The following is a 142,458-nucleotide window of genomic DNA, read 5'->3' on the forward strand; positions in this document are numbered from 1 at the left end:
AGGATAGTGATGCCACACATCAAATTAGGGGCTACTGAGGGAGAGTAGGTTTGAAGGGCAGATAATGTGTTTGATTTGACAGGTGTCTTAGATGTCTGCAGGCCCTCAGGGTGAGGATGTCCATAGGAAACTGGCAACAGCACAAGTACCTTCCACATCTCCTGCCACTCTTCCTCAGACCATCTGGATGATCTATTTTTCTCTGAATCAAATACATACTTTCCTGCCTCCATCCCCTTTGTCTATCCCATTCCCTCTAAATGGTGTACATTACATTCACCATCACCCTTACCCAAATTATTTCTTTTTTTTTTTTTTTTTGCTATACATGGGCCTCTCACTGTTGTGGACTCTCCCGTTGCGGAGCACAGGCTCCAGACGCGCAGGCTCAACGTCCATGGCTCATGGGGCCAGCTGCTCCGCGGCATGTGGGATCCTCCCGGACTGGGGCACGAACCCGTGTCCCCTGCATCGGCAGGCGAACCCTCAACCACTGCGCCACCAGGGAAGCCCCCCCAAATTATTTCAAGGTCCAATTCGGGTGATAGTTTCTCTGTTAAGTTATTCCTGACACCACCAATTTGACCAATTTAATCTCTCCCTTCTCTAAAATCCCAATTTTTTCTCTGAACATCTCTTACCATATTTTATATTTTGAATTTCAGTTATTTGTGTTATTGAGAAAAAGGCATAAAAAGAGAGAAAAATAAATCAAGGATAGACAGTACAAATAAATGACAAATAGCAAGATGAAAAACGTAAGCCCAGCTATATCAATAATCACATTAAATGTAAATGGTATAAACACACCAATTAAAAAGCAGCATTGGTCAGATTGAATTATAAAAGTACTATCTCACTATACACTGCCTACAAGAAACTCATTTAAATATGGGAAAATATATGCCATGCTAACAATAATCAAAATAAAGTTGGAATGGCTATATTAATACTAGATAAAGTAGATTCCAGGGCAAACGTATTACTAGGAATAAAGAAGGTCATTTCATAATAATAAAGAGGTCAATTCATCAGGAAGACATAACAATTCTAAACATTTATGTACCTAATAACAGAGATTCAAAGTACATGAAACAAAAACTGATAGAGCTGCAATGAGAAACTGACAAATCCACAATTATAATCAAAAATGTCTATACCCATCTCTCAACTGATAGGACAAGTAGACAGAAAATCTGTAAAGATATAAAGAACTTGACCATCACTATCAACTCACTTGACCTAATTGACATTTATAGAATATTCCACTCAACAACAACTGAATACACATTCTTTTCAAGTGCACATGGAACATTTTCTAAGATAGAACATATTGGGCCATAAAAATCGTCTTGATAAATTTAAAAAGAATCAGATCATACAAAATATATTCTCTGACCACAGTGGTATTAAATTATATATCAATAATAGAAAGATATACAGAAAATCCCCAAATATTTAGAACGTAAATAATACAATTCTAATTCATGGATAAAAGAAGAAATCAAAAGGGAAATTAAAATTTTTGAAATGAATGAAAATAGGAACACAACATAATCAAATCTGTGGGATGTATCTAAACCAGAATTGAAAGGGAAATTTACAGCTCTACCAGCCTATTAGTAGAAAAGAAAAAAGCCTCGAGTCAAAGATAAAAGCTTTCACTTTACAAAATTAGGGGAAGAGTGCAAATTAAGCCCAAGTAAGTAAAAGAAAGGAAATAATAAAGATCAAGTAGAAAATCAATGAAATAGAAAACAGAAAATTAATAGAGAAAAATCAATGAAGTCAACAGCTAGTTCTCTGAGAAGATAGGTAAAATAGATAAATCTGGCCAGACTGATCAGAAAAACAAGAAAAAAAATACAAATGACTAATATCAGTAATGAGAGAGGTGACATCACTACAGATTCTAAAGATATTAAAAGGGTAATAGAAAAATATTATGAACAGCTTTATGCCAATAAATTTGACAATTTAAATGAATGTAAAAATCCCATGAAAGTACCAAAATGTCAAACTCACTCAAGAAGAAATAGATTATCTGAATCACCCTATAGCTATTAAAGAAATTGAATTGAAGTATAAAAGATTCCCACAAAGAAAATACCAGGTGTAAATGGCTTTACTGGTTATTTCTACCAAATATTTCAAAAAGAAACAATACCAATTTTATACAAACTCTTCCAGAAAATTGAAGCACAGGGAATACTTCCCAAGTCATTATATAAAGCCAGTGTTACTCTGACACTGGAATAAGACAAAGAAATTACACGAAAACTACATATCAATATCCAGTATGAATAGTTGCAAAAAATCCTTAACAAAATTTTAGCAAATCAAATCCAATACTGTATAAAAAGGATAATACATCACGACCAAAAATGTAAGATGGATTTAACATATGAAACATTGAAAACATTTTAAAAGATTAAAAAAAGAAAAAACAAAGAAAAGGAAAACACGTGGTCATCTCAATATCTATGAAAAGACATTTGACAAAAATTCAATATCAATTTCTGATTTAAAAAAAAAACTTTCAATAAACTTGGAACAGAAGGGAACTTCTTCAACCTGATAAAGGGCATCTAAAAAAAACTATGGATAACATCATATTCAAAGATTGATTCTCATAAGATGAGGGAAAAGGCAAAGATGTATGTTCTTACCACTTTTACTCAACATTATACTGGAGGTTCTAGCAAGTGCAATAAGGAAAAAAAAAGGCATGCAGATTAGAAAAGAAGAAGTAAAATTGTCTTTATTCAGAAATGACAATCATCTTTATAGAAAATTCAATGGAATATTTTTTAAAGTTACTAGAACTAATAACTGAGTTTAGCAAGTTTTCAAGCTACGAGATCAATACACAAAAATCAATTATATTTCTACATACTAGCTGTATTAGTTTCCTAGAGCTGCCCATAACAAAGTATCACAAACTGGGATGGTTTAAAACAGCAGAAATGTATTCTCTCACAGTTCTGGAGGCTACGGATCTAATATCAAGGTGTTGACAAGGCCATGTTCCCTCTGAAGGATCTAGGAGAGAATCCTTCCTTGCCTTTTTTAGCTTCTGTTGTTTTCTGGCAAGCCATGGGTTCCTTGGCTTGTAAATGCATCACTCCAATCTCTACCTCTGCTGTCACACAGCCATCTGTTCCCTGTGGATTTTTACATCATCTTCCCTCTCTGCATGTCTGTGTCCAAATTTCCCTCTTCTTATAAAGACATCAATCATATTAGATTAAGGCCCCACCCTACTTAAGTACGACCCCATCTTAACTCTAATTACATCTGCAAAGACCCTATTTCCCAATCAGTTGACATTCATAGGTACTGGAGGTTAGAATTTTAACATATCTCTTGCATTGGGGGAGACACAATTTAACCCATAACATTAGCAATGAACACTCAAAAAATTAAATTTAAAAATACCATTTATAGCATCAGAAATATAAAATATTTAAGGTAAGTCTGACAAACGAAGTGCACTGAGGGACTTCCCTGGCAGTCTAGTGGTTAGGACTCTGCGCTTCCAATGCAGGGGGGCGTCGGTTCGATCCCTGGTGTGGGGAACTAAGATCTCACATGCTGGGTGAAGCGGCCAGAAAAAAAAAAAGGTGTACACTGAAAACTACAAAACATTGCTCAGATGAATTAAAGAAGACCTGAATAAATGGAAAGGTATACATTGTTCATGGATTGGAAGACTCAATATTGATAAGATTTCAATTCTACCAAAATTGATCTAAAGGTTCAATGCAATCCCAAACAAAATCACAGCAATCTTTTCTTTTTATAGAAATTGACAATCTGATTCTAAACATTATATGGAAATGTAAAATACCTAGAACAGCCAAAACAACTTTGAAAAAGGAGAGTAAAATTGAAAGATGTATATTATATAAATTCAAGATTTATTATAAAGCTACAGTAATCAAGACAGTGTAACATATGCATAAAAAAAAGATAAGTAGATCAATGGAACAGAATAGGGAGTTCATAAATAGACCCACATACATATGGTCAACTGATTGTTGACAAATGTGCAAAGGCAGTACAATAGAGAAGAGATCGTCTTTTTAATATAAAACAGTTGGATATCTACATGCCCAGGAAAAGAATGTCAACCCACACCTTGCATCATACACAAAAATTAATTCAAAATTGATCACAAAACTAAATGTAAAACAAAACTTCCAGAAGAAAACATAAGAGAAAGTCTTTGTGACCTTTGGTTAGAAAAAAATCTCTTAGACGTGACATTAAAAGCATGGTCCATAAAAGACATAAAATGATAAATTGGACTTTACCAAAATTAAGAACTTGTGCTTTCAAAAGACACTTCTAAGAGGTGAAAAGACAAGTCACAGACTGGGGGGAAGTATTTGCAAATCACGTATTTGATAAAGAACTTGTATCCAGATTATATAAAGAACTCTCAAAACTTAAAAAAAAAAAAAAGTAATACATAAAAATATTGCAAAGGAAAAAATAAAATTGCTCTTTTAATTTAAAAAAAAGATGGATTGTCCAATAAATGGTATTGGTATAATTAGGTAACGATTGGGAAAAAGCAAAGTTGGATTCCTACCTCATTTCTTTTTTTTTTTATTTTTTTTATTTTATTTATTTATTTATTATTTTTTTTAAATTAGCTTCTGCTTTATAACAAAGTGAATCAGTCATACATATACATCTGTTCCCACATCCCTTCCCTCATGCATCTCCCTCCCTCCCACCCTTCCCATCCCACCCCTCCATGCGGTCACAAAGCACCGAGCTGATCTCCCTGTGCTCTGCGGCTGCTTCCCACTATCTATCTACCTTACGTTTGGTAGTGTATATATGTCCATGACGCTCTTTTGCTTTGTCACAGCTTACCCTTCCCCCTCCCCATATCCTCAAGTCCATTCTCAAGTAGGTCTGTGTCTTTATTCCCGTTTTACCCCTAGGTTCTTCATGACATTTTTTTTTTAATTCCGTATATATGTGTTAGCATACGGTATTTGTCTTTCTCTTTCTGACTTACTTCACTCTGTATGACAGACTCTAGGTCTATCCACCTCATTACAAATAGCTCAGTTTCGTTTCTTTTTATGGCTGAGTAATATTCCATTGTATATATGTGCCACATCTTCTTTATCCATTCATCCGATGATGGACACTTAGGTTGTTTCCAGCTCCGGGCTATTGTGAATAGAGCTGCAATGAACATTTTGGTACATGTCTCTTTTGGAATTATGGTTTTCTCAGGGTATATGCCTAGTAGTGGGATTGCTGGGTCATATGGTAGTTCTATTTTTAGTTTTTTAAGGAACCTCCATACTGTTCTCCATAGTGGCTGTACCAATTCACATTCCCACCAGCAGTGCAAGAGTGTTCCCTTTTCTCCACACCCTCTCCAGCATTTATTGTTTCTAGATTTCTTGATGATGGCCATTCTGACTGGTGTGAGATGATATCTCCTTGTAGTTTTGATTTGCATTTCTCTAATGATTAATGATGTTGAGCATTCTTTCATGTGTTTGTTGGCAGTCTGTATATCTTCTTTGGAGAAATGCCTATTTAAGTCTTCTGCCCATTTTTGGATTGGCTTGTTTGTTTTTTTGCTATTGAGCTGCATGAGCTGTTTATAAATTTTGGAGATTAATCCTTTGTCAGTTGCTTCATTTGCAAATATTTTCTCCCATTCTGAGGGTTGTCTTTTGGTCTTCTTTATGGTTTCCTTTGCTGTGCAAAAGCTTTGAAGTTTCATTAGGTCCCATTTGTTTATCTTTGTTTTTATTTCCATTTCTCTAGGAGGTGGGTCCAAAAGGATCTTGCTGTGATTTATGTCATAGAGTGTTCTACCTATGTTTTCCTCTAAGAGTTTGATAGTTTCTGGCCTTACATTTAAGTCTTTAATCCATTTTGAGCTTATTTTTGTGTATGGTGTTAGGGAATGATCTACTCTCAAACTTTTACATGTCCCTGTCCAGTTTTCCCAGCACCACTTATGGAAGAGGCTGTCCTTTCTCCACTGTACATTCCTGCCTCCTTTATCAAAGATAAGTTGACCATATGTGCGTGGGTTTATCTCTGGGCTTTCTATCCTGATCCACTGATCTATCTTTCTGTTTTTATGCCAGTACCACACTGTCTTAATTACTGTAGCTTTGTCTCATTTCTTATATCTAATGAAATGCAGATAGATCAAAGGACCAAAGGTAAACAGCAACAACACCAACACAATAATAATAATATAACTACTAGAAGAAAGCAGTGGAGTTTCTTTTTTTTATCTTCTGATCTTGGAGCAGGGAAGGCCAAGGCCCAAAATACAGAATCCAGAGAAGAAAAAAACTATAAATTTGACTAAATAAAAATGTTCTGCATGCAAAAGAGTTAGTATCCATAATCCTATAGATTTTACAATCCTATAATTCTAGAGATACTGCAATCAATTAGAAAATTCCCAACAATCAAACAAAACAATAAAAGAATATTTATGACTTTACATCTACCTGAACAGCAAAACTTATAAGTTGGATGATATCAGGTGCCAGTGAGGTGGTAGGAAATAGAGATCATCACGAGCTGCCAGTGCAAAGATGAGTTGATATGTTTTGTAGCACAATTTAGAAGTATCTCATAAAATTGAATATATGTATAGTCTATAATCCAGTTCCATTCCTAGGCATGTATGACAAAAACGACCCTGCAAAGGATAAATAAATTGACATATTCAAGGATATCCATTGCAGAAAAAAAAACTGGGGGAGAAAAATCTTATATAATAAATACATGGTATTGATAGACTGTACATATGGTATATGCAGATAAAAAAAGAACTAGTTCACCATATACTGTATTTTAAATTCCATCTCATAAGAAAAGCAGAATAGAATTTTAAAACACAATGCTCAGTAGGAATAAAAAAGGAAAGAAAAAGTAAAAGAAACAGACTGAGATGTACATCACAATATTGTCCTGAAATATAAAAACATGTTAAATAATGTAATGTACGGATCATGGATACATACGAGTCAATAAAGGGATGAAAGGGAGATTCAAACACATGCACTAAATAAATGAGTAGATTCCTATGGGAGGGGTGGCAAGGAAAATAGGGTCAAGGATGGGAAGAGGAAGCAACAAAAAGGGAGGCATGGACGAATTATTTAGCGTGCCACAAACTGAGGAATTAACTTGATTATAGCAGTTGAACAAAAGAAGAACAAAAACATTTTTGTTTTCCTTAAAATCAATTGTGTTTTTTAAAAGAAAAAATATTGCATAAAATTTTTTTTAAATAAACAGTTTTTTTCACTTGAGAACCAGAGAAGCTCATGAGGAGACCACCTGAGACTAGATTAAAAGAGTGCAGGTCCTGCGTGCACCCTGATCCTTATCAGCAACCCCACTCTTGAACTATTGCTATAAAACTCCTCATCAAATCCCCCCAGGTTGGGGCACACAGTTTTTCAGGGCACGAGGCTGCTGTGTCTCCCTTTGCCTGGCAAAGCAATAAAGCTATTCTTTTCTACTTCACCAAAAAATTTTAAAAAATAAATAAACAGTTTTTTTCAATAGGCCAATGATATGAACAGGCAATTCACAGAATAAATACAAATAAGCATATGAAATTATTATAAGCATATGAAATTATCATATGAAATTATCTAATAAGCATATGAAATTATCATCAACCTCAAATAGGGAAAATTCAAATTAAAGAAAAATTTGATATTTCTTTTGCCCATAAAGTTGGAAAAAATAAAAAAGAATGATAATATCCATTGCTATGAAGGGTGTGAAGAAATGTAGACTCTCATGTACGGTTGGAAATAGTGGAGGTCGATAAAGACTTTTTGGAGGGCAATTTGGAAGAATCTATCAAAATTTTAAATGTTCATTCTCTTGAATCCAGCAGTTCCATTTCTAAGAATCTACCCTCCGAAAATGTTCACATTTGAGTGAGCAAATATATGCATAAGTGTACAAATGTATGCATAGAATGATATACGTTGCAGCATTATTAATAACAAAAGATTGGAATTAACCTAAATGTCCATCAGCAGGAGGATGGTTATATGAATTATCATACATATGTCCTATGCAGAAGTTTAAAAAGTGAAGTTAGTCTGTATGTACAAAGAAGATTTTTATAGTGTGTTGTTTAAAAAAAAGTAACTGTACATATTAAGTTAAAGTCTAACAGTAAATGTACAATATAATTTTAAATGCATGCACCTATGTATTTATATACATTTGTAATGTAAAGTTTGGAAAGATGGTTCAGACCAAATGGTTAATACAGATTACTTTGGGGGAAGGGTATGTAATTCATACCCACACAGTTGGTACATCTACTTTTAACTCTATGTACGTATGTTAGTATTATTTGAATTTGTTACAGTAGGCAAATATTACTTTGGTAATTTTCTTTTAACTTGCCTTTTTAATTTTTTTAATTTATTTTTGGCCGCGTTGGGTCTTTGTGGCTGTGCGCAGGCTTTCTCTAGTTGTGGCGAGTGGGAACTCCTCTTTGTTGAGGTGGGCGGGCTTCTCATTGTGGTGGCTTCCCTTGTTGCGGAGCACGGGCTCTAGGCACTCAGACTTCAGTACTTGTGGCTCGCAGGCTCTAGAGCACAGGCTCAGTAGTTGTGGTGCACGGGCTTAGTTGCTCTGCGGCAAGTAGGATCTTCCCAGACCAGGGATAGAACCCGTGTCCCCTGCATTGGCAGGTGGATTCTTAACCACTGCGCCACCAGGGAAGTCCAGTAATTTTTTAGACGCTTTTTAAAAATGAGTAATCCTATGGTTTCCAGTGGAGTGAAAAGATAAGACACAGCTTCCAGAGGAAAATAACATATGAGAACCCCGTCTGAAATGTCAAATGGACTGGAATATATGAATACGTATTCTCAAGGTGAATGTTAACAGGTAGATGTTGGGACAATACAGAAAACTGAAGTGGAAGATAATAAAAGCCATCATCTGTCTTAATATAACCACCATTTATTGAGCTTTGTTATGTACTAGCATGGGGCTAAGGGCTTAATATGTTACATCTAATAAGGAAACAGATGTTTGGAGATTTCAAGTAACCCACCCAAGCCACACCAAAACCCATGTGATAGTAGGTAAATGATCTCAGTACCATTCAATGTGGGGAGGGCAATCATAGAGATGTGCATAGAAAGCTAACGGGGAGCAGGAAGGCTATAGGAGGGTTTCCTGGAAGACGGGACATCTTTGTTGTCTTGAAGGCTGAGTAAGACCTACATAGGTGAAATAGGAGCAAAGGCACAGAAGTCAGGATCAATGTGGAGCGTGCCAGAGAGCTCGTTATAATGTTAGAGGACAAAGTGTGAAGGATGGAATAGCAGTCGGGGTGGAAAGACTTGCAGGAGCTGCACCATGAAGGGAATTTCGTGCCATGTTGAAGAATTTGGATTTTATCAAGAAATAATGGGGAGCCATTAAAAGGATTTGGGTCTAGAACTGTCGTGATTAGATTTGCACTGGGGGTAGGTCACTCTGATGGCAGTCTGGAGGGTGGATTTAAGGAGACGGAGCCAAGAGGCAGGGAGACAGCTCGGCAACTGCGCTAGTCCAGGCAAAGGAAAGCGGGGGTGGTGCTCGTGGAAATAAAGAAACGGTTCCAAGTCTCGTTTAGAAGACAAAATGGATAGATGTCGATGATGGATTGGAGGTGGGAGCCAGGTCAATTGAATGCTGATGGTGCCATTTAGTCATATGAAGAGCAACAAGGGAGAAGTCGGGATGAGGGGAGGAGAGAATAAAAAGGCCAGTTTGGGGATGTGGAGTTGGAGATTTCTGGGACACGTCCTAGCAAAGAGGTCCAACTCTTTGGTCACAAACCCAGAGAGCCAACTTCCTTCTGGACAGCTCCATGGGAAGACTCCTCAACAGCTCTTGTTCAATGTGTCCTTAGTACGTCACCACTACTGCCACCATCCCCACGACAATCCCCCACAGTTTCTCCTCCTATTTGGTCTATTTTGGAAGGCAGCATCACTGTTCATCCAGGCTTCCCAGCCAGAAATCTGGGAGTTCTCTTCTAGCCTCCCACATTTAATAAATCGCCAAGTTCTGTTGAATCCACATTTCAACAGCTTTTCCTAAATCTGTCCTCTCCTCTCCATTCCCTCTGCCACTGCTTAAACAGACTCTCTTTTTCTCTCAGCTGACCTTGCAATAGCCTTCTAAAACTGTTCCCTGCACAGATCTTACCCTTGCTCATCTGTCTTCAGAACTGTCCTTAAAGTGACATTTCTAGAATGTAAATCTGACGGCATTTATCCACCCTACTCGACAACATTTACTGGTTTCCCATCATTATGTGGCAAAGGACAAGCTCCCTAGGATAACACATAAGGCCTCTCCTGCCTGGCCCGTGCTTACCTCTCCCGCCGTTCTCCATCACTCTCCTGTCCCACCAGCCCCTTTTATTTTACGTCCTAAAAATACCAAACTGTTTATGGTGTGCTCTTGCTCACAAAGCCTCCTCAGGCCTCCATGCCTTCGTACCTACAGTGCGTTCTACCTGGAATATCGCTGTCTCAGGTAGAGTTCCCTGGGAAAGAGATTCTTACACACTGAGGTGTATGCAGGAGGATTCTTTCAGGAGACAATACCTGTGAGGTGTGAGAGAGGCTGTATTAAGCAGAGAGCTAAACTGAAATGCAATGGGATTGCAGGAGAGGCCTCTGGCAGTCCCATGGGGGATCTCAAGCTGGGACAGCCCTTCATGGTTGTCCCTGGAATAGGGCTGTGTAGCCCCACGCACCAAGCAGCCCTTGCATGTACACTGCCTAGGGAGGGAGAGCAGCCTTAAGCAAGGCAGCTTTCCTCCTCCAAAGGCAATTCCTGGAGAGAGACTCCTCGGCTGTGAGTCAACATTCCTGCATCTGGGGAGGTGAATGTCCTGTCCAGTGAAGGAGGAAATTTGCAAAGGGGGTTCCTGACAGCACACCACAGAATTTTCTGCAAGCACCTTCACAGACCTGGCAAATCCCTTTCAGTCTTTGAAGCCCAGCTCAGGTTTTACCTGCTCCCTCCTTCACCAGCACTCCCTCTGAGTTCATACTGACTTCTGATCCTTGCATATGCTTTTCACCCTCAGGAAACTGATGTGCTTCCATGTCTGTCTCCCTGGTAGATACTGAGGAGAGCCTGGGCCTGTATGTCAGAACCTAGAACAGTGTCAGGCACACACTGGCTAGTTAATAAAGGTATGGTGCACTGAATAAAATGGGAATGACTGGTGAAGGAGACAGCTACAAGGTTATAAAAGGAGAAGGCTTGAGTTTAAATGCCACTAAGGACAGCAGAGAGGTGGATGGCAAAGGGTTGCTGATCTCAGGGCTCTCCCTCTCCTCTCACTTCACGTGGGAACCAGGTTAAACCCAAGAGTCCCAGGTTAAAGCAGAACAAGGCTCTGCTCTTGGAATGATCAAAGCAGGGCAGAAGCCAGAAAAAGTCTGTCACTTGTAAATAACTGTGTGGCTGATGGAGCTGGAAGGCAGAGGTAAAACCTAGAAGGAAGGATGTAATGGTCTATATGGGAAGAGAATCTTAAGAAAGAGTAGATATATGTATATGTATAACTGATTCACTTTGCTGTATACCTGAAACTAACACAACATTGTAAAAATCAACTATACTCCAATAAAAAGTAAAAAACAAAACAAAACAAAACAAAAAACCTAGAGGGAAGGAGAGGAAGTTAAACAGCTTCAGTTCTCTGTGCCATACCTGACAGTTGTCACTCAGATTCCAACATGAAAAAGGGCACAAAAACAAGCACGCCGATGTATGTGCATACAGAGACCACAGAAGCAGGCAAGCACCCTCAGAGTAGAACACACACACACGCACACACACACACACACACACACACCCTGAATGAAATGGACACAGGAAAAAATCAATCCAAAAATTATAAACCATTAATATATGTAAATGAAACACCATTTATCCCTAGACAGCTATCAGCCTTCATCCACCTTCCAGAAACCTCCGACAAGAAGAGAACTTTGGATTGCAGGTCCCACCACATCTCCTTCACCCTTTGTCCCCAGTCTAGCACCATCTTCTCATTTCCCATTTCTTAGCAGCTCCCAGCCAGAGAGGGGGGAGAGTGAGAACATCTCTAATCATGGACAGCAGGGGGCAGTGCTCCATAAGCAATAATCAGACCTGGCTCAGAGAAACTTGCTTAAGGGAGAGAACAGGGGAAGAAGAGGAGCAAGAGGTCCGCCCAACACAGTGTTCTGATCATATTCCCCCACCCAGGCCTCCCTCCTTTTCTGTTTCTTCAGCACCCACCCCCCTTTTCCTCAGCTACTACGTCTCCATCCTCAGTTTAGCAGATTTCAGAGTTTGGCTCTACCCAACTCTCCAGAGAAGCCTGAGCTAAGGGATCCACAGCCTCTTGTCCCCTCCCACTCTATCTTGGTTTCCAAGGTGGTCAGGACTCCTGAGTTTTTGGCTGGACTCTTGACTGATGCTCAGGAGCCCACATGAGGGGCTTGATTCTAAGACCACCCACCTCTTGAAGGATGCATGCATCCTCACTGGCACCAGTGGCACAAATGGTGTGGTGGAACAAGGGCTGAATATCAGGCCCCTTCACTGCCCTGGCCTGGCACATTGGACAGTGCACAGACTGTGCAACAGTACAGGTTGGCCCTTTTACTTGCTGCCCCTGAGGTACCCTAAGTGAGAACTTATCATGCTAAGCACTGCCACGATGATCTCGTTTAACCTTCATAACACGCCTTTGAGGCAGGTCTCATTATCTTCCCCTTTTTGCAAATGAGGAAGTTGAGGCCCAGGGAGGCATGTGCTTTGCTCATTATGGCACAAAGCGCAAAAGGTAAGTATGGAGCTGGGACACACGTCCTCCGGCTGCCAGGTATGAGCTTTCTCTCTCCTCTAGCACAATGTTGCTGCTTCTGCTGCGGCCACCACACTGACTCCCTTGTCCCCAACTCCCTCTCTGCTCTCTTCCTTCTTCTCTCTGGCGAACTAGCATTTGAGGACTAACCTTCCTGTTAGCTTCTTTCTTCTATCCCCAATCCTTACCCAGCTGGATTTCAAGAGCTTAGGAAAGGACATAAGAAAGCAAGAAAGAGTCAGAAAGATGAAGGAAGGGGGTGGCCTAAGGGGCCTTCCAGAAAGAGGAAGAAGAGAAGGCAAAGAAGTCAGGCACTGAATTGGGAAGGAAGGAAGGTGGGTGAAATGAGGGAGAGGAGCCCTGTGCCCAGACTGGAAAGGGGCACAGGCAGGGTCTCCATTGTGTGGGCACAAAGGGGCCATATGCCTGGCAGCCTACACAGTGTGTGTGTGTGTGTGTGTGTGTGTGTGTGTGTGTGTGTGTGTGTAAGGGGAGGAGAGGGAGGAGTGGCTAAGAAGTCCCCCCCCCATTCTCTCAAACCCCTGGGGCCCTGCTGTCTGCTCTGTCACTGGGGGTGGGGTTTTCTGAGAAAAAGGTCAGAGGGGAGCAATTATGACAGACAGCATGGGAGGGTCAAGGCCAGCGGTAACTGGGGATGGAAGAAGGCATGGAAAGCTGAAGGGGCATGATGGGGAGGGGCTAGAAGAGGGAGGGGTGAGGTGCCAGAGCCCCACCCTCCAGGTGCCCCCAAGCCGCCCCTCCCCCACCCCACTGGCCCACTTGCTGGGGTTTGGAGGTTGTGAAATGAGGGCCCCCAGATGCATTCTCTTCTAACCTTCCGTTCCTCCCTCCTCCTTGAGTGCTAGCCCCGGAGCGCTCTCTTTTCCCCTCATCCAGGGACTTCCATCTCCCTGACAGTCTCCTCTCCCAGGGCCTGGTCCTCTGCTCCCTTCCCCCTCCACTCCCCACCTCCTTCTCCCATCCTGTGGAGCAGAACGGGCAGCCGAGGCCAATTGATTATCTGAAGAAATTCGGAGCTAGCAGTAGAACAGCTGCAGCCGCCCCCTCTCACCAACCCCAGGCCCTGAGGGATCCCTGAGGGGAGGGGCCCTTCTGCTTTCCAGCGGGGCAAAGTGATGAGAGGGAGGAAGGGCGCTCAGAGGACTGAGGCTGCTGTGCAGTGGAAGGCGCAAAGTACTTGAGGCCAGGTAACCCCAGTCCGCCATCATGGGTGAGTTCCATCACCTTTGTGGACAGCATTTCACCTGCCTTTCAAACAAAAGTGTTGGATTCAGCAATTTCTGTGCTCCCTTCTCACCCTGGCCCCTTGTAGTCCTCAGATTCTCCGTGGTCTCTGTTCAGCCCTCGCTCTTGCCAGGTTCTGGGCAGAGTACATTTCTTCTAAACCAGATGGGGAAGGGAAGATGTCAACCTCTTCCCGTATGGGCGTTCTTCCCTAAGTCTAACTCAAACCCCTCTTGCTGCTGATGTCATTCTTTGCCCATCAGAGATGAAAACAGCACCCTTCAGAGACTGAAGGACATCTCAGCATCTTCCTCCCAGTGTTGGCCTTCAGCTTTCTCAGAAGGCCTTCAGCCTTCTAAAGTTTGGAAAGGATCTTCAAGTTCACCTAGCCAGGATTTCATCTGGCAGGAATGGCTGGCTCCCTGGTAACTCTGCCTACAGTGTTTTCTTCAGACTGTCTATTTGGACTCCTCCTCCTTGAGGCAGGCGCTTCCACTGCTGGACAGCTCCAGATGTTGCAACGCTTTTTGGAGTTAAAAATCTGTTTCCTATCACTTCCACCTACTGGTCTTTGTTCTGCCTCCTGGGACCACATAGAATGCCTGTTTTTGTTTTTTCTTTCAATATTTGAAGATGGGTTTTATTGTCCCTAACTCTATTCTTGTGAAGACACATATCCTCAGTGTTTCAACTATTCCTTCTGTGAAGTTGTTTCCAGACCTTTTGTCTTCTTGGCCACACAACTCTGAATACTCTCTAGTTTATCAAAGTTCCTGTTAAAATAGGGAGTCCATAGAGTGTCACCTGTCAGGCTGGCTCATTTCAGAGAAGCAGAAGGGCATTGGCAGTATAGGACAAAAAGAACCTGGGTTTGAATCTTCTCTCTGCCCTTTACTAGCTGTGTGACCTTGGGCAAGGTCCTTCCCCTCTCTGGGCTCTAGTTTCCTCATCTATAAATTGATTTTAGAGTCCCTTCCAGGATTCCTTTGATATTCCTTCAGCACTACTTTTTATCCCTTTCCCTATTCTTCTCTTAGTACCAGGTTCTCCACTGTATTCTCTCCAGTATCTGAAAGTTGGGGAACATAAAATGGGCCAAGAACTGTGATTGCAAGGAATTTTGATCCAGCTCAGAGACAATAATGGGGAAGGCCATGTTTCATAGCCATGGCATGAAATGTTTCATAACCCAGCAACATGGACCCACAGACACATGTTTAACTTGGGTTCCACTGGGACACTCAGCTTCTTCCGTGATCCACAGAGACCAGGAGCAGAAGCACAACATCAGAGGGGTCAGAAAGTTTCACTCAGTGGGTGCCAAGATGGAAGTACATGGCACTTTAGGTGGAGAGGCCTGGGACCTGTTACACCCTCCCCTGCACTTCTTTACTCTGTGACCCCTTCTCTCTTTTTTCATTTGCTCACCATAGTGAGCTCTCATGATCCCATCAGGAAAGCCTTCAAAGCTTGGGACCCTCAATGCCCACTCTATCATAACCTACAGTCCAGTTTCCCAACCCAATTGAATGATCCACAGCTGTACCTGGTGCTAGAACGAGGTCACTTTAATTTTTCTTTTTGTATGAAATCAGAACTGCAACAGGAGGAAATCACACACAGGACACAGGACACAGACCTTTAGGGCCCACTGTTGGGGGTCTTAGGAAGAAGTGAGGGTCATGGGAGAGGGCGGGAGAGAGAAAAGGAGCAGGCAGGACTGGGGTGGGATTGTCTGGGGATGGAGGGAGCTGAAGAAGGATCCAGGAGCCCTGGAAGTGGGGGAGGGGTGCCATCCCAGAGGACTAGGGTGTCAGGACAGATGGATCCCAGGAAGGGATAGGGGTGTGGTGAGCAAAAGGGATCCCCACACACACCTGGAGTTACAGAAGGAGCAAGAAAGGGAAGGGAATAACTAGGGAGGAAGCAAGAGAGACCTGGCTAGGACGGCCAGGAGCTCCCCCACTCGACCCCAAAGTGCACGACTCGGCAATAAATAGTAATATTTATAAATAAATAAGTAAATAAATAGATGAATAAATAAATAAATACGTAAATAAGTAATATCCTTGTAGAGCTAGGAGTTTGGTGCAAGGGAGGTGGAAGCATGGGAAGTGCGGTGAGCTCATCTCTTCTACACAGGTCCTCAGGCCCTTCATTCTGCCACGGACCCTGGGCTACTGAGCAGGGGGCGCTCAGCAACATGGGGGTAGCGCAGAGAGCCACGAGGTGGGATGGGGTAGGGGGGTATCTTCCCTTGCTAAAGGCAGCTTAAGGAAGCAGAAAAAATATAATAAACAGGTCCTAGGGCCGGGAGAGCTGAGCTTTCCCAGAGGGCAACAATAGGGCATCCCCCCTGCATCCGAGGGAGAAATCAGTGTGGGTTTTGCACATCTTTGTGGTGGACTGGGATGGAGGAAGCAGACATGAGATTTGGCCCACTCACTGCCTGGGCCTTTTGCAGATACTCTGGGCTGATTTGGGGGACATCACCCCCTACCCCAAGATCTAGGTTCCCTTTCTCTGGCTGCACACAAAGAAGAAGAAAATTGGGATGGTTGGGGTGGGAGGAGATAGGGAGGGGGCCAAATAGCTCAGAGAGGGCAAGGCACTCACTACCAAGTAAGATTCGAGGTCTGTATATGCTAAGCCTCAGGAACACGATAGAAAACAGGAAGAGTTTTTCCATAATCCCCAGCTACTGAGATGCCCCTCACAGGAGTTACCTCACCATGCCCCTGCCTCCCAAGGGCTAGACTGAGATGTCTGAGAAAAAGCCCACCCCCTCTAACCCCAGCCTTCCCCGTTCCTGTTCCCATGGCCCTTCTCTACCATGGGCAGGAGAAGCTGCAACAGGGTGCGAACAGGATGGGAGACAGAGTCAGGGTCTGGGGAAGGGGGTGTGTCTCTGAACGTTTGGATTAGGAGTAGGAGAGGCAGCAGCCCATGAGCGAGCCAGGGGGAGACCCCAAGACTGTACACCCACCACCCAAGCAAAAACATTTCTAACCGGCTGGGTCCCAACAACAAACTGTAGAAGGTACCCACGACAAGAGCCCTCCGGGTGCCTGGGTGAGTAAAAGGAAATCTCTTTTGACCAATCGACCAACCGGTGGGCACTCTGCCTGGGCCCGGGGCCAGTGGGTACATGCTATGCCAAAGTACAGGGGCTCAGGGAGGAGAGGCCGTTCTAAGCAGTGAGCGGTGAGGAGGGACCCCAGCGAAAACCCGGGGAGAGGAGTGAATCCAGGGCGGGAGGCAGGCAGTGTTCAGACGTCCAGCACGTGATTCAGGTAGGAGATGTAGCAGATGGCCAGGCGCAGGATCTCAATCTTGGAAAGCTTCTTGTCGGGGGGCAGCGTGGGCAGCAGCTTGCGCAGCTCGGCGAAGGCCAGGTTGAAGGCTTCCACGCGAATTCGCTCCCGCGTGGCGTGGGCCGTGCGGTACTTGGCTGTGGCGCGCCGCCGGCGCCGCCGCTCCTCACGGCTCAGGTGCTGCAGGTCTTTCCGGCCCGGCTCTCCTGGCTCCAGGACGCGAGCCTGGACCCCTCCCGGCACCCCCGGCCCCGCCCCGTCAGGGCCCGCCCCGCCCCCACAGTCGCTGAAGCCTGACTCGGTCTCAGAGTGGGTGGGAGGCAGGTCCAGCTCCATGGTGTCTGAGTTGAGCATCATGATGGATGCCCCTCGCCCTGTGAGATCAGGATCCCCTCCCTACCCCTCCCTCTGGGAGCCTGAAAGCTGGTTGCGGGAGGGGCAGGAAGGACCTGGGGTGGTGGGGTCTGCCACTGAGCTCAAGGAAGTGAGAGCCACTTCAGGGTTCCATGGTCAGCGTTCTGGTCGGGAGCCTGGAAGAGAGAAGGGGAAATGAGTAAGGGCAGAGGGAGGAAGGAGGGGACAGCTCAGAGATGGGGAGGGGTGAGGAAGGTTTAAGATGGGCTGGGAGAGGGGGAGGTACTGTAAGCTCGGGGAAAGAATAGCAGAAACATGGGGAGGGGTGGAGGCAGTGAGGCAGGAGAGACAGGCAGGAGGCCATGGTGTCAAGGAGTAAGGGGGAAAGATGGAGAGAAGGGAAGAGATCCAGAAAGTCGGCAACTGGAAAGGAGAAGAAGCAATGAGAAGGACAGGGTCAGGATAAAACTGAGCAAGAGGATTAAAGACCTAAATGTAAGACCTAAAACTGCAGCTCCTAAAGAAAACACAGGGGGAAAACTTCATGACATTGGACTTGGCAATGATTTCTTAGATGTGACACCAGAAGCACAGGCAACAAAAGCAAAAATAGACAAACGGGACTACATCAAACGTACAAAATTTGTGCGTCAAGGGACACAATTAACAGAGTGAAAAGGCAATGGGAGAAATTATTTGCAACTCATATAGATGTAAGGGGTTAATATCCAGAATATTATAAAGGACTCCCACAGCTCAACTTCAAAAAACTAAATAACTTGATTAAAAACTGGACAAAGAGCTTGAAGACATTTCTCCAAAGATGATATATAAATGACCAGCAAACATATGAAAAGATGCTCAACATCACTAATCATCAGCGAAATGCAAATCGAAATCACAATGAGATATGTATGACCTCATACCCATTAGGATGGTTACTATTAAAAAAAAAAACAAACAGAAAATAACAGGTGTTGGCGGCAAGGGTGGAGAGAAATTGGAACCCTTTGCCCTGTTGGTGAGATTGTAAAATGGTGCAACTGCTATGGAAACAGTATGCAGGTTCCTTTAAAAATTAAAAATAGAATTACCGTATGATGTAGCAATCCCACTTCTGTGTTTATGTCTAAGGAAATTGAAATTAGGATCTTGAAGATATATCTGCACCCCCATGTTTATTGCAGCATTATTCACAATAGCCAAGACATGGAAACAACCCAAATGCCCATCAATAGATACACAGATAAAGAAAATGTGGCATATACATACAATGGAATATTATTCAGCCTTAAAAAGGAAGAAAATCCTGTCACAGTGCTACAACATGGATGAACGGTGAGGACATTATGCTAAGTGAAATAAGTCAGTCACAAAAACACAAATATTGTATGATTCCACTAATACGATATATCTAAGTATTCATCTTCATAGAAGCAGTATGTAGAATGGTGCTTACCAGAGGCTGAGGGGAGGGTGGGGAAGGGGAGGTGTTGCTCAAAGGGTATAGAGTTTCAGATTCACAGGATGAAAAAGTTCTGGAGCTCTGTTTCAAAACAATGTGAATATAATTAACACTACTGAACTGTACACTTAAAATAGTAAATTTTATGGTATATGTTTTTATCACAATACATTTTTTTTAATAATTAAAAAAGGAGGGAGAGCTGAGCGAGACTGGAGCCACAGCTCCAGGAGAGATTGGCTGTGGCTCTAAACCTTTCCCAGTTGTGAGGGGAGCATTGCAAGCCTTGGCCCTGGCATCCCCTCCCTCCCAGGGCCTGTCTCCACCCTGGCTGCTTCTGTATGTGTGTGTGGAGGGGAGAGGAGGATAAACACGCAGATTGCCCTTTGTAGAGTGGACTGGGGCATATGGAGCTCGGCACAGCTGCCCAATTCAGTCCCTCCCAGCCCCCAAGCCCCACAACAAGACCATTGCAGACACCAGATCCTACCACCCCGACCACTAGAATCAGGGGGAGGTATCTCCTCTGGCCACAATCCCCCTGCTCAGGACAGTCCCTTCCTCCAACTCTGTCCTCAACACCCTCAACCCTTGCCATTTCCTGGCCGTTTCGGCAACTCTGCAAGGAAGATTGGGGAAAGGGAACATAATCAGCTTTCCACTCCACATCCTCCCCCAGCCCAAGGCCAGTTCAGATTGGCCGGCAGAGAAGGATAGGGGTAGCTTTTGGAGGCCACCATTTGGGGCTTGGCGAAGGTTGCTTGTCCCTGGGACCAGAGGAAATCAGGGAGAGGCAGCAGGAACATGGTCTGGGGAAAGGCTGGGGAAGGGGCTTTGCTGTGGGGGAATGTCAAGTGGGAACAGTGGGCCAGTCGCTGTGAGCTCAGCCGGACTTAAGGGCAGAAACAGAAGCACAGAGGCTCCTTCGCAATCACCATATCCCCTTCCTCACCAGTCCGGGTTCTCCTGCCTGATGGACACCTTCACAGGGGTCAGGACTCCCCAGCCTTGCCCTGCCCCACCATGCAGAAAACCGGCTCAAATGAGTAGTCCACTAACAGTAAGCTCTGAGGTTGGGGGTGTGAGATCATCAACATCTGACAGCATGTACGCACACAGCCATAACACAAAACAGAAGGGGGTGAGTGCTGAAATTTAGAACACACTGCATATTCCAGGGTCCAAAGGAACACGAGGGGATGGATGGCAATAGCGTGGGAGACCCCGAAGTCAGCACCTCCCAGTATGTGTTTAGTGCACCAACTCCCCACCGCCTTGATCCAGGAATTCAGCTACGGGGTTCTCGGCACATCTATCACAGCCCAATTCTCCCTCTGCCTGGTCCCCATGTTCCTTCATCCCTGATCACTTGGCCCTCCCTTCCCCCCTTCTGCTCCCAATCTGACCCCAGTCCCATTTCCACCTGGACCCACTGTCTTCCCCAGCTCAAGTCCTGGCAGCAGCTTCTATTCACCCATCAAGTCAGTCCTCACCCCAATATCCACTTCTGGTTTCAAAGTTGCAGGTTCCGAGGATCAGAATTCCAAGCATCCAGGATAGGACTTCCTGCCCCACTTCTGCCATCCCCAACCCAACTGAGAATAGATAGGCACAAAGAGTCAAAGAGGTGAAGTGGGGAAGAGGGAGGTGCAGGGACAGAGAGAGACACAGCGTGAGAGAAAACTAGAGGGAGGCTCTGGGAGGGGACTTGAGCCAGAGAGTGGGAGGGACACGCCCACCCCTCCCCAGCCTTTGGTTCCCCCTTTACCTAGGAGGAGCCTGTGAGGGGATCCAAGCTGGCAGGACAGGGGGGCAGCGTTGACAGCCCCAGTCTCCTCTGGCTGCTCAGAGCTCATCCGTCTGCAAAGTTATTGACCAGCTTTCTAGACCTCTCCGGGGCAGCGTGGCGTGGCTGTACAGGCTCCGGGGCATAGGAGAGGGCTACACATGTTGGGGATATAGGGCCCAGGTGGAGGGGGTGAGCTTGGCCAGGTACTGGGGACACCCGCACTCACACGCACACACACACCACACGCTCACAGACACATACACACCTGAGCTGGCCCAGCCCTATGTATATATATGGAGATACACACACACACCCCCAGCTCTCCATTGGCTGGCCCAGCCCCCCCTTATCAATATTAAACAGTAAGGCCAGGCAGCCATTGGCAGAGGGATCTGGGAACCCCCCTGGGAGCTGGGGGTGGGGCTGGCCCTGGGGGGGGCGAAGAGTGGGGGAGCAGGGACATCTGTTCTCCATGCATATTTCATAAGCAAGAAATGGAGAGCTGGGGAAGGGGTGGGGCTGGGGCGAGAGCCAGGGCAGGATCACAGATGAAACCCCTCAGTCTCCCACACCAGAGGCGGCAGGGACAGAGGCCCCCAGCAAGCCAGGTTTAAGTACCATGGTCCCATTCTTAGTCCCAGCTGGGCTTTGACAGCCCCTTCCCACATCTCCTTTTCCCTGGGAAAAAGGCTCTCCAAGATACTAACAGGGAAATCGAGAAAAGGGCAAGTGGACAGCACGAAAACGCAGAAGAGGTCCCTAGAGTCCTTGCCCTCACCAAGCTCTCATTCTTCGTAAAGCTGGTTCCCACCAGCCCCTTTGCCAGGCTGCCTGTGGCTACTGTTCAGGCCCCTGCCCTCGTCACCCTGGGACTCAATCACCCCACACCCTCTTATCCCAGACTCCAGCCTCCCACCTACACAATCACCAGGGGAGGAGTGGGGTCAGATTCCTGACACAGATCCTACAAGGAGTTTTTCTAGGCTGGCTGGCCCAACCTGACCCACTGGGAATTGGGAGGAAAGAGGTAACGGCTAAAAGGAGCAGGGTACAGGAGTGCCGGGAGAGGAAGAACCAGGGTTGGAAGGACACTGGAGGAGGAGGGCAGGGCACCCAGGCAGGCTTCAAGCATGCTGGGGCATCAAATGAGCAATAAGAAAACTAGCTACAAAATCATATGCAAATGGGCATTGATTAAGTTCACATCAATAGCTCAGCTGCCTGCAGCCTGTGTGTGCATGTGCGTGCGTGTCTGAGTGTGTGTGTATGTGTGTGTGTGTGTGTGTGTGTGTGATACAGGGTGGCAGGAGCAGGGAGCAAGGGAAGCACAGAGGAGGCAGTGGGCTACATTTCCGTATCTGAAGTTCTCTTCCCCACTCAGCTGTTGAATGTCTTCATTGAACTTCTGTGAATATCCAGAATGAACCACGGCTGGGAGGGCTCCAGAGACGGCTACAGTGCTACAGTGAAGAAAGCTTTGTCGGCTGTGTGACCTTGGATGAGTAACTCAACCTCTTGAGCCTCAACCTTCCTTTTCTGTAAAATGGGATTAAATATAGCTGCCGCTTAGGTTGCCACGGAGATTAAGCCAGATAATGCATGTAATGGGTCTGGACCTTAGTAGGAGCACAGTCCACCTGCAGGCTTTTGGAAGATTTGCCATTTCCCTGTTGCTGATCAACATTTTCTGGGCTTTCTCCAGGGTAAGGCATTCCCTAAGGGGAGTCCTGTAATTCTTCCCCAAGCTCCCTCACCCCCAGGTCTGGGAGGTGCCAACTCCCACCTGGGCAGGCCCAGACAGGTGCCCAGGCGCCAGCAGATTGGCTGAGCTGGAGGGGAAAGGAGGCTTGAGGAGGGGGGCTGGGGGGCAGGGGATCAGGTGGCATCTCAGTTCTTGCATCATCATTGCCATGGTGCTGATTAAAAACCAATCTCTACCTAATGAGCCCCCAACAAAAACAATCCTACCTCCCCCACCCTGTTGCCCTCCACCTCATCCAAGAAAATTGGGAGACAGAGAGACTCAGGAGAGAGGGCCATGGAGGAGAGGAGAGATACGGAACAAATGGGAGATGGAGAAGAAGCAGAGGAAATGAAGGGGGAGACGTGGGGAGATGTCGAGACACACACAGAGAGGAACAAGATGAGAAAACAGAGTCATGAGGTTACAGACATGGGGAAGATATAGAGCAACGGGAAGACTCGTTATGGGGAGATGGAGACGTAGGGGAGACAGAGAGATAGAAGAGAGAAGATGGGAGCAGAATTGCCAGGTTGCCAAGGCTTTGTGGAAGATTCGGGGATGCAAGATACAGGGGGATAGAGACATGGGGAGAGACATGAAAAGAGGAGATGGTTGGGGAGACACAGACCTGGGTGAATTATGGACGTGGAGAAAACACGGATATTCAGGGTACTGCTACTGGGAGAGGGTCCTGAGGGAATCCCCAACACAAGGTAGAGATATACAGACATGTGGGAAGCAGAGTGCAGACAGTTGTGAGGAAACAAAAAAATACTGGAGACAGGGAGACAAGGAGGGGAGACACGACAAACAGCTATAGAGATGAGGGACTGGTACTGAAATGGGGAGGCCTGGCTCCCCAAGGGTGAGACATTGAGAAAAACAGAAGCAGGACCTGGAGAGACAGTAGAAGCAGAAGGGAACCATGGTGGGGTGGAGATGGGAGAGAGAAACCAAATCCTTGTTCCCAGCCTCCCTCCTTTTAGGCAGTGCAGCTCAGATACTTCAACCCTGCAACCTCCATCCTCGAAGCACCCGGCCCAGGCTGTGCCCAGTGCAAGCTGAGGGTTGATGGTACATGGGGGTGGGAGAGTGCTCTGGGACCACCTCTGTCTGCCTCCTCTGCATCTGTCATTCCAGGGTCCTGGACTCTGGGGCCCCCAGCCCCAGTGTTCACTCAGGGATCCAGTTTTTGCACCTAGGGGGTGTAGCTAAAAAGGACATAGCGTGTGATAAAGAGGAGGAGCTAAAAGCATGGAGTGGTGGGAAGAACTACTAATTCTACTGAACTTGGGGCCCGTAGACCTGGGTCCAAGTCCTGGTGACCTTGGACACATCATTAACCTTTTTCTTTTGGCTGCGCAGCTTGTGGGATCTTAGTTCCCCAACCAGGGATCAAACCCAGGCCCTTGGCAGCGAAAGAATGGAGTCCCAACCACTGGACCACCAGGGGACTCCCTGGACACATCATTAATCTTGACTGAACCTATTTTGTCATCTGTGAAATGGGAAAAACATTGCCTTCCTCGTAGGGCTTTTGTCCCACCGTGCGTGGGAAAGTGCTAGGTACCCCAAACCCTTACATTTGTGCAGTGATTCAAAGGTGGCAAGAAATCGTCCATGCATGTATATGAGGCATGATGATTGAGGGAGGCTGGGGAGAGCTCTGAGGTCAACTCAGGTTGCCAGCAGCTCCAGGCCCCACGGGGGGAGGAGAACCCTGGGAGTTGTGTTGGGGTCTTTGCTGTAAGCAGGGCAGGAAGATGGGGAGGGGGTGGGAGGATGAGTGTGGCTCTGTGGTTTATTGTTATTTTGCATTTGATAGGCGTTCAATTTTTCAGATTGTTACTCCTCATCTTTTTTCATCGCCACACTGCCTGCCTGTGAGGTAGATGGTGGGGGAGGGAGGTTGGGATGTAGGGAAGACATGGGGGCAGGGGGCCTGGTCCTTGAGGGTGGGGGCAGGGCCTGGAGGAGCTGGGAAGCTGTGGGTTTGGCAGGAGAGGGGGTGACATATGTGGGGAGCCCTGGGGACCCAACCAGGCAAGCGGCTGGCAGAGAGAGCAGACGGCATTAACCCTCACTGTGCCACACTGCGCGACCTGTCCTGGGAGTGGCCCGGGGCGGGGGTGTTATCATGTGTGTTCTGGGTCACAGGAGCTCCTGGGCAGGATCTGTTATGTTCCTGGGAAGCGCTGGCTCGTCTTGGATCTTCTTCCCTCTTTGAAGTTCCCTCCTCGTCTGCTTCCACGTGTTCTCCCTCAGTCTGTCTTTCCCTGTCTCTACCTCTCTGTGCCTCTAGGTGACAGCGGGTCTCCACAATCTGTCCCCCTCTCTGCCTCCAGCCCGGCTGGAAGCCCCTTTTCAGCGCCAGGCCCTGAGCCCTCTCTCACCCCCGGCCCCCTAGGCCTTGTCGCCTTTGTCTCCTAAGGCAGCCTTTCCTTTCTTCTCTCCTCTCTGCTCACCTCTCCCCAGCTCCAAGCCCATCCCAATCTCATTAGGCCTCCTCCGACCACTGCCCCCCCCACCTCTCCTCCTCCCTCCCCCATCCATCTGTCTTCCCTGAAGCCCTCCTCTTTGTGTCCACCCATCTGTCACCACCAGCTCTGGGCCCACTCCCCCCCCACACACACACCCGCCTGGCCTCTCTCCCCTCAGGCTCAGCTCCCTCAGAGCACTCCCAGCCTCCTTCCCTCCTTCAGCCCATCAAGGATTGCCTACTTCCACTTGCCCTTCACCCCTTTATTCTTTTTCCAGATACCCTCTTTCATCTCTGTTGTTCCTTTTTCCCCTCCAGTTTCTCTAACTCCTCCTCAGTTGATGGGGGGAGAGACAGGGGACTCTAGGGTCCTGGCCCCCAGCCCCTGAGCAGCCAGCCAGCCGGAGCCAGAGGCTGGTAATATTTACTTACAGTTGCATCATCTCCTCAAGCCTCCTGAGATGCCCCCTCCACTCCTGTCCCACGTTCTTCTGGTTGGGAACAGGGGCTCCAGCTGCCCTTCTCAACAACAGGAGTGTGCCAACCCCTCTACCTTCTGAGTGTGGGACTCAGAAAGGAATCAAAATCTAACCTGAGGCCCACATGGACCCTGACCTTCCAAGGCTCTCTGCTTCCCAAACTCCCACCAACTCAACAACTCCCACCAAGCTTTTCTGAGGATGGGAGGCTGAGTTTCAGGATGGCTTTTCTACCACATTATGCCACTACCCGCAGTCTACTGTCCCTGGGTTAGAGGGCAATCAGTGCCCCCCAAGCCTCCCTCTCCAGTGGGAGAACTTTCTAACTACCTTCAAAAGCTCATGAATTGGCCAAGCCTTCAAGCCATCCCCTGCCCTGAGGGGTTTAGGATGAAAGGGAGAAGGGAAGAGAGGCTGACTGGCAGAGCAGGGCGGGGCCTCAGACAGCGGCCTAGTCTGACTCCACTTTGTGCAAATGAGAACACTGGGGCCCAGAGAGGGGAGTGCCCTTTCCAAAGTCACACAGAGCATTGGAGGCACTCCAGAAAATCTGGTCCTGAGCTCTTCCCACAGCAACATGAAGCTTCTCCTTACTGGCCCCACCCCAAGCAAACCCTCCATCCTCTGAACTCAGGTAGAACTTGTTATAGCACTGATTTTGCGTGGAACATATGCCGCCTGGCCTGGTTATTTATCTCGTGTCATGTCCCATCCTGCCATCTAGACTCTGGATCCTAAGTCTCTAAGGGAAGGTGCCATATCTCATACCCTTTTACGATGCTGGGACAGAGTGGCTTGCCTGTAGTCAGGCTCAATAAATGTTTAGTACCACTGTAGCTGCCAGTGCAGATATAAGACATGTTCCAGTCTCTGCTCTAATATGCTGTGTAACCTTGAGCAAGCCACGTCACCCCTCTGGGCTACTGTTTCCCCCATCTATCAAATGAGTTAGACCATACACACGATTTCTCAGGGCTTATCATATGGTCCCTGGAAGAAACAAAGTCCTCTTGAAAAAGGTGGGGTCTCGGTACAGAACACCAGACTCTGGGTGAAAACATCTCCTCCCAGGATGTGCCTCTGGGATGTGGGAGACAAAAAAGAGTAAACCCTTTACTCAGAGAAGCTGGGAAAGAGAAACCAGCTAATAGGAAAGCCTTCGGTGCTAGTCTCGAGGGACCAGGTGTCACAAGAGGTAGAGACAGGACAGACGGGGTCCTGGAGCAGGGTGGTCTGTTATTCAACAGTCCACGTGGGTTGGGTGGAAGAGAAGGTGCCGTGTGAGAACTAGCAGTGGGTAGGAGTAGGGAGGGAGGGAGGGAAGCCCTGTGGGCAAGGGAGGAGCTGGAAAATGACAAATTTCAGAAGGCAGCACAGAGGTAAGCAGGGCCTGGAGCAAGCAGGGAAGAGGGAGGCTAACGAGTTAAGTCTGTGGCCCTAAGACGCTGCTAGCCAATCGCATGCGGTCTCCAGGACACAGGAGGTGGCTGGGGAGGAGTTAGACTGTGGTCTCAGAAAGAGGGCCCCAGTGGGTCATCTGGGGGTCTACCGCCCCTTCCGTGGAGCCTGGTCTCCTCAGGAGACATGTTTTTTGGTTTTGTAATTTCTTTTTTTTGGGGGGGGGAGGGTGAGGTAAGGGTAGCATGGAAGGCGGAAGACAAGCTGGTGCTGACGATTCCTCCCTAGGAGGAGACTGGAGGACAGAAAACCCTACATCCTGTACCCTTCTCTTGCCCACCCCATGCACTGATTCTGCCTAACCCTCTGCTTCCCTGTTCAGCCCTCTCACTGGTTCTCAGCCACTTCCTCACTTCCAGAAGCTGCCAGCAGGATGAGGGAGCTTAGTGTTCTGTCCACTGGGAGACCTGTTGGCCGAGGGAGGCATGGAGTGGGCCCAGGCGATGGTGGCAGCTGTGCTCAACTCCCGCCAGCACAGTGCACAGCTTCTCCAGCTCAAACTGGGAGGGGTGTGGTGGAGGGGAAGCAGCGGGGTGTATTTCCACATCCCAGAACCCCAAACACGCCCCCTGAGAGAACTTGGAGAGAAACCTTGAGAAGAATCACCTCCTCTCAGCAGTATTTGAAAAGGTAGTCTAATCAGGAAACTAAGAGGAGTGCTTGGGACTCTGAAAATGGCCAGTTCTTTTCCATCTCTGCTGTCTTTAGGCACGTTGGAGACAGGCCCTTGGCCAGCAGCCAGCGGAGGAGGTTGGGCTTCAGGCGCCACTCTTACCGGTTCGCGTCCCCCCCTCAGCTGACTCAGCCCCTGCCCATCATCTAGCAGTTCTGCTATCCTCCAGAATTCTGCCTCTGTGAAGACCCGGGGAATGAGAGTATCACCAAAGAGCAGAGATTCTCTTTCTAGAAGGGTCCAAAACTACTCGTTTTGGTCTACAAAATGCCCACTGACAGCACAAACCGCTTAGCACGCCACCCAAGGGCCTTTGTGACCTGGCCCCAGCCTGCCTGCGTATCCCTACGGCTCGGGAACACTGAACCACCTACCATTCTCAAGCGTGAGCCGTGCCTTGTCTTGGCTCTGTGCTTCCACACCTGGTGAGCTCTAAATCACCACCCAAGTGCCTCCTCCTCTCTGCAGCCTTTCCAAGTGTCACCCCCACTGCCCTGAATCCCTCCACGTGCTACCAGAGCACCTCTGGAGAGGCTGCGACTTCTCCATTTGCTACACCTACTTGTGAGTGTATGTTTCTCCCTTTAGCCCAAATGTGAGCTACTCAAGGGTCAAGGCTGCTGTATTCCCTTCATCTCTGGACCCCAGCCCGGGCCTCAGATAAGGAAAGAAATGTCTGTCGAATACAAAGCGGGAAGAAACCGTGCTAACGTCGCTCTTGTAGAGGGAAACCAGGATTCCAGGGCTCCACAAGGAACCCTTCTGCCACAACTTCCATTGTTTTTGACAGAGCTTTGCTACTCGGGCTCTCTGGGGACTCAGAAGAGAGCATCTGAGGTTACGGTTCCACGACTCCAATCCGGGATCACTGAACAAGGGGGCTCAGGAAGAATAACAGATAATGGCACAGGACATGTGGGAGAGTCTGTTTTAATGAGACTCGTTATTTATATATTTATATACACGTACACATACACACACAAAAGGAAAAAAGAAAACAAAAATAGATATTACAGCTTAATAAAAATTACAGCTGAGCACTGTGGGCTGGAGGTGGGATACCCACCCAGCAGCACACCCACCCTGATGTGCCATCTGAGGGCCTTGAGACAGGACAGCAGGAGGGAGACAGGAGGCTCAGCCCACAGATGGCTCCTGTCCTCCTCAGGGCTTCCTTGCAGTTTGCTCCTGGCATTCACCCCTTCATGTCCTTCCTGGTCAGGAAGGGGGCGAGGGGCGGGGAGCAGAGGGAGGTATAAGGTGGGACGGAAAGAGAAGAGGGATCCTGAAGAAGGGAAAGTTAGGGTAGGTAGCTAGGAGTCAAAACAGGAGCAAGAAGCTTCTATTTGTCATCCCAGGATTTGGCAGGGGTGAGGAAGAAGACACGGGGAAGGGGAGATGGGAAGGGGAAGATGGGGGCGGCAGGTAACTCGTTTCTCCCTCAGTCTCTTTTGGGCAGTTCCACTTTATGTTAATGTCAGTCCGAGCCAGGCCCAGAGAGGTTCCAGTGACAAACTAGTGGTTTATGTCCCAGTGGGATAGATGATCCAGGAAGTGAACTGCAGAGCTGGCAGGAAAAGCTGGGGTCCTCTTCAGTAAGACACAGATCCTGGTTCCCCGGGAGCAATGAAAAGGACATCGGCTTTGGCATTGATGCAGTAGGTGACGACAAGAGAGAAGACGAGGACGCCGAAGCCCACCATCAGGGTGATAAACTGCAGGAGGGGGTGGGCAGGGAAGGAGAAAGGTGCTCTCAGAACTCGGTGTAGTTGTGCATAACTGTTTGGGGCTGGGAGCCAGGGCACTGGAATTCCAGAGCTGGCTCCAAGCACCAAGTACTGAGCAATCACAGGCAACGTCTCCCCAGTCTGGGGACTTAGTCTCCCCATTTGAGAAGAGGAGTAAAGTACCTCTGTCCTTGCTTCTGCCTTTTTTACTTCGATTTTAAGCATCCAGAAGGTAGGGCCCATGACTCTGATTCTCTTGTGGCCAATTACGTGACTGACTCACTTGTGACAGGTGCTCAATAAGTTATTAGATTGACTCGTCCTAGCGATGGCTGGTGGACATACCGGATGGGAGTGGAGCTGCGGAAGGGCTACATAGGGTCCACAGGGGAAGGCATATCTCTTTGGGTCTCCATGGGAACATATGTCCAGAATGAACACATACGCAAACTATCAGTGAAGACAAGCTTTCCTAATGGCGCATGCTGGCTGACCAGGGACAGATTTGCAGCAGGTTTTTGTGGCAAATCTGGGGCAAATGGGAGATGGAAGGGGGTAAGAGACAAGAGGCAATAAAAAGAGGTCAAATAGACCTCTGCCACCCCCCCCACGCCCCACCCTCCCCAACCCATGTCTCACCTCCAGCTCTTTGCTGGCTATCAGAAATATCCGGGCGCGGATGTCTTTCCAGCGGCTCTCAGTCCATGTAGAGTATTCAGTAGAGCCCCACTGCTTCAATTCAAAGGCAGGGGACAAGGCCCTGGCGAGTCGTGCCGTGGAACGCACACACCGGGGAAGCCGGTCTGTCTCGTTGGAATTCAAAGGGCCCTGAACCCAAGCGTACTCGTACAGCTGCACAGAAGACAGGCCACAGCAAACGGGCTGACAGGATCCTCTCTCTCTCACTCTCTTTACCCTCTAGATGGTTCGTTTTTACCCAGGCTACTGCCTCTTCAATACTCAAGTTCAAAGGGCTGCATCCCTCCACCTCTCCATCCCAATCTCTTGGGTCCAATTGGGCCTAGGAGATCCACCAACTTTCCCAAGGGAAGGGGACCCTTGGGGCGCCTCCGATGTCCACTACCACTCACATCCTTGTTTTCAGTGGGGACTTTACTCGGATCCTGGCACTGCTCTCGGGTAAGGTTGATCACCTTGCCAGTCAAATTTGCCAAGGCATACTGTACAACGTAAGTGGTGTTGGTGGGGCTGGAGACGGCGATGTAATGCTGAAGAGGCCCGTCACCTGACCGGAGACCACAAGGGAAGGGAGGATTTGGTGGGTGGAAGGTGGGGTGCAGATGGGCAGGGATAGGAGGAGCCCAGGGATAGGCAGGAACCAGAGAAGAGAAAGTTAAGAGAAAAGGATCCAATATCAGGAGGAAAAAAGGAAAACAGGGGGGAAAGAAAATAGGAAAAAGGAGAAAGGAAAGATTAAATCAAAATGATGACTTTTTCTCTATCCCTTCCCTTCGTTAAGGGTCCCATCGCACATCAGGTGCTTACCCAAGTAGGACCTTAGGTCCGGCCTGAGGATAGACTGGAACCACGAGTTGTTGGCTCTAACCAGGAACCCATAGAGCAGGCGGGTAACCTAGGATTGGGACAGGGAATTCCTTAGAGCCCAAGGAAAGAATTATTAGTGGAGATCCAGTCATGGGGTAGGAACCAGACTGGCCAGACACTGGGGTTGGGGAGACGGTGGCTGGTCACAGGATGCAGATGAGGCTCACCCGAGAGCTCTCTGGGGCATCAGTGATCCTCACCTGCACATCCAGGGCCGCTGGATGCCAAGGTTTGGGAAACTAGGCAAGGGACCGGGATAAAGGATGGGGTAGCCTGCTGTGTAAACAGAGACAGAAAGGAGCCAGGGCCCACTTGCTCTTACCGTTTGGGGATCGGCCTGAATGGTGTGGCTGAAGTTGGTTCCTCCTGCGAGCTGGTACAGTGCACGTCCCAGCACCGTGGCCACACCTGCCAGAGCCTGTAGTAGGTGAGGAGGTGGCTGAATGGCCCAGGTTCTCTGACCTCCAACATTAACATGCTAGCCGTCTGCACTGTGTTCCCCATGCTCCCACCCAGCCCGGGTGGGTGCTACCTTGGCAGTGTCTGTCACAAAGTTCAGGTCCTCTTCAGGGCTCTGCCCTTCAGGGTAGGTCACATTAATGTTCTCAGCAGTGTCGTAAATGCTCTGGTAATAGCTGCCAGAAAAGCCAGCATGAGCCTTGGCTGCACTCAGCCAGGGCCCTGCCCTTTCCTCCCTCAACTGTCCCTTCTGCAGGAACTTGGGATCTCATTTTTCCTCATACAGGGAGGAGGGAAGAGAGAAAATCAGGATTCCATATTGAAGAAGGTGTAGAGAATGGCAAAGTAGGAGCGTGGGAGTGCTTAAATACAAAGACTCGTCTGACCGACAAGACAGGAAAGGTAAATAAGATCACAATGCAGGAACCGTTCCTTCCTGGGAGATCTTTAAACGTAAGAGACACTTCCGTGTCATTTGGGTTGGAGATACAGGAGGGTGGCTAAGACGACTCTCAAGAGAACCCTGCCATATGTTATCAGAGCAATCATATGATCGTTTCAATGTACATCCATACTGAAGGTGGCTGGGGGTAGAGGGGGACGAGCAGGTCTGTCCACAAATATGTAACACTACACTGGGTCAAACCACCCTGATGCTCCTTGGGAAGCCCCAAGGAGACAGATCTTAGAAGAGAAGCTAAGAGGAGAGCGCTCTCAGCCTCTACCATCACTGAATGCCTGCCCCCCCACAGAATCAAGACAGCCTCATGGCCAAGTCCAACATATGTTCAAATGATGAATCACCCCTCACCACAAAGTGATACAGAAGACAGGTTTGGAGAAGAGAGCTGACCCTATGTATCAGAACCGTCACGGCCCTAAATAAATGAGAAGGTGCTGTTGGGTGGGGGCTGGAGAACCAGAGCTTATGCATTTTTACTCAGAAACTCACTTGGCCTGTTTTGAGAAGGGAAGGGAGGCTGGGGGCTTAGCAATCCAGCCTGAGTCAAGTCCCCCGTTACCCGAGGCCTCAAGTTAGGGGCAGTTTAGGGGTGCCTAGGACCAGGAGAGAGGTGACTACCAGGGCCTCACCCCTTATTGCTGGAGCCCCCTCAGCTGTAGGGACATTTTTACACCCACACCGAACCACGTGCACTTACCACATGGCAAGAACATGTTACATTTCACAGAGTGTGAGTACTGTCTGTGGCACCCTTGGGCGGGCCATAGGCACCCTTGGGCGGGTCATAGAGGGCAGGGACAGCTATCTGTGCTCCAGCCAAAGAACCCCCAACATCATTCCGGTGCACGTTTGAGATGATGCCCTCTGCTGGCAGCCCTGGGGAACTCAGGCCCCTGGAGAGCTTTGGAGAGGTGGAACCACAAATGAGGAGGATTGTGCTAGGAAAGGGCTCAGGGTGAGGATGTTTTCTAAGATGAAATGTCAAGTCAAATGCAGGGACCAGGTTAGATGTGAAAAAGACACTGAGCAAAGAACACAGATTGACCTGAGATTTTGGCGAGGGTCGTGTGGGAACAGGGGCGAGCAGTGATCTCTCTTGACACAGAGACATTTCTCTCTATGGACCTCTGGCTGCAGAATAGATTCTCTTCGGGAACAAAGAGGATGCAGGCTAGGTGACTCTTACTGGTTATGGAAGACAGCAGAATGGTCAGCAAGAACAACGCCAGAGATGTTTCGAGCTCGAAGAAATCGCTGCAGAGAAGATGGTGGGAGAGGCTGGGACCGACTCAGCCTCCTGAGGACTACAGTAGGGACGCCAGCACCGCTCTTCTCCAGGGTGGTCAGGAGCTCCTCCACCTGGGGGATGAGGGGCATTAGCTGATGGGACGCACTGGGGACAGGAAGCAGGAAGAGGTCTCTCTTAGACCTGAAGCACTCTCTTCTTCAAGTCCCCAACCTGTTAAGCAGCCCTAAATTCTCCTAGATCTAAATCCTTCAAGCCTTTTGGGATCAAGGCTCTCTGAATTTTCCTGCAGCTCCCACCATCCTGTTTAAGTTACGGCACAGAGAAGTAAGAGGCCTGTGGGTTCTTTTTTTTCATATTTACAGGTAAACCCCACTGTCCTCAGGACACTGTCTTATCCTCAGCCGATGTTTTACTTATTATTTGCTGTGTAGAACTGGAGGAGCAAAAAATAATACAAAACAATGCTGAATGCCACACCAGTAGTCCACTCTGTAGGGGCTCTAAGAAGCCAGAGCAGGGATGACACTGAAGCTGGCATGGCAGGAAGAGGACCTCAGGGAAAAAAACAGACCTATTTTGAGGGAGAGAGGGTCTTGAACAAGAAGTGAGGAAAGTGGAAGACGGTTTGGGTAGGGAATCTTACACAGCCAGGATGAGGAAGGGCAGCCAGGACAGCTGGGTCCCTGGGGCAGCAGGAGACAAAGGAGGCACTCACACCCTGTCCTTAATGGGCAGTGATAGTTCGCTAGGCACCGAATGATCAGAGAACCATCCATCTCAGGGAACCAGTGACAGGAGCTGAACTCATGGTTTTTCCCAGGGAGCTGTAACAGCTGGGGTGTTCACCCTTTGGCCAACACCCAACCTAAGGTCCTGTTTCACAGGCCCCAGAGGCTGGTGCGGATAGGGCCAGGACAAGAGGGTGCCCATATTCTAAGCTGTTGAAACGGGAAGTGAGGGGAAGAGATGCTCAGATTACCTGGTTCTGTACAGTTTCATTTTTCTGAGACATGGGGTCTGTGTGCATCCAAAGCTCTAGTGAATTTCTTAAGGCCACCTGAGAAGATGAAGAAGCAACATTTATAATTAGTCTCCCATTCTGGCCCATATCGGGGAGAAAAGAGTGGGATCAGAAGTCAAGGGAAGAGGTGGTGGCACCTGCAGTGGGCACAAGAGAACAGCAGAGGTGAAGCTTTAGGAGGTAGGAAGGAAGGGGTGGAGGATACATGCTGCACACCTGTCCCAGCTCCACGAATGAGTCAATGTTCTCTAACTGCACAGGAAACTTGCCATTTTCCATATCATAGACCATTCTTGAGCTGCCAATGTAGTCAAAAGTTTCCTGAGGGGTGGAGACAGGTGGGAAAGGGAACAGAGATTCCAAAGTGTTAGGGCAGCCTCAGTGCCTTGGGGCCAGATCATCAAAGCTGTAGGTACAAAGGTTATTGTCTGTGTCATCTCAACTGCTGGCCAGCTTAGTCACGTGACTGTGCCCTCCTCCCTACCCCAGCTCCCAGCTGTGGCTATGCCTCACATGTATGTGCCACAGGACTTCTCGAGCCCAGACGTGGGGAGAGCAGCCTAAGTGGAGGCCCAAGGCGAACATCAGCTGTTAAGTGTCTGCTTTTTGCTTCTCCCCCATCTCCGCCGACTGAGCCACGGCTGCTGTTCCTTTATCCTAGGGCCAGTCTGTGGTGGCAGTGGGGAGAGGCAGGAGCCTCAGGGCTCCTGGGTGGAGGTGGCAGGGAAAGGGTTCAGAGAATGTAAAAGAATGTCTCAAATAGACCGTATCCGTGGGGAAGTGAGGGAGTTGGCATTATACCAATTCCAGGTCAGGGTGCAAAGGCTTCCTACAGTGGGGGAATCTGAAAGGGAGACACACATAGACACATCCAGAAGCTCTCTGGTGAATAACAATTAAGTTAAGTGCTGAGATCTTCCCCAAACAATAGCCACTCCCATCTTCACCACCCACTCCTTCCCGGCCATCCCACCCCAGCCAAAGAGCCCTCACCCCTTGGAAGAAGACAAACATGACATTGCGGGGCAGGGTGGTCACGTCGGGTGCCTTCTGCAGAGCTTCGGCTGCAGCCAGCTGAGTGACGAAGGAGGCAACGGCACTTTCAGCCCCTGGGGCCACATTCCAGAAAAAGGAACGACTGTCCAGCTGGGCATGGCAGACAAGGCAGGGGAGGTACACTTTGAAAATGGAAATTTGGGGCAGGCCCCAGTCCCCCTCTCCTGTTCTGGCCAAGAAAATATTCATGTCCTGCGGCGATGGCTAGAACCCCAGAGTCCCACAGCCCAGATCCCTCTCCATCTGAGGCTCCCCACTGTAGCAACTCAGACACCTGATAGGCCCAAAACAGGCCTGCCTGCCTGCCCTTTCTGTGCCAGCCCTGCCCACCCTGATCAGGGGCCAACACTCACCCGGGTGGCAGCCACCACAACCTTGTCATCGGGCTCCAGCGTCTCGGAGGTATTTACAGGCTTAAGCATGCTCCATACGTTGTAGTCGGACAGGGGGTCACAGACGATTTCTGAGCAGGACACAGACAGTGAGAGATCAACAGGTAAGGGAGAAGGTAGCTACAGAGAAGGTCCAGAAGACCTCTCTGTAAGTCATTTTCTGTCTCCACTCTTCCACGTTGGTTTCTCTGCCACCGTCCACTTCGGGGACAAGCTGCCTCGATGGCGTAGAACTGCTTCCACTTCTCCCACCCAGTGCTCCTTACCTGTGCCCACTCTGTCCTGATAGTGGTCTCGCCCACATTCCCTGGCCTGACCCCTCCTCCCCACCCAGGGCACCCAGCTCGCCTCGGATCTGTCCTACCTGGGTTGATGCTGAAGGAGCTCTGGATGAAGCTGCGTCGCATGCAGGTGACGGTGCTGACGACGGCGTGCATGTGTGAAAAGAGCTGCATGGCACACAGTGGGAAGGCCGGCGCTGAGCCATTCTGACTCAGGTTGTGATCGCGGTAGCACTACAAGGGGAGATGAACCCTGATGAGGCAGCTAGCTGTGGAGTCCACCCCATACCTCCCAGAAGGAGGAGGGCCCAGCTCCATCCTTAAGCCATTCCCACATCTGTCCCTGAGCTACAGTTGTCCTGGTACAACCACAGGAGCTATAAGGTCAAAGAGAAAAACTCACCAAGAGGTGCCAAGGGGCACAGAGTCAATGACTTAGCTGGGGCAGATGAAATTACCCTATACCAAATGGCCTGCCCCAATTTGGAGCTTCAGTCACTGCTCCTAATGTGATTTGCTGTAAAGAACACCAAATTGGGAGATGAAAAATGAAATTCAAGACAGCTTGCGCATCAACTCACCATGTAACTTTGGACAAATCTCTTAACTGCTCTATGTATCAAAATTAGAGAACATTAGAGCTAAAAAGAATTTCAGAAATTACTGAATTGAATCTCTCAATTTCTAGTCCAATGCTCTTTCTTACCACACTAAAGGTTCTTAATCAGGGCTCTATACCTTATCTCATATTAAATATTCTTTATGTTTTCTTCCAGTCTAAAAGCCTTTAATGCTATAATTTCAGGCAGGAGAGAGACAGGGGAATGTGAGAAAAATAAACCTCTTGGCTCTTCCTGGAGCAACTGTCTTTCAGAGGGTGTACTAGTAGAATGAGGCTCTCTCTAAACAGGAGAAGAGCCTAAAAAATAATTCTCTTTCTAAGTGGAATTGCTAGGAGCTGGCAGAGTCATTACCTGCTTAATGACATTGGTTTCATTTTCATCTTCAAGAAGGAAGATGGGGAAACTGAAGTCTTCATAAGCCAAGCCATCGCCCAGGGAGTTCCATGCTATCTCTCTGCAGTGAGCAAACTCTGGCCCATAGGAGTTGGAGTAAACACCTGAAAGGGAGGACAGGGGATAGGATGTTGGGACACCAAGCACTCAGGGACCAGGTAAGGAAGGAGGGCTAGGATATCATAGGATTGGGACTAAGAGTTCTGAAGGAGGGGGTGACTCAAAGAAGCAAGTATCAACCTATCATCACCTACAGTAAAACAGACACTGGTATCAGGGAGCCCTAAGCTGGGCAGTTAGGGATCTGAGCATGTGACAAAAAGGGAGGATGGAAGGTAAGCAGAAGAAAGGTGAGCAGGAGAGAGAAGGGATGAGTGGTAAAGACAAAGAAACGAATCTTCTGTTCGGGAGTCAGTTGCTCACACTATACACAGACAGACGCACACCTCTTCCCAAGCCCTCCAAGATGTGAGAATGAAGCAACAATGAGCTTTGGGTGACAGCAGGCTACCCTGATCCCTTGGGGCTCTTACCAAACCCATCATTGGGACACTGCACACTAGGAGAGAAGCCTGAGGCAGGACTGGGCTTGGCTAAAGACACTGCAAGACCAGCAATTCGGCTCGTTCTCCCCTTCAGCTTCTCCATCAGATTCCTGGAATAGGGTGACAATGCCATGAACGAAGGCAGGGAGGTTATCAGGCAGCCCGACATCCTGCCCCCTAGGATGGAAACAAATGGGGAGTTAGGGGAATCAACACTGTCGACTCATTTCTTGTCTTTTCGGTCTCTTAGCTTCTGAGTGAGAACCATGACCTGATCTGAACTCAGGGCTTAATCTCATCTACCCTGTCTCTGTGCACCCCTTCTTCCTCCCTGGGGTCCTTATTCAACTAGAGCTCTACTTACAAGGTCACTGAGACGATTCCTTTTAATGGCCCATCTTTTCTTCGGAGGATCACTCCACCCCCTGCCCTGATCAGATGACCAGGGCAGCCAAGGGAAGTTTTCACTCACAAGTGTGAGGATTGTTCACTGACTCTTCCCCTCTCTGGACGCATTTCCTCAGCAGGAACACAGAGTTCTTACCTGGTAAAGAGCGTGCCCTCCAGCAGAACCACATAAGGGGGGTTAGGGCCATCGGTCAACACCCACTGTAGGTCTTCTTCCTTCTGTACTACGTGGATAACCCCTGTGTCCCCACTAACGGAAGCTGCCAGAACAGAATGGGTCAAAATAAAGCACCCACAGCTGACCATTTTGACTTTGCTTCACTGACTCTGCGGATCATTTATCCCCATTTATTTATCATTTATTATCTTGTGACAAAATGTCACAAGACGTTGCGTTAATGCAGCCAACTCTGGACTGGAACTGAAAGGCTGAATTGCCCTGGCTTCATTTGAAGGCTACTAGGAGGGAATAGAGGACAAGAGAGGCCCGAAGTCTACTCATTAGAGGCCTTGTTTGTTAAATGTCAGAAAGGCTCTACGATCTTCATTTTCTTGCCCTCTTCCCTCAACCTCATTTAGCCATGTATACAAGATTCTGTAACAGCAGACACCAAAGTCTTTACACATGCATTTTCTCCATGAAACGGCAGGCTCTAGATCTCAAGCTTAGAGTTCTAGCACTGAATCTTCCTTTTTGAAAACATATGTGTAGATTTCCTTGGCCTCATAGCCTCCTTGGATCTCCATTCCTTTGCCCTATTTGGAAATGACTTTACTTGCTTTTGGCCAGTTTTGGGAAAGGTTAATCAAGAAGTTCAAGGAGTTCTGTAGAATAGTTCCCCAAATGATGGGCCTTGAATAGATTAGGTGTGCTGATATCTAGTCCTCTCATTGTTGGGGACCAAGTGTTTCCAAAAACCCTATACTGGTCACCCCAGGCCAGGAACAGACTCATTCATTACCCCAGGATGCTCTACAAATAACATTTTATTTTATTTATTTATTTATTTATTATTTTTTTTTTTTTTTGCGGTATGCGGGCCTCTCACTGTTGTGGCCTCTCCTGTTGTGGAGCACAGGCTCTGGACGCTTTTTATTTTAAATATTTGTTTATTTATCTGGTTGCACCTGGTCTCAGTTGTGGCAGGCAGGCTCGTTAGTTGCGGCATGCACATGGGATCTAGTTCCCTGACCAGGAATCGAACCTGGGCCCCCTACATTGGGAGCTCAGTCTTAACCACTGCACCACCAGGGAAGTCCCAAATAATATTTTCTATATGTTTCATGACAAAGACTGGAAGGCACCGCTTTAGAGGATGGACGATCCAGTCCAGAATGCCTTGAGTTCTATGTAGTAATACCCCTCAAGTCCCTAGTGATCCATGTAGAGACATCCTAGGGTCTCCCCACAAGTTTTCTCCCCACTCAAAACTGGATGTGTTACTCATAAATTGTTTTAGAGCAGTATTTCTCAACCCTGGCTACATATCAGAATCACTCTGGAGTTTTAAAAAATAGAGATGCTTGTGCTTTACCTCAGATCTACTCGATTTAAATCTCTAAAGGTGAGACCCAAGCATGTGTATTTTCAAAACACGTCACATGGTCCTTTATTAGGCATGAGAATTATGGCTCTAAACCAAGACACTGGAATACTTGTAACTTACAAGAGACATAAACCACAGGTACTTTTCAGACTGCCAGCCACATAGAATTTTTCTCCCATAGGATCTGGTAAAAGCTAGATATAGAAGCAGGTCCCCAACATTCAACTAAGTCATATATAGCAAATACTTCGTAAGTTCATGTTGATAGTGATAAAACATAGAGGAAAATCAGAATCTGGAATAACTTTGGTAAAGATTTAACTACCAAATGGCAATTCTAAGTAAAACAATAGACAACAGTGCGTGCCACAGCATTTAAAACACAAGAAAAGAAAGCTCATCTGGCAGATAAAAAATATGTAACTTCAGCTCCAAGGAGGACAGGAAGAAGACAAGCTATAACACAGGCCTGAAAAAACCTGGATTGGACACTGGGTTCCCATTGGTGACTGTGTAGTCTTAAATAACTTGCTTACTTTCTCTGGTCCTTCAATGAGGAGGTTTTCCACCCCTATTCATCTCATACTTAGGAAAAGAGTAAAAAAGGAAAGAAAGGAAGGAAAGTAAAGAAAGCTACAGATAGCCCCTTATGAGCACTTTTAAAAGGGTCCAATAGAAACAGAGCATCAGAATCAGAAAATCAAATCTAGGTCTTTCTCTCCAAATTTAAGCGGGTGTAGCTTGCTCAGGATGGACAGATATGAAGACTTAGAAATAAGTATGTTGAAAAGGAAACAAGATCTTAATGAGGAAGTGGCCAGAGTCCAGCCCCACCCCTTTCGTCTCTCTGTATTAGCACCAGGCTTTATCTCTAGAGGCTACTGCTTTGCTTCCCACAGGGCTGCTCTAAGAACATGCAGCAGAATGACCCATTCCCAAAGGGGATATCTTAGAGCTCAGCTTCAGGAGGATGGGGGCCTAGCCTTTTGCACTAGAGTGGGGTTCCAGCAAGACCAGCAGTCTGATCGCAGCCCACACTGGACCTGGCTCCCTTCTACTCACAAATCTAGTTTAAGAACAAAGTCCAGGGACCTCCCTCGTGGTCCAGTGGTGAAGAATCCACCTTCCAATGCAGGGGACGCGGGGTCGACACCTGGTCAGGGAACTAAGATCCCACATGCCGCAGGGCAATTAAGCCCGTGCGCCACAACTACTGAGCTCACACACCTCAATGAGAGAGCCCACGCGCCACAACTACAGAGCCCATGTGCCTTGGAGGCTGCACGCCACAACTAGAGAAGAGAAAACCCACAGGCCACAACTAGAGAGAAGCCTGTGCACCACAACAAAGACCTGACGTGGCCAAAAAAAATTAAAAAAATACATAAATAAAATAAATAAATATTAAAAAACAAAACAAGGTCCAACAAAAATTTAATTTGGGACTGTTTGGAACCAGTTAACCTACTCCCAGTATTTCCTGTAGTAAGGATATGGACAATTAATGTAGAGTATAGCTAGGGGAAGGATGGCTAGAAAACTAGTAATTGCCACCTTGAGCAAGTCCTTCACTTCCCACTGTCTTCTTTTCTCCAACCAAAGTGGAAGGTTTCAGACAATCACACAGTCCTGCTGAGACCACACTCAGCATCATCAATAAACACCTATTAAAGGCAGTCTGACTTTCAGCTTTGTGCACTTATAATCTAACTATTTTTACAGGAGTAAATAAATTCGGAGGTAACCAATTTGATGATGAAGAAGTCGAGATCTGACTCTAAGTTTCCTGCATCCCTGCAAAACTACATTCTGACAAAGCTACTATCCACAGAACAAAATCTGAAGATAACAGGTTAAGCAGCAAAGGAACTAGGGATTCAGCCTTCAGATTACAACTTTTTTCCCTCTTAAATAGTTTTATAACCATACCACATTGACAGGGTAGCCTGTCTTGGAACACATTTACAAAACATAAAGACAAATCTAAATCCTTTACTATTTCCTTTTGTAACTATTTGGTTTCTCAATGCCTTCTTCTTCAAAGAGATCACTGCCTTAAGGAAGCCCATTTTGGTTCCAAAAAGAGCATTCAGAGTGCAGGTGATGAGTGGACTTCATAGAATAAGAGGCTTTTACTCCTTAGAAAAGACTATAACTTTCTACCTAACCAACTGGGTGGTTAAGAGTCCTGGTTTAGAACTTAGACCACCGGGGCTCAAAGCCAAGCTTCATCACTTAATAGCAGAATGATCTTGGAAAAGTTACTACACTTCACTAAGTCTCAGTTTCATCATTTGTAAAATGGGGGTAATAACAGGACCTACTTATGGGGTTGCTGTGATGGTTAAATGAGATGTACATGGTAAGAACCTTGTATGTAGCATTTCCTAAATGTTTGCCCTTATTAATTATCTCACCTGGTTTGACAATTGGTTCTCTATCACCTACTACCCACATCGCCTAATTTGTGTGCTACGACTCCCAAGCAGGACTTGGATTATTATACCTAGGGCACAGACTGAAATATCAATAGCCACGAACACAAATCCCAACCTCAACTCACACTGGCAGCCAATCTGATGAGTAGCATTGAGCAGACGGACACAGGGAGCTGTTTTATTTAAGGGGATGTAGATCTTCTTCTCCACTGAGTTTCCTTCACACAAACCTGATCAGAAGATAAAAAGTGTTAAGAAGAAATTGAGAGACATTGGTACTAGCCTCTATCATGTCACAAATTTGTTGTATGGCTTGAGTATATCATACTTTCTAAAATGGGACTAGTGTCTATTCTTCTCACCTCTTGGGCACATTATTGGAACAAATAAATGCACCCAGCTATGTACCACAGAGAGTTACTACAAATCATAAAGCAACTGACATTGAAGCTAAAAGACAAAAAACTTGATTTGTCAAAGGAAAGGTATTTAACCTCAGGTGTACCTGCTTCTGGTTGCATGGACAACCACACTTCTGCTTTTCTTTTCTGTACGTACATGACTAATTAGTTAATAAATGAGTGCCAGTCTAAGAATATAGATCACAACAGCAACAAAATCTTCTTGAGACATTTTTCCAGGGGTCTGAATGGAACTGAGAGAAAACTTATGCCAAACACGCTCTCAGTTAATTTAACATCAGTAAGTCATTTGTGTGTGCTCACAGTGTGAGGCAGCTAGTTTCTCCTTTGGGGATTTTTAAAACAAACAATCTCAATTTGGGGGAAGGTATCGTTGTGGTTATAAACAGGCATGTTTGTATTTTAGGGCTTGACCAACTAGAAAACCATATACCAGAAAATAAATGGGTGTAAGCAAACACCTGTGCACATTATAAATGGCTAAAGTTTCTTGAATCATTATTTCACGGCATAGACAGTTAAGAGAACTAATATCTTACCTTAGTTTCACTTTATTGATGGGACAAACTGAGGTGAAGGACAGGGACGCGGGTTTACGGTGGAATAACAGAGAAAGAAATAAGGCATTTACCTTCCTAAGCGCCGCAATGCACCCACAGAACCAAGCGCTTTGATCTTAAAAGTCTAAACGCACTGGGAAGAAAGCTGAACGCTAACACCTGTCCTTTCTGATTGTGCGTGGGGTGGCTGGGACCGTGGGGGAAACGAGATACCCGGACAAAGTAGGAGAAAGCGGGGCTGGAAGTCCAGGAAGAGGCCTGGAGGAGGAAATTGGTCTACACGACGTGCCGCGGGGGAGAAGGGACCTTCAAGTCCAGGCAAAGGGGGAACTTCTGTCGTGGGAACGAAAGAGAAAGAGGATTTACAGGGTGGGGGGACGGAGGGGCTGCGGGGACCAGAAGGGAGACGGCAGCGCTCGGGCCGGCCAGATCCGGAGGATTCTTCATACAAACTGGAGCTCAAGGGCCGGGTAGGTCTCACCTGCCAGTAGGACGCAGAAAGACACAAGGCGAAGGAGACTCCGACTTCCCAGGTCGGCCACATAGCCGCCCCCATCCGTGGCCATCTTGCGTCTCGGTTGAGCGGAAGCCCTGGTTCCCTCCTTGTCCGGCAGTGGCCTCTCTAGGCCAACAATGGCGCCGTCTCTGTGGCCCGGAGCTCCTGGGGCCGGAAGTTCGTGTCTGAGGAACTTCCGGGAGTAGCGGCTGAGGGACGCTGACGTGGAGGCAACCAAGGGACAGCAGGGAGTGTCAGGGCTCGGATTAACAGGTTGAAGCCGGAGATCTGAAGGATGCTAACCAAATTCGAGACCAAGAGTGCGCGGGTCAAAGGTAATGGAGATTAAAAGGGGGAGAACGGAGGCTGGATGTCAGGGGCGGCGCTGTCACCGGGGAAGAGAGAGAAGGTAGACTTAACGGGCTGAATTGGGCCCACCGTGCGAACCAGAGGAAGATGGCACCGAGGGAGGTTAGGCCTGGCGGGCCGTTCACCTGCAGTCCTGTCTCCTTTAGCGTGCCCTCGGGATTTGATTTTCCTGTAGTGGTTAACGAACCGCAGGAGGTTCCTTAGCTTCGCTCCTCCTCCCCTCCTCTCCTGGGGCCTGTGCCGCGACTTTTATTCTGCTCCCAAGGCCCTGTGACCTGTTGGTTTTTTGATGACTGTGTTGTAGAGAGTGGCCCTGGGGATCGAGTCTCGACCTCTGCTATTCGTGTCCAACTCTAGGTTTTTCGGAGACGAGCACTGGCTATCTCTCTTAAGGAGGCCTTGGGCTGCACCATATCAACCTCCAGTGCCTCCACTGGGCTCTGTTGCCTACCTGGAAACAGGACATTGTTAAGTCTTAGTTTGCACAGGTTGCCAGATAAAATAGAGGATGCCAAATTGGATTTGAATTTCAGATAAAGAGCGAATAACTTTTTAGTATTGTTCACTTTTTATCTGAAATTCAAATTTAACTGGGCATCTTTATTTTTATTTCCTGAATATGACAACTCTAAAACTTGTGCATCAGTGGATGGAGGTGGAGGACAAACAACTGAAATTGCAATAGTAGTCTCTTAGAATGTTAGAATGAGAAAGCAGAGACTTGGGGAAAAGATTTGTATCTTGAATATTTAGTAACATAAAATAAAATTTTTTTTAAATGTAGCATAGCAAAGTGGTTAGAAATTTGCTGTTTGTAGTCAGGTGGGCTTGCTTTGGAATCCTGAAACATTCGGTAACGAACTGCACTACCTTGGGCAACTTAACATTTCTAAATCTATTTCCTCATCTGTAACATGTGAATATGTAATATGTAATATGTGTAATGTGTAATATGTGAATTCTTTTATAGAGAGAATTAAAATGAGAAACTATATGAAAGGTGACTGGCGTAGACTCGATAGCTCAGAAACTGGATGCCATTATTAATGTAAGAATAGATTCTGAGCGAATTCTAAGTCTCTTGGGAATCTTGGTTATGAAGAAGAGTACCATTAAGAATTCCTGGATACTTGAAATGGGTCTTTATAATCCTCGAGTTTTCTCTTCTCCTAATTTCTTATTGGGCAGTAGGGAAGGAAAGTCGGGGCGGGGGGAAGGATATCAAAATATTTGAGAGTAAATATCCATTAATGAGTGTTCCTGTATATAACGAGGGGGGGGGCGGGGGAAATGAACAACCTAATGGAAAGTTTAGAAGAAGAAATAAAAACGTTCAATAAATGAAAATACTCTTTATCTCAATAATAATGAAAGAAGTGGTCTTAGATTAGTAAAGCAAGCAAAACAACAAATAGGTGATAACATCCCATGTTGACCAATGTGTGCAAAATGGGTACCTTCAGAAACTTGGCGAGACTGTATGTTGATGCAGTCTTTTTGCAATCAGATAGTATCTACCAAAATGTTAAATGCACATACCCTATTCCTGAACAATCTCATTTCCAGTCTTTAGCCTAAACCAGTAATAATGCAAATAGGGTAGATTATGTGTGGAAGCATCTTCCTTAGGTCCTATTTTCTGGTAGATAAAAGTTAGGAGAAAAAACTTAAATGCCCATGAGTAGAATAATTTTAAAATGTGGTGCATTTATACCTTGCAGTTATTAAAAAGAATGAGTCTACATTTATATGTACTTAAATGTAATGAGATCCATTGTATTCAGTTAAGTGAGGAAGGAAGTTTGCAGAACATTATAATGTTATCTCCATTTTCATAAAATGATGTGGATTGCATTAAAAACCTGAAAGACTACAGTCCAAACTGTTAGCAGTTGTTACTTCTGTGGACTTCCATTTCCAGTCATGATGGAGTAAGAGAGACCAGGTTTATCTTCCCACCTTAAATACCTGCATAACTGAACAGAATGTGTGAAACAAAGGTTTTCAGACATTGGACAACAGGCAGTGCGAGAGTGATTCTTGAGAGAAGGGAAATAAACAAGATGAGTCCTATGATTGTTTTAGCTTACTACCTGGAGAGAGTTTCCAGGCTGCAGTACAGGGAGGGGGGAAGAGCCCCGTGGTCTCACTGAGGAGACAGAGTTTAGAGTTCAGGGAAGTCAAGATAGCTAGAAGTTGCTGGGCAAAATACTAGAGAAGAGGGAGCTGCACAGAGAACCCTAGAGTTCTGCAGGGGATGCTGTCAGGCCTTTGAGTACTAATCTGCACATGCATGTGAAGAAATGACCCAAAGCCTGGGAAAGAACCACTAGAGAGGAGAAGGCAGAACAATCCCATATTGAGCTCACATACTGGCCAATATAGACCTCCTGATACTATAGGGCATGATATAGAGATTTCAAATGGGTATTGCTTTAATAGTGGTGCCAAATTAGACCTAAGCTAAAGGCTGCTATGGACCCATCCTAACAAAACTTAAAAAGCAAGCCTCGGGGCTTCCCTGGTGGCGCAGTGGTTGAGAGTCCGCCTGCCGATGCAGGGGACACGGGTTCGTGCCCCGGTCCAGGAAGATCCCACATGCCGCGGAGCGGCTGGGCCCGTGAGCCATGGCCGCTGAGCCTGCGTGTCCGGAGCCTGTGCTCTGCAACGGGAGAGGCCACAACAGTGAGAGGCCCGCGTACCGCAAAAAAAAAAAAAAAAAAAAAGCAAGCCTCAAAAGGATCAACTAATTCCAAGTAACTGCATCCTAAACCAAAGCCCAACAGTATCTAAAGAAATATAACAAAAAATCCAGCACGTTAATACCATAAAATTCACAATGTGTGGCATCCAATCAATGAATGTATGAACCTAGGGTCAACCTAGCTGTCCTGTTTTCTTATCAGAGTTGGCAGAAGGTGACATCGTGGGGCTTATTTAGCTCATTGGATCATTGTCTGTTTTTTTTTCCCCCAGGACTCAGTTTTCACCCCAAGAGACCCTGGATCCTGACCAGTTTACACAATGGGGTCATTCAGTTATGGGACTATCGGATGTGTACCCTCATTGACAAGTTTGATGAACATGATGGTAAGATAACAGTTTCTAGGAGGAAGCTAAAAGAGATATAAATATTTATTGTCTTCTGGAGTAGTTTCAACTTTTTTTAGGATTATAGAACATGGGAGGGATAGAACTGGAAAATTCTGAATAAGAATCACCTTAGAGACTAGGAAGCGTAACTCTCTTTAACGTGTATTGCCTGCCTTCTTCCCCAGGTCCAGTACGAGGCATTGACTTCCATAAGCAGCAGCCACTGTTTGTCTCTGGAGGAGATGACTATAAGATTAAGGTATAGAGGGTCTGTCATGACTGGGAGTAAAAGACAGGCAATGTGAAGTTTGGGAATTATGGAAGGGACTAAAAACCCAGACATCTCCTTCATACAGAGCTCAGGCTTTTGACATTATCCAGAGCACTTATCCAGCAGACATTTATTGAACGCTTACTGTGTAGCAGGCACTGTTTTATATTTTTGGAATTCAGAAATAAATAAGAAATGATTTCTGCTCTCAAGGAGCTTTTATTCTAATGGAGGAGTTAAATATATACCCAAATAATAGCATGTACAGTTTAGTGAGTAATACAATAGAGAGATAACCAAAGTGAAGTAGGGAAGGACAATCTGGGTACAAAGACCAAAAGGTATGACATAGCTGGATACATTTGAGAAACGAATTAGTTTTGTGTGGATAAAATCTAGACAAAAGATGAGAGAAGGAGCAGAAGAAGGGCCAAATTATGGAGTATCTCTTTGTAGTGCTCAGAAGTTTAGATGTTATCATACAAAAAACAATGAGTCATTAAAGGCGTTTAAGTAGAGGAGTGACATCAGATTCACATTTTTTTTGAAAAGGTTACTTGAGTGGCGGTATAGAGAAAAGATTGGATGAATTGGGAAGACTGGAGGCAGATACTAGTTAGGAGACTCTTATAAAAGTCCATGTGGGAAATGAACAGAGCATGAGCTTAGGCAGTAACATTAAAAATGGAGAGGAGATGGGGGACTTCCCTGGTGGCACAGTGGTTAAAACTCCACGTTCCCAATGCAGGGGCCTGGGTTCCATCTCTGGTCAGGGAAGTAGATCCCACATGCATGCCACAACTAAGGAGCCCGTGTGCTACAACTAAGGAGCCGGTGAGCTGCAACTAAGGAGCCTGTGAGCTGTAACTAAGGAGCCCGCCGGTCGCAACTAAGGAACCCACATGCCGCAACTAAGACATGGCACAACCAAATAAATAAATAGGACTTCCCTCGTGGTGCAGTGGTTAAGAATCCGCCTGCCAATGCAGGGGACACAGGTTCGAGCCCTGGTCTGGGAAGATCCCACATGCCGCGGAGCAGCTAAGCCCGTGTGCCACAACTACTGAGCCTGCGCTCGAGCCCACGAGCCACGACTACTGAGCCCGAATGCCTAGAGCCTGTGCTCCACAACAAGAGAAGCCACTGCAATGCGAAGCCCACGCACCGCAACGAAGAGCAGCCCCCACTCACTGCAACTAGAGGAAGCCCGTGCGCAGCAGTGAAGACCCAGTGCAGCCATAAATAAATGAATAAACAAACAAATAAATGGGAGAGGAGATGGATGTATCTAACTAAACCAGAAAAATTTACTTCATGAAAAAAATAGTCTTCAGAAGCTACCTCAGGGAGTTATAAATTATACAGTAGAACTTAGGTGACAGGCGTGAAAAGTGACAGCTGCCTGTAGAGAAAAGAGGCATTAGAATTATAGGAAGGACAGTTCTTTCTGGTTTCTAGGTTTTAGGCACTGATCCTGGGGGCAGTTAGTGGAAGTTCAAATCACCTGATAGGCCTCAAAAGCTCCTAAGGGTATCACTTCCTTGTAATATTTCTAGTAAAGTGATGACCATTAAGTATTAAGAATGGTTAACTTGGGTTCCTTATGATCTGTTTAAGAAAAAGACTGAGTGACATTGAAGAAAAAAAATTTTTTCCCCAAATCATTAAATTTTTGAAAAGCAGTTATCTTTCATTTGTACGAAATATCCAGATCAGTAGAGCAAATCAGTAGAGACAGAAAGTTGATTAATGGTTTTCTGGAGTTTGGTGGGGGGTTGGGAGAAAATGAGGACTACTAATGGGTATAGTTTTCTTTTGGGGGTGATGAAATGTTCTAAAATTTATTGTGCTGATGGTTGAACAACTATGAACGTATTAAAAAAACACTGAATTCTATACTTTAAATGGGTGAATTAGATGGGATTTGAATTATATCTTAAAGCTGATATTAAATGAATTAGCTAGCTGTTGGGTGTGTACTGCTATTATGCTGTGGTTTAAATTTATATTTCTCTAATGAAAGTGGGATTATCTTGAAAAGTTATGTTTATGGACCATCATATTGTTTGCAATACCCAGATAAATGCAATATTAGTATAATCCTGATTTACAAAGAGTAAGACAGGAATTACAAATGGCCAAGGTCTAAAAACCCTATAGGCCTTTCAGAATTCACAGCGCTGGAATTTGATAGAAGACTATAAAGGAGTCAAGACAATTTGAAGCTAGAAATATGAAAGTTTAAAATACTGAACTCTATAAGAGGAAATAAAGCTAGTTACAGAATAGTATTTATGGTATGATCTAATTTTTGTGTGAAACTCAAACTCCACTGTGTACATGTATATTTATTTATAGATGACTCAACAGATGAAGGTGAAGGTATTGGAATATTTTCACTTTTCATGTTATTTACCTTTTCACATTTCTGCTGCACATACCTTTTGAGCATGTACTAAGTGTTAGCTGCTATGTTAGGTGCTAGGGGTATAGTGTTGAGCATGATGGACAAGGACCCCACCTTTAGGGAGCTTACATTCTTTTTTGGACAGTCAGACTTAAGGGTTATTCAGATTTGTTACAGGAAATAGGATTACCTTTTGTGATTTATGAAAGAAAATTTAACAGTTTTTAAGTAAAAATAGGAAAGAATAGTAACAGGCTGGCCTAGATAGATTATAAACAAGTGTTAAATGTTATAGAAGGAAAAAAAGGCATCTGACCTCTTATTTTTACATTTTTGGGAGTTTTTCTGGATGGGAAGTGTGAGCTGTCGTACACTTATGGTCCTGGTTTCAGCGTCTTCCTCAGTTGTGTCCATTGATGCCTGATACTTTGGTAGTTGGCTTAATTTCTTATCTGAATAAGATGTTTTTCTGCTTAGCTCAGCCTAACTGAGCAATGCAGTATTTTCCATAGTGATGAGTTAAAATATGTTTGCATGATAGATGAGTACAGACCATGAATGTATGGGCATTATTTGCCATCAAGTTAGGAGTCTAACAAAAGATGATGCTGTATATTATATCATTGTTTCCTTTGCAGTCATATCCATCCTACTTTTTCTTATCCTGAGCTAAGGTGATAGGTAAGCACTAAGTAAGGGATCTGTATTCAAGCTAAGAACACAATAGTGCAGTAGAAAGAAGAATTTCAAGTTGAGCCTTAGATAAGCATTTTGTCTTATGTTATCAAATACAGATGGTTTCTTCCCAGAAAAAAAGAAAAACCTTTCCATAATTTTATCTTTAGGTTTCCCTAACCTTGCCCTTTTTCCTTCCCCACATTTTGTTTAGCTGACTTATATTTTCATTCATGGTCTTTTCCCCTCAAACCTTAAACAAGATTCCCTATCAAGATTCTTACCTATTTAAAAAGGCCAAAATATAAATCCAAACTTGTTTATTGAGAAACCTGGGCCTTATAGAGGCGCAAGACCTTATGTCCTATTCCTTAGTTGAATTTTTCTCTTTGCAGGTTTGGAATTACAAGCTTCGGCGCTGTCTCTTCACATTGCTCGGGCACTTAGACTACATCCGCACTACGTTTTTTCATCATGTAAGTAGCCATTGTGGCTTTGTTTTAGAGCATTCTTCAGTTTCCCTGTAGGAATCTTCTACTTGTTCCTCAAGCATCCATGCTTTGATAACAGAATTATGTTATTGGTTCTTCTAGGATCTGTGAGGTGTTGTTGACCTTTCTGCTTTGTTTCCTTCTGCAAGAGGAAGCACTCAGGGTTATATTTGAATTTAATTTAATTGGGTTCAGTGGGCTTTATGAAGAAGGCATTGATTCTCTGTAGGGAAAAGCAGAGATTTGATTTTAGGTTTGCTGAGCTAGCACACAAAAGTTTGCAGTCTAATCACATGTAGGGTATTAATAAATAGTGTGTCTAGAGGAAGGTCAAGGTAAGATGCCATTTTGATGAGCTAACAAATGTTTTGAAACATTAACAGTCATGTTAGGATTTTAGGGTCTGGTAGAGGCTATTCCTTTAGCCAAGCTTACTACCTTTCTTGATCTGTTAGGTATTACAGTAGACAGATACTGAGTTACAGATTAGAGACTCCCAACCTCTTAATCTAGTCCCAACCTGACTGGATTTCTCTATAATTACATGCTATTAGAATTAACTTCTACTATTCCTTGACTCTGAGTAAACTAAGTCTCTTGAATTAAGTAAGAAAGAATATAATGAAATAAACAATAAATTCCTGGCTAATAATACTTTATTTCCTTTTTTAAAATTAAAAAAATTTTAGGATAGAATAGGAGACGATGAATGCTAAAATTATAGCTGAAACATTTGAGAATGAGGGCCATTCAATAAGATAATTTACTCAGAAGGAACTAATTGTCATTGCCATTCAGGACTTGCTGAAGGCTCTTGCCTAGAACAAGTTGCCGTTCAGCTGGAAAGTTATGAAAAGCTTATTTCCTTTTATTTTTTCAGTTTAGTAAGTATATGTGTACCTTGTACTTATTAAGTTCATTGCTAAACACTGGAGATACAACTGTGACTAAGAAATACTTCCTTTTCTTAAAAAGCTTGAAGACTCTAAAAGGGCTGAATTGTTTTTACACGTTACTTTCTGCTTTGTTTACTGAGACTTGGGAATTTTTTGAGACTGGATGGTCTGACAGGGAGAAGTCAGACTTTAAAACAGTATTCCAGGGGCTTCCCTGGTGGTGCAGTGGTTAAGAATCTGCCTGCCAATGCAGGGGATATGGGTTTGAGCCCTGGTCCGGGAAGATCCCATGGAGCAACTAAGCCCGTGTGCCACAACTACTGAGCCTGTGCTCTAGAGCCCGAGAGCCACAACTACTGAAGCCCGCGTGCCTGGAGTCCATGCTCTGCAACAAGAGAAGCCACCACAATGAGAAGCCCACGCACTGCAAGGAAGACCCAACACAGCCAAAATTTTTAAAAAATAATAATAAATAAATTTATTAAAAAAACAAACAATGTTCCAATCTTAGGGTTAAAGAGAAGAGATCCTTTCACAAGATCTTAATTTACAAGATTATTTATAAATATAAATCATATATACATATGCACATATGTAAAAGTAAATGTAAAAATGTGTTATACTATTTGCCTCTGAGAATCTATTATGTCTGGCTTCCACTCTTAAACCTTATAGCTGAAAGTGGCGAAGTTGGGAAAAGCTGGTAGAATGGTAAGGAGGAATAGATAACTAGCCTGATAAATCAAAATCGTTTAGAAACTAGCTGAGACGTTAGGCAACGGAATATTTCCTCCAAAGAGAGAAATGGGTTACAGCAGCCTGGAAGAACACATTTGTTTCATGTTCAAACCCTTTGTCTGGAATATTTTTCAGGAATATCCTTGGATTCTGAGTGCTTCAGATGATCAGACCATCCGAGTGTGGAACTGGCAGTCTAGGACCTGTGTCTGGTAAAGCAGGAGACAGAGAGCTCAAAAAACTTTCATTTCCTAGTATTTTCATAATCAGCTTCTCTTCAGAATAATCATCTCCCTTCACTAATGGGCTATGTCCACTGATTAATTACTGATTATATTTGTAAGACACTCTTGTGTATAAAATGATAAATACAGAAGCAATCTCATTAGTAATATATGAACCTGGATTTACTGGTCATTTCTTACCAGGCAAAGGAGGTCATATAGCTAGGCTTTTAGAACAAAATTTTTGGCTGGTTTTCAGTTCTGTTCCTGTGAAACCTGAGTCAAGATCTAGACTTCTGTCCTGCTTTGTATTTGGGTGTAGAGCTTTCCATAAGTATGTAAGGACCATTTAAAGTTATGGCCTTTAAGAGGGATACCCCACTAAAATCTAACATAGCTTCCAGTATGAATTACTAAGATTTCATCTATTTTGGTATTTTAATGCATCTAATCTGAGAGGAAAGCTGTACAGTCTCAGTTCTCCTGAAATTAGTAATATGTAAATACTAAAACGTTACAGGCAAGAAGAGAGCCACTCTTGGAACAGCTGACCTTGCTTATTATTATTAGTTCAGAATTGTTAGGATGACTTACCTTTGCCTCCAAAAAAGTATAATTGGACCTGCACCTGCTCCATATGGAACATGGTATTTAGCATGTAGGAATCTGTAGATTCCTGCCTCTAATTTGGTATTGTCTTTCTTTTTTCCTCTTGCAGTGTGTTAACGGGGCACAATCATTATGTAATGTGTGCTCAGTTCCACCCCTCAGAAGACCTGGTTGTATCAGCCAGCCTGGACCAGACTGTGCGCGTTTGGGATATTTCTGGTGAGCTGCCCAAGTTCAGGGGACAACCTAGTGGTGTCTGGCGCAAAACTGCAATTGCTTAAAATAGTGAGGGTAGTTGGCTTAGAATAGAAAAACTTAGAATATTCTGTTCTCATATAATAGTGTCTTTGATTTTGAGGGTATTAAATCTGCTTTGATGGTTTTTCATGTTAGAGGTATTCTAAGAAAAGTGGCTGCTCTAGAAAATTCATTTTAATTTGAAGAAAATTTCACCTTTTAGTTAGTTCAGTTTTAGGGAGTATTTGTTTAAGAATCAAGCTTTCCACTAAAATAAAAAAAATCTTTGACAAAAATGAATTTTGGGAGTAGATTAGTGCAGGGCTCTTGGATCCTGTGGCTTCATTTAGAAATAGGAAAATCCTTCTATTATGTATCTTCTAGTGTAAGGAGCATGAGGGTTGGAGGAGGGATTTTCACATCCAGAAAACCTTTTAAATGGCAGACTTCTAGGATGAAAAATAACTTGTAGATTTTGGATAGTTCTGATAATCCCTCCTTTCACAGTTTGTATACAGTATCTTGATTTTGGGATAAGGATTTAAATTTTTAGTGCTTTATAGAGGAGAACTGAGAATTTAAATGCAGAGGAAGGACTGTACCTATGAGATTGACATGCTGGAAAAATGGAAGTGCTTTGCTGGAACAGGGAAATGAAATTCTAAATGCTATGGTTCTCTGCCCAGTTAAATTTACTTATCACTTCCTGAATTGTTTCTAGTTGCTTGTTGCCTTAGAAATTCTTAGAGATGGGGTTCTCTGAAAGGTCTATGACTAGACCACAGAACACTGTTTCAATTCTGTAAAAAGAAGGACTCCTCATAGGTCCTTGCCTGGTTCTTTGTGGTAATAAAGGAAGTTGATAACTTTTCCCAACTCCTTGTGGCATGGTGGGCTGGGGCAGCATGATACTTGCTGTTTTAACAAGCAAGTTAGACAATTTGGATTCCTGTGTGCAGCACTTGAAATGTTATAATAGCAGGTGTTTAAGATTCATGTAGTGTAGAGACAAGCCAAGGGGAAGATGAGGACAGTTGGAAGTAGAACCTCTGCATCATGCTGTGTTTGCAGTTTCAAAGGTTCAGAATTAGAAGGGAGTGGTATAAACAAGATTGTCTTGGAGATAGGGCAGTCGTCCTCTCTTCTGCTAGGGCTTTTGCCATTGCAGTTTTTCGTCAGACTGGCTAGGCTTTTTGAAGTACACCCAGATGTGACCAGCCATGCCAGCGGAAGGTGTTAGGTACAGGCACTGTGAGCCTGTGTCCTCTCCTCACTGCTAGTACCAGGGAGCTTACTCTTCACTCACGCAGTAACCTAGCTATGGCTTTCCATGGTTTTTCACTGTGCACGCATTCAAAGCACCCTCTCTGTCTCAGGATATGGGAGCCTGATGGGGTTGGATCCCAGGTCATGCTGTTCCAGCTGATCAGGGGCAATTACTTAGAATAGCCTTTCCCAACTGGGGATCTGTGAGAGAATTATGTGCTACTCAAACACTTTGAGTGACTGTTTTCTCAGTTCTTCTAAGAATGGTATACAGGTAATGCCATTCTAGGTCATAGAGAAGTTAATTTGTTACATGCATAAACTGGTGCTTTGGCCACTGGGGCTTAATTCTTTCATAGTGCATCAGGTTGGAGGGACCTTATACTGCTCCACTCTTAAGAGTACTGTTATGCCACCTGATTCTGGCAGAGCAGGTTCCCTGTGGCCTAGCTAAAGCAATTTGGGGCACTTAGGTGAATGGATTCTCTTTGGTCATCATGAAATGCCCAAGGCAAGAAATCCTTTTCTTCACTTTCGTAGGAAAACATATTTGCATCAGAATCAAAGGCCCTAAATCAGAGAAGAGAGGGAGAGGGTCTGACCCCATTTGGGGTTTATGCTTGCTCTTGAATGTGTAAAGTGCATAGATTACTATGTAATAACATTACAGTTGCTATACCTAGTATATGTGATACTGAAATTTTGTACTAATGTTACTAACGTTAATTCTCTCTTTACCGTTTCTAAGTGTTTTTCTATACTCACAACTCTCTTGATTTCCAGTAACCCCTTAACCAGAGTGGAAGGAGATGCTTTGGTATTTAACCAAGTGGAAGGAGCTTTTGGGTTCGACTTACGCATTCTTTCCTTTTCTGGAAGTCAGCATACTCTTTTTAGCAGAGTTATTTTGCCTGGGTTCAAATAAATCTCAACACAGGAAGAGAAATTAGCAGTCAGCTCTGTTAGGAACCAGAGTTAATATTTCCAGTGCTTCCAGGAGGGAAAAAGTTAGTTCTGAGTCAGAGAACAAAAACCCTCAAATTTAGAGGACTGGTGAAAATTCTAATCTTTCTGAGTGACTCTCTTTGAACGGGGACACTCTCTGAACTAAGTAAATAATAAGAAAACAGAGGTCTTAAAGGAAAACCTGTCTTCTTGATACCCCTCCCATTAGGATTAACCCACAGGGCTTAGCTTAACTTGATCTTTTGTATTAGCCTGGCAAAAAATATTTGTTTAAAAGGGAATATATTTACAACCTAGATTTAAAAGATAGGTTACTTTTTTAGCTTGAGCTTCCAAGTAAACTGACAGTGAAATTATTTTAATGTGCTTATACTTTTGCATGTCAAGCCCATGTAATTCAGTCTTAATCTTTGAAATGACTACTAAAAAAGTATTAATTTGCTGCCAAATCCTGTCCTCATCCCTCTCTTTTTACTACTTCCCCTGGTTCCCACTGGGAAGTGTGCATCAAACTGGTCCATTCTGAGTGTGTCCTCCCCTCCCTCTGGATCTGAGTAGCTGCTGTAGAAATTTTCCATCTGTCGTTCAGTCCTAGTGAGTAGCTTGTCGAAGGCTCAAATATTTCTTCTCTAAGTATCTTTTCACTGCCTGTCACTATTCATCTCTCTGTTTTTGCTCTTCCCCTTTTCCTGGATCATTACAAGCAAGTGCAACAAAGGCTTCCATTCTGTCATACAGCTTTCCTTTTAATGTGTTTGTTGAAGCTTGTTGGAGGTGAAGTTCCTCGCAGCTGTCTGTCTTTATATCTTCCTTTGAATCTGTTTCCTACACCAGACTCATTAGAAAAAGTTGACAGATCCCATTAAAGGGATAAATGAAATAAGTGAAAGGAGACATCCCTGTGATGATGTGTTTTTGAAGCGTTAGGGGAATGAATTTTTTTTAAAGCATTGGTTTTATTTCTTTCTACCTGTTGGCTAAATGCTTATCCTGGGCAGAGTACAAGATAATTAAACCTGTCATGTCCTTTTAGGCACTTGCTTCTCTAATGCTGATGTTTAGGTGCCACTGTACTAGAAGAGGTACATTGTAATTTTAAAACAATGAAGATAAATGCAATCATTGAACTTAATTTTTTGTATTTTCTTACAGGTGCCAAAATTTAGGCTTATAACCGTGTAGGTTTTATTTTAAGTGATAGCTTTTATTTCCCCCCTATTACAGATATTTGGTTTTTTTACTTTATAAGTACCAGGTAGTTTCATCTTCCTCTCCCCCCACCCCCAAATACTCCAAAAGATAGGATTTTAGTCCCAATTCTATTTTCTCTCTGTAAGCTGGTATAATTAATTATCCCTGCTTGCCTACCTCAAAGCGTCGTTACCCAGATCAGCTTTGAAAACCACAAAGTGCTTTTCACCTGTAAGGTAGTAGTGTTACTGTAATTTTGATTCTGACTGTAGCACAAAATATCAAATTTTAAAGACAGGTTGTGGTTGAGCCATAAATGTGGGCCCTATACAAATAAGACTCTCCTTATTCTGGTGTCTTTTTTGTTTTGTTTTTTTTTTTTCATTTTGTTTCTTCCTATCCTTCTATCTATCTGTATTTTTGGCTGCGTTGGGTCTTTGTTGCTGCGTGCAGGCTTTCTCTAGTTGCGGCAAGTGGGGGCTACTCTTTGTTGCGGTGGGCGAGCTTCTCATTGCAGTGGCTTCTCTTGTTGCAGGGCACGGGCTCTAGGTGCATGGGCTTCAGTAGTTGTGGCACACGGGCTCAGTAGCTGTGGCACATGGGCTTAGTTGCTCCGCAGCATGTGAGATCCTCCTGGACCAGGGATCAAACCTGTGTCCCCTGCATTGGCAGGCGGATTCTTTTTTTTTTTTTTTTTTTTAATTTTCTTTTAACATCTTTATTGGAGTATAATTACTTTACAATGTTGTGTTAGTTTCTACTGTATAACAAAGTGAATCTGTTATATGTATACATATAGGCAGATGGATTCTTAACCACTGCGCCACCAGGGAAGTCCTTTTCTGTTGTTTTTGAATTATGGGCTGATTTCTCCCTTTAGTCTCCAAAAGTTTTAATAGCAAGATACATATATTCAGATCTATAACCAGTCTTTTGAGCAAGTGTTTAAAGGGATATGACAGTTTTAATAATTTTTGTCCCCTGCCCAAGAGTCAAGAAGAAGATATCAGTACACTTTTTGCACAATTTGTAGTTTTACAATATCATCCACCAAATAAGCTGTTTTATATTTGATAGTTTTAGTTTCCTTAACTCCTTTGGAACTTCCCCATGAGTTGCCTAGAAACTTCTAGTTTGAGAAACACTGAGCTGCAGCCTCCTCAAATGACTTTTCTTTTAAAACTTTTTGAGATGATAGAAGAAAAGTTGCTATAGATTTCATAAAGTTGAAAGTAGAAATTGAATGTTTACCATTTGAGGCCACATTTCAAGAATATTGAAGAATGGAAATGGGTGTTATCTCAAGTAGACAGCTCTTGAGATGAGGTTTGTTGAAGAAATTAGCTATGTCAGAAGTTTGGATTGTCCTCCTCTGGGAAGAAGACCCAGTAATGGGTCTGTTAAGGGAGGAGAAGAGAAGATAGTGAATGTACTTCACTATTTTGAACAGTTTTGTTTGTTTTTTGTTTGTTTGTTTGTTTGTTTTGGCTGTACCGCATGGCATGTGGGATCTTAGTTCCCCAATCAGGGATTGAACCCGTGCCCCCTGCAGTGGGAGCGTAGAGTCTTAACCACTGGACCGCCAGGGAAGTCCCTCGAACAGTTTTAGAAAGAGATAGATAGGAGCTCTTGCATCTCTCTTTAGTCTCTCTAAATTTCTTTTTCCCTTCTTTTTCCTTAATGTTAGTCTATCACTGTACCTTTCTGCATTTCTGTCTCTGTGCTCTTTTTGGTAACATTATGTTTACATTTTTCATCCCACTCCTTACCCCTTCAAAGGTCTAAGGAAAAAAAACTTGTCCCCTGGTGCAGTGGAGTCGGATGTGAGAGGAATAACTGGGGTTGATCTGTTTGGAACTACGGATGCAGTGGTGAAGCATGTACTGGAGGTACTTATCTCTCAGGGAAACAGTGACAATATGCCGTTCATTTATTCATTCCTTCAACAAAGACTTATGCAGGGTTTACTGAGTGCCAGGCACTGTTTGAGGCACTGAAAATAGAATAGTGGGTGAGCCAACAGAGAAATGAAGCTTATGTGCTACCTGAGGGAGAGTCATGTTATCTTATAAACATGAAAGCTGGCATAGGCTCCATCACCATCCCAAAGCAGAGCCCATTGTCAAGCCTCTTGAAGGGGAAGGGGAGGATAGTTAATCAAAGTTATTGAGAACCAACCATGTGTAAGTAACTTGCATGCATGGTGGGAAAATAGAAAAGCATAAGGGAAACAAACTAGATTTTTAAAAAATAATCCTTACAGCTATCTACTGGTAGGGCTATTATTAACCTCATTTTGCAGATGAAAACATTGAGATTTACGGAAATTAAGTGGTTTACCGAAGTCTACACAAGTCTAGTAAGTTGAAGAACTAGGCTTTGAACTTGGATCTATCTGACTCCAAACCGAGCTGCTTTTCACCGCAGAATGGTACCTCTCAAAAATACTGCTAATTCGAAACTACCTTATCTGTGATTCTGTTATAATACAGAGCATAAACTTATAAATAGGGTAAAAGGTATCTTAAAATCAGCAGTTCTTAAGCTTTTTGGTCTGAGGACCTTTTTATACTCTTAAAACTTATTTAGGACCCTGGAGAGTTTTTGTTTATGTGCATTATATCTGTCAATTTTTATCATATTTGACGTTAAAACCAAGAACTCTTAAAACATGGACTATGTAAGGATAAAGTCTTTTAGCCACCAAAGCAGTGACATCATCACATGTCATGTAACCTCTGGAAAACTCTACAGTCATGAGAGAATAAGAGTGAAAGGGGCAAATAATGTTTTAGTGTTATTATGAAAATCATTTTTGACCCTGCAGATTTCCTGAAAGGTTCTTGGAGCTCATCTAAGAGTTTCTTGAGCACACTTTGAGGATTTCTTCATTAAGTTATAAAATTGGCCTTTATTCTTGAGATGCTAGTAACTGGTTGGAGAAATAAAATATAAGTAGACAAGTAACAAAACAAGGTCGTATATCCCAAATGCAAATGAAGCTGGATTTGGGAGTAGAGGATTTGGGAATTCCCATGAGAATTTGGGAATACTATTAGATAGATGTAGTAATTCTCATGGTCAACTCTTAGAGCAGCAGTCCCTTGAGTCTTTTCACATGAAGAGTAAAAATCAGAGACATCGTTTATAACCACTAGCATGGTCCATTGGTTTGCTTTGAGTAACAGATATAAAGAAGAATGACTTTTTTAGTTTAGAAGAGCCACCTTTTTTTGTACAGGGTCATGATCGTGGAGTTAACTGGGCTGCCTTCCACCCCACTATGCCCCTCATTGTATCTGGGGCAGATGACCGTCAAGTGAAGATCTGGCGCATGAACGGTGAGTGAACCAGTGACAGTATCACCATACCTAAAATATTGGCTGCTGGCCAGCAAGGTGAAGTAGCCAGGTTTTCCAGACTTAGTGACCCATTCTCCTACCTTAGGTTGTTAAGCTAATCCTGGGAGCATGACAATTGCCTTATTCCCTTTTTTTCCTTTGATGGCATCCTCATTTTGAGGAGTATGAACATAATTAAAAATAAGAATTCATTTATTCAACAAATAATTTATTGAGTACCTACTTTGTACTAACCATTGTTCAGGGTTCTGAAGATAACAGTGGTGACTGAACCAGATAACATTCCTGCCCTATGAAGATTCCATTTATTCAATAGTGGCAGCTAGGGGGGCGGCTGGTGCAAAAAAATAAATAAAATAAACAAACAAACAAAAAATAGTGGCAGCTAGTGACAGAGCAGGGTAAGGAGATAAAGAATGACAGAGAAGAGGTGTTATAATTGATAGGAGGGTGAGAATGAAATAACAAAGAAATATGTAAAGATTCAGAGCCTTAAATGAAGAAAATTGCCCTATTAGAAAGGAGTTGGTAACTTAACATTTTGTAGTAGTACCTAGCATTCGGTTAGAGGATGTCATAATTTGAAATCCCAAACTTAAAGTAGTAGGGAGTTGTGGTGACCTAATTCTTCTTTGTCCTTTAGAATCAAAGGCATGGGAAGTTGATACCTGCCGGGGCCATTACAACAATGTATCTTGTGCTGTCTTCCACCCTCGCCAAGAGTTGATCCTCAGCAATTCTGAAGACAAGAGTATCAGAGTCTGGGACATGTCTAAACGGTAAGGGGGTTACAGTGGTGTGTGACCAAACCCAGGGGAAAGCCTCTTACTCTCTCTCTTTTTAAAAATTAGATTAGAATACTTTTTGTTTCTCAGCATGCAGAAAAATCAAATTATATATTATGAAAACACGAAGGGACCTAGTGTTAGCCAACATTTACAAATCTTCCATGAAATAGAAATTTCTGTGTACATTCTTTTTCTCCTCTAAATTTAAGCAGGTTCTTCTGTAGCTACAGAAATAAGAAATATTAAATGAAAACAGTACAGTAGAAAATTATGATGAGTGGGGGAAGTTGTAATACCAAGATAGTAGAGTCAGTTTGAAGTCCTCTTTTTTTTTTTGGTCATGCTGCACGTGGCATGTGGGATCTTAATTCCCAGACCAGGAATCGAACCCAAATCCCCTGCACTGGAAGTTTGGAATCTTAACCACTGGACCACCAGGGAAGTCCCTGAAAGTCCTCTTTCTATTCCTTGGTAGAATTTATCATGACTGTCTTTATTTAGAATATGCAGTTCACTGTCCTTGATTTAGCTTTTTAATCAGTGTGCTGGCCTACCACTTAATACTCTTGTATGTGATAGGCTGAAGTTTCCTTGGAAATTAATATTTTTCTTTGTGTACCTTTTACTTTCCTAGGACTGGGGTTCAGACCTTCCGCAGGGACCATGATCGTTTCTGGGTCCTAGCTGCCCACCCTAACCTTAACCTCTTTGCAGCAGGTAAAGGCCATTTCTTCTCTTTTTTCCTTTGGTTCAAAGTTTATAAGACTTGAGAGTGATTCTCCATTAGCTTTGTCTCCAGCAAGTATATAGTAGGATGACAAGGAAAAATAGAAGTCTCAGAGCCACCTAGTTGAAGCTTTTCTCCTTTTTAACTCCCTTACCTTCTTGGTATAGTGTTCTTTATCCACCAAAATTCATTTAATAATAAAGCCCATTCTCTCTGTTTTTTTTTCTTTTGGCCATGCCGCACGGCTTGTGGGATCTTAGTTCCCCAACCAGGGATTGAACCTGGGCCCTTGGCGGTGAGAGCACTGAGTCCTAACCACTGGACCTCCAGGGAGTTCCCCTAAAGCCCATTCTCTTTGATTAGTTCTTAGGAGACTTAGAGGCTAATACTGGACACTTGAGGTTCCTAGACTGAGGAGCTAGAAGCTGAGTTTTATTCATTCATTTAGCAAATACATACTGAGTATCAGCCCTAGTCTGGGTGCTGGTATTCTAGCAGTGCATAAAACAATGTCTCTTACTTTATAGAACTTTTTTTGAGTTATAATTAACTTAAAATATTTTATTAGTTTCACAACATAGTGATTTGTTTTTTTTTTTAAATTTTAATTTTATTTTTTGTCTTTGGCTGTGTTGGGTCTTTGTTACTGCACACGGGCTTTCTCTAGTTGTGACAAGCGGGGGCTGCTCTTCATTGTGGTGTGCGGGCTTCTCATTGCAGTGGCTTCTCTTGTTGCGGAGCACGGGCTGTAGGCGCATGGGCTTCAGTAGTTGTGGCTCATGGACTCTAGAGTGCGGGCTCAGTAGTTGGGGCGCACGGGCTTAGTTGCTCCATGATATGTGGGATCTTCCTGGACCAGGGCTCGAACCCGTGTCCCCTGCATTGGCAGGCAGATTCTTAACACTGTGCCACCAGGGAAGCCCTATTTGATATTTTTATACATAATAAAATGATCACTACAATAAGACCAGTTACCGTCTGTCACCATACAAAGTTCTTACAATATTATTGACTATATTCCCTATGTGTACATTATATCTTCTTGACTTATTTATTTTATACCTATTTTATACCTGGAAGTTTGTACCTCTTAATCCCATTCACCTATTTCATCTGTCCCCCTACCTCTCCATTCTGGCAACCACCATTTGTATCAAAAAGTCTGTTTCTCGGGCTTCCCTGGTGGCACAGTGGTTGAGAGTCTGCCTGCCGATGCAGGGGACACGGGTCCGTGCCCCGGTCCGGGAAGATCCCACATGCCGCGGAGTGGCTGGGCCCGTGGGCCATGGCCGCTGAGCCTGCGTGTCCAGAGAGGCCCTGAGAGGCCCGCGTACCGCAAAAAAAAATAAAAAGTCTGTTTCTATTTTGTTTTGTTTGTACATTTGTTTTTGTTTTTTAGCGGTACGCGGGCCTCTCACTGTTGTGGCCTCTCCCGTTGCGGAGCACAGGCTCCGGACGCGCAGGTTCATTGGCCATGGCTCACGGGCCCAGCCGCTCCGCAGCATGTGGGATCTTCCCGGACTGGGGCACGAACCCGTGTCCCCTGCATCGGCAGGCGGACTCTCAACCACTGTGCCACCAGGGAAGCCCGGTACATTTGTTTTTTAAATTCCACATATAAGTGGAATCATACAGTATTTATTTTTCTCTGACTTATTTTGCTTAGCATAATACCCTCCATGTCCATCCATGTTGTTGCAAATGCAAGATTTCATTCTTTTTTATGGCTGAGTAATATTTCATTGTATATGTATACCACATCTTCTCTATTCATTCATCTATTGATGGACAGTTAGGTTACTTCCATATCTTGGCTGTTGGAAGTAGTGCTTCAGTGAACATTGGGGTACATATATCTTTTTGAATTAGTGTTTTTGTTTTCTTTTGATAAATACCCAGGAGTGGAATTGCTGGATCATATATGGTAGTTCTATTTTTAATTTTTTTGAAGAACCTCCATATTGTTTTCCATAGTGGCTGCAACAATTTAAATTCCCACTAACGGTGCACAAGGGTTCCCTTTTCTCCAAAGCCATCTCAACACTTGTTTCTTGTCTTTTTTTTTTTTTTTTTGCGGTACGCGGGCCTCTCACCGTCATGGCCTCTCCCATTGCGGAGCACAGGCTCCGGACGCGCAGGCTCAGCGGCCATGGCTCATGGGCCCAGCCGCTTCGCAGCACGTGGGATCCTCCTGGACTGGGGCACGAACCCGCGTCCCCTGCATCGGCAGGCGGACTCTCAACCACTGCGCCACCAGGGATGCCCTGTTTCTTGTCTTTTTGATAATAGCCATTCTGTTAGATGTGAGGTGGTATCTTATGGTTTTGATTTGCATTACTCTGATGATTAGTGATGAGAACCTTTTCATGTGCCTGTTGGCTATCTAAATGTCTTCTTTGGAAAAATATCTATTCAGGTATTCTGCTTATTTTTAAATTGGCTTATTTGATTTTTGATATTGAGTTGTATGAGTTCTTTATGATTTTTTTTTTTTTTTTTTGGCCACACCACACGGCATGTGGGATCTTAGTTCTCCGACCAGGGCTCGAACCTGGGTCCCCTGCAGTGGAAGTGTGGAGTCTTAACCACTGGACTTCCAGAGAAGTCCCAGTTGTATGAGTTCTTCATATTTTGGATATCAACCCCTTATCGGATATATTCTTTGCAAATATCTTCTCTCATTCAGTAGGTTGCCTTTTTGTTTTGTTGGTGGTTTCCTTTGCTGTACAAAAGCTTTTTAGTTTGATATAGTCCCATGTGTTTATTTTCATTTCCCTTGCCTGATGAGACATATCCAAAAAAATATTGCTAAGCCTGATGTCAAAGAGGTTACTGCCTACACTTTCTTCTAGGAGTTTTATGGTTTTAGGTCTTACATTTAAGTCTTTAATCCATTTTGCGTTTATTTTTGTACATGGTTTAAGAAAGTGGTTCAGTTTGATTCTTTTATATGTAGCTATCCAGTTTTCCCAACACCATTTATTGAAGAGACTGCCTTTTCCCTATTGTATATTTTTGCCTCTTTTGTCATAGATTAATTGACCATGTGAGCATGAATTTATTTCTGGGCTCTCTATTCTGTTCCATTGCTCTATGTGTCTGTTTTTGTGCCAGTATCATACTGTTTTGATTACTATAGATTTCTAATATAGTTTCCCTTCAGGGAGCATGATACCTCCAGTTTTTTCTTCTTTCTAAAGATTGCCATGGTACTTTGGCAACTTTTGTGGTTCCATACAAATCTTAGAAGTATTTGTCTAGTTCTATGAAAAATACCATTGGTATTTTGATAGGGATTGCACTGAATCTGTAGGTTGCTTTGGGTAATATGGACATTTTAACAATATTTATTCTTCCAATCCATGAGCATGGTATGTCTTTCCATTTATTTGTGTCGTCTTCAATTTCTTTCATCAATGTCTTACAGTTTTCAGAATACAGGTCTTTTACCTCCTTGGTTAAATTTATTCCTAGGTTTTTTATTCTTTTTTGATGCAATTGTAAATGGGATTGTTTTCTTCATTTCTCTTTCTGATATTGCAACAGACTTCTGTATATTAATTTTGTTTCCTCCAATTTTACTGAATTAATTTATTAGTTCTAATAGTTTTTTTGTGGAATCTTTTGGGCTTTCTATATATAGTATTGTCATCTGCAAATAGTGACAGTTTTATTTCTTCCTTTGCAATTTAGATGCCTTTTCATTTTCTTGCCTAATTGCTGTGGCTAGGACTTCCAATACTATGTTGAATAGAAGTGATGAGAGTGGGTATCCTTTTCTTGTTCCTGATCCTAGTGGAAAAGCTTTCAGCTTTTCACCATTGAGTATGATGTTAGCTGTGTGTTTGTCACATAGGGCCTTTATTATGTTGAGGTATTTTCCCTCTATACCCACTTCGCTGAGAGTTTTTATCATAAGTGGATGTTAAATTTTGTCGAATGCTTTTTCTACATCTATTGATATGATCATATGATTTTTACCCTTCATTTTGTTAATGTGGTGTATCACATTGATTTATGGATGTTAAACCATCCTTGCATCCCTGGAATGAATTGTGCTTGATCATGGTGTATTATCCTTTTAATGTATCATTGTATTTGGTTTGCTAGTATTTTTTTTTTTTTTTTTTTTTTTTGCTGCGTTGGGTCTTCGTTTCTGTGCAAGGGCTTTCTCTAGTTGTGGCAAGCGGGGGCCACTCTTCATTGCGGTGCGTGGGCCTCTCACTGTCGCGGCCTCTCTTGTTGCGGAGCACAGGCTCCAGACACGCAGGCTCAGTATTTGTGGTTCACGGGCCTAGTTGCTCTGTGGCATGTGGGATCCTCTCAGACCAGGGCTCGAACCTGTGTCCCCTGCATTAGCAGGCAGATTCTCAACCACTGCACCACCAGGGAAGCCCGGTTTGCTAGTATTTTGTTAAGGATTTTTGCATCTATGCTCATCAGGGATATTGGCCTATAATTTTTGGTTTCTTATGATCTTTGCCTGGTTTTGGTATCAAGGTAGTGCTGTCCTCATTAAATGAGTTTGGAAGTATTTTTTCCTCTTCAATTTTTGGAATAATTTGAAAAGGATAGATATTAACTCTTCATTAAATGGAATTTACCTTTGAAGCCATCTGGACCTAGACTTTCGTTCTTTGGGAGTTTGTTGATTACTGATTCAGTTTTGTTAGTAATTGATCTATTCAGGTTTTCTGTTTCTACATGACTCAGTCTTGGAAGATTGTATGTTTCTAGGAATTCAGGTTGTCTAATTTGTTGGCATATCATTGTTTGTAGTATTCTCTTATAATCAGTCCTTTGTATTTCTGTGCTGTCAGTTGTAATTTCTCTTCTTTCATTTCTGATTTTATTACAGCTCTCTTTTTTTTTAATGAGTCTAGCTAAAAGTTTGTAGATTTTATCTTTCAAAGAACCAACTCTTAGTTTCATTGTATTTTCTATTGTTTTTTAGTCTCTATTTCATTTATTTCTGCTTTAATCTTTATCATTTCTTCCTTATATCACTGAGCTTTGCTTGTTCTTCATTTTGTTTTTGTTTTTTTAATCTACTTTTAGATTGCTTGAGATTTTTCTTGTTTCTTGGGGTAGGCCTGTATCACTATGAACTTCCTCTTAGAACTGCTTTTGCTGTGTTCCATAGATGTTGGACACTTGTGTTTCCATTTTCATTTGTCTTCAGGTATTTTTGATTTCCTCTTTGATTTCTTTGTTGACTCATTTGTTGTTTAGTAGCATGTTGTTTAGTCTCCACATGTTTGTGTTTTTTCTACTTTTCTTCTTGTAGTTGATTTCTAGTTTCATACTTTTTTGGCGAAAAAGGCACTTGAAATTATTTCAGTCTTAAATTTATCGAGCCGTGTTTTGTGGCCTAGCATGAGATCTGTCCTGTAGTATGTTCAATATGCACTTGAAAATAATGTATTTTGCCGCTTTTGGATAGACTGTTCTCTCTCTATTAATTCTATCTGGTCTAATGTGTCGTTTAAGGCCAGTGTTTCCTTGTTGATATGATCTGTCCATTGATGTAAGTAGGGTGTAATGTCCCCTAGTATTATTGTGTTATTGTCAATTTCTCCCTTTATTTCTATTAATATTTGCTTTATATATTTAGGTACTCCTGTGTTGGGTGTATAAATGTTTGCAAATGCTATATTCTCTTGTTGGATTGACCCCTTTATCATTATGTAATGCCCTTCTTTGCCTTTTGATATGATCTTTGTTTTAAAGTCTATTTTGTCTGATATGAGTAATGTCCTAGCTTTCTTTTCTTTTACATTTGCATGAAATATCTTTTTCCATCCCTTCACTTTCAGTCTATGTGTATCTTTAGATCTGACTTGAGTCTCTTGTAGGCAGCATATAGATAGGTCTCATTTTTTTTATCCATTCAGCCACTGTAAGTCTTTTGGTTGGTGCATTTAGTCCATTTACCTTTAAAGTAATTATTGATAGGTATGTGCTTTTTGACATTTTGTTAATTTTTTTCTGGTTGTTTTTGTAGTTCTTCTCTGTTCCTGTCTTGTTCTCTTGGTTTCTTCCCTTGTGGTTTGATGGATTCCTTTAGTGTTACATTTGGATTTGTTTCTCTTTATTTGTTGTCTATCCATTGTAAGTTTTTGTTTGTGGTTCCCATGAATTTCATAAATATTGAACTGTATATATATATTTGTCTATTTTAAGCTGATAGTCATTTAAGTTCAAAGACATTGTAAAAGCACTACATTTTTACACGTACCCCATTTTATGTATTTTATTTCATATTTAATATCTCTTTATTTTGTGTATACCTTAACTATTTTTTGTAATTATAGTTGATTATACTGTACTTCACCCTTTAACAATGTGGAAGTTAGGGACACTGACCCTCTGTGCATTCTAAAATGTGCATATAAGTTTACAGTTGACTCTCTGTACCTGTGGTTCCGTATCTGCAGATTCAACCAACAGTAGACTGTGTAGTATTATTGTACATATTTAGTGAAAGAGAACTGTAAGTGGACCAGTGCAGTTAAGATCCATGTTGTTTAAGGATCAACTGTTCTCTGGTCTTTTAACTTTCATACTAGCTTTTTAAGTGGCTGATCCACTGCCTTTACTATGTATTTGCTTTTATCAGTGAGATTTTTCCTTTGATGTATTTTCTTTTTCTTTTTATCTTTTTAATTTTTTTTTAAATTTATTTTTGGCTGTGTTGAGTCTTCATTGCTGCACATGGGCTTTCTCTAGTTGTGGTGAGTGGGGGCTACGCTTCGTTGCGGTACGCAGGCTGCTCATTTCAGTGGCTTCTCGTTGTGAAGCATGGGCTCTAGGTGTGCGGGCTTCAGTAGTTGTGGCACACAGGCTCAGTGGTTGTGGCTTGCTGGCTCTAGAGCGTGAGCTCAGTAGTTGTGACGCATGGGCTTAGTTGCTCTGCAGCATGTGGGATCTTCCCGGACCAGGGCTTGAACCCGTGTCCCCTGCATTGGCAGGTGGATTCTTAACCACTGCACCACCAGGGAAGTCCCTCATATATTTTCTTATTTCTAGTTGTTGCCTTTTCTTTTCTGCTTAAAGGAGACCTTGACATTTCATGTAAGGCTGGTTTAGTAGTGAACTCTTTTAGTTTATCCTTGTCTGAGAAACTCTTTCTCCTTCAGTTCTGAATGATAACCTTGCTGGATAGATGCTAAGTGGTAAGTCTTTTCCTCTCAGCATTTTAAATGTATCCTGCCATTTCTTTCTGACCTGTAAAGTTTCTGCTGAAAAATCAGCTGAGAGTCTTATGGGGTTTTCCTTGTATGTGATTAGTTGTTTTTCTCTTGCTTCCTTTAACACATTATTGACCAGAGATGTATTAATACGTCTTTTGTTACCTGAATGTTATTGACTGGAGACATATCAATACGTTTTTAGAGAGTGATACAATTAACATCACCATGCAAAGTTGTTAGAGCTTAAAATTGATCAAGCGTTCATTATACAACTTACAATTGTCGTTACCATTTGCATTTTGCTTCATTAGGTTTTTGTTCCAACCTTGTGTATATTATAAACACAAGTTTGTTACCATAAAATTTTCAGAAATGATGCATTGCGAGATTTTGAGTGAAGAAGAATTTTTCGGTGAATTTTATGCAGATACTTTCTCTGATTGTCCAAGTGACATATATACTAGTGTCTCAGAAGATGATAGTTCTTCAGAATATAGTTCTGATTCACACAGTGTGAATGTTAGACCAACAAAAAGACAAAAAAACTTAGTGATTGATTCTGATATGGAAAGTGAAAATGAAACTCATGGTGCTGGAGAATGCTCCCTTGCTTCTGCAGAAGAGTGGATTGCAGACAACATTTCATAAAAATTAGAAGACTTTACAGGTATGTCAGGTGTAACTATTGAATGTAATAACCTGCAAAGTGTTAGTGAAATAACAGAATTAATTTTTGGTAACAACTTTTTTGAGTTGGTTGCTTCTCAAACAAACTTGTATCACCAACAGAATGAAAAAGCATATAAAAAGTATGATAAGGCTTTATAATGGACTGATGTAACCAATAGTGACATGAAGAAGTTTCTTGGATTAATAATTTTTTAAGAGGTATGAAGCTTCATTTTTTTTGAATTTTATTTTATTTTATTTTATTATACAGCAGGTTCTTATCAGTTACATATTTTATACATATTACTGTATATATGTCAATCCCAATCTCCCAATTCATCCCACCACCGCTCCATCCCACCACTTTTCCCCCTTAGTGTCCATACGTTTGTTCTCTACATCTGTGTCTCCATTTCTGCCTTGCAAACTGGTTCATCTGTACCATTTTTCTCGATTCCACATATATGCGTTAATATATGATATTTGTTTTTCTCCTTCTGACTTATTTCACTCTGTATGACAGTCTCTAGGTCCATCCACGTCTCTACAAATGACCCCATTTCGTTCCTTTTTATGGCTGAGTAATATTCCATTGTGTATATGTATCACATCTTCTTTATCCACTTGTTTGTCGATGGGCATTTAGGTTGCTTCCATGGATTAATTTTTTTTTTTTTTTTTGCGGTATGCGGCCCTCTCACTGCTGTGGCCTCTCCCATTGCGGAGCACACGCTCTGGACGCACAGGCTCAGCGGCCATGGCTCACAGGCCCAGCCACTCCGCGGCATGTGGGATCTTCCCGGACCGGGGCATGAACCCGTGTCCCCTGCATCGGCAGGCAGACTCTCAACCACTGCGCCACCAGGGAAGCCCCATGGATTAATAATTTTGATGGGACAAATAAGAAAGTCATACTAGAAAGAATATTGGCCGACTGGTCCCTTACTTGAAACACCTATCTTGCCAAAGATTATGACGAGAAGAAGGTTCGAAAAAATAATGATGTTTCTTCACTTTAACAATAACTCAGAAACTCCACTTCCTGCAGACAGAGGTTCAAAAGTTAAACCTCTTTTAGATTATTTTCTACCAAAATTTCCATCGATCTATATACCCAAACAAGATCTATCACTTGGTGAGGCAATGATAAAGTGGAGAGGACGACTCAGATTCAAAACCTATAATCCCAGAAAACTTACAAAATAAGTTTGGTCAGGATGGTTAACGAAAGTGAAACTGGGTATATATGCAACCCTGAGATTTACATGGGTGAAGGATAGAAACTGCAAGAAACAATCTTACTGGTCCTACAACCTTATCTTGGTTCATGGCACCCTATTTACCAAGACAATTATTACAGCAGTGTGTCCACATCTGAAATATTGTTGAAAAATAAAACCAGAGTTTGTGGGACTATAAGAGAGAATCATGGTCTACCAAACCAATTAAGAGAAATCTAAAAATCTACAGAGGGGAGTAATCACATTCTTATGGATGGGAAAAGTGATTTTTCTTATATGGAAAGACAAAAGGCTAGTCTGCATGATGACAACTATTCATTATGCCTCCATAGCATCTACAGGAAAAGAAGACAGGAGGACTGACCATCAGGTGACTAAGCCCACTTGTATATTAGAGTATAATAAACCTATGAAAGGAGTTGATTGATCCAGTCAATACCTGGCAAACTGCAGTATCCTCTGGAAAACTCGAAAATGGTTTAAGAAAGTGGGTTTCTATTTCAGTAATTGCAGTTTATTCAATGCGTTTAAAATGTATTGTAGCCTTAATGCACAGAATAAAATGACTTACAAGCAATTTTTGTTAGCAGTAGCTAGAGAATGGGTAATTGACCATTCTGGTGAATATAGTGGTAGTCCCGCACCTGGTCCTTCTTGTGGTGTTTCTAAAAGAGCCCCCCACAAAGATCCACCTTGTCGACTATCAGGTAAAATAAAAGAACGTATTCTAGAGGAAATAATACCCACAGGACTAAAAAAAAAATGCCGCGAGGCTTCCCTGGTGGCGCAGTGGTTAAGGATCTGCCTGCCAGTGCAAGGGATACAGGTTCGAGCCCTGGTCCGGGAACGTCCCACATGCCGCAGAGCAGCTAAGCCCGTGTGCCACAACTACTGAGCCTGCGCTCTAGAGCCCTCAGGCCACAACTACTGAGCCTGCGTGCCATAACTACTGAAGCCCGAACACCTAGAGCCTGTGCTCTGCAACGAGAAGCCACCTCAATGAGAAGCCTGCACACTGCAACAAAGAGTAGCCCCCACTTGCCACAACTAGAGAAAGCCCGTGTGCAGCAATGAAGACCCAACGCAGCCAAAAATAAATAAAATTAAAAAAAAAATGCCGCCAGGAAGTGTAGAGTCTGCTCTTCCAGGGGAAAGCACAGTGAAACACGATATATTTGTAATAGATGTTCTGTTCCTCTGCACAGAGGTGCCTGCTGTACTGCCTGTCACACTCTAATGAAATATTAGAATGCTTTAGTAAGACATGTACAGAGTTTCAAAGAAATACATTAAGTGCAAAAACAGTTGTTGATAGTTATACTCAAACGTGGATGTTTCAGTATTCACTTACATAACAAATCGCTGGCCACAGGCATCAGTTTCTGCAAAAATCCCCCGGCCAATAATGGGTTAAGATTCTCTCCTTATCTGTAACTCTTGCCATTTTAATTATAATATGTCATGGTGAGGATCTCTTTGGGATCATCTTATTTGGGAATCTCTGTGCTTCTTGGACCTGGATATCTACTTCCTTCCTCAGGTTAGGAAACTTTTCAGCCATTATTTATTCAAATACGGTTTCTGTCCCTTTCTCTCTTCTCCTTTGGGAATCCTATAATGTGAAAGTTAGTATGCTTGATTTTGTCCCAGAAGTCCCTTAACTCTCCTCATTTAAAAAAAAATTCTTTCTTCTTTTTGCTATTACGATTGGGTGATTTCCACTATTGTGTCTTACAGATTGCTCATCTGTTCTTCCATATAATCTAATCTGCTGTTGATTCCCTGTAGCATATTTTTTCTGTTTTTGTATTCTTCACTTTTGATTGGTTCTTTCTTATATTTTCTAAGTCTTTGTTGAAGTTCTCACTGAATTCTTCCATTCTTCTCCCAAGTTTGGTTAGCATCCTTATGACTGTTTCTTTGAACTCTTTATCAGATAAATTACTTATCTCTGTTTCATTAGGGGTTTTTTTCTGGGGGGTCATTTTGTTGTTTCTTTTGGAACATATTCCTCTGTCTCCCTTTTGTTTGACTTTTGGTTTTTGTTTCTATGAATTTAAGCAAAACAGCTACCTCTCCTGGTCTTTTAAGGAGTGGCCTTAAAGGGTGAAAGCATTCCTGTGTAGATTGTTTGCACCTGGCAGCTTTGGCAGGCTTGCTGGGGCTGGAGTGCATCTGAGCAGGCATAGTCCCTGGGGAGTGTGGTCTCTTGGTGGAGTGCCTGGGGCTGGAGTGGGTGTGGGGCAGTCACTGGAAAGTGCTACACCTGAGGCCATGGAACTTTTATTTGTAGTGAAGGGAGGTAGACCTATAAAACAATAAATATATAAAACAATGTATGGTGAAAACTGCTTTAAAAGAAAGTTAAGCAAAAGTAAGTGGGATAGAGAGGGAGGAGTGTAGGGACTGCTGCTTTATACTGGGTGTTCAGGAAAGTGAAGGGGAATGATAAATACCTTGACAGTGGGGACAGCAAATGCAAAGACCGTGATATGAGAAATGTTTAACATGTTTGAGGAACATCAAAGTGGCCAGTTAGAGCACAGTAAGGGGCTAAGTAATAGGAGGTAGGACCAAGCCAGATCGGGCATTGCCTTGTAGGCCATTAGAATTTAAGACTTTATTCTGAAAGAATGGAAAACCATTGGAAGGTGTTGGGTAGGGAAGTGACATGATCTGATTTATGTGTGGAGTGTATACTGGGAGGACAATGACTGAAGGTTTTTCTGAGTGATGGATAATGTTAGTAGGTAAAAGCAAAACATTTTTAAAAAACAGAACCAGAAAGGCTTTTTAAACTAGCATCCATTTGTTCAGCACTTACCTTTTATGTTTGTTATTTGATACTGACTGGGGAAGGATGGAAATTATTGTAATTTCTGTTTTCAGGGAGCTCAGTGTATACTGGGGGTGATATACCTAAACAATTACAGTGCAGAATGGTACGTGCTGTGAGGGAGGTTTGTACAAAGCAGCTAGGAGAACACAGAGGAGGGTTTGTCTAATGTGGCAGTATGATAGAGTGAGTATTGGTAAATGATTTACAGGTGTTTACTTGAATAAAGATTCCAAGAATTGTGAGAATTTAGGCAAATAAAGAATGCATTTAGTTGTCTTAACTTTGTTTTTAGCATACATATACAGTCGTCATCTTTGTCTATCTCCTGTTTCCAGTTTTCTTTCTTGCGTACAGCTAATTCTTCCTCCCTTTTCCCTATGGCCCAGGCCATGATGGTGGCATGATTGTATTTAAACTGGAACGGGAACGGCCAGCCTATGCTGTTCATGGCAATATGCTTCATTATGTCAAGGACCGATTCTTACGTCAGTTGGATTTCAACAGCTCCAAAGATGTAGCTGTGATGCAGTTGCGGAGGTAAATCAGACTTGTTTCTTCCCTCCAAAGTGTCTCATCTGTTACCATGAAACAATACTCACAAACTGGAGTCTGTTCTTTTAACAACGTTTTGGATCTCATCTCCTGTCACAGATAGAATCCCCAGGAGCATGGTGGTGGCCATGAGGCCAATGGGGGCTTCCCTGTTGACAATGCTAGAGACCCTGTGGAATGGAAATCATACTGCCAAGTTTGCCAGGTGTCTTGAAAATCAGGGAAAGTTTCCTGGTTGAGAGTAGCCCAACTTGGTGATAGGCCTCTTTGCCTTTATTTAGCATTTCTTTTCTATACCTCTCCCTTTGCTTTTCAGCAAAATGCATGCAACTCTAAACCAGAATATATGTCTTTGGAAACTCTTAACTCTGAAGATATTATACTATCTAGGGTGCCTGGCAAAAGGAACTATCCTCTTGGAAAGCCAGATGTATCAGCATGCTGAAACATTCATGGTGGCAGGCTTTGGCATAAGGGTTTGATAACCACCCTCCAGCATTACTACAATAAAAAAATTGGTTTGTGTTATCACTCCAAGGGACAGGAGAAACTAGCCAGAGACAAATCACATCATGTTACTCTGTGGTATCCACTGCAATTATGTGTAGGAATTTGTACCCAAGAAGAATCAATCCCACTCACTACAGTGAGTGCTAACCATACCTTCTGTTGGATAAGTAGACTTGTACTAGGTGTGCTTTTTTAAAACTCCATGCTCAAAGCTGAAATAGGGGAGTCCCTAAGCCTTAAAGGAAGGAAGAAATAGATGCAACATTCATTTATTTTTATTTCTGATTATAAAAATGATAAATATATCTGTAAAGATGAGGTAAGTAGGAGGTGTAGGAGTAATTCCTTTTTTCCTATTGTCATTATGTCTTTTTACTAATTTCTCTGTTTTTTGTATATATATCTCTAGTGGTTCCAAGTTTCCAGTGTTCAACATGTCATACAATCCAGCAGAAAATGCAGTCCTACTGTGTACAGTAAGTAAACCTCCTAGGATCTCCTCATTTCCCATAGGTCTCTTTCTCATGCCCTTAGAGGATCTCTAATGGCTTCTTAGAAACTATTTAATGGTCATTTTGAGAGAGCTGAAACAGTAAACAGAGGCTCAAACCAGGTAGTCTTCAGCTGTCATAAACATGTTAAGGGTTTGTGTACTTACATCTTTCATATGGCTAACAACTTCTAAACTTAATGGAGCGTTGGGATGAATCACCCAAATCACTGAAAGTAATTTGAAAGAATGTTTGGGACTATATCCTATTCATAGGAGATGCTTATCTTGATTCCCTCCATTTGGGTGAAAATAGTAGAGCTGATTTTGAGAAGAGTTCCTTTCAGTGGTGTTACCTTTGGGGGTCATCAAGTAGCCCTCCTCATTTCTTGCCATACAATTTAAAAAAAAAAAAAGAAAGAAATGACATTCTAATTTCAGTGCCTTCATTGCCAAGTCAGAAGAATGAAAACCTGTCTTTCCCGATATGGTGTCTAGTGTCTGATCCCAGTTCTTCTCCAATATCTAACAGCCCCATATTTTCCTCCTGGCACTTTTCTTTTATGTTTTTTCTTTGATGTCTTTTTTTTACCTTCAAACAGACTTTTAAGTTGATGAATATACTCAGGTAGGGCACTGGAATATTGGGGTCTTAGTCTGTTAATTTGTGGAATAGAAAGCCGTCCTTGCTTTCACTCAAAAGATATCTACATCTTTGGAAGATAAAAGAAAAATAAGGTGACATGAATGCTGAATTCTTTGGCAACGAGCCCTATAATTTTAGCTGTAGAAACATTCAAATGCCTTCTGAGTGGAAGGTGTGAAAAGTATAGTTTCAGGTTGCTGTCTGTATAATGGTGCTGTTTTCTATGTCAGAGTAAACTGGTATCTTGGGTGCTCTCTTACTAACTATTCCTCCCTTTCCTCTACAGAGAGCCAGTAATTTAGAGAATAGTACCTATGACTTGTACACCATCCCCAAGGATGCCGACTCCCAGAATCCTGATGGTAGGCATTCTCTTTGTATACCCGACTCTGCTCCTAGCTCTCCTCACCCATAGCATCACTCCTCTTCAAGTTTTTCACATTCACAGTCCCCAGGCCATGGCCACATCATTCATGTCTGTTGGCAGGTGCTGCTGACAATTGCATCAGAGGCAACTGTGGTGTGAAATATTCATGTTCCTCCTCCATTTTATTACTCCAGCTAGATATATATATTTTATAATTTGGTTATTAGAAACTCTCCATTTTCTCTTTCAGCACAGCATGTTATCCTAGTTTATTGTCAGCTAATGTGACTTTCACCCTGGTAGTTTCATTTATTTAAAAACATTCCAATCTTGCAGTGTCTCATCCTGGGACTAGGGACTTATGCTCTCCCATCCATATCCAGATCCGATTTGTTTCCTTTTGCATGTCAGAAAGATGAGGCTGTTAACAGCCCCTCACCCCACCAGGGATTCCGGATCCAGCTGAGACCCCTGCCTACCTCTTCCATCACCACCATCCCTTTTTAGTCCTTTCTGCTAGAACTTGCTGACAAAACATTCTCAGAATAGATTTGAGTCTCATTTATGCTCCTTTTAGTGTACTCCCTCCAGTTGGTTTGTAGGTCAGAGGTTTGTTCCTCAGGTCCCCACTCTTAGTACCATACTTTCATGATATTTTAGACCAAATCAACAGATTCTGAGAAATATTTTGCTAGCTCTGTCCTATTGTGGGTGCCACTGTGTCATTATTGCTGCTAATATCATCACTCTCCTATAAGTGTGGTCATGGTGAGAAGAGAGAAAACCTGTATGTCTTTGATATCCATAAATCAAAGCCTCCCCTATAAATTAATCAGTCAAGCCATTTCTGACCAATTTTTTTTTTTTTTTTTTTTGTGCGGTACGTGGGCCTCTCACTGCTGTGGCCTCTCCCGTTGTGGAGCACAGGCTCTGGACGCGCAGGCTCAGCAGCCATGGCTCACCGGCCCAGCCGCTCCGTAGCATGTGGGATCTTCCCGGACCGGGGCACGAACCGGCGTCCCCTGCACCGGCAGGCAGACTCTCGACCACTGCGCCACCAGGGAAGCCCAACTGACCAATTTTTTTTGTTCGGTCCTGCTTACCCATCCCCTTGCTTCTTTTCCCCATCTGTTTACAATTAATAGAGTCTAAAATATTTTTGTTTTGTCTTATAACCACTTTTATTTTATCTTCTCCATTTTTTGAGGGAGATAATAATTATTAAAGGAATAAAGGTACAGCACAGAGGAAGAGAAAGAGGAAAGGCTTGAATAGTGTGGTTCTTCGGCCCCTGGAAAATGGGAGTGTTGGTTGTGATAATAATTAATTTTGTAAATTGCCTGACACCCCTGGTTGTCAAGGGGTGGCCTGGCAAGGCTGACCAGCACATATTGTCCAGTTTCCTGCTGATACTAATAGATAAAAGAGTATTTCTGCACATCCTTCTGTGTATCTCCTTTGAAGTTTCCCAGAGTGTGGAGTACCCGTTCGGAATTCTAATCATCCAGTGAAATGTTTGGGAACTGAGAAACATGTTGTAACTTTGTTGAGTGATTGATTGACATTTATGGAGCATCAGCTTGGTGCTAAATACTGCCCAGCATAGAGCTTCCTGGATTTAGTTAGGAGCGCTCTGCCCCATCCTACTCTACTAGGAGTTCAGCATTTGCATGTTAAAAACAGCAGAGCAGCTGCGTCCTGGAGAGGGGACTCTGTCTCTACTCCAGCTTGTTGAGATAGGAGGTCCAAGACACTCACAGGCTGCTTGCTTTGTGCCGCAGCTTGGCCAGCGAGGCCCTGCTCGTTAGCTTGATGGAATGTGCTGTCTCCCAAGATGGGGGTGATCCTTCTGCCAGTATATGGTGTTGGCTGAAATGCAGTCACTTGGCCTAGAGAAAAGAGGCTTGGCAGGGGTGGAGGTTGGAGTTTGGAGGGGACTGGTGGGGAAAAGTCACTGACAGTAGCCTCAGGTTATGGCTGAATGAGTTAGGAAGCAGCTGAACTGGCAAAGCCAACATGGCAGCCAGCAAGACTGGCAGCTTCATGGCACCTGACTCTGTCATCTGACAGTAGCTTACTACATGTTCCTGCCCTTTGGTTTTGCTCTTCCCAGCTCCTGAAGGGAAACGATCCTCAGGCCTGACAGCTGTTTGGGTTGCTCGCAATCGGTTTGCTGTCCTAGATCGGATGCATTCGGTGAGTTAAGACTAAAAAGGGAAATTAATTTGGAGAGTGTGGTGGCAGTGGCCTGCGCATTGCAGAATAAAGAGCATTTTTTGTTTCCCTTACTCTGCCCTGGGCAGCTGTGGTCCTCGTGTATTGGCTGCTTTCTCCTTAACGCTACCCCAAACCCCTTGGGAAAAAAAAGGCCTTAAAATTGATTTGATTGGGTGGATGATCACTGTGGCTCTGGGCTTAAGAACCAAGCTAAAGTCACTCTTGATAACATAGGAGCCGAAAAACATCAAATTTGAAATAGGTGAGCTGGGAAGTCTCTGACGGTCCAGTGGTTAGGACTTGGCAATTTCACTGCTGGGGCCCGAGTTCGATCCCTGGTCTGGGAACTAAGATCCTGCAAGCCAGGTGGCAAGCCCCCACCCACCCCCCACCCAAAAAATGAAATAGGTGAGCTAGATAAGGAGTAGATCCTCTTATTCTACTACCTCTGATGGTACTTAAAATGTAATGGGTCCTAAAAAAGTTAAGCAGAGCTCTCTCAAGAAAATATTTAACAAAAATTTAAGCCTCAGAAGTGCTGTATTCTGTCTCTGGTTGATTGAGGAATTCAGATTTTAGTTGGACGTCTCAGGATATTTCAATTGGAAAAAACCCCAAAAAGCTATCAAGACCCTTGGAGAGGATCTTAGTTGGAGTGGTCTATGTAGAGTGGTGATTGAACTGGACAGACAGAAAAAAAAATACTTTGTTTATTTAAGCTAAGGAATAATTGCTGAGGGACATTGTCAGCTGGCATCATCTTACATGTATTTCTCTTAACCCCACCTTATATACTCATTTCAGCTTCTGATCAAGAATCTCAAGAATGAGATCACCAAAAAGGTACAGGTGCCCAACTGTGATGAGATTTTTTACGCTGGCACAGGCAACCTCCTGCTTCGAGACGCAGAATCCATCACGCTCTTTGACGTACAGCAGAAGCGGTAACATGTCAGATGCCCCTAAGCAGACAGACATATAGTGGGGGAGAGTGGAAATCTTTAGTGGGAGCTTTTCTTCCCCCAAGTGAGTTTGACCTGTGGCTTAGCCACTTCTTGTGCTATAACTCCAAGACTCTTTCTAACCACTTTTTTTCCTCTGTGAGCACTCTCCATCCTGTACATACACACTAGCATTACAACAAGGGGCTTATTTGTTTTCAGAGCAATTATCTGAACAAAGAATGCTCTTGGGACTTAGAATAATAAGGACACAGAAATGAATAACATAGTTCCTGTACCTAAAGGAGCTTATAGTCCATTGGTGAAAACAGACGTACACAAGTCCCTAATAATACATGGGAATGAGGGGCAGGGAGTTGAGGAAGAGGGAAGTATACAATGTGAGCCAAATGTTTAAGTCACTGAACTGTAATACAGAAAATGTTTATTCGGTATTATTTTAAGAAATTTCAGTTTACATTAATTTGGAGATGAAAAGGAGGTAGGTCATAACCTGGAATAAGGGAATCAGGTCCACTCACATTTGCCCTTCTCTCTCTATCCCAGGACTCTGGCATCTGTGAAGATTTCCAAGGTGAAATATGTTATCTGGTCAGCAGACATGTCCCATGTAGCACTACTGGCCAAACATGGTAAGTCTTCATTATGTCCACCCTGATTTAGAGACCAGTCCCTGCCTCCCCATCCCTGCCAGTCCACTTCACTCACCCTGTCCAGCAGAGCACTCATGTCCTTTGCCTCTTACAGCCATTGTGATCTGTAACCGCAAACTGGAGGCTCTGTGTAACATTCATGAGAACATTCGTGTCAAGAGTGGGGCCTGGGATGAGAGTGGGGTATTTATCTACACCACAAGCAACCACATCAAATATGCTGTCACCACTGGGTAAGTTGATTATCTGAGATACAGAATGAGAGAAAGTGGCTTCTTAAAATCACTGTCCTGTCTCAGGAGACGTACTGAAGTCCTCCTTGAACTGTCTTCGTGGAAAAGCTTTGTCTGGCATATATGTGCTAGGAGCATCAAAACATTCTTTTTTCAACTCTTTTAAAATTGTGAAATATGACACAAATATAGAAAATTACATAGGTTATAAATATATGAAATAGCAAATAGTTACATAATGAACATCTGTGTAACTGCCACCCAAGTCAAGAAATAGAACATTTCTGACACCCCAGAAGCCCTTTGCCATGTGGTCCCTATTGATCACAGCCCTCTCTCTTCCTCAAAGATAACGTTCTGACTTTTATGGTAATTTCTTTCTTGCTTTTCTTTGCAACTTTACCACCCAGTGTGTGTCTTAAAATAATGATTTAATTTTGCCTGGTTTTGAACTTCATGTAAATTAAATCATGCTGAATATATTATTTCATATTTTGCTTATTTTGCTCAATATATTGTTTGTAAGATTCATCCATGTTGTAGCTCTAGATTATTTGTTTTTGTTGTTGTATAATATTCTATTATATAAATATGCCACAGTTTATCAGTTCTATTCTAGAGGGATAGTTGGGTGATCTCTAGGTTTTGTCTATTATAAATGATGTTCTTTTAAACATTCTTCCATGAATTCTGGTTCATATGCACATACATTTCTCTCTAGAGCAGAATTGCTAGGTCATAGAGCGTGCTTATCTTCACATTTGCTAGGTAATGTGAAAGAGTGGTTTTACCAAATTGCATGCCCACCAGCGTTGTATAAAAGTTTCTTTGCTTGTCACGCTGGCCAGCACTTGGCCTTTGTCAGACTCATTTTTGTCTGGTGGATGTGCGATGTATCTTGTAATTTTACTTTGCTATTCTCTGATTCCCCAGGAGATTGGACAACTTTTTATTTAGCCATCCATCAGGATTTCCTCTTCTATGAATTCTGTTCAAGTCTTATCCTTTCTTTAAATGAGTTATCCTTGTTCTTTTGTTATAGGAGTTCTTTGTATATTTGAATATCAGTCCTTTGTCAGGGCTATGTGTTGCAAATATTAATATCTCCTCCCATCCTATAGTATGTCTTTTGATTCTCTTTTGATATCCGTTAATGAACAGAAGTTCTTAGTTTAATGTAGTTGAGTTTATGAATCTCATTCTATATGGATATCAGGTTTTGTGTCCTATTTAAGAAATCTTTGTTGACTCCAGAATCATAAAGGCATTCTTTTATATTTTCTTAAGAAAACTTTATAGTTTGCCTTTTATATCTAGGTCTGTAATCTACCTGAAGTTGATTTTTTTGTATGGTGTGAGGTGTCATGAGCTCAGCTTTACTTTTTCCATAAGGACACTCAGTTTTGTACCAACATCAGGTATTGAAAAAACCAGCCTTTCCCCATAGTTCTGCAGAGCCATCTTTGTGATATATGAATCACGTTTACAAAAATGCAAGGATCTGTTGTTTGTTTTTGTTTTTTTATTTTTGGCTGCATTGGGTCTTTGTTGCTGCACGTGGGCTTTCTCTAGTTGCGGCGAGTGGGGGCTACTCTTCGTTGCGGTGTGCGGGCTTCTCATTGCGGTGGCTTCTCTTGTTGCGTAGCACAGGCTCTAGGCATGTGGGCTTCAGTTGTTGTGACACGCAGGCTCTAGAATGCAGGCTCCGTAGTTGTGGCACATGGGCTTAGTTGCTCTGCGGCATGTGGGATCTTCCCGGACCAGGGATTGAACCCGTGTCCCCTGCATTGGCAGGCGGATTCTTAACTACTGGGCCACCAGTGAAGTCCCAAGGATCTGTTTTTTGTGGTCTGTCTCTGATTGAATTCTACACTGTCTTAAGTATTATAGTCTTGTAAGTCTTTACATCTGGTAAAGCAGTTCCACAAATCTTACCCACTTTGTTTTACTTTTTTTTAAGTTATTAGGCTATTTTCAAATTAGTTTTGCCTTGAAAAGGCATATTTTTAAGTAATTTTTTGTCTTGAAAAAGTATAAATTTTAGATTAGCTTGTGAAATTCCATGCCAAAAAAAAAAAAAAAAGACAAATGGGAGTTCCTGGGCCCTGGTTGGGGAGCTAAGATTTTTTTTTTTTTTTAAGAAAGTTGATTTTTCTCTCTTTTTTTTAAATTAATTAATTTATTTCTGGCTGCATTGGGTCTTCGTTGCTGCATGCGGGCTTTCTCTAGATGCAGTGAGGGGGGCACTACTCTTCGTTGCAGTGCACGGGCTTCTCATTGCGGTGGCTTCTCTTGTTGCGAAGCACGGGCTCTAGGCGCACGGGCTTCACTACTTGTGGCACACAGGCTCAGTAGTTATGGCGCACGGGCTTAGTTGCTCCATGGCACGTGGGATCTTCCTAGACCAGGGCTCGAACCTGTGTCCCCTTCATTGGCAGGGGGATTCTTAACCACTGCGCCACGAGTGAAGTCTCAGGAGCTAAGATCTTGCAAGCCTCACGACATGGCCAAAAAAACCCCAAAAAACAAAAAGCAAAAATCCCTATTGTGATTTCAGTTGGGATTGTGAATCTGTATGTGATTTGGGGATTTTGGGTGTAATTGTTATCTTTACAATATTAAGTTTCCTAATTTGTGAACATGATATAGTAGCTTTTCATTTATTTAGGGCTTCTGAAACATCTTTTAATAAAGCTTTATAATTTTATCCATAGAGATTTTGCATTTTCTTTGTTTAGATTTATTCTTAGGCACTTGATAGTTTTTAATGCTATTTGTAAATGGATAGTATCCATTTAAAAATTCAATTTTCTAATTTTTCCCGATATTTAGAAATACAACTAAGTTTGTTTGTTTGTTTGTTTGTTTTTGCGGTATGCGGGCCTCTCACTGCTGTGGCCTCTCCCATTGCGGAGCACAGGCTCCGGATGCGCAGGCTCAGCGGCCATGGCCCACGGGCCCAGCCGCTCCGCGGCACGTGGGATCCTCCCGAACCGGGGCATGAACCTGTGTCCCCTGCATTGGCAGGCGGACTCTTAACCACTGCGCCACCAGGGAAGCCCCACAACTAAGTTTTAAATTAACTTTATTTCAGAGACCTTGCTAGACTCTTTATTAATTCTGTTAATTTATTCATTTATATTTTCTTTTCAAATACTCATAGCATCTGTAGGTAATGACACTTTTGTTTCTTCTTTCCAGCACTTATTCTTTTATGTATTTTTCTTGTCTTACTGCACTGACCAAGATCTCCAGCACAGTGCTGAATAAACACAGTGATAGCAAACTTTCTTGTCTTGTTCCCAATTTACAGGCTGACTTTTCAGTGTATTGGCATTATGTAAGCTTGCTGTAAATTTTTTCTAGATACTTTTTATCTACTGAGGAATTTCTTTGCTATATCGCAAATGAATATTGAATTTTTTTAAACCCCTTTTCTGCATATATTGAGGTAGTCATGCAGTTTTTCTCCTTTTGTTGATTAATGTAGTGAATTAAATTGATTTTTTTTAAATGTTAGACCAACATTGTATTCCTTATACAAATCTAACTTGGTCATGATGTTTTACCCTCTTCAAATATTGCTTGTTTCAGTCACTAGTATTTTGTTTAGGATTTTGCATCTTTGTATATATATGTGTGTGAGATTGCCCTGTGATTTCCCTTTTCCTTTCTGTCCTTGTCAGGCTTTGGTATTGAGGTAGTGCTAATTTTATAAAATAAGCAAAATAATATACTTTATTCATCTGTTCTCTCATTGAGTTTGTATAAGATTGGAATTAATTCTTCCTTGAATGGTAGGTAGAATTTGCCAGTGTAGTCATTCAGGCCTGGTACTTATAGGAGGATTTTAAAATATGATTCAATTAATTTTGTGTAATAATTACAGGACTGTAGGGGTTTTCTATTTCTTTTTAGTTAATTTTGGTAAATTTTACTCTTCTGGGAATTTGATCATTTAAAAACATTTATGCATATCCTCATTCTGCAAGATCTATAGTGATATCCCTTTTTGCATCCCTATTATTGCCATTTCATCCTTTTTTTCTTTTTTTTTAAAATAAACTTATTTATTTTGTTTATTTACTTTTGGCTGTGTTGGGTCTTCGTTGCTGCCCGCAGGCTTTCTCTAGTTGCGGTGAGCGGGGGCTACTCTTTGTTGCGGTGCATGGGCTTCTCACTGCAGTGGCTTCTCTTGTTGTAGAACATGGGCTCTAGGCAGGCGGGCTTTAGTAGTTGCAGTGCGTGGGCTCAGTAGTTGTGGCTCGTGGGCTCTAGAGCACAGGCTCAGTAGTCGTGGTACACGGGCTTAGTTGCTGCGCAGCATGTGGGATCTTCCTGGACCAGGGCTCAAACCCGTGTCCCCTGCATTGGCAGGCGGACTCTTAACCACTCTGCCACCAGGGAAGTCCCCATCCTTTTTTTCTTAATTAGCTTCATGAGAGGTTTATCAGTTTTACCCAGCTTTTGCCTTTATTGAACTTCTCTATTGTACTTTTGTTTTCTATTTCTTAATTTCTACTATTGACTTTATTTTTTCCTTCTAAGTACACTCTTTGTTTTAACTTTAAAAAGAACCACAAGGGGGGCTTCCCTGGTGGCGCAGTGGTTGAGAGTCCGCCTGCTGATGCAGGGGACACGGGTTCGTGCCCCGGTCCAGGAAGATCCCACATGCCGCGGAGCAGCTGGGCCCGTGAGCCATGGCCACTGAGCCTGCGCTTCCAGAGCCTGTGCTCCACAACGGGAGAGGCCACAACAGTGAGAGGCCCGCGTACTGCAAAAAAAAAAAAAAGAGCCATAAAATTTTTGAGTTGGATGCTTACTAATTTTTAGTCTTTCTCCTAATATTAAGCATGTAGGCCTCATTAATTTTCAGTCTTTCTTCTAATATAGTATATGCACTTAACACTATAAATTATCCATCAAGTGTTGTGTTAGCTATAGCCACAAGTTTTAATCTGTAAACTTTTAATTTTTATTCAGTTTAAAATATTATGTGCTTTGCATCATTTCTTTGTACATCAGAAGTCTTCACATCTACCTCTCTTCCACTTTCACTTATAGCTTATAAGGAAGGATTTAACTGTTCATAGTGGCCTAGTGATTATATATCAGAACTTAAGATTTAACTTTTGGTCTGGTTCTGATAGCTGTGTCTGTTAGATCCTAGAGTACTAGCTTATAAAGAGAAATCATACCATCTGCCCCATCTTTTCCCACTTCATACAAGAGAATAAAATAAATTAATTTGGCATTTAGTTCTGCTCTTTTTTGAATCACTTCCCATCTATACTATTGTTCAAATGACACTTGACAAAAGGGTAATGAGAAGATAGAAGGCTGGGTCCTAGGCTTGTTTTATTTCTTTACAGGCTGAATTTACTCCTACACTGGCTTAAAGTTGTGCTCTCTAACTCTTATTCTTAGGGACTATGGGATCATCCGAACTCTGGATTTACCTATCTATGTCACACGGGTGAAGGGCAACAATGTATATTGCCTAGATAGAGAGTGTCGTCCTCGGGTGCTCACCATTGATCCAACTGAGTTCAAGTTCAAGCTGGCCCTGATCAACAGAAAATATGATGAGGTATGAAATGAGGAAGCATATTAGGAGTATTGAGAAGGGCAGCACTCCTTTTTTCCTATAAGTGATCTCTATTTCCTGCCCTAACCCTCCCCAAATGTCTAGGTACTACACATGGTAAGGAACGCCAAACTTGTGGGCCAGTCTATCATTGCATATCTCCAGAAGAAGGGATATCCTGAAGTGGCACTGCATTTCGTCAAGGATGAGAAAACTCGCTTTAGTCTGGCACTGGAGTGTGGAAACATTGAGGTGAGAGAAGAAGTATGGTTATAAGCCCCATATTGTTGTAGAGGAGGTGAGAGGGTTAGGGTGGCATTGGGAAGACATTATTCTGGGCTTGCTTCTTCAGCCAATATAATGGAATTTAGAATTTTTTTAGTTGTTAGATTGAGCTATCTTCCTGTTGCTGTTTGCCCATCTTTGCTTCTGCCCCAGCATTTCTATTGTTGTTGTCGCTCTGAGTTAATCTGAATTCAGTAACTTTTAGAACAGGACCAAGATAGCATAGAATTTGAAAAATTTCATTATTTCCTTGACATTTGACTTGCTAACTGGCGGCTTAGATGAAGGAGTACTTATTAAATGTTGAGGCCTAGAATCTATAGGCATTATTTTTAAATGGGGAGAAGCCTAAAGAAAATTGACTTTCCAGTTCTGAACTTCCTTCTTATTTCTTCTGAGGAGCCCCTGTGGATCTTCAAACCTGGAAAATGGGAAATATGATAGCTAAGCAAGAATTGGCCTTAGGGAATCAGCAACTGCTAGAAGATGATTTTGTTGTAAAAGTAAATTTCTGAGGAGGAGGATAATGTGATGTGATTCTTCTATCCATGGATCCTAAGGGATCTTATTTGTTGATTGAATTTTCAGTAGTATTAGATTGAAAACAAAGCTAGGAGGATTGAAAGTGTAGAGTTCCTTGGGAGATTTACTTAGAGATGGACATTTTGACTGTAGTCCCTGGTTTTGAGTCACAATAACCTCCAACCTGTTAACTCTAATTCTTGGGATTCTTTAGATTGCTCTGGAAGCAGCCAAAGCACTGGATGACAAGAATTGCTGGGAAAAGCTGGGAGAAGTGGCCTTACTACAGGGGAACCACCAGATTGTGGAAATGTGTTATCAGCGCACCAAAAACTTTGACAAACTTTCCTTCTTGTACCTTATCACTGGTAATCTAGAGAAACTTCGCAAGATGATGAAAATTGGTGAGACCCCAGAAACTAAGGATGGGAAAAGGGGTCCTTGGGGGAAGGAAGAAGGCAAATAGAGGCAAGAGAGAACTTGAGAGAGAAGACCTAACTTGGTGTCTCTTATTGACTTGGTGCAGCTGAGATCCGAAAGGACATGAGTGGCCATTATCAGAATGCCCTCTACCTGGGAGACGTGTCAGAGCGTGTACGGATCCTGAAGAACTGTGGGCAAAGTAAGTATCCAGGACTCACTTCCTTTGGGGCCTTAGGAAGTATTTTCTCTTTATGGTGAGTTATTCATGTGTAGTAGTGAGGGATTTCCCTTCATTGCACATTTTTTCAAAAGAGACGGCATGCTCCTACCATGCTCAGAGACTTTCTTCAAAGCCAAATGGAGGGACAGCCAGAAAATATAGTTTGGCTAGGCACTCTTAGGAAAATAGTTAATATCTTGGGGGAAGTGGGTTTTAAAAAGTCCTGGAGCAGATACCATAGTAAATGTGGTTGGTTGAATGCCATTAGAGTTTTATTCTTTTACTTCAAATCTGGAGGTTTCACCCATTTATTTATTCATTTTATATTTAAGGGGTATTTTTTGAGAACCCACTGTATACCAAGCATTATACTAGCACTTGAGATACCTTAGGGAATAAGAAGGGTGAAAGATGTGGTGTGGACCAAGGTGCTAGCTGTGAATGGGTGAGCAATGGTCAGATTCGGCATATATTTTAAAGGTTTAAAGAACCAACATGATTTGTCGAAGGGGAATGGTTGGGGGGATGTGAGAGAGAGGAGACTGGGATGAGTCCAAGGTTCTTGTTAACACTGATGATAGATCTTGAGGATAAGCAACTGTTTTAGTTATTTATTTCTATATAACAAATTACCCAAAACTTAGTAGTTTAAAACAACAGTGTTGATTGTCTCAGTTTGCAGCATGACTTAGCTGGGTGCCCCTGGCTCAGTGTCTCTCATGAGGCTGCAGTCAAGGTGTTGGCCAAGGCTGCAGACATCTCAAGGCTCAAGTAGGGGAGGATCCACTCCCACATTCGCTCTGTGGCTGTGGGCAGTCCTCAGGTCCTCACTGGCTATTGGCTGGGAGATCTCAGTTTTCTGCTCTGTAGTCTTTTCCCTAGGGCAGTTCACAGTATGGCAGTTGGTTTCCCTTAGAGCAAATGAGGGCACCCAAGATGGAAGCCATAGTCTTTGTATCCTAATCTCAGAAGTGACATCCCATCATTTCTCCCACACACTGTTCATTAGAAGCGAGTCAATAGATCCAGCCCACACTGAAGGGAAGGGGATTATGCAGGGACTTGACCAGGAGGCAGACATCAGGACACCAGTATTCACTTGGAAATGTACCTATACCACAAAGTCTGTTTTCTTAACAGAGTCGCTGGCCTATCTCACAGCTGCTACCCATGGTTTAGATGAAGAAGCTGAGAGCCTGAAGGAGACATTTGACCCAGAGAAGGAGGCAGTGAGTCTTTATTTACATAAGTATCTCTGATTACAGGATTAACTCTGAGATCTTGGGACTATTTAAACCTACAAATGTCACTCCCCACCTGGTTACCAGGAGAGGCAGAGAAACAAATGAGATCAAAGGAGGCTCCATAACCTTCCCTAGATGGTTCCTGAGAGCTGTTTGCTTTTAACCTTCCATCTTTCAGATTCCAGACATTGACCCTAATGCCAAGCTGCTTCAGCCACCTGCACCTATCATGCCATTGGATACCAATTGGCCCTTATTGACTGTGTCCAAAGGGTTCTTTGAAGGCTCCATTGCCAGCAAGGGTAAGTGCCCGCTTCTTCCATAGCATTTTTGTTGTGTGCTTGTTTTCTGAAAAGCTGTCCTAGAGAGTACCATTAACTATTCTGTCCTTTTCATCTGTCCTTTATTCTGTGTGATGCCTCATGCAACACTGAGATGCCAATTAAAGTTACGGTACGGTCTTAAAAACTAAATAAAAGCATTATGGCATCATTAAAATTTGGAAAATAGGAGGGAAAAAAAGAGATGTTTCTTAGTCCATGGCTCTAACTAACAACCACTGTTAACATTTTGGTGTATTTTCTTAGGTTTTACCATATATGTAATCATACTCTCCATTCTGTGTTTTATCATTCATGACATACAATCTTAAGGTACTAACTCAGCTACCTCAATTCTGTCATGTGGGTATAGCCACTACCACTCCCACCCTTACACTCCTGTTTTCTCGGCTATGTCTACTAGTTTGTTTCTCCCAGCTGAGAGCCTAAATAGACCCTTGGGCATTTCGTGCCCAGTCCTGCTTTTTCTTCCATATCCTCTCATCTAGCCTTTGTCCTCATGCCCTGTACACACTGTAGTGGTGGTAACTTAGCAAAGATCTCAGCAAGAAATGCCAAGAGTTGGCACCAAAGGCTGGTTGGTAAGAAATTGTTTGAGGCAGTTTTTGGTGGCAGGAAGGCCAGTTGTTTTCATCTCTCTTCTATTCCCTCTCTCTGTGAAACCTATGCTAACCAAGTTAGCATAATATAGATATCACAAAAATAAACAAAAACAGTAAGTGGACAGAACATTGGCACCTGCTTCTGTAAGGATGCAACAGTTTGCCTGCAGAGGAGGCCATATCTCAGACTTAGCTGGCTGTAACCAGCTCCTTTCTGTTCCTTCCCTCTGTAGGGAAGGGAGGAGCATTGGCTGCTGACATTGACATTGACACTGTTGGTACTGAGGGCTGGGGAGAGGATGCGGAGCTGCAGCTGGACGAAGGTATGCATGTTCTTCTAGGAGTGTTCTGGGCAGATGGGCTCCCTGGAGTGGGACTGGGTTGTGGGGCAGTTCTGCAGGGTGCTGGACCATAGGACCAACAAGGATCCCAGTGTTTTCCTTTCCTTTGGCTAAAATTGTGTCACTTTGAGAATCTATGTTGAGCCTGGATTTTCCTTACAGATGGGTTTGTGGAGGCTACAGAAGGTTTGGGGGATGATGCTCTTGGCAAGGGACAGGAAGAAGGAGGTGGCTGGGATGTGGAAGAAGATCTGGAGCTTCCTCCTGAGCTGGTATGTGGAATTTTCACCCTTGTAAGGTTCTCTCCATTTCTCCCTATGCAGGCCGGAGGCCTTATCACCCCCCCAACACCTGTCCTGAGGTCCCTGAACGGGAGGGGGTCTGGATCCTCCTAGTCTGATGCTTATCTCCCATTTGAAAGAAAGAAGAATAAGATTAACTAGGGTTGTGTCAGTGTCATCTTATGAAAAGGGAGCAAGCTTTTTTGCCTGATTGGAGCTTTTGGTGTATCGTTTTGTTACTGGGGAAGCTTCTCCTATTTTGAGAGTCATCTTCCACAACCACCACCCCTCCTCCCCAACAGAGGCTGGGAATAAGGTAGAGTTATGTTTAGATTTATCAGGGCAAATTGCTTGAATGGCTTAAAAAATGACTCACTCTTTTTTTTTCCCCTAGGATATACCCCCTGGTGTAGCTGGTGGGGCTGAGGATGGGTTCTTTGTGCCCCCGACTAAGGGAACCAGCCCAACTCAGGTAAGCAGGGAAACAGTCCTGTAGGGATAAGTGTTTCTGAGCTAGCTCTCCTTGATTAATGTGTAAATAATATCGACACTCTCCTATTACAGATACAGAGTAGGACTATTGGGAAGAGAAAGAGCGAAATTTCACTTGTCTTGGGTTTTCTGTTTCTTGTTAGATCTGGTGCAATAACTCTCAGCTTCCAGTTGATCACATCCTGGCAGGCTCTTTTGAAACAGCCATGCGGGTAAGTCTTAAAGCTACCTTGGCTTTTGTTGAGTGTGCCTTACCTAGGGTCCCAGGGGGATGATCGATTCATCTTAAGCAAATGGAAATTATTATACCCACAAGGGCAGAGGTGTATATTTAACGTGGAAGTCTTTGGTCTTGCCTAAGGAAACTTGCCTCATAAGGCTTTCCTCTTATGTGCTTTCAATCTGGCTTAGTAATCTCGTAAGGTGGATTCTTCCAGCCATCTTCCACCCATTTATAGCGTGCTTTCTGGCTCACATCGATGAAGTGAGCACCCCTTAATGAACAGGTGTATTTTTTGAACACTAAGCCATGTGCTATAGTAACAATAACAACCACAACTGCAACAGCCACTGACATTCAGTGTTGACTGTGTGCCAGGCACTATCATAAATGCTTTATGGGTATTATTAAATGAGGTAGATCCTATAATTAAATATAATTTACTGATGAGGAAACAAGTACAGAGAAGTTAAGTACGTTGCCCACTGTCAACTAGTTTTTAAGTAGCAGAGCCCAAATCTTATGTTTCTTTCCTCTTGTATTCCAGCTCCTTCATGACCAAGTAGGGGTAACCCAGTTTGGCCCCTACAAGCAACTGTTCCTGCAGACCTTTGCCCGAGGCCGTACCACCTATCAGGCCCTGCCCTGCCTGCCCTCCATGTATGGCTACCCTAATCGCAATTGGTAAGGCCCCTTGCTCCTGGCTTCTCTCTGTTCCAACTTAGGGTCGATATTTCAGATGGTAACCCCAGAGACAGAATTGTCCCAGAGCTGAGGTTTCCTAGTAGGAGAAGATCTCTGGCTTGGCACACTCTGTCAGGTTTGGTTTACACCCGCTGCATCCATTTCCCTCGCTTCTTTCAGAGCAGGGTATTGTGATCATGTTGCCAGAAGAAGAGGTTAAGTCCTAGTGGGCTCCTGATGGTCCTGTCTTCTTCCTCGTTCAGGAAGGATGCAGGGCTGAAGAATGGTGTCCCAGCTGTGGGCCTGAAGCTTAACGACCTCATCCAGCGCTTGCAGCTGTGCTACCAGCTCACCACAGTGGGCAAGTTCGAGGAGGCTGTGGAAAAATTCCGTTCCATTTTACTCAGTGTGCCACTTCTTGTTGTGGACAATAAACAGGAGACTGCAGAGGTAAGAGCAGTCATAGTGTCATAGTCACACTTGTCATAGTGCTGGGCACCCCCACCTTCTGGCCTCTGTACCATGACCTTCTTTTGCCCCCTCTCCAGGCTCAGCAGCTCATCACCATTTGCCGTGAGTACATTGTGGGTTTGTCCATGGAGATAGAAAGGAAGAAGCTGCCCAAAGAGTCTCTAGAACAGCAGAAGCGCATCTGTGAGGTAAGACCTCTGGGCCTCCAAGCAGTACAGAGGCGTCTTCCCTTTTACCCACTATTAGGTCTGAATTCTTTAGGTCTCAATATGGGGAGTAAGAGAAATTTGGGCCCATTTCTGTGAGGAAAGGATATATTTCTCCACCTGTCTTCCTCATCTCATCAGTCCTCCATAACTAGGAGGCAGAAGATTTCTCTGCTTTATTGCCAATCCTGTTTTTATTGGGTTGTCTTGCTGTGTTTCTAATGCATATGTGACCCCTTATAAATGACCTATCCCAGCTTTACCATCAGCGTGGCATGTGTTCCTCCTTCTGTCCACCAGATGGCAGCCTATTTCACCCACTCAAACCTGCAGCCAGTGCACATGATCCTGGTGCTACGTACAGCCCTCAACCTCTTCTTCAAGCTCAAGAACTTTAAGACTGCTGCCACCTTTGCTCGGCGCCTGTTGGAACTTGGGCCCAAGCCGGAGGTGGCTCAACAGGTATATGGGAACCCCTTTAGTGAGCGTAGGGGAACTAGATCTGCTCTTACATGGAGGGAGTCGAAGACCAAGGTCCTTGTCTCTGAAACAAAGTGCTGTATAACAGCATTCAACAAAAAGAGCCAACAAAATACCATCCTCTACTTACTGGCATGGGGACCTCCCTTTGTTCCTGGAAACTGAACTAATATCTTACTCAGACATGGCACCACTGTGAGAGTGTGGCCTGCAATATGGAACAGGTCCTCTGTACCTGAAAATCAACCCAATCCTGTCCTTAAGTTCTAGATTTCCCCTCACCACCACCACTAGCCTCCATATACATGTCCCATTACTTGTGTTTTCCAAAAGCTTTCTATTTGTGCAGTGAAAGCCAGTTTTAACCCTTTCAGGACTAACCCTGAGAATTCTCAGACTTAGTGGAGGAGTATGAGTCTAGATCCATGGAGCCACTTTGGGATAGAGAAGGAGAAAGTCTGATACAACAGGAATGGCAACTGTTACCCCTTCACATATGACCTATACAGAGGACGTATTCTGTATTCATTCAGTACAATTGCATCTACATCAAAGAAACTACTAAACCATGGTGATGAGATCATTTGAGTTGTGGTATGCAGCTTTCAGTCCTCTTAAATAAAATATTCCTTCACTCTTTTAGACCCGCAAAATCCTGTCTGCCTGTGAGAAGAACCCCACAGATGCCTACCAGCTCAGTTATGACATGCACAACCCTTTTGACATCTGTGCTGCATCTTATCGGCCCATCTACCGTGGAAAGCCAGTGGAGAAATGTCCACTCAGTGGGGCCTGCTATTCGCCTGAGTTCAAGGGTCAGATCTGCAGGGTCACTACAGTAAGTACTGTCCTTGAGAAATACATCTAGAATTCATTCTGTCTTGAGGGAAGGACCAACTAGCATGTTGGTCCTTTTTGTCTCCTGTATTTCCCCCTCACACCTTGAGGCAGTGACACTGGAGGAGGGTAGAACTTCCCACTGCTCCTTCCAGTCAGTAACAATAACAAACCACTTTACTGTGCTCACTGAGGTGTGGAGGGAGTAGGCTTTCTAGGCTTCTCACCCTCACAAATCCCTAACTTTCTTCTATTTCTTCTTCCCTAGGTGACAGAGATTGGCAAAGATGTGATTGGTTTAAGGATCAGCCCTCTGCAGTTTCGCTAAGGCCTGCTTCATGTGTGTAGGGTTAAGCACCATGTTTTCCCACAGACAGTTAGCCTTTATATCCTTCTAACTCCTTCTTCCTCAACTACCCTTCATATTATTGATGGTTAGCTCTCTCTACCCTAAAACCTAATATCCTTTTCTCTTCTTCTATGGCTAATCAAAATGTCTAAACCTGACTTTTTTTTTTTTTTTTTTTTTTTTTTTTTGCCTCTGAGGACCTCTCATCTCAAGGTAACTACAGTTGTGGTCACGATTGGCCTTGCCTTCCCAGCTTAGATCGTTCAAAGAACATTTGTGATGAACATTTGTGAAATAAATTCCTTCTATATTTATTCCTTCCCTCCCCACCACCTTTGTGTACTTTTTGTTGGAAAGGAATGAGATGTAATAAATAAGATAGCATCTTTTACTCAGTCATAACAAGCTGTTAGCCATCCCCATTTTCCTTGGGCATTTAAACTCCGAGGCAGATATCCTCTGTGTGGCCAGAAACTTAAAGTCTGAGAAGAAACTATTTGATTTTCCAGAAATGCACATCACTTTTTGTTGACTTGTTCTTTACAAAGATTGTTCTTGTATTTTGTTTCTCACACTAAATAAAGTAAATTTCTACGAGAGCTTTGTGGCTTGCCATTTGTTTCCTGGACACTCTCATGTTCCTACTTACTCCACGTAGCTGTCCCATCAAAGCAGATACCTTTCCTTCAATAATTATTTTTAATTACAAAGGTAATAAATACCTATTTGTTTTTTAAAGTACATATATTTCATAGGATATAGTGAATTGCTGTGAGAATGGTAGAAAGCAAGTAGTTCCCCTATTCCATTATTGACTGCAACTTCCATCTATTGCTAATTATAGAGTGTATTCATTGAGCACCTGCCATGTACTTGGTACTGTTCTAGATGTTTTATGTGATATATATGTGATTAATTGGTAATACATTGTATATAGTACAGAAATTACAATGACAATACAGAATTTTGCTTGTCATGTACTAAGATTAATTCCGTAGAGTGATGTACTGTGCCTTTGATTAAAATATATACTTTTTTTCATTTTAAATTCATGTTTTCAATAAACAGTACATTCATATAGTTCAGAAATCAGTAAATGTAAAAAGCTATTCTGTAACATCTTCCTCCCACCCTTTTCGTCAGCCACCCAGTTCCTATCGCCTTCCCCAAAACAGGTAACTGCCGTTGTTAGCTTCCTTATATCCTGCCAGAGATTTTTTGATGTATAAACAAGCAGTTATGAATATGTTCTTCCCTATCCCCCTGTTATACCTAAATGGAAGCATACTAATGATTTTAAGTTGCCTTTTTATTCATGGATATGTGAGTTATTTCCAGTCTTTGGATATTATAAACAGTGCTGCAATGAGCAACTTGAACATACATTGGACGGGTGTGGAAAGTGAATCTGAGGATAAACTATAAGTGTAACTCCTGCTGTCAAAGAGGGCAGGGCTTTGTATCTTTTTAGCTTTAAAAGATACTTTCTTAAACAGAATCCCCAAATTAAGCCTGCCCTCTCAAAAATTTGCACACTACTTTCATAACACTTTCTCAAGTTATAAACATTCTTTCTGTAGCCATAGGCAAGTTGATGAAAAATTTTGGCAAAATGGCAAAAATTTTCTGTAAGTTTAAAATAAATTATAAAATTAATTTTGCATACCAACAAACGTTCTGAACTGAGGGATATGAAAAAAGTGGACAATCCTCATGAAGCTTATGTAATTGGGGAAACAAAATGGATACATGTGAAATAATTAAATACCAGGCAAGAATTTGAAGTTGGTTAATAAACAGTGGAGAACCATTAAGTCCTTACTTGAGAGAGTGATATAAAGAAAATGTTGTAACATACTGTTTTGCAACAGTGTTCACTATACGTGAAAGGTGGGAGGTGAGTAAATACTGAGATGAGGTGTTAGGCTTATCAATAGTAAAGCAAGTTTAAGAAATAGTGCAAAGGAAGAATCGTGCTTATTTTCAACTCCATCTTAATTCTCTTATTTACCATCTGATGTTTTCCTTATTAACATACTTATATTACCATATTAATGTAAAGCCAATATAAATACCTGTAATGTGTGCATGGTATAGTCATATTAGAGATAACACATGTTAAGCCGTTTGGAGTTGAATGAGAAAGTTAACCTGGAATAGATGTTACAGATGTTTGGGAGAAAGAGATTAATCAGGGAAGGACCTTAGAGTCCCAAGCTTAATGTTACATATTTGTAGTATGAGTCCTAGAGTGGTGAAGGGTTTTGAACAAAGCAATTTAATGACAAGAGTTGGGACTGGAATTTAGGTCTTCTGACTCCAGAGTGTTTTCTCCCAAATCACAGTACTTGTGCCTGGAAGAACACAGTAGGTTTTGCACAGGTATGATTTTAAAGTCTGTGCCCTATATGTCAAGGAAAGAGTAAGTACCTAAACTGGTGTTTGACACAAGTACTCAAGTGTGTGTTTTGGAAGATAAGGATGAAAGTCATGAAGTAACTTTTTTCACTTAGTGTGATTTCTCCCTTTTAAACTTTATGGTACTTTATCCTTACTTCTTATAAGACACTTAACCTTGTGCCATACTTACTGTGTGTATGTCTAATCCTACCTCCAGCCTAATCCCCAGTCAACAACCTTACAGCAAGGGCTGGTCCTGATTTCTCTCTCTGCCCTCCACTGTGCCCAGCATAGGATATTAAACAACAACAGATGCCTTCCAAGTGCTGAGATAGGTTTGTCTCAGGCAGTTGATGCATTCTCACAGATCTGAATAGAACAATTCCAGAGGAGGGAAGGGATGTCTGGAGTTGCCTTTATCTGAGCCTCCTCCAACTACACTCCATTGAGTTCTGCGTAGAGAAAAGGAGATAGGGAAGGCAGGTCTGTTACCACTACATTCCAATTGCCTCCTTGCTTAGTCCAAGGTCCAAGAGTCGCTTTTTCTGCCTGATTTAGTTAACTAACATTGAGTTCGAAGTTATTGGCACTGTGACAGTTTTAATGGGGTGCAGGGAAATCAGAGATATCCACTAGATTCTGCAGAGAAACATGCCTCATTAGGGCCTGGGAGAGCAAAGAGCAGCCAATGAGTGCCCAAGTTTTAGTCCCTAGCCTAGGAGCTGAGGGTGCAGCAGTGAACACGACAGATGAAAATCCTTGCTATCATGCTGCTTAAATTCCAAGGGGCTTGAGAGGAGATAACGATAAATAAATAAAATATATAGTATGTCAGATAGTGGTAAGTGTTGAGAAAAATAAAGAGGAAAAGGGGATAGGAAGTGTATATGTGTGGGGGGGAGGGGTTGCAATTTTATTTAGTGAGGCCGAATAAGGCATTTCAGAGAAGATGACGTTTGAGTAAAATACTGAGGGAAGTGAGAGGAAACTAGCATGTTGGGTGTACGGTTAACTGTCGTTATTGATTACACATGCACAGCTTCTGGTTGTTCGTAGGCAGTTTGTCCCAATTTGGCCTACCCACAGTTCAGGAAGAAATAATAAGCCAGGTAATGCGGGCAGTTGAAAGAAAGGAGGCCAAGCCAGTAAGAAACCTGCAGAAGGTAACAGTAAATTCCGCTCTGTTGGTTCTACGTTCCTAGAGAAAGAGGGGAAGAAAAAAAAAAAAGAAAAAAAAAAATCGAAGCTTCCTGTCCCTTTAAAAATGGCGGCCCGGCACGGGCCAACAATGCCATTGGTTGCACGAGGCAGAGGGGGAGGGCGCGGGGGGTGGGGCGAGGAGTCCTGCCTCCTACGGCACGGCGGAGGTGGCAAGATGGCCGCGGCTGAGGAGGATGGTGGTGTTGGGGCTGAAGCCGACCGGGAATTGGAAGAGCTTCTGGAAAGTAAGAGCCCGTAATGGGAAAGGCCCGAAGGGGGCAGATGTAAGGATCCCTTCAGCGGGTTAGGTCAACCTGAGGTATTTGGGGCGGAGCAGGAAAGGTTCTCCAAAGGTTGGTCGGCGGCGGAGAGTCTGCGACCCCCGAGATAATCTCTGGGTCACCCTCTCCTTCCTCCGCGGCGAGAGCTGAGGAGCTCGCTTTGGGTCCCTGAGCGGCCCAGACCGTTGATCTCCTTGCCGGAGGGGAAACTAACCCAGAGGACGATGTTTCACGATCCCGCTCCAAACTCGCCTTACTTTAGATTAGTAAGTTCTTAAAGTCTGACTTTCTCCCCGCCGGCAGCAGCCTTCGGTCCTCGGTGGGCCGCGAACCGGACATCCACGGATTGCTTCCATTAACTCTTAGCGCGCCCGAAGTGCGTCCTTCTGTGCGCTGTCCTGTTCTCCTTAACATGGAAGACACGCCTTTCCTTCTCCCAGTCCTTTCACCTTTCTCTCACCAGGCCCCTTTCCAGCTCTTTCATCATGTCAGAGCTCAAACACACTCCCTTCCCATTATTTTGAAAAACAGGGTGAGAGGGCCTCTGGGGAAGACAGTTCACCCTCTTAAAAGAGGGTGGCTGTACTTTTCCTCCTTAGCCCTGTTTCTTGCCCAGAGTGGGGCCGCTGCCCTCCCCTTACACTTAGAGTCTGGCAAGCAGAATGGTGGTGAGGACAGAGGTTTTTCAGGGAAGAGGTGAATATTTTTTGTCTCTTGCTCAGTCACAGACACAGTGGGCAGGCGGAAAGATGAACAGAAATTGTGAGAAGTGCTAAGTGACTGTGTGAGTCTGCAGAGAGGAGGCCAGAGGGAGCTCTAAGAGCTTTGGGGAGGGAGAGTGAAACTGGAAGATAGAGTTCAGTGCCCTCCCATGGAGTGTAATATGGAGTCCCTCAGTTCATACTAGTACCAGAACCCATGGGAAGCTAGGTGAAACATCTTGTGGCTTCAGCTCTCTTGCCAAAGATTATTCCCTTTAGGGCTCCAGAATGAGTTCAGGGGGTTAAGGACATCTGTGTTCTCTGCTCCCCTTGGATATCTGTATGGGATTTCTAGGAATCATTAAAGAATGGCAAGGAAGGCACTGTATAGATGGAGATGTCTCTGCAGAAGTTTTAACACTCTTCTCCCAGCTCTGAGAGAGATGCTTGTTGCATCTTAAGCGATTTCTTCCCCTTTGATCACAATAAATTAGGTAATGGGGAGGGAAGTGGGAGGCTTATTGAGGGGTGGGTCAGGAGAGGGAGACTCAAAAAAAGGAGAAAATTTTAGGAAAGTTGACAGTTTGAAAGATTGTTCTCTTAATGCTTTGCCCAGAAACCCCCCAGCCTTGCATCCTCATCCATCCCCAAATACACGCCATGTTTCTTGTTTCTGAAGGTGCTCTTGATGATTTCGATAAGGCCAAACCCTCTCCAGCACCCCCTCCTACCACCACGGCCCCTGATGCTTCGGGGTCCCAGAAGAGATCGCCGGGAGACACTGCCAAAGTATACATTCCACCCACTTAAAGGATGGGGGGGACAATGGGCATGCAGCTCTGAGCAGGGGTTGGGCAGGCCCCTGTGGGCCAGAGGGGAGCTGGGGGAGGTGCCTTGGCCTCACATTGCTGAGTGCTCTTGCAGGCCTCAGTTCTTGTGAAACAGGGACTTGAGATTGAGTAGAGGGATCTCAAGGAAGTTCTTTAAGAAAAGAGCAGATTTAAATGGTTGGATTGGGAGTGACACTCCATACCGTTCCCTCATTGGCCAGATGCCTTTTTGCTGCTCTCGGTAAGAGAGGTAGTCAGAATGTCCAGTGGAGGTGGGTAGGAGGGAAGCACTGCCTTTCCCAGAGCCACTGCCTGTGACTTTTGTCAGAGGTCATGTGCAGTGGGGTGCCAAGTAAGAGATGCACTTAGGCCACGTTCTCCCCTGCAGGATGCCCTCTTCGCCTCCCAAGAGAAGTTTTTCCAGGAACTGTTTGACAGCGAGCTGGCTTCCCAAGCCACTGCAGAGTTTGAGAAAGCAATGAAGGAGTTGGCTGAGGAAGAGCCCCACCTGGTAGAGCAGTTCCAAAAGCTCTCAGAGGCTGCTGGGAGAGTAGGTGAGGAGGGGGCCCCAGACAACTGAAAATGTCTGAGCAAACCTCCTAGGTCATTGTTGCTTGAGGACACCAAACTTTATAAAGTTGACAGCAATTATGATACCACCGCTATGGGGATGGGGGAGGAGATGGGAGGAGGCATGAGACCCTGTTTAATGAAAAGCGTGAGATAAGTTGGAAAGTAACAGAAAAAATTGTTAAAAAGGGACCGTTTCAAAGGTCACAGTGTTAATGTGGGTGTCATTGTGGAGAACAAACTGACACACAGTTATGTAGTTTTCTGAAAATAACTATGAAGATAACCATAGAGTATTCAAAGATTTGGAATGCTAGTGATTCCCTAATAAATGCTCCATATCCAAGCTGGTAACCAGGTCAGTCTAGGCAAGCAAACAGTTAAAATCCTAAATGACCTTGGCTCTTTTCATCTCTCCTAGGCAGTGATGCGACTTCCCAACAAGAATTCACTTCTTGCCTAAAGGAGACATTAAGTGGACTAGCCAAGAATGCCACTGACCTTCAGGTGAGGGGGAAGAGATAGGGAACCACAAGGGGCCCACTCCCAGACACTTCACCAGCAGAGTCTCAAAAGGCAGACTCTCTTGGGTATCATCTCAAGTCTGTCCCTGCCTGACTACTTTGCTACAGGCAAGTTTAAATAGTTCTTTCCCACCTGAATGGTTGGTGAGCATCCCAAGAAGGTAGTATACTTGCTCACCTCCCTCCTGTCCTTTCTAGAACTCTGGCATGTCAGAAGAGGAGCTGACCAAGGCCATGGAAGGCCTGGGCATGGACGAAGGAGACGGGGAAGGGACCATCCTCCCCATCATGCAGAGTATCATGCAGAACCTCCTGTCCAAGGATGTGCTGTACCCGTCACTGAAGGAGATCACAGAAAAGGTTTGTGAACTTCTATTTATGCTTTTCCTCTTTGTTCCCCATTGTATCAACTCCTGTGAGCTGCTTTGTCTATTTAGAGCCTGCAGAGATAGAGTAACTCAAGTGTACAGGTTCATCTATTTTTTTCTCCTGTATTTATTTGGAGGGGGAGAGTTAGGGAGGAGTTGTATCTCCAAGAGAATAAAGCTACCATACGGAGGATGTTTAAGGTAGAAGGGGAAATGCTTCAGCTCTAGTTTTCTGTAAATTGTTCTAAGTCTCTGTTGTTATCTGATCAACCTTGCTTGCATTTCCAACTTCATTCATTTCTCCAGTAAGTTTTCACTGAGGATTTACTGGCTTTATGCTGTGAACAATTTTAAGAGTAGTTTAAATGATGGTCTCTGCCATCACAGAGCTTATAGTGTCACTGAAGAGATTTTTAAAGGTTGTTAAAACAAACAAAAAAGAAGGAATATGTGACAGAGATCATATGTGGCCCTTAAAGCCTCAAATATTTACTATCTGGCTCTTCACAGAAAAAGTTTTCTGTCCTCTGGTGACCGTAAATGCTACCATAGCCAGGTGATCTGATTGAAGTGAGTGCTACTTCTCATGCTGAACTCGCTTATTTAGCTTTTCCTTCTCCTGTGTTCCTGTGCCCTTCATGTTTTACTCTTCGTCATATTTTATTGCCCTTACTTATTCATTGTTCACTTACTTCCTCCCCACCCATTCTCTCTTTGCTTAGTATCCAGAATGGTTGCAGACTCACCGAGAATCTCTACCTCCAGAGCAGTTTGAAAAATATCAGGAACAACACAGTGTCATGGGCAAAATATGTGAGCAGTTTGAGGCAGAAACCCCCACAGATAGTGAGGCCACTCAAAAGGCTCGTTTTGAGGTGGTGCTGGATCTCATGCAGCAGGTAAGGCCTCCTCTTGCTGTCTGCCCGCTGCTGCTATCTGCTTGCGTGTTCAGTGGAGGAGGTGTCCTGGAAGGATGCCTCCCTGCCCAGCCAAGGTGGAGGAGGGAGCACAGGAGAGGCCACATAGCATGGTCTTCTCTCTTGTTCCTCTTTCCTTATTTTCCAGCTACAGGATTTGGGCCATCCTCCAAAAGAGCTTGCTGGGGAGATGGTGAGTATACCTTCTCGTATACTTTAATCTGAGCCCCAGTTTCCAGTATTTTGTAACCTTTAGTGATTCCACCTAACTAAGGTGATAATTGTGGCTGCTGGGGATGGACCTTCAGAAGCTCTAACTTTCTGAAATAGGAGGAGTTATCTGAGTCCCTTCATCTCTTCTCCAGCCTCCCGGCCTCAACTTTGACCTGGATGCCCTCAATCTCTCGGGCCCACCAGGTGCCAATGGCGAACAGTGTCTGATCATGTGAAACACAACATGCTTTCTTCCCTGATTCCCAGCCGTGGGGGAACGTCTGGAGTCAGCAGAACCACTGGGAGCTGAGGCAGGAGTGTCGCCTACAGGAGTGGTCTGCCCACTGCCATCTGCCCTCCCACCCAAGATTGTGCCATATCAGCTGAGGCTTTTTCTCTGTACTTCTAGGAGTAAGGCCTGTTCTGCAGATCATTTCTGTGAACCCCTTCCATTGTGGTTTCTGCTGCTAGCAAAGGCCCAGCTACCTACCAGGTGAAGGAAGGTGTCCCTTTGGGGGCATGCACCTTCTTTCCTCTCCCAAAATAATGTTATACAGGGCCACACTGAGTTCACTTTTGTACCCAGGGTCTTCGTGCCTTGTCTCTACTCCCTGTCTTGGACCTGGGGAGCAGGGACAGAGTCCTAGGACTCTATATTTCTATAGTTCTCTTGGGCAGCACCTGTGGGAATGAATGGGGAGAAACTTAGCCTGGGCTGGGGGTTTAGGTCTGTCACCACACCCTCTTGCCTTCAGACTGTTCTGAATTCTCTGAAGGGAAAGTAAGTGGGGGGGCTTTTGCATCTAAAAATATTACTCTTTCACAGTAGGTTGAAAGAGAAGCCCTGGGATTCTCCTCTCTCCAGGTACAGAGTCCTCAATTCCCTGTTCCAGCCTGAGAACTCAAGTAGCTGCCCTGTTCTTTCTATAATGCTATGTGATCTGGGTGAACTCAGCCCTTGACCTTCCTTTACCCCCTGCCTCTCCTCTCATCTCTCTATTTTAAATACCTCTTTATTCCAACCCTTCTCTGAGCCCAAACTGTGACAAAGAAGGGCCCATCCTGTTTCCCCTCATCTAGTCCCTCCACCACCCTCACTGGCCCCCCTATCTCCCTGGCAAACATATATAATTATAGTGTCAGGTCTAGGAAATGAATTCCTGTTCTTCCCCAGATACATTTTGGCTTATTTGAGACATCTGATTCCTTTGAATCCTGTTCATTGATTCAGGGAGGTAGCTTGGGAAAGGGGGGGTGGGATGCAGCCTGGGTCCTTTTTCCTGACTAATAAATATTCTGAGTGAGGGATTGTAGCCCGTTTTTCATCCAAGTCTTTTCCTAATCTTCCTCAGCTTCTCTAAGCTGCCGTGTGAGGAATGTTAGCATAACATTGCATTACTGGGTTCTACCACCACTTCCCTTCCCCAGCTCAGTCTGCACCTCAGTTGGCAAAGGAGACTGAATGGCCATCTTTCCTCATTTTCTCTGAATACTTCAATTTGGGAAACCCTTCAACTGGTATTGTATTTTAACATTTCACAGTATTATTATTAATGTTAGTAATATATTGTTAACATGCTTACTAAATTATTTTTCTTTGAGCTGACCTTGCTCTTCTCTGTGGGAACCAGTGAATCTGTAGACCTTGGCTGCCACATGTTGGTGGATACTCTGGTCAGACCAGCTGGCTGTCCTGGTTCAGCACTCAGAAAATAACTTCCAGAGCAAATTTGTACTTATCATTTGTGGCACTTTGAGCTCGTGACATGTCACTTTCCCTTGGGTTAAGACTTTTCACCCCTTAAGATCCCACACATTCTGTGGTATTGGCGAGGAAGGAGATGTTCTTAAGGCCTAAGGCTGTTTGGGAAGGTCCAGCTACTGTACCTTAGAGTACAGAAGAGCCCGGGTCTGAATCTGAGACTCCTCTCCTCTGCAAGAGATGGGAAAGTACAGACAGAGTTGTGATGATGGTCACAGGACGTGAATGGCCAAAATTCTCTCCTTATAACTCTAGCCAAAAACTGGATGAGGAAAGAGAAAAAGGAGGGAAGAACGAAAGGGCCTTGCACCTTGAACTATGTGCCAGTTTTCCTTTACACATTCTCACCTCTGCTGGCCTGGCCAGGGCTTACGCCAGGAACCTAAACAGATGCCGCCTTAAGTTTTGTTCCCAGGCCATTCATTTTCATTTTGATTTTGATTGAACGTGCACAAATTGACCTCAGGTTACGCTCTGTTCCAAAAATACTATTTGAATTATTCTAGGACTTGTGGAAAGATGGAGCGGTCCTTCTCAAACTGTGGTAAAGGACCAGGTTTTTTGTTTTATAAGTATCCTGTCCTTTGTCCACCAATATGTGTTCCATATGCGCAGTTCACACCGTGGGCTACCCACCACACAAGTTTGACAACACCAAACTGACCAGACCTCTTCCGCAGGATAAGGCCACTGATCATGCATTTGGATATTATAGCAGTCAAAATGCTAGGGAATTCCCTGGCAGTCCAGTGGTTAGGACTCCGAGCTTCCACTGCAGGGGTCATGGATGGGTTCGATCCCTGGTTGGGGAACTAAGATCCCACATGCCCCACGGCGTGGCCAAATAAATAAATAAATAACAAAATGCTAAAAGGTTTCTGAACACATTTAATTTCTAACTCATTCTTGTTGCAGACTGGTGAAAAACTGTTCACAGACCAGTACAAATTTCCAACCACCTGAGTAGCACTGCTCTGGGGCCCTCCTCAGTCTCCACAGCTGCATCAGCCAAAGGGATACATTTCTATACTTGTTCCATGTGAGGGTTGCTTCTACTGAACCTTTTCTTCAGCAAGAATGTGTCACTGTAAGGACGTTTCTAGTATTTTTCTAGCCTTCCTTTGCTGCTTAAAATAACCATCACAAAGCTTAGGTTTAAGCTGTATGTTAAGTGTTTATGCTGCTCTCAAACTTTAAAGGAAGTGCCCCTTTGTTCCAAAGCTCTGTACATTAGTAAACAAATTTGTGATTGTTTGGATGGTTTAATTAAGAAGTTAGTACTGTGATAATCACGTTCCTATGATTCTGGAACATCCTGGCAGGGGCCCCATGAGGTGCTTATAATGTGCTGCTGAGATGGCTTTTTGGGAGCTTGGGAGAAACGATGGCCCACAGTAAATGAAGTAGAGATGACAGACCATATGAAAAATGATCAAAAGGCTTAGAGGAAGTATGCATGCAAGAATGAATGTATATTTCACTGGAAAACCCACCTGCTGACTATGTTTCTCAGGAGGGCCTCAGGAAAATTTTGTATAAAGGAAAGGCACTAATGAAAGGGTCACCAGCATGTTTGAGAAGAAGTGGTTGTCTCTGTGGGTGGAGGCTGATGGAAGAGGATGTTTGAGAACTGGTTTCCCTGGTAGTGGTGGGGATAATAGGATCCTAGCATTTGCCCCTGATAGCAGAGGCCAACTGGCAACACTTAACTCTCCGAAGCAGGGTGGGTGAATTTCTATAAGGGTAGCATGGTCAAAGTGGAGGTGGCTAATGGAACGTGGGTGGTCTTAGGGACCATATAGATGGACAGTCAAGTAGGGTATGATTTACATATAATTAACAGTGACCAAGAATGGTTGAACAGAAGGCTGAGGTCAGTAACTTCAATGAAAAGTCACAATTCCTTGCCTAGTTTATAGGCCTGAGACAGTTCTCGGACTCAATCTGTCAACTGAACGCACAATTTACTTAGTTAACCGTACACTAGGGAAAGAAGACTACCCAAAATTTTTGAGTTGGAAAACCAGGGATACGGGGTCTGAGTTGACACCGATACCAGGGACCCAGAGCACCATCACGGTACCTCCCATTCCCGCATTCCCCCCGCCCTACCTCACGCCAATTACAGTAGGAAAATATAGGGTCAGATAATAAATGGAGTGCTTGCCCAGGTCTGTCTCACAGTGGGTCCAAAAATCCACTTTACGGTCATTTTTCCAGTTTCCCTAGATAATCAGAATGGACATATTTGGCAGTTGGCAGAGAGCCCAAGTAGAAGTCCCTGAAACTGCACCCGCACCTCTGCCAAAATAGTAAATAAAAAGTAATATTGCGGGCTTCCCTGGTGGCGCAGTGGTTAAGAGTCCGCCTGCCGATGCAGGGGACACGGGTTCGTGCCCCGGTCCGGGAAGATCCCACGTGCCGTGGAGCGGCTGGGCCCGTGAGCCATGGCCGCTGAGCCTTCGCGTCCAGAGCCTGTGCTCTGCAATGGGAGAGGCCACAGCAGTGAGAGGCCCGCGTACCGCAAAAAAAAAAAAAAAAAAAAAAAGTAATATTGCATTCTGGGGGAAATGGCAGCAATTCGTTACACTCTTAAAAACTTAAAAGGGTGCAGGGGTGTTGGTCCCCATCATATCCTCATTTAGTTTCACCATTCTGGTCCTTGCAAACATTGGGTGGGATGTAGTAGACTACAATGGACTGCTGTAAACTTAAGCAATTAGTAGTCCTGATTGTAGTCCTGTGATGGATGTATTTTCTTTTTTTCTTTTTTTTTTTTTGCATTGTAACTTCCTAATATGATTTTATACATTTATTCTGAGAAATAGAATAGAAAAGCAGCCACTGGCAAGCAGGAGCTGTTCTGGCCCTTACAACTAGGTCTCGATATTTTTCTGTTGAACACAACCAATTTTACATCAGACAAGCTTCATCTCTGGCCTGTGTAGATAACGAGACTCTTCACCTGCAAACACAGGTTGAGTCCACACTCAGTCTGAGAAAACATCAGCTCTCTTTCCTGGTGTCAGGACTTAAGGAAGTTCAAGTTCTTGATGTCTCATCACAGGAAGAATTCAGTGAGAGACAAAATGATAGGTAAAAAGTGGATTTATTTAGAGAAACACACTCCACAAACAAGAGTGTGGGCCATCTCAGAAGGCAAGAGGCCAGATGTATTTTCTTTACTGGAGAGTGACGCAGCCTCTAATATATATGTGGCTATTAATATGTACCATTTGGCCTTTTTTACAGAAAGTTTCCTGATCTAGTGAATATATTCTTTCAATACTAATCAGGAAGAATCAGAAGCAGTTGGAGTCGCAAGTGATGGGCAACAGTATACATTCACAGTTCTTTTTTAAAAAATACTTTATTATTTTTATTTATTTATTTGGTTGTGCCAGGTCTTAGTTGTGGCAGGCGGGCTCCTTAGTTGTGGCATGCATGCGGGATCTAGTTCCCCGACCAGGGATCAAACCCGGGCGCCCTGCATTGGGAGCTCGGAGTCTTAACCACTGTGCCACCAGGGAAGTCCCAGTCCCTATGTTCACAGTTTTGATCTAGAGCTATGTTAATTTTTCTCTCTTTCACAGTGTAGTCCAAAAGGACCTGGATATTCTGTAGAATATCACATTTGTTTGCTTTATTAAGCTTATGCTACTCAGGTGTTAAGGATATGCTAATCAGATCTGAGGAACAAGCAGTGTCAAGTATTCTGGATTCCTTGGTGAGACACATACACTCCAGAGGGTGAGAGAGAAATTCTTCAAAAGATGCAGGGCCCTGCCATGTTGGTTAGGTTTTTAGGTGTCCAGTGATCTGGAGCATTCTGGGACATCCTCTCTAGTAAAGATAAGTTATTGTATCTTGTGTCTTTTACCATAAGAAAGTAGCACGATACTTTGGTAGGCATATTCCAGTTTTGGAGGCAGCATATTTTTGAACTTGGGGATGCAAGAAAGGCCTCTACAGCAGGTCCAGCCTATGATGCAAGCAGTCCTGCTGCTTGGGCCATAAGAACTGGAAAATTCCATGGTAACTAGAGGTATCTGTGGTAGGAAAATACGTGTGTGGATTCTCTGGCAATCCACAGTAGGAGAGTTCCAGCACAGACCTCTTGGGTCCTGGAGTAAGGTGGTGCTTTCTGCAGTAGAGAAAGTTTCACCATTGCAAAGCATCTCCTGGCATACTGTTAGGTCCTGATAGAGATTCAGTGCCTAACCACAAAATATCAAGTGACTATGTGACCAGTTGCCTATATAAACAGCCTGTTATTGTCAGATGTGCCAAATCATAAGATTGGGTGGATACAATAGCAATACATATTACAATGGAAATTGTACAGTTGGAAGAAGCCCAAGCAAATTTGGCACAAGTAAGTTAAATTGAACAAAGGGCCCCGGGCCTCCATATTACCTACATCTGTTGCACTAATACCTTTCTCTTAGCTCATGCCTATGGCAACATAAGAATTCCTTCAACCATTTGACAGAGGAGGAAAAAATCCAGGTCTGGTTTGTGGATGCTTTGGCTTCATCATGTTAGGGCAAGCCAAGTATGGACTACTGCTTCTCAACCGCCTCTTCCTGAGTGGTCCTGAAAGACAGTGATGAGGGGAAATTCTCTCAATGAGTAGGGCTTTAGGCAATTTACTTGACCGTCCGCTTTGGAGAGAGAAGTGGCCGGAGGCAAGGATATACATGAACTCACAGTCAGTGGGCTGGTTGGTCAGAGGCCCAGAAGGAGCAAGATAGGAAAATGGGGTCTGGTGAAGAGCATTTGGGTGGATTTATGAGAGTGGGACTTATGAAAGTATTCACCAGAAGGGTGCTAAATAATAACTATGGATAGGATAATTTAGTTAGGACAATTTCAGCTATCCCAGTTCTTGCACAGTGTGTTTATAAATAGAATCACCACGGTGGCAGAGATGGAGGCTGTTTTTTTGCCTACTAACATGGACTCTTCTCTTACCCAAGGCTGACTTAGCTCTGCTATTTCTAAATGTCCATCTTGTCAGCATCAAAGAACAATGCTGATCCCCTTGTTAAGTACCACTACTCAAGGAGAACAGCCTGCCATTTGGTGGCAAGTTGGTTACGTCAAACCTTTTCCATTCTGGAAAAGACAACAGTTTATTCTGATCGGGACTGATATACATTTTGCTTTGCTTATAAGTGCCTGAGCCAGTACTACCATCCAAGGACTCAGAGATGTTTGATTTACCAGCACTGGGTCCTACATAATAATGCCTTGGAACAAGGTACCCACTTAATGGCAAAGCAGGTACAGCAACAGGCACATGACAGTGGGATCCACTGTTCCTACCAAATACCTTATCACCCAGAAGCCTCTGACCTGGTACAGTAGTGAGATGGCCTTTTTGAAGTGCATTTGTGGTGCCAGCAAGAATGGAGTGCTGTCCTTCACAATACAGTATAAACCTATATGACCATAATAGGGTGCTTTATCCCCAAGAGGTAGAATTCATGGGCTCTGCAACCAAGGGGCGGAAATAGGAGTGACCCTATTCAACATCACTTCCAGTGATCCACTTGAGGAATTTGTACTTCCTAGGAGTCCCTGCAACTTTAAATTCTGTGGGTCTGGAGGTCCTGTTTCTCAGAGTGGGGATGCTTCTACCAGGCACAGCATAAGAATCTCAATAAACTTAAAGGTATGGCTGTCATCTGGTCACTCTGGGCTCCTAATGTCAGCAAACTATCAGGCAAAGAAAGAAGTTGCCGTATTGTCTGGGATAATTAACTCTGTTGTGAGGAGGTAAGATTTCTGCTACATTATGAATGCAAGGAGGAAAGTGTTTGATGCACATGTGATCCCTGGGTTATCTTTTGGTCCTACTATACTCAGTTTTAACTGTGAATAAGTAAACAATTATGGCCTGAGAGGGCATGATCTCCAGGGGCCCAGAACCCTCAGGGATGAAGGTCTGGATCACCCCATTAGGTAAGCCATCTAGACTAACAGAAGTTGTAGTCAAGAGGGAGATGAATCTGGAATGGGTGGCATAGAAGGAAGGTGATGAATATCATTTGCAGTTTCTGGACCAACTGCAGCAACTCGTCTTGTGTTTCCAGAAATTGTGACTAACTTGACTGCTGGAGAAACTGCGTAGAGAGAGTGAACTTAATGTACAAAGCAAATGGATCTGAGCGGTGCTAGAGGTGAACTGTAGTAGACACTGTTGGTACCCTGTCCAGATCCCCTTTACCAGGAAGTGAGTGTCAGCTGCTAATAGCTCACTGCTGCATTTTCTTGAGAATCACTCTCTGCCAACAGAACCAACTTCTGGAAACTCCTGGAAGGTTGTGCCTTCCCAGGGATAACACCACAGCCAATGGAATGATGTCAGTTTCTGCAAAGAAGTCAGATGGGATTCTGATAGGGATTGCATTATCAGTAATGATAAGTAATCAGTAATTGTGTTATCAGCAAATGATACTGGGGTGCAAAATTCCTTCTTGCTTTCCTCACAGTGGGACAAATGTGCCATTTATGTGCCAAGAGTTCCCAGTGGAGGCTACACTTATCTGCTGAACCCATATCTTTGCCTAACTTGCCCCCTCTCCTATCTTGCTTCACTCACTCCATTCCAGCTTTTACTTGAGAGCACTCCCTCAATAAACCACTTGCACAGAATTCCTTTCTTGGACTCTGCTTCTAGGGAATCCAACCTAAGACAGGAGAATAGTGGTGGCTACTAAGAGATTTGAGTTTGACAGAAGGTAGAGCAAAGAGCAAAGGTGAGTTCAATTTGGGAATGTTAAGGTGCCATTGGCTGGAACAGAAGGGATCATCCTCAACCTGATAAAGTGCAACTACAAAAAATCTACAGCTAACATCATACTTAAAGATCAGGAACAATACAAGGATATCAGCTCTTCTAGTCAACATTATGCCAGAGGTTTTGGCCAGGACAATTAGGCAAGAAAAAGAAAGAAAAGACATTGCGATTGGAAAGGGAAAAAAAAATGAAACTGTATTTGCAGATGGCATGATATAGGAAATCCTAAGGAAGCCACTAAAAAGCTATTAGAACTAATGAGTTCTGCGAGGTTGCAGGACTTAAGTTCAATATACAGAAATCAATTATATTCCTATGCGTTTGCAGTGAACGATCCAAAAGTGAGACTAAGAAAACGTCCATTCACAAAAGCATCAAAAAGAATACTTGAGGGAGGGGACTTCCCTGGTGGTCCAGTGGGTAAGACTCCACGCTCCCAATGCAGGAGGCCCGGGTTCAATCCTTGGTCAGGTAACTAGATCCCACACGCGTGCCACAACAAAACGTCCGCATGCTGTAACAGAGTTCCCGTGCCAGAACTAATGATCCCGCATGCCACAAGGAAGATCCCACATGCCGCAACTAAGACCTGGCGCAGCCAAAATAAATTAATTAATTTAAAAAAATGGAATACTTGGGAGAGGTAGAATAGGAAGAGGGAGAATAGGAATACATTTAACAAAAGAAGTGCAAAACTATACTGTTAAAACTACAAAACATTGTTGAAAGAAGGAAGATGTAAATAAATGGAAAAACACCCCATGTTCATGGAGCACAAGACTTGCCATTGTTAAAATGTCCATACGGGCCTTCCTCGACTTACGATGGGATTACGTCCTGATAAACCCATCATAAATTGAAAATATATTAAGCCAATACATTTAATACGCTCAACCTACCAAACATTGTAGCTTAGCCTAGTCTACTTTAAACATGCTAAGAATACTTACATTAGCCTGCAGTTGGGCAAAACCAGCTAACACGAAGCCTGTTTTATAATAAGGTGTTGAATATCTCATGTAATTTATTGAATACTGTACTGAAAGTGAAAAAGAATGGTTGCAAGTGTATTGGTTGTTTACCCTCGTGATCGCGTGGCTGACTGGGAGCTGTGGCTCACTGCTGCTGCCCAGCATCATGAGAGAGGATCATACCGCTAACCCAGGAAAAAGATCAAAAGTCAAAATACAGTTTTTACTGAATGTTTAACAGTTACACACCACCATAAAGTAAAAAAAATGTAGGTCAAACTATTGTCAGTTGGGGACTGTCTGTACTCCCTATCTCCATACTCAATGCAATTCTTATCAGAACCCCAGCTGAATTCTTTGTGGAAATTGACTAGCTAATCCTAAAATTCGTATGGAATCACAGTGGACTCAGGATAAGAAAATAATCCTGAAAAAAGCAATGGTAATCAAAACAATGTGGTGATGGCACATAGCTAGAATAGACATAGATACCAGTGGAGTATAATTAAGAGTCCGGAAATAAACCCATACATCTATGGTCAACTGAGTTTTTACGAAGGTGCCAAAACCATCCAATGAGGAAAGAATATTCTTTTCAACAATTGTGCTGGGACAACTAGGTAGCCACATGGAAAAGAATGAGTTCAATCCTTACTTCACACCATAGGCAAAAATTAACTCAAAATAATTTAAACACCTAAAAGTAATAACTAAAACCATAACGATCTTAGAATAACACATAGGGGTAAAGCCTTCATAATTCTGGATTTGGCTAAGAATTATTAGATAGGCCACCAAAAGCATGAGCAACAAAAGAAAAAAATAAATAAATTGGACCCCATCAAAATTTAAAAGTTTGTGCTTCAAAGGACACCATCAAAAAATTGCAAAGACAACCCATAGAATGGGACAAAATATTTGCAAATCATGTAACTGATAAAGGATTTGTATCTAGAATATGTACTCTTATAACTCCATAATAAAAAGACAAATAACCCAATTTAAAAATGAGTAAAGGATTTGAATAGACATTTCTCCAAAGAAGACAAAAACGTCCAATAAACACATGAAAAGATGCTTGACATTGGTAGTCATCAGGGAAGTGCAAATCAAGACCACAGTGAGATACCGCTTCACACCCATTAGGATGTCTAGAGTCAAAAACTTAAAAAACATTGGTAAAAATGGGGAGAAACTAGAACCTTTATACACTGCTGGTGTGAATGTAAAATGGTACAACTGCTTTGAAAAGCAGTCTGTCAGCTCCTCAAGTGATTAAACGTAGAGTTAACCATATGACCCAGCAATTTCATTCCTAAGTATATACCCAAGAGAAATTAAATGAAACTTATGTCCACACAGAAACTTATACATAAACGTTTATAGCAGCATTTTTCATAATAGCTGAAAGGCAGAAACAACCCTAACGTCCATGAACACATACAATGGAATAATATTTGGGTATGAAAAAGAATGAAGTACTGATACATGCTGCAAAATGAATGAACTTTGAAAGCATGCTAAGTGAAATAAGCCCGTCACAAAAGGCCACATACTATATGATTCTATTCATATGAAAGTCCAGAATAGAGATCCATAGAGACAAAGTAGATCACTAGTTTCTTAGGGCTGGTGGGGGATGGGAAAATGGGGGGGGTGATACCTAAAGGGGACTGGGTTTCTTTTTGAGGTGATGAAAATGATTGAAAATTGACTGTGGTGATGGTTGCACATATCTGTGAATGTACCAAAAGCCATTCAATTGTACACTTTAAATGGATGAATTGTATGGTATGTGAATTTCATCTCAATAAAGCTGTTTTTTATTTTTTATTTATTTTATTTATTTTCGGCTGCGTTGGGTCTTCGTTGCTGCGCACTGGCTTTCTCTAGTTGTGGCGAGTGGGGGCTACTCTTCCTTGCGGTGCACGTTTCTCATTGCGGATTGCGGTGGCTTCTCTTGTTGCAGAGTACAGGCTCTAGGCGCGCGGGCTTCAGTAGTTGTGGCACGCAGGCTCAGTAGTTGTGGCTCGCGGGCTCTAGAGTGCAGGCTCAGTAGTTGTGGCGCATGGGCTTAGTTGCTCCGCAGCATGTGGGATCTTCCTGGACCAGGGCTCAAACCCGTGTCCCCTGCAATGGCAGGCGGATTCTTAACCACTGTGCCACCAGGGAAGTCCCCCAAAGCTGTTTTTTTAAAAGTGCCATTGGCTATCAGGTATGTCAGTCTAAAGCTTGAAGGAGAATCCTGATTTGGAAATAAAGGCGTAGGAGTCATCATTATGTGGATAGTAGTTTGGACTGTAAGAATGGATAAGATCACTTTGGAAAAAAATGTAGAATGAAAAGGAAGAGAATCTCATGAAATAAATGGTCCGAGAGATATAAATAGAACTATGGAATGTAGTGTCACAGAAATCAGTGGGATTGAATATCTAGAAGGGGTAATGATTATCACAACCTCGAACGCAATAGAAGGCCCAAAATAAGAAAAAGAAGATTTGGTAATAGCAATTGATTTGGTGGTAATAGCATTGGTGTGTATCAAAGCAGTGAGCGCAGAAACCACACCACAGAGGGGGAGTCTTTTATCTCCATAGCTCCACTTTAGTCCCTCTTGTCAAGGTCTTAAATAATCTCCATATTTCCAAATCCAGTGGTCAATTTTCAGTTATCTTAGCCTCAAACTCTTAAACAGGAATGAGAGTTTATAGTGCCCTTCTTGAAACATTTAAAAATTTTGTTTTCTAAGATCTCTTGTTCTCTTGGTTTTTAAATTCTATTTCCTTCTTGCTCCTTTTAAATAAATTTTGCTGGGTTTTCTGTCTGACCCCTACTAGTTGGTGTGCCTCAGGATTAGATGGCTCAGTCTATAGACTGCTTCTCTTTTCTTCCACATTAACTAAGTGAATGTTCCCCATCTAGTGCTTATCTATGCCATTTATACCTTAATAGCTCCCCAATTTATACGACCAATTGTCTCTTTTCCTATGAGCTTCAGATTCATATTTCAATTGTTTACTCAGTAGCTCCATTTGGAAATCTAATAGGCATCTCCAGTTTAACCAGTTTAAGATAGAACTGGACATTTTCCCCCCAAAATTCCTTCTGAACCCCTGCCCTCACCCTGAGCTCTTTGTCAGTAAATGGCATTACTATTTGTCCTGTTGCTTAAGTCAAAAAACCTGAGATATCTCGACTCTTTCTCATGTACCCCATATTCAATCTATTAGCAAATCACCTCTGCCACCTTCAAAGTACATCCTGAATCCGACCACTTCCTACCACTTCAACTGCAGCAGTAGTCTTGCAGGTCTTCTGCAATAGCTTCCTAACTGGTCTTTCAGCTTCTATTTTGCCTCCCTGCCGGTAGTTCTCAAAGAATCAACCAGAATGAATCTCTTCATTTATAAATCAGATCATGTCACTCTTACTCAAAACCCTCCATGGCTTTCTAGTACTCTTAGGATAAAATCCAAAGTCCCCTTCTCGGTCTATAACTCTGTAAGTGATCTGGCTCCCATTGTGTTTCTCCAAACTATTTCCTACCTGCTCCTTTGCCACGTTAGCTTTCTTGCTGTTCTTTGAATACACCATACACTCAACCTTCAAGTCTTTTTACCTTACTGTTTCCTCTACCTGGAAGATTCTTCCCCTAGTGTGTATGACTTACTCTCTCATTTCAAATCTTTATTTAAATGTCACCTCAGCAGAGGGGACTTCCCTGAACCCCGTATGTAGAAGAGCACACCTACTCAGGTTACCCTGCTTTATTTTCCTTTACAGCAATCTTCATAATTTAATATTGTCTGTGTGCCCCTCTCCTCCCCCTACACTCCCAACCCTTGTGCAAATAAATAAGTTCCATGAATGCAGGAATCTTGGTTCGTTTTGTTCACTGCTGCAGCCTCAGTACCTAGAAGAGGGCCTTACACGTAGCAGGAATCCAATAGTTGTTGATGGAGTAAATCAAAGAATGAATAGAATGGTAGGGCAATAGATAGTTAACTTTGTGTCCTAGCCCTCTAGGTGCTGGGGTTAAAAAGATGAAAAAAGACACATAGCCCCTGCCCTTATAGAGCTTATATTCTAATAGTATTGTTAGATTACAAATATATAATTATAGGTTAAATGTTATAGGTAAAAAATGGTATGAAAAAATGCAGAGTGAGAGAACAGAGAGAGATGGCAGTGTACAATTTTAGTTGGAATAGTTAAGAGCTGTGTCTCTGAGGAAGTAGCATTTGGGTAGATACCTGATTAAGTGGACAGAACAAGTCTAGTAAAGATATGGTAGATGAACATTTCAGGAAGAGGGAACAAGTGCAAAAGCCCTGGGGCTGTCCATGCTTTGGTTAGAGTGACAAGAAGGCCAAAAGGGCTAGAGCAGAGCCAGGTATTATGGGAGAAAATGAAATCAGAGAAATAGGTGCCACATCATGTAGGGCCTTCCTTGGAGGCCCTTTTGATCATTTTGATTTTTACTGTGTGATGGGAAGCTTTTGGAGGTTCTGAGCAGGCAATAATATGACCTGGCTTACATTTTAAAAGGTCACTCTGGCTGCCTTTATTTAACTAGCAGGGCAATAATGGAAGTACACAAACCAGCTAGGCATCTATTGCAATAGTCTAGGTAATATATAATGACTTATAATAGGATGGTAGCGGTAGAGGAGGTGACAAGGAGCCTTTCACCCTGGCCTACTGGTTAGAAACCCCCTAGCCTACCATCGCCTTGATACCAAAACCAGACAAGGATGTCACAAAGAAAGAAAACTACAGGCCAATATCACTGATGAACATAGATGCAAAAATCCTTAACAAAATACTAGCAAACAGAATCCAACAGCACATTAAAAGGATCATACACCATGATCAAGTGGGGTTTATTCCAGGAATGCAAGGATTCTTTAATATATGCAAATCAATCAACGTGATACACCATATTAACAAATTGAAGGAGAAAAACCATATGATCATCTCAATAGATGCAGAGAAAGCTTTCGACAAAATTCAACACCCATTTATGATAAAAACCCTGCAGAAAGTAGGCATAGAGGGAACTTTCCTCAACATAATAAAGGCCATATATGACAAACCCACAGCCAGCATTGTCCTCAATGGTGAAAAACTGAAACCATTTCCACTAAGATCAGGAACAAGACAAGGTTGCCCACTCTCACCACTCTTATTCAACATAGTTTTGGAAGTTTTAGCCACAGCAATCAGAGAAGAAAAGGAAATAAAAGGAATCCAAATCGGAAAAGAAGAAGTAAAGCTGTCACTGTTTGCAGATGACATGATACTATACATAGAGAATCCTAAAGATGCTACCAGAAAACTACTAGAGCTAATCAATGAATTCGGTAAAGTTGCAGGATACAAAATTAATGCACAGAAATCTCTGGCATTCCTATATACTAATGATGAAAAATCTGAAAGTGAAATCAAGGAAACACTCCCATTTACCATTGCAACAAAAAGAATAAAATATCTAGGAATAAACCTACCTAAGGAGACAAAAGACCTGTATGCAGAAAATTATAAGACACTGATGAAAGAAATTAAAGATGATACAAATAGATGGAGAGATGTACCATGTTCTTGGATTGGAAGAATCAACATTGTGAAAATGACTCTACTACCCAAAGCAATCTACAGATTCAATGCAATCCCTATCAAAGTACCACTGGCATTTTTCACAGAACTAGAACCAAAAATTTCACAATTTGTATGGAAACACAAAAGACCCCGAATAGCCAAAGCAATCTTGAGAACGAAAAATGGAGCTGGAGGAATCAGGCTCCCTGACTTCAGACTATACTACAAAGCTACAGTAATCAAGACAGTATGGTACTGGCACAAAAACAGAAAGATAGCTCAATGGAACAGGATAGAAAGCCCAGAGATAAACCCACGGACATATGGTCATCTTATCTTTGATAAAGGAGGCAGGAATGTACAGTGGAGAAAGGACAGTCTCTTCAATAAGTGGTGCTGGGAAAACTGGATAGGGACATGTAAAAGTATGAGATTAGATCACTCCCTAACACCATACACAAAAATAAGCTCAAAATGGATTAAAGACCTAAATGTAAGGCCAGAAACTATCAAACTCTTAGAGGAAAACATAGGCAGAACACTCTATGACATAAATCACAGCAAGATCCTTTTTGACCCACCTCCTAGAGAAATGGAAATAAAGACAAAAATAAACACATGGGACCTAATGAAACTTCAAAGCTTTTGCACAGCAAAGGAAACCATAAACAAGACCAAAAGACAACCCTCAGAATGGGAGAAAGTATTTGCAAATGAAGCAACTGACAAAGGATTAATCTCCAAAATTTATAAGCAGCTCATGCAGCTCAATAACAAAAAAACAAACAAACCAATCCAAAAATGGGCAGAAGACCTAAATAGACATTTCTCCACAGAAGATATACAGACTGCCAACAAACACATGAAAGGATGCTCAACATCTTTACTCATTAGAGAAATGCAAATCAAAACTACAATGAGATATCATCTCACACCAGTCAGAATGGCCATCATCAAAAAATCTAGAAACAATAAATGCTGGAGAGGGTGTGGAAAAAAGGGAACACTCTTGCACTGCTGGTGGGAATGTGAATTGGTACAGCCACTATGGAGAACGGTATGGAGGTTCCTTAAAAAACTAAAAATAGAACTACCATATGACCCAGCAATCCCACTACTAGGCATATACCCTGAGAAAACCATAATTCAAAAAGAGACATGTACCAAAATGTTCATAGCAGCTCTATTTACAATAGCCCGGAGATGGAAACAACCTAAGTGTCCATCATCGGATGAATGGGTAAAGAAGATGTGGCACATATATACAATGGAATATTACTCAGCCATAAAAGAAATGAAATTGAGCTATTTGTAATGAGGTGGATGGACCTAGAGTCTGTCATACAGAGTGAAGTAAGTCAGAAAGAGAAAGACAAATACTGTATGCTGACACATATATATGGAATTTAAGAAAAAAAATGTCATGAAGAACGTAGGGGTAAGACAGGAATAAAGACACAGACCTACCAGAGAATGGACTTAAGGATATGGGGAGGGGGAAGGGTAAGCTGTGACAAAGTGAAAGAGCGGCATGGACATATATACACTACCAAACGTAAGGTAGATAGCTAGTGGGAAGCAGCCGCATAGCACAGGGAGATCAGCTCGTTGCTTTGTGACCGCCTGGAGGGGTGGGATAGGGAGGGTGGGAGGGAGACGCAAAAGGGAGGGGATATGGCAACATATGTATAACTGATTAAATTTGTTATAAAGCAAAAAATTAAAAAAAAAAAAAAAGAAACCCCCTGGCCTGGCAGCTGGGAGTAACCTTTTCAGGGGCCTTCTGCACTCTTCCTTCAGGTGTCAGAACAAGGCAGAGTGTACATACCCCGTCCAATTCTTGGGCAACTTCAACACTACTCCCCTTCAGAGAAAGAACCTCCTGAACAGCTTAGCTGCACCTCAGGCTTCTGAATCCCTTATTCAAAAATGGGAAAAGGGCTTCCCTGGTGGCGCAGTGGTTGAGAGTCCGCCTGCCGAGGCAGGGGACACGGGTTCGTGCCCCGGTCCGGGAAGATCCCACATGCCGCGGAGCGGCTGAGCCCGTGAGCCATGGCCGCTGAGCCTGCGCGTCCGGAGCCTGTGCTCCGCAACGGGAGAGGCCACAACAGTGAGGCCCGCGTACCGCAAAAAAAAAAAAAAAAAAAAAAAAAGGAAAATGGAGGTCTCGGGGGTAAATGGCTCTCGTGGGTATAGAAACCACTTAACAAGGTCAACCCCAAAGGAAATGGGGTTTTCAGAAGAATTCTGGAGAGAACTGCTTGTTCTCAGTATAAAAAAACAGGGCAAAATTGGAGGTCGCCCAGGAGGTTGCCTGCCAGCCGCTTAGAAATGAAGCTGATTTTCACCACAATTCCGGGAGACGTCTAATTCGTATTTCTTTTCAGCATCAAAGTCAGCTGCCCGAAACACCGCGAAAACAACTTCTTTGCCTCCTCAGTATTGCGCACGCGCCCCTCGCTCCGTTTTCCGTCGGTCTTAAGCCCCGCCCCCTATGCGTTCTTCGAGGAGGGTTCGGAGCGGAGAGCTCGCGCGACCGCTCTTCCCCCAGTCTTCTCCAGCACATCGTCGCAAACGGGGCCGGAAAGTGTGGCGGCGCAGGCGCAAGCGCAGAGAGCGGAGGCGGTGGTGGTGGCGGCCGCTGGCCAGTGTAAGATGGCGGCGGCGGTGGTGGCGGCAGTGGACGGGGCGGCTGGGCGTGGAGCAGTCGGAGCAGCCTCTGGCAGAAGGATGACCCAAGACAGGAAGCGGGCTGCTGAGCCTCGCCGGCTCCCGTGCTTGTAACTGCCCCAGCCGGACACCCCCCCCTTGACCTACCCGGTCCGTGTCTCGTTCCGGCTTGGCCTGCCCCCCTCTCCCCTGGCCCACTCCTCTTCAAGATAGGTTTGACTCCTTTCCCAACCTCCCAGGGCTCAGGGCTTCTTCCCCTGACCTGAGTCACCGCCGGGAGGATTGGCTGCATTTCCCTCAGGTCAGCCCCAGGGTTGACCCCAGGAGCCTGCCCCGCAATCTACAGGGACGTCTTGCCTCGTCGGGTGACCCATTTGTGTGCGCTTTTCTCCCCTTTAGATTCGGGGACGCGGCTTCCCCTGCGTTTCCCCGTCACCTCAGGACCACCGCGCAGTGTGCCCCCTCCCCCATCCCGAGTTCTCGGGCCCAGCACCTTGTACGGAAGGCCGAGGTCCAAGATTACCCCGCAGTCAGTTGTTGCTGTCTGTTCCTGTACCTTTTGTAATGTAATTCTCGTAGCCTGCCTCCCCTCACCCCTAAATCTTTCAGGACACCGTAGAACGGTCCCATTTGGTCCCTGTTAGTTGGAAAGCATCTGGTGGCTTGAGTTTCTGACTCATATGATTGTTGCTGGAGTCTCTGTAAACAAACCGGCATTAGCGCTATCACGTTCTCTCCGGGATTTCCCCCCTGCTCTGTGGCTTCTTGTTGAGAGGTTTGGTTAGGGGTTAGCGTTGAAAAGATTCAGGTTTTCCTTTTAAATGACTTCTGCGTTTTAGTGGAGCTGGTAGATTACTTGCCTGGTTCCTTTAATTTCTGTAACAGTGTAAGTAATTTGTTCAGTAGTCAGAATTAGATAAATTACGGTGGTTCTAAATAGTTCTGAGGAGGTCTAAAAAATACTAACATGTATTAATAAATATTTTTTATTATGTTTAGTAGAAGAGACACCTTTGCCATTTAAACTTTAACTTTTCTCAGTTCTTCAGTGAATCTACAGACCTATTTTCTCAGGAGCTCAGCCTGGCCCTACTTCAGTGATAAAGGAGGAAAGGTGAGTAGGAGTTGAAGGCATTTAAATTCCTGAGTGCAAGACAGACCCTACCCTGGTGCTCAAGTGCTGACCACTAGTCATAAAATTCCTACCACAGTTTCCCAAAGAGTCGGGTATTGTTCTTGGCTTTGTTCCAGCTCTGGTTAAATTACTTTTACGAGTTTAATTGGCTCTGCGCCTCTTGACTTTCTGTCCTAAACTATTGCTGTATATCTTCACATGACTACAGTTAAGCCTAGAAGTGAATGTATCTCCCTCTTTCTTTATTCATTTGCCTTGTGTTTTGCCTTTGTGCGGATCGTGTTTCTTACACTGTTAAAAGCTGGGAACTACTTTGCCTGAGTTCTGTTTAGCGTTTTGTCAAATCAAGTCTCTCTGCCTCTCAGGACTTTAGATTGTTACTTCTTGCTATGGAGAATATTTAGCTGCTTTTAACTAAAAGCTAGTGAGTGATGAGTGGTGCTGCCTTTAGTTGGTGACTGAGTCCAATCCACCTCAGAATTCCAACCTTTCAGGACACAGTGATAAATTTTGGGTAAAAAAAAAAAAAAGTAGTGGTGCTCTTTTATATCTGGTCTGAAGAATTCTTGGTTAGCAGAGGAATCATCCTGTGCATTCAGCAGCAGGGGCCAGTGCCACAGGGGGAGTTAGGACATACTTGTAAATGTAATTTTTGTAAGGGTGTTGGATTTCTGGTAGCAGAGAATAGTGCTGTGGTTGAGTTTCATAGGCTGTGACAGAAGAGCTGAGTGGCTCTGGAAGGTAGGCCTGGCTGATTCTTAATATTTTTATGATTTGTAGTAGGAAGAGGTTAGTGTGACATTGGTGAGTTTTATTCCACACAGTGTTCTGATTAGAAATTGCTCACTATGAACTAGAATAAGATTATTATTGGCAGTATGTATGTGTATCAATAAGATAAAAAGGGGAAAATACAGTCTTTAGAACTGGGTAGGTCTGGGTTTAAATACTGTACTAAGATTTATTAGCCATGTGACCTTGGGCAAGTTACTTAAACTTTTCTGAGTCTTAATTTCCACATCCGTAAAAGTGGGATAATACTGCTTATGTCCTAGGGTCATTGTCAGTATTGTATGAGGAAGCTTATATAAAGGTCTTACATTGTGCCTAGCCCAAGATGGACACTAAAAAAACGATTTTCTCTTTTCTTTGTACATCATTGATATAGCTTTGAATAAGTTATACGTTAGTTTACACTTCTTTGCATTTTGCTTTTGAACACGTTTTTCTGGTTAATTTTTCAGATTCATTTTTTTTTTAATTAATTGATTAATTTTTATTTTTGGCTGTGTTGGGTCTTTGTCACTGTGTGCGGGCTTTCTTTAGTTGTGGCGAGCGGGGGCTACTCTTTGTTGTGGTGCATGGGCTTCTCATCGCAGTGGCTTCTCTTGTTGCGGAGCATGGGCTCTAGGTGCGCCGGCTTCAGTAGTTGTGGCACGTGGGCTCTAGAACGCAGGCTCAGTAGTTGTGGTGCGCGGGATTTGGGATCTTCCTGGACCAGGGATCTTCTTAATAACCACTGCGCCACCAGGGAAGCCCTTCAGATTCATTTTTAATTGGTCAGCTTAGATGTGTTCTTTGTAGGTGCCCACCTAGGGTTGTCTTCTGAACATGATTCAGTTTAGTCTGGTGGGAGTTCAAGACCAGAGGACAGCAGGAATATTAGATGTTGATGTATGTATATTTCTAAATGCATTCTTAAATTAAACATCAATAAGTCTCCTTTGTTCTTGGCTCCTGCCTCTTGGTCTCTCTTTTAGCTCACCTAATCAGAGTTGACCTAAGGATTGTAATTCCTTTCCTTCCAGCTTCAGTGTTGTTCACCACCTCAGCTCCAGCTACCTCTTATGCCTTTTCCTTTTTGCCATAGAAGGAATACATTTTTCTTTCCAAGCTGTTGGGCTCTGCAGTGGTCCTCATCAATAGCTAATCAAAGAACTAGACCATGAAAAGGTCTCCTTTCTTTCTGAAGTAAATCTGGTCTAGGGAGTTAGGAATGCAGAGTTTTTTATTTCATCTCCCCAGCTGGACCATCTTAATAATATGGCAGCACAGACAAAAAGTTTTTAACCTCTTGTTCGTTTTTCTTTCACATCTTTTTGAGGGAGGTAAGGGCACCTGAATTAAGAAAGTGTTGATAACATTGCTATGAAAGCAACTGTGTTCATTCAGGCCAGTGATCAACTTAGAGTTGACCAACTTTCATTACCACCATCTAGGGTCTAAATTCTCTCTGTTCAAAGGTAAAGACTCTTGGGGTGGAGGATAGTGAGGTGCATTTTATTATTTGTGTTATTTATGAGGTCTAGAGTTCTGTGTTCAGCAGGGTGAGAGTGGGTGTGGGAGGAGAAAAGGCAGTATGTTGAAAGAGGCATAACTTTGACTGTTCCTTATTACTGTATGTGCTGGGTAAGAACCCACTCCCACCATCACCACTCCCAAGAAGGGCTTCACATTTTATGCTCCAGGTGATACCTGTGTATACAGTGAATCAATATTTTTAGTCTTTAGACCACAACTGTAAAATTCTTATATTTCTGAAGATATTTTATATTTCACGGTGTTGCATAAGAATTGTTGCACCTTACTAAGAAGTATTTCCTACTGTGGCTGCAGTGGGAGGCTAGGTATGCTTATGACCTTAGTTCCTACCACCAACCTGACAGGGCATTTTATTCAGCAGCCTGTTAAATGTATAAGAATCAGTCTCAGTGCTATGATTCTTAGTTTTGACTAGGATCAACCTAAGACAGAAGCTTGTCTTCAGAGAAAGCTAAAAGAAATGTCTTTTTGTTGCCAGTTTAAAATAATACTGGCATTTCAAAAGCAAACGGACTCCAGTAGAAGATATTCTATAGAAGTACGCCCTGTTGTGGGAGACTGAGATCTTCAGAGTTTCATGGTCTAGGTCCTGTATTCTGTCAGGTGAGTTACAGGCTTTAAAAATCATGAAATGACGGGTTGACCTTTGTTTTCAGTAGATAGATTTATTTCTGGATTATTTCTACTGTAGAAAAGTTATTCTAAACATGTCTAGGAAGAGTCCAGATTATAAAAGACAGAGTTATCCAAACAGCTTTTTATTACATCATATTGGTGTTAGAGTTAGTTTTTTGTTGTTGTTTTTTTTTTCCCGGTAACTCTCACTGCTGTGGCCTCTCCCATTGCGGAGCACAGGTTCCGGGCGTGCAGGCTCAGCGGCCATGGCTCACGGGCCCAGCTGCTCCGCCGCATGTGGGATCTTCCCGGACTGGGGCACGAACCTGTGTACCCTGCATAAGCAGGCAGACTCTCAACCACTGCGCCACCAGGGAAGCCCTAGAGTTAGTTTTTAAGATTGAATTTTTTTGTTTGTTTTAAAGCAGATCATCAGTGAGCCAAGGTAATCTGTTATTTACCCTCAGCCATTTGGAACCCAGGCAACTGAAAGAATTGAATCAGAAACAGTCATGGAAGTAGTGACTATGTATATCTTGGTTTCAGAGCCAAATGCTGGTGATTTTAGATTAGCTTTACAGTAATACTGAAAACTTTTCATCTTTCATTTTTGTGAGTATACCCAAGAAACTTCATCACTGTTAAAATTGGTCAGAAAAAGGGGTTACCTGTTCTTGTTTACTGATTCAGTTATTCTTGGAATGAGAAGAAAGTCCTTGAAAGGTCTTTAAAAATTAGAATGTGATACATTTTATGAATTGGTCACTTCTTTATAGCAGTCTTTATCTCTACCTCTACAGGACGTAGTTTCTGGGCCAGAAGCCCAGTTTCTCAAGTACTACCTTAACCCGAGGAATGTGTATGCCAAAGATAAACTAATGAATTAAGGCTGCCCTGAGTTTGCAAACAGGGGATAGTGAATGATTAATTTGACAAAGATGGCATCTTATTAATGAAGCGTAGTGTGTCTAAATGGATTGGGTTATTGCAAAAATTTTCATCATTGTATCTGAGAGGTTAGATATTTGCTCTTATCCTCTGAGGATACTATTTAAGGACGTCTGGGCAAGTTCTAATGTGAAGCATCCATGCTTGCCTCACATGTCTTTTTTTTTTTTTTTTTTTTTTTTGTTAGCCATCTGGAAAGCTATTATAGGATTTACCTCTAGTGGTAGCCAAGAGGCTATATTCCTCTGGTGCACTTTAAGCATTGCCACATTATCAGGTATGTTTTTAACCTTACTTAGGACCCACATTATACTCTGTCCTCTAGTCTCGTGCAGATAGGAGGGCACTTCTTGATGTTTTTAGCCTCTCTTTATTGTTTTATCGTAAGTTGTAACATTTATCTCTGTAGTGTCCTTTCAGACAATTTAAGAAAAATTTGAAATGTGAATGGCAAAAACTGGTAATGGGGACTGGATTCTGATGTAAATATAAATCATTTCATAGTGGAAACAATGAAATTTCCTAAGAAATGGGTTTTCCTTAAAATGATTTAAATTGAGATGAATGTGCTTAAATGTTATTATAAAACATTCCTTAGCTCTGTTGCTAGAGATAGCACTTAGTGCATTCCTAACATACTCTGAAATACTGTTAGTAGAATTAAAGCCAATAAACTATAAACACAGGGCATTTGGTATTACCAACAGGGAGAGAAGGCATTCATCCAATGGAGGAACAGAGTTCCTTGTTTGTAGTATAGTTGATGTAGAACTTCTTACCTTCCTCATCATCATTTGTGATGATTGCTTTGAAGTTCTCATCTTGGCTATCTTCTGAACCTTAGAAAGGCAGAAGACTTAAAGAGACTTATGCTGTGGGCTCCTGTGTATATTGCTTTACGCCAGTTCATAGAACATGAATGTGCTCAAAAGAAGGTATTAACAGAGTTCTCTGAATTCTTTAAAAGGCCAGTGAGAGTAGGTAAGCAGATTTCATAGACTTGGAACTGTGTGTTGATTTGTGTACAATGTTTGGAGGATCATTGTTGAGTGATGAAGAAGCCCAGGCTTCTCTAGGAAATGCAGTCTGGAATCAGAGATGAGAAGCTAGAAGAATAATATAAATGCCTATCACGTACAGACAGCCAGTTGCAAATGTTGTGTTTAATCCTCTAAACCAGCTCCTTCAGGGTTATGATATTGCCCCATTTTACAAAAGAAGAAACAAACTGAAGGGTAGGTGGTTGAAGTAGAATTCAAACTGAGGTCTGACGGACACCAAAGCCCTTTTCTTTCCATTATACCATATGCTGTCTTTAAAAACCAGGGCTAGGGCTTCCCTGGTGGCCCAGTGGTTGAGAGTCCGCCTGCCGATGCAGGGGACGCAGGTTCATGCCCCGGTCTGGGAGGATCCCACATGCCGCGGAGCGGCTGGGCCCGTGAGCCTGCGCGTCCGGAGCCTGTGCTCCACAATGGGAGAGGCCACAGCAGTGAGAGGCCCGTGTACCGCAAAACAAACAAACAAGCAAACAAAAAAAAACAGGGCTCTTCAATGCCAAGTGATGAAGCAAATTGAGCTGAAAGGTAGAGTTCAGTACTTTTTTTAAAAATTAATTTATTGTTTATTTTTGGCTGTGTTGGGTGTTCGTTGCTGCGCGTGGGCTTTCTCTAGTTGTGGCGAGCGGGGGCTACTCTTCGTTGTGGTGCACAGGCTTCTCATTGCGGTGGCTTCTCTTGTTGCAGAGCATGGGCTCTAGGCACGCAGGCTTCAGTAGTTGTGGCATACAGGCTCAGTAGTTGTGGTGAATGGGCTTAGTTGTGGCATGTGGGATCTTCCTGGACTGGGGCTCAAACCCGTATTCCCTGCATTGGCAGGCGGATTCTTAACCACTGTGCCACCAGGGAAGTCCATCAGTACTTCTTAAAAAAGTGTATTTAAAGTATAAAAGGTCTGTCCAAATGACAATATGAATGAACACATTTTTGAATTGTTTAAACATGGGTCTCAGGTTATGATTAATTGGTAGCCTAATAAGTTTTTTATGGAAATAATTTTAATGGACTTAACTGAAGAGATAGCTGAATCCTTTTATTTTATGATACTTGAATAGGGAGAAAACCAGCATTCTCACTCAATTCCTGAGGTAATTCCATGGAAAAGCAGTTCTGAGTCTTACAGCCTTTTCTCAGTTTGCACCTTTCTGTACTCTGTAGCATCTGAAACAAGAACCATCCCCACTTTCTTGAAACCTTTTCGTCTCTTGACTTCCAGGTCATTTAAAACTGTTACTCTTTCAACTTCCCTGAGCATTTCTCTCCCTCTTTCTTTTTTCCAAGGGTAGGTATTCCCCAAGATTTTTTTCCTTTCTTGAGTCCTTAATTTATTTGTTTTGTTTTTTTAGTGAGGTATAATTTACAAGGGATTTGATTTTGAAGCTTATCTGTACAAATAATTCTCAAGCCTGTATCTCTGGCCCTAATTTATTTCTCAGATTTCAGACATACATTGATTTTCCACTTACTTTCCTGACATGTCAAGTTGGATTTTAAACATAATCAAAATCAAATTCCTCTCTTCCCCCCACATGCCAGTCTCTCGTTTATGGTACTTGATTTCCTCTGTGCACCCAGACTCAAACTTGTCTTTTTTGAGCTTTGTTACTGCTCATTGAGCCAAATTCTATCAATTCTGCCTCTACAGTGTTTCACACGTTGACCCCATTCTTTTAATTTCCTCTGCCATCAGCCTAAGACAGGGTCTCATTGCTTCTTAACTTTGGCAACTGTACATTTCAGTCCATCTTACTATCCTTAACAAAATCTTCCTGATCACACACATACACACACACACACACACACACCCCTTCTACTGCTGTGGCCTCTCCCATTGCGGAGCACAGGCTCCGCACGCGCAGGCCCAGTGGCCATGGCTCACGGGCCCAGCCACTCCGCGACATGTGGGATCTTCCTGGACCGGGGCACGAACCCGCGTCCCCTGCATCGGCAGGCGGACTCTCAACCACTGCACCACCAGGGAAGCCCTACTGTACTTCTTAACTAATGAACTGTACCCCAGCATCTAGCCAAGCCAGACTACCCATGTATTTTGTTGAACATAATCAGGTTTTTCATCTTCCATGTCTTTTCTCATGGTGTTCCTGATGGAATAGCTTCCTCAGTTCTACCCATTGAAATCCTCTCCTTCATTCAAAGTCCAGTTTAAAAGCTAATTTCTCCATGGAAGCTTTTCCTTTCTCCCTGACTAAACATAATCCTTTACTCTGTTGAACTACAACAACATTCTGTTCATGTTTTCTTTCTTTTTTCCTTTTTTGGCTACGCCACTTGGCTTTCAGTATCTTAGCTCCCTGACTAGGGATTGAACCCGGGCCATGGGAGTGAAAGAGCTGAGTCGTAACCACTGGACTGCTAGGAAAGTCCTTTTTTTTTTTTTAAATGGTACTGACACTTGTGTCTCTTGTATCATAGTTGTATACCTGTTTTTCTAATTGCTTATTGGCTACAAAAGGTATTATGACTGCCTTATTTATATTTGTAGATCCTGTATTGCCTTGTACATTGTTGCATTACTAGCACGTCTCTGTACAAATGGGCCACTGGGTGGTGCCAGAGGCCTATAATTTAGATTAAAAAGGGAGGCTAGAGCTGCTATACAGTTGGGTTACCCAGTGCTGTTACATCTTCTGCAAGATAGGAATAGAGATTAATTTCCCTGATCCAGAAACATTTATAGTTGCTGCTCCTCTGTCCCGCTTACCAGAGGAGACAGTGTAGTATATTTAACTCCTCCGAGTACTTTAATAGAGAGTAGCCCAGAACTAAAGGCCTGCCCCCCTGTACACATGTTCATGTAGTATGAATTTCAGTTTCCTTGGGGTCATCCTTTGAATTCAGTGTCTGAAGTTCTCTGTCTGATTAATAAACACTGTACTATTAGAGTGGGGCTGGCAGCCGGAGTTGGGAAAGTTGGCTTGGAGAAGTGTTTATTGTGAAGTAGAAAAACAGTAAGGTAAGGAGAATGAATTTAAATTGAGCCATTTCAGCTTAAAAGCAAAACCTGGGGCTGGAGAAAAATAGGACTGGTTGATTCCAGATGGACTGTGGGACCTAAGACTGAAAAGCAAATTTGTACTTTGGATGGAGATCAACCCTGAACAGCTGTTCAGTCATGAGTGGTGTGGGACATCTGTCCTCCCAAGAGGAACCAGGGATTGTGTGGCTCTCAGATATGTCTTACTAATAATTGAAGTAGTTTCTACCATCACCTTTCACTTTAAGAGGAAATTCTGAAACCTTGTCTCATTTAAACATGGGTGTCTGTGTAAGAGAGTTGGGCACTTCAGTTGCAGAATGAGACATGCCAAACGAGGCAGCTGGACTGACCCAGCTGGACTGACCCAAGAGAATGCTGAGATTATGTAACTCAAGGGAACTCACTGAGCATGAGTTCAGGTCTTAGTAAAGGGATCAAGGACAGAAATATTATTTACAAGTTGATGTTTCCATTGAACCTGAGGTAAGGTAGAGTTATCATACCAGTTTCCATAGACCCTAGAGTCCAAAGGAGTTAAAATGAACTTGAGAGAAATTTTAAAAATAAAAATAAAAAGCATATGTATACAAATTAATAGTACAACCGTTAGAACTACTTTGGACTACTTTAAGCTTCTGATATTCTTAGTTGTCACCTAGACAGTAGGGTTGAAGACTTTTTATGAGTTCAGGATTCATCTTGCCTTTAATGTGGTTCTGATAAGGCAGCTTTGTTTGCAGCAAAAATTCTTCCACATTTTAATTTTCAAGCAAGAAGACTGGACATTTTGCTCTCATTTATTGTGGCCTATTGACCAGTGTTAGCTAACTTCTATTAATAGTCACAGGCTTGAGAATCTAGTATTTTTTTTTCTTTTTTTTCTTTTTTTTCTTTTTTTATTTTTTTAATTAGTTTCTGCTTTATAACAAAGTGAATCAGTCATACATATACATCTGTTCCCACATCCCTTCCCTCATGCATCTCCCTCCCTCCCACCCTCCCCATGGAATCTAGTATTTTTAATTGTTGGGTTGTATCTGTCATTTAACACTTTGCATGATTCTCTCCCCCCCTCCCCCCACTCTCTCATTCTCTTTTCTGGCCAGATTGATTGATTGATTGATAATTTACATACAGTAAAATTTACCTTTTGTTTCACTGACCCATTCTTTGGATTCTCACAAATGCATAGTCATGTAACACCACCGTGATGGAGGCATAGAACATTTTAATCATTCCAGAAAGTTTTCTCATGACTGTTTGTAGTTAGTTCCTTTTCCCCAAATCCCAGCAATGACTGATTTGCTCTCTGTCCCTATAGTTTATCTTTTCTGGAACGTTCTACAAATGGAGTCATATTATGTAGCTGTTTGAGTCTTGCTTCTTTCACTTAGCATAACACATTTGCGATCCATTCATGTTGCTGTATATGTCAGTAGTTCATTGTGTGATGGACCACAATTTTTTTGTCCATGACCTGGCTGAAAACCACTTGTTTTTAGTTTGTGATGGATCTAAGTAAAGCCACTAAAACATTGACATTTAGATTTTTAGGTGGATATATAGTTTCATTTTTCTTGAGTACATACCTGGGTAGGATTCCTGGGTTGTATGGTAAGTGTATGTTTAACTTTATAAAAAAAAAGCTGCCAAACTGTTTTCCGAAGTGACTAGCTACCGTTTTACCTTCCTCTGAGCAGTGTGTGAGACATTCATTGCTCTACTCCTTGTTAGCACTTGATAAAGTATACTTTCATTATTATTATTAAAAAAGTTTTAACTTCTAATAGGTGTGTAGAGGATTCTCATTGTGGTTTTTAAGTTTTATTTTCCTAATGACTAATAATGCTGATCATCTTTTTCAAGTGATTGTTATTTAGTTGTGAGAGATTTTAAATATATTCCGATCGCTGTCAAATATGTTTTGTTTTGTTTTTTTGCGGTACGCGGGCCTCTCACTGTTGTGGCCTCTCCCGTCGCGGAGCACAGGCTCCGGACGTGCAGGTTCAGCGGCCATGACTCACGGGCCCAGGCGCTCCGCGGCATGTGGGATCTTCCCGGACCAGGGCACGAACCCGCGTCCCCTGCATCGGCAGGCGGACTCTCAACCACTGCGCCACCAGGGAAGCCCTCAAATATGTCTTTTGCAGATATTTTCTTCTAGTTCATTGCTTGTCTTTTCGTTTTTTTAAGTGTCTCTTGAAGACTAGATTTTTAATTTTGATATGTCCAGTTAATTAATTGTTTTTTTCATGGTTTGTGCTTTTTTGCATTATATCTTAAGAAATACTTGCCTAGGGGACTTCCCCGGTGGTCCAGTGGTTAAAACTCTCTACTTCTAATGCCGGGGGCGCGTGTTCGTTTCCTGGTCAAGGGACTTAAGATCCCACATGCCTCACGGTATGGCCAAAAAAACAAGAAATATTTGCCTAACCTGATGTCACAAAGATTATCTATTTTGTTTTTCTTCTGGAAGTTGTATTGTTTTAGCTTTTACATTTAGGTCTATGATCCATTTTGAGTTACTTTTTGTATATTGTACAATGTCCAAGTCGAGTTTTTTTTAAATTTGGATGTCCTGTTGTTCTAGTATACCTGGTTTCTTGTATAAATCTTTCATCAATATTAGGATAAGAAAGCAGCCCAACTGGTTTTAAATAAGAGATGTTTGGTGCCTCTTCCACAAAGTACTCTTACATCGTGTTGTAACTCCCCCTCTGCTTGACTTGTAGTTAATATTTTGTCACGTATTTGGTTTAAAATTTAAGGCCTTTTTCTTATTAAGAAAGGAGGAATCTAGGTCACTGGAATTCTTAGATAGAAATTAAAATGACACCTGGGTCTTTTTTCCCCATCCTCCAATAGTTTACTCTTTAACCTTCACTTTGGCAGGGGTTATGGTTATTTTTAGAGTACAGGCAGTAGAGCTAATCTAATTAAACTCCCCCAGCTACCTGGGGCAGTGAGCTCATCAGCTCTTCCAAGCTCAGATTGGTTTGCTCTGGACTGGATTTTACATGGAAATTGATCAAGGTAAAAACAGTGGATTTGTTGGGAATGGAGTGCATTAAAGAGTGAAGAAGGTAATTTAAGTTTGGGTCAGATATGGTCCCTACCTCAGATTATAAAATAAGGTTGTATTCTTTGGTGATGGAAGAAATTCTAGAGTGACTCCTATACTTAATTAAGACCTAGGGCACAGTCATAGCACCTTAGCCTGCTTTAATTTGGGCACTTACTCTAATTTCTACCCCAGAATTGAGATGGTTTTAAGTTTCTTCATTTTGACAGACATTTATACGATAATAACTCATCCCCAAAGTAATTGTATTTTATCAATGTCATCGGTGTTTCTTGGCTTTTTAGAGACGTGGTCCCCCAAAATGGGAATGTATGTACTCCAAGGGATATGGAAGATGATCCAGTGGTGTATAGGGAGGGAATGTTGAAATTTTAAGTTTTTTTCTAGAAAAATCAAGCTTAATATTTAATGTGAATTGATTAAATGTGGGTTCATGCTCAAAGTTTTCACTGATAGAAGTTCATAATCAGTTTTGAGATCACTGCTCTAAGAGTGTCCTTCTGCAGAAGTTTTAACATAAAATTTTGCTTAACTGTACCACCTCTGGAATTACTAATACTGTTTTACAAAAGAAGAAAATGAAGCCCAGAGAAGATTAAGTAGCACATCCAAGGTCACATCACAAAGTTTGTTAATAACTTAGATGGTATTAGAACCCTGGACTTCCAATTTTCAGCATAGCACTAATTTTACTAAACTCTGTGGCCCCTAAAATGTGACTTTTAGAAGCTCTCTGCCTATCAGCTTGGTGATTAAACAGAGTTGACGTAAGCATTCACAGGTTTTATTCTGTTTCTGAATTTAGGAATAAATTCTGTCAACTTTTTTCCTCAAAGAAAAGATCGCTTTTTGTAAGAACCTTAAACCAATTTCCCAGAAGATGAGCTTTACAACCTCTGGGTATAGGTTCAACCTCATGGCTCTCCTTTTCTGAGAAGTGGTTCTCAGAGCTAGGTAAGCATTAGGCATTTGACGCCTCCTGCCCAGCAAATGTGTTTTCTAGAGCCACTATGAGTCTAAAGTTCAGGCAGTCTGGGCTTCTGTAGAAGTTGATGAGATTCAGCTTTGAGAAGGGGTCTCTGGAGCTGCTCAATACTTCTTCGCTAGGAGTGGATAACAGTGAGATGGGAAGTATGGTGTGGTTGACAGTTTTGATTCTGGAGGTGAGAAAACATCAGTTCTCTTCTCAGTTGACCATAAGGTATGCCTATGACCTTAGTTTTTAATCTTAAAGTAGTACAGTTGTTTTCCCTGCTTCATAGAACTTTTGCAGTTAATGTAATTAATTTAAGCCCTAGGTGAGGAAGAAGATATTGCTGAGCTACTAAAGAATATAAACAGGGACTACTGAGAGGAAAAAAACAAGTGTTGTGTGAGGAATGCTGTACAAAAATACATCATTGAAGTAGGAGGAGGAAAACAGCCTGCTCTGCAAACAGCTCTGCACTGTTTTTCTTTATGTGGCTTCACAAATCTGTTTTTTGTTGGCATTGTCTTTCATCATCACCCTTCCAGGTGTCCCTCCCTCAAACTCAGCCTCAGTCCTGCTCTTGCATTATGTCTACTCCCCCACCCTGGCCTAATGTGAGCAAGCTTTGGGAAGCTGTCTCTTGGCAGAGGAAACTTAAAAAAAATTTTTTTTGAAGCAACTTGGATTTTTGTAGAGGAGAGAAGGGGGTAAAGATAAGGATGGAGCTGCTTCTGGGATAATTGTTATGGGAATGAAAGGACTGTTGAAAGATTAGAGGCCAGTGTGCCTGGGTACAAGGAGTGGAGTCATAATCATACTTTGTCTTTTCAGTGCCTTTTGTCCAAGGCACTGAAAGGGCTTAACAAATTTCTGGTCTGAATAATATTATTCTTTGCTCTTTGGACTTTGCTTGAGGTGGGAGTGAGGCCCTGAAAAAATAATGACTGTATTATAGTGGTATAAAAGGAATAAAGCTAGGTACCCCGACTCCTAGTTAGGGCTTTGCTAAACAGACAAACCTGGTGAAAGTTGGTGGAACTAGGTGAAATAGTGTTTGCCATTTTATGAAATGGACTGAGATGGTTTTAATGGAAATGTTGCACTTTCTTCTCCAGCTTTGCACTTGGTGACTGACTTACTAGTCATAAAAGGGAAGAAAAGACCTTTTAGGTTCTTTTTTAGGGGTAGGATACTCCTGAGTTCTAATTTGACTCTGCTTCTTATAATCCTTAGTTAATATCTGTGCCTGTATGTTTGAAGCTAAGCATCTGAATGACCATAAAGCTCAGGCTGTTAGGCCAAGAGCTCAGTTTCTTCTACCTCTGCTGTTCTGTGTGTGAAATGATATTCAGAGTCTGACCTTCTTCTTCATGTTGTGAAGACAAGTGTTTCATAGAGTTTGTGGATACATACGATGATTATTTACAACAGAAGCTTTTTGCCTTAGAGGGTAGTGCTGAAGCTAGCTTTTTGTATTGAGTTAAGACTCTGCTTGCTTGTAATACATGTCACTTGATATAGACCTGCTGTTCCAGGATTTATTTCAGCTCCTTCTTTCCCATCTGAAAAATCACTGCCAGTTACTCAGTGAGAAGAGATGGCAGTTAGCCTCCCAAAGATATGTCTCTTTATGGAATTTAGACATGGGGGGATAATATCTGGCATAATTTTCAGCAGCTGAGAAGTCCTGCTGAGAACACACAAAAAAATCAATTTTGTAAAAATGACAAAGGCTGTACATTGTTAAATCTCCTGGTGCCTTTTATCATCTTTCCCAGTTTGCTTCCTAATTGTTTCATTTTCTTACTCTTCTCGATCCAGGCTGGCTGCAGTAAACATCATTCAAGATGTCCAGCAAAGGGAGCAGCACAGATGGCAAAACAGACTTAGCTAATGGTAAGGGGCCATAATGAAGGTGAAGCTATTTTTGCTATCGACTGAGGTTCTTCTCCCGCAAAGAGAGTGGAGACCTGAATTTTAGTGGAGGGAAGGAAATCTTTCCTAAGAATGAACTCTTCCTGTGTTGTTTTGAGTGTAGGAAACTACACAGGAAACACCTTGGACTACCTGGTACTTTTGCTCCTTCAGCTTTTATCTGATTGTTTTCAGAAGATCAATAATAGAGTTGTCCCTCTAAGAGGTCAAGTGGTTTGGAATTTTGTAAGGGTGGACAAAACCTAAGAGATGCTGTTAATAAAGGAGAAAAAGAAGATCCAATTGGTGGTGGAACCAAGGGAGTTGTTGGGAAGGCAAGGCTCCCCAGTTATAAGGAGAGGTCTCTTTTCATGGTAGATCATAGTTCAGTAGAGATATTAGCTAAGAGATGAAGTTATAAATAGCTGCAATTGGGGCTTTTTTCTTTCTTTTTCTTTTCTTCTCTTTCTTCCTTTTTTTCCTTTCCTTCCTTTCTTTCTTTCCCTCCTTCCCTCCCTTCCTCCCTCCCTCCCTCCCTGCTTCCTTTCCTTCCTTCCACCAGTGCTACCAAGTATTAAATCACTGGGTCTACGGCAGATTTGAAGGCAGAATATCATGATTCTGGTAGAGTATAGCTACTACCTGGGTTATTTGACCAGTGCATCCACTCTGAGCCAACTTCCAAACTAGAGAAGATCCTTCAAATGGATATAGTTGGGCAGCATAGTGTTCAGCATTCCTCAGCACCTTGTAGGTTAAGATTATCGTCTAAATTCTAGTTGACGTGTTTGGTAGAGCAATGAAGTGAGTAAGGGAAAGGGAGATTTTCAGCATGCTGTTTTACTGTCCCTTTGTTCTTTTCTTACCACTGGTGTTCATTTATCTTCTGTAAAGGAGAGTGATTCAGATTTTTCACTGGGCTTAGTTGAAAGGCACAGGATTCTAGAGGGGTTGGAGGTATACAATTGATTTGGAGTTTGGCCATTAGCTAGATCAGGGATTGGCAAATTATGGCCTGCAGGCTAAATCCCCAGGCCTGTGGGCTGCTGTTCTTGTAGTTTACTGGAACTCAGTCATGCTGCATTTATTTACATAGTATTTATGGTTACTTTTGTGCTACAGCAGTGGAGTTGAGTAGTTGTGCCATACATCCATAGGGTCCAAAGTTTAGAAGCCTAAACTTTTTATTATCTGGCCCTTTACAGGAAAAATTTGCCAACCCGTAGCTATTATCTTGGTCATTGACTGTTAGTGTCCTCTTGCTGAGCTTGTGATATGCTCTGGCCCTTATCTTAATGTGGTAAGGCCCCCAAAGTCATCTTAATTTTAACAATAAATGCTAGGAGTTTTGATGTTTCATTTTTTTTTCTTCTTCACAGAAGTGCTGGGTGTGACATTTTATCCCTTCTCACCACTCCCAATCTCAAACCCAATTTCATTTCAAAAACCACAATTATTAATCTTTCTCAGCATATACAGCAGCCTCAGCAAATGTAGTTCCTGGGAGCAAATTGCTGCACTTTCCCCCTTTTTCTTCCAGTTCCTAGTCGTTTTCACACTGTGCTCTTAGTTGAGGTGCTTTTTGAAAAGAGCTGTTTGTGTGTCTCCCAACCTTCTGTCACTGCTTGAACCAAAAGTGTGTGTATTGTTTATCTGTTTTCTTTATTGGGCTTTGCCTAAGAGTTCATTGAAAAGAAGTTCCATTGCTTCAAAGATCTTCAGAAATTACTGCCCTAATTCAGATGACTAAGCAAGAAGATATTCCCATTTTGAATCCTTAAACATCAATGTGATATTGGAGTTGAATAGCTTATATCAGTCACACATAGCTGGTCAGCCTTTCCTACCTAATAGCCTTTACTTCTGGCAAGATAAAATTTATTGTCATCTGAGGAAAGGAGGCCAGGAGCAGGTTTAAAATCCTTATTCACCCCCTTCCTTTCTTTACATCTTGACCTTAGTTTGGAAGTTGTGGTCCTTTTGACCCTAGAACATTGCCAAAGTGCTCACTAGAATATGATTTGGCTGTTAGATAGGAGAATTCAGTATCTAATTTTGGGGATTATATTGCTCAAAGTGACCCAGTTATTTTATAACTACCAATATGGCAGACCTAGAATATGAACTTTTCTTTTCAGGTCCTGCTGTAGTAGCCCTGCTTTTTATCAATTTTATTTATGCTTCCTGTTAAAACTTTGTCTCACTAGAATTCCTATATCTAAAACTAGTATTACGATTATTAAATTAATGGAAGTAAGGCGGAATACATTTATCAGCAAAAAAGAGAGCAAGAAGCCATTCAAATGGTCACAATTTCCACTTGTCCCTTGCACTTCCTTCTGGATTCTTAGTGGATTTTAAAACCTCGGGGGAAGAAACTGTAGGGTTTAAGAGGTGGGAGGTAGTGGTGCTTTCTCGAAGTGGTAAATAGTCCAACTCTTCCTGGGGGTGGCCGTTCTTTTTTTAAAATTTATTTATTTTTATTTTTGGCTGCATTGGGTCTTTGTTGCTGCGTGCGGGCTTTTCTCTAGTTGTGGCAAGCGGGGGCTGCTGTTTGTTGCGGCACACGGGCTTCTCATTGGGTGGCTTCTCGTTGCAGAGCATGGGCTCTAGGCACATGGGCTTCAGTAGTTGCAGCGTGCGGGTTTGTAGTTGTGGCTCGTGGGCTCTGGAGCGCAGGCTCAGTACTTGTGGCACAAGGGCTTAGTTGCTACACGGCATGTGGGATCTTCCTGGACCAGGGCTTTAACCTGTGTCCCCTGCATTGGCAGGCGGATTCTTAACCACTGTGCCACCAGGGAGGCCCAGGGATGGCTGTTCTTTTTTCTTATGTTCAGCTTCATTATGTGTTATAACTAATGGATGCCCATCTAGCAAAATAGAGCCTAAGGTAGTTGTATCAGGCATACTTTTATAAAATCTGCCAGTGCTTTGCTTCTTGAGAATTTATTATAATCTTTGGTTGTCCTGCAGTTCTTTATTTGTGTGTGACTTTGGTTTTAATCTTTTCAAGATTCCGTCTCAGAAGGTACTGTTTATAAGCATATGTAATGAAAACATTTTGACCAAAGTTGGTTTCTGGGTCTTTTGGTGTGATGATTTTTTTAGACTAAGGAGTGGGAATCCTTTTGGTCACCATCTTATTTCCTTATTTTTCCCCCTCACCTACCTATTCCTCACTAACATGCAGGAAGCCTGTCTAGCAGTCCAGAGGAGATGTCTGGTGCTGAGGAGGGGAGGGAGACATCCTCAGGCATTGAAGTGGAGGCCTCAGACCTGAGCTTGAGCTTGACCGGGGATGATGGTGGCCCCAACCGCACCAGCACAGAAAGTCGAGGCACAGATACAGAGAGCTCAGGTGAAGACAAGGACTCTGACAGCATGGAGGACACTGGCCATTACTCCATCAATGATGAAAACCAAGTCCATGACCGCTCAGAGGAAGAAGAGGATGAAGAAGAGGAGGAAGAAGAGCATCCTCGTCGTCGTGTACAGCGCAAGCGGGCCAACCGTGACCAGGACTCATCAGATGATGAGCGGGCCCTGGAGGACTGGGTGTCCTCAGAGACGTCAGTCCTGCCCCGACCTCGCTGGCAAGCCCTTCCTGCCCTTCGGGAGCGGGAGCTGGGTTCAAGTGCCCGCTTTGTGTACGAGGCTTGTGGGGCAAGAGTCTTTGTGCAGCGTTTCCGCCTGCAGCATGGGCTTGAGGGCCATACTGGTTGTGTTAATACCCTGCACTTTAACCAGCGCGGCACCTGGCTGGCCAGTGGCAGCGATGACCTGAAAGTGGTGGTTTGGGACTGGGTGCGGCGACAGCCAGTATTGGACTTTGAGAGCGGCCACAAAAGCAATGTCTTCCAGGTGAGGCGAGGGAGCAGATTGGCAACTGAGAAAATCAGGCACGAGTTAGACAAACCTGAGCTGCTGCCTGGAGTAGGAGTGATAGTGAGTTGTGGTAGGAATTAGATATCAGGACTCGGTCCTTCCTTGGCTCCCATAATGACTTAGAGGAGTTAAATACACTGAAAGACTCATGGCACCCTTTTGTTTCATTGAGCACAGAGACTGTTAGAAGCCTCATTATAATAGGAAGGATGCTTGGAAATCATCAGGAAGGCACTAAACGCCGTGCTAGGAGGCATTATAATACAAGAGCAGAGGCTCTTGAACCAGTCTAGTTGAGTTTAAATCTTGGTCCAACCCCTTAACTAGCTGTGTGATCTTGGGCAAGTTTATTTAACCTCTGTCTTCAGTTTATTTACCTATAGTATAGGGCTAATAACATACAGGGTTATGAGGATTAACTAACAGTAGAAGCTAAGCAGTTAGAACCATGCCTGGTACTTAATAAACGTTTGATAAATACTGTTAATATTGTTATTCTCTGGAAGTTTTACTTACCAGCCCCATCCATCATATGGTACTAGCCATTTATCTCTAAGCATGTTCTCTTTCCTTCCCCAATATCCCTTCTAGTTTCCTTTTTCTTTGTAGCAAGTTTATGTTTACTTCCTGAATCAAGGAAGATTTTCTCCTTTTTCCCTTACCTTTCTTTCTTACTGGGTATAGTCCTAGTTTACCTGAGCACTCATACCAGTTCAGCCTTCCAAAATCAACAGAAATCCTCTCATATCAGAAATTTTTTCTTTTCCTCTCCTTTAACCCTTGGAAGAAATTGGACTTGAGCCAACTGTATAGAGCAGGAGGTCTAAGTTTCCAGCTGTTGTGTAGCAAAAGCGGATGATTTGGGGTTGTCATCATGTTTTCCCCTCTCAAATTCACCTCTTAAATTTCTCTTGTCCCTTTTTTTATTCTTAACATCCCAGGCCAAGTTCCTTCCTAACAGTGGCGATTCCACCCTGGCCATGTGTGCCCGTGATGGGCAGGTTCGGGTAGCAGAGTTGTCTGCTACACAGTGCTGCAAGAATACAAAGCGTGTGGCCCAGCACAAGGGAGCATCCCACAAGGTAAGTAAGCCCTTGCCCCAAAGGTTGTGCAGTTCAGCTCCTCTGTGGATCTCAGCCAAAGCCCTCCAGTATCTCTGTCCATTGTGTCCCCTTTGTTGTGGTCACCTCCATCACTTCTTTCAGTCCTAGGATTTGTAGGTAAGATGGGAGAAAAAGCAGCCACAGTAAACTTCTCAGAAGGCAAGTATTTGAGAGATTTCTAGATCTTGCACATGCAACATTCACCTGATAATATTTAACTCCTAAGCTGAGCCATGGTTGTTTTGGAGATCCTTGAGGTCTCCTGTGCCTTCCAAACCTTTAAAATTTACTCCTATTGTATTTAGAACATTTTAACAGCTCTAAGGTGCTAGCTGTTGGCTTCTCATATGTGAGAGCTCCAGCTTTTCTGCTCACAACTCTCAGTGCATAAACAGTACTATTTCTGGAAGCCCTATTTAGAGCTGGAAATATAGGCCAAATAATCATGACGGCAGCCAGTGAGGAGCCAAGAACTGCCTGGTCTCAGAGTAGGCACTGTTTTCTTCCATGCTGTGGAAAGAGGATGGTCCTCTTTTTTTTTTTTTTTTTTTTTTTTACAAACCCTAAGCAAATATGTAGGTGGACCTGGAGTATGCTTTCCTCGCCCATGGCTCAAGAAATACGAAAATTACCTATTTCTTTGATTCTTAAGACTACCCCCAACCCACTAGATAAGTAACTTTTAGAACTAAGCTGTAGGGAATGAAACTTGGGTGCCATTTCTCTCCCCACCTGAGAGTGTGGAATTGATTTTGAGGATGAGCTCTAATGGCAGTGTTTTCCTTTGGTATCACTGTTCAGATCCCTTGGAGACTTAATTAAAATAGCAAATCACCTGTGCTTTGACTTGTATAGGATAAACAAACTGTGAATAATTCACACAGCAAGAGAGAATGGGCTTATTAAATTATCTTCTTTCCTGGGATTTTACAACAAAAAAGGCAGATGTTTCTCTTGCTGAGACATTTTAAATGCAGCCCTTCGTAAAGATAAAGGAATGAGTTAGACAACCTCTAATTTTAATCTTTAGAAACCTCATCCTTTCCCTTTTTTCTCCTTCAGTTGGCCCTGGAACCAGACTCTCCCTGTACGTTCCTATCTGCAGGTGAAGATGCAGTTGTCTTCACCATTGACCTCAGACAAGACCGGCCAGCTTCGTAAGTGTAGCAATAGTATTTTTACAGAATTGGATTTCTTGGCTTTGAAAATATTGCATGTATCCTAGGTAATGCTCAACTCTCTGGTCCATCAGAATGGTTCCTTTGTATTTATGATAAGAAACAGATGAGTTTAGGGGAATTCCTTACTTCTTTGTTGTTGTCTCTTTCTCAGCAGTAAAATACTATTCGCCTATCTTCATTTCTAAAGCAGGGTTCAGTTATCTTACTATATGTGGGCTTTAATAACTGGATGATCTTCCACTCTCCGTTCACTTGGGTGCCACTCAACTTCCCCACAAGAAGCTTGTTCCTAGCAACTTAGAGATATGCTCCTATGTAGTTTTCACTTCAATTTTGTGTAGAAATGTAAAAATTAAATGATAATTCTTGAACAAAAATATTGGTAGCTATAGTAGAACTCTATCATATCACAGCTCACTTTTACATGAATCGGAGACTCAGGTAAATTATATCCCCTTTTAGCTGTGTGATATCGTAGAAAGAGCATAGCATCTTATTTGGATCCAGGCAGACCTAGATCAAATCTCAACTTGGGCACTACTAGTAATGACCTGTATAACCTTTCTGAACTTAAGTTTCTTCAGCCTCACTATGGGTATAATCAGTGAGTCTTATCCTCTCTTTTTCTGGTTTCTGTGAGGATTATTGATAAATGTGTTTGATACCTCAGCATAGTGTCTGGCACCATGGTTGGAACTTATTGAATTGTAGCTACTAATTATTTCAGTTTCCTTTTTTCCTTTTTATTGCTCTTATAATAAACAAATATATCTTGTTTTAAAAGCTCAAATAATGAAGTATATGGACAAAATGTAAATGTTCCCTCATGTATACCTCCCCTGCCCCCCACTTTTCTAGCTATCGATAACCATTGTTAAAAATTTTGAATACCTTTTCAATCCTTTTTGTATACATTTATGTATCTTACTATATACATGTACACTTTTCCCTCCAACATGGGGTAATTGTACGTGTATATAAACTTACATATGTTCCTGCAATTTACTTTTTTCACATTATGATGTATTTTGGAGAGCTTTCTACGTCAGAGCAAAAAGGCCTACCCAATTTTTTCTTTTTAAACATTTTATTTATTTTTATGTGGACCATTTTTAAAGTCTTTATTGAATTTGTTGCAATTGCTTCTGTTTTATGTTTTGGTTTTTTGGCCAAGAGGCATGCGGGATCTTAGCTCCCTGACCAGGGATTGAACCCATTCCCCCTGCGTTGGAAGACAATGTCTTAACCATGGACTGCCAAGGAAGTCCCTATGGCCTACCTCATTTTTAACCGTGACATCTGTGTCATAGCATTGGTGTACCAGTTTGTTTAACGACTACCTAGTTGATAGATAATCTACATTATTTACTGTATTGTTAATCTTAAAAACTATCTTTATTTTTTTTTTATGCCA

General features: G+C 43.2%; 5 protein-coding genes across 10 annotated transcripts in view; 3 read left to right on the forward strand and 2 right to left on the reverse strand.

Moving 5' to 3' along the window:
* Positions 1 to 17,427: 17,427 nt before the first annotated feature.
* Positions 17,428 to 17,829, reverse strand: NHLH1 (nescient helix-loop-helix 1; the record flags this gene model as incomplete). The annotated part of the gene is made up of 1 exon (XM_081224877.1): positions 17,428 to 17,829. One exon carries the CDS (start codon positions 17,827 to 17,829, stop codon positions 17,428 to 17,430), a length of 402 nt encoding a protein of 133 aa, XP_081081003.1.
* Positions 17,830 to 28,827: 10,998 nt separating this feature from the next.
* Positions 28,828 to 43,722, reverse strand: NCSTN (nicastrin). The gene is made up of 17 exons (XM_081225903.1): positions 43,545 to 43,722; positions 42,207 to 42,311; positions 38,233 to 38,356; positions 37,677 to 37,798; positions 37,102 to 37,247; positions 36,211 to 36,361; positions 35,808 to 35,917; positions 35,392 to 35,544; positions 34,615 to 34,719; positions 34,357 to 34,434; positions 33,315 to 33,487; positions 31,739 to 31,841; positions 31,529 to 31,624; positions 31,147 to 31,234; positions 30,732 to 30,886; positions 30,280 to 30,492; positions 28,828 to 29,628 (listed from the first exon to the last, which is right to left on the reverse strand). Exons 1-17 carry the CDS (start codon positions 43,627 to 43,629, stop codon positions 29,506 to 29,508), a joined length of 2,130 nt encoding a protein of 709 aa, XP_081082029.1. The 5' UTR covers positions 43,630 to 43,722; the 3' UTR covers positions 28,828 to 29,505.
* A 28-nt stretch (positions 43,723 to 43,750) lies between these two features.
* COPA (COPI coat complex subunit alpha) lies at positions 43,751 to 94,623 on the forward strand. Its single transcript, XM_081225902.1, has 33 exons — positions 43,751 to 43,894; positions 46,905 to 47,018; positions 47,207 to 47,280; positions 50,770 to 50,850; positions 52,635 to 52,711; positions 53,442 to 53,551; positions 58,772 to 58,881; positions 60,234 to 60,333; positions 60,998 to 61,133; positions 61,777 to 61,859; positions 74,198 to 74,348; positions 75,283 to 75,349; positions 76,296 to 76,371; positions 78,490 to 78,572; positions 79,398 to 79,537; positions 80,102 to 80,187; positions 80,303 to 80,441; positions 85,869 to 86,031; positions 86,134 to 86,280; positions 87,050 to 87,239; positions 87,362 to 87,457; positions 88,619 to 88,707; positions 88,901 to 89,024; positions 89,899 to 89,988; positions 90,169 to 90,278; positions 90,682 to 90,759; positions 90,923 to 90,991; positions 91,547 to 91,683; positions 91,947 to 92,133; positions 92,232 to 92,342; positions 92,661 to 92,822; positions 93,484 to 93,678; positions 93,946 to 94,623. Exons 1-33 carry the CDS (start codon positions 43,855 to 43,857, stop codon positions 94,003 to 94,005), a joined length of 3,675 nt encoding a protein of 1,224 aa, XP_081082028.1. The 5' UTR covers positions 43,751 to 43,854; the 3' UTR covers positions 94,006 to 94,623.
* A 3,140-nt stretch (positions 94,624 to 97,763) lies between these two features.
* Positions 97,764 to 113,401, forward strand: PEX19 (peroxisomal biogenesis factor 19). Of its 3 annotated transcripts, none has more exons than XM_081254968.1 (8): positions 97,764 to 97,871; positions 99,288 to 99,397; positions 99,827 to 99,992; positions 100,430 to 100,515; positions 100,731 to 100,892; positions 101,623 to 101,799; positions 101,966 to 102,010; positions 102,183 to 113,401. In XM_081254968.1, the coding sequence occupies exons 1-8, from the start codon at positions 97,802 to 97,804 to the stop codon at positions 102,264 to 102,266; spliced, it is 900 nt and encodes a 299-aa protein (XP_081111094.1). In that variant the 5' UTR covers positions 97,764 to 97,801; the 3' UTR covers positions 102,267 to 113,401. The 3 variants fall into 3 exon arrangements, with proteins under 3 accessions (XP_081111094.1, XP_081111096.1, XP_081111095.1); XM_081254970.1 differs by having other exon boundaries at positions 102,235 to 113,401; XM_081254969.1 differs by having other exon boundaries at positions 104,708 to 113,401.
* Positions 113,402 to 119,675: 6,274 nt separating this feature from the next.
* Positions 119,676 to 142,458, forward strand: part of DCAF8 (DDB1 and CUL4 associated factor 8) — a 45,533-nt gene continuing 22,750 nt past the window's right edge. Inside the window, exons 1-6 of one of the 4 annotated variants that reach the window (XM_081223792.1) lie at positions 119,677 to 119,816; positions 120,878 to 120,950; positions 134,783 to 134,857; positions 138,066 to 138,736; positions 139,702 to 139,842; positions 140,926 to 141,020. In XM_081223792.1, coding sequence (XP_081079918.1) covers positions 134,809 to 134,857; positions 138,066 to 138,736; positions 139,702 to 139,842; positions 140,926 to 141,020 — 956 coding nt within the window. In that variant the 5' untranslated portion in view covers positions 119,677 to 119,816; positions 120,878 to 120,950; positions 134,783 to 134,808. The other 3 variants (XM_081223791.1, XM_081223793.1, XM_081223794.1) reach the window with 3 other exon arrangements.

Source organism: Mesoplodon bidens (genome assembly GCF_964165515.1).
Source record: "Mesoplodon bidens genome assembly, chromosome: 2".
Taxonomy (NCBI): domain Eukaryota; kingdom Metazoa; phylum Chordata; class Mammalia; order Artiodactyla; family Ziphiidae; genus Mesoplodon; species Mesoplodon bidens.

What these genes read in the sequence shown, in the direction of transcription:
- COPA (XM_081225902.1), top strand. Translation starts at nt 43,855, where the DNA reads ATGCTAACCAAATTCGAGACCAAGAGTGCGCGGGTCAAAG. An exon ending in TGGTGAAGCATGTACTGGAG is followed by an intron (nt 58,882 to 60,233) that starts GTACTTATCTCT and finishes TTTTTTGTACAG; the next exon opens with GGTCATGATCGTGGAGTTAA. An exon ending in CCTGAAGAACTGTGGGCAAA is followed by an intron (nt 87,458 to 88,618) that starts GTAAGTATCCAG and finishes TTTTCTTAACAG; the next exon opens with AGTCGCTGGCCTATCTCACA.
- PEX19 (XM_081254968.1), top strand. Translation starts at nt 97,802, where the DNA reads ATGGCCGCGGCTGAGGAGGATGGTGGTGTTGGGGCTGAAGCCGACCGG. An exon ending in ATTGGAAGAGCTTCTGGAAA is followed by an intron (nt 97,872 to 99,287) that starts GTAAGAGCCCGT and finishes TTGTTTCTGAAG; the next exon opens with GTGCTCTTGATGATTTCGAT. An exon ending in CGCCGGGAGACACTGCCAAA is followed by an intron (nt 99,398 to 99,826) that starts GTATACATTCCA and finishes TCTCCCCTGCAG; the next exon opens with GATGCCCTCTTCGCCTCCCA.
- NCSTN (XM_081225903.1), bottom strand. Translation starts at nt 43,629, where the DNA reads ATGGCCACGGATGGGGGCGGCTATGTGGCCGACCTGGGAAGTCGGAGT. An exon ending in TTTCTGCGTCCTACTGGCAG is followed by an intron (nt 42,312 to 43,544) that starts GTGAGACCTACC and finishes TCTTCTGATCAG; the next exon opens with GTTTGTGTGAAGGAAACTCA. An exon ending in TTGTGACAGACACTGCCAAG is followed by an intron (nt 31,625 to 31,738) that starts GTAGCACCCACC and finishes CACCTACTACAG; the next exon opens with GCTCTGGCAGGTGTGGCCAC.